Genomic DNA, 144,179 nt, shown 5'->3' on the forward strand with positions numbered 1-144,179 from the left:
TTTAATGATTGAAATTCCCTTTATTTAGCGATACTAAAACTCACAAACACAACAAGGCAGCTATTAACTCTCAGCGAAACAGACTACGTAGAATAAAAACAGAGACAATTGTGTCAAAAACATGTATCTTATTTACCAAATTAAGAACACAAACACTTTGTTTATCATCTTTATTAGTTGTTCTCCACTTAAATGTAGTATGCAGTAGACTACACAATAAATTTAGTATTGCATATTATATGCAGCAATATATATTGGCCGAGAGAGGGATGGGTGCTACCAGGCTGTACTTGCTCAAGACACGCCACAGGAAATGGTGCCCCGACAGCTCTAGTGATTAAAGGATCCAACCAACCAACCAACCAACCAACCAACCAACCAACCAACCAACCAACCAACCAACCAACCAACCAACCAACCAACCAACCAACCAACCAACCAACCAACCAACCAACCAACCAACCAACCAACTCACCAAGACAGTGAAGAAGTAATACTGTGAAACGTGAACCGCCTTATAACGAAGTTTTACTGTAAACATGAAATCGACACGCCTCTTCCGACGAAGTGGTTCTCAAATAATGTTAACTTCCGTAAAAAAAACCCAAATAATTTGATGATGTTTATTGGGGGGCATAGTTCTTTAGTTTATTCAGTGGAAGCAACACAGGAAAGAAGCGCTGAAAGAATCCGGATATGATGAAAGTTCTCGCCTCTCCTCCAAAGGAAAAAAAAACGTTATTTTGGCACCTCAGACACATCCCCTCATTTTTTGGAGCCGGTAGCTACAAGAAAGTTCGGGGAAGTTTGCCGTCGTTAGCTGTTGTTATTTGTGCAAAAAAGAAGGATGGGACTCGCATTTCAAGCGAGCGAGGTGACATGTTGTGAAAGGTAAGTGGCGTAGTCTTCCTAAACAATATTTGCCGCTATCGCCTAGTTTGGCAGACCAAAGTGGCCACTCTGAGATTTTTTTTTTGCCCAGCGATGGAGGCAAACTTACTAACAAACTGTGTTATCTCCAGGTAACTTTTCCATTCCAGCCGCCCCGAAAAAGTAAGATGGAAGCATTGAAGGAATCGGAGGAAATCGGCAGTCCTCCGCGTAAAACGGAGCAAAATTCGGGGAGCGAACCCAAATTCCCTTTGTTGACCACCGTTCACGGTAAAGAAGTAAAACTTGTCAATTTGGATCAAGATGGATACACTTACTACCAGTCTTGCGTGCGATACTGAAACATAGTAACAGTTACAGGTTACTTCATTTAAAATGTAACTCAGTTAGCCCTCCAGATTGCTGATACCAAAATGTAGTGTGTTACTCCAAATGTAACTATGTAGTTACAAATCACTGTATATATTTGCATTGAAGCCAATCCTCTAAAACTGATGTACATCTCCACATTGTAAAACAAATAGTATAGGAAAAGAACCTGTGGAAGCATCGGAGCCTTTATATTTCTTGCAGTCTTCAGAGTTTGTAAACGAACACTGCCCTTTTGTCTCTAGGCTCCAAACTCTGAGATCTCATTTTCCATTTATTTAATAATAAAAAAACAAAGTTAGGAACATCCATCCATCCATTATCTGCACTGCTTATCCTCAGTAGGGTGGCGGGGGTTCTGGAGCCCATCCCAGCTATCTTCGGGCAGTGGGCAGGGGACACCCTGAACTGGTTGCCAGCCAATCGCAGGGCACACAGGGACAGACAACTCGCCCGCTAATTCACACCTAGCGACAATTTGGACCGGCCAATAAACCTGACATGCATGTTTTTGGAATGTGGGTGGAAACCGGAGTGCCCGGAGAAAACCCACACAAGCACGGGGAGAACATGCAAACTCCACACAGGAGGTTCGATCTCATGACCTCAGAACAGTGCCGCAAACGCTCTAACCACTGCCCCGCCGTGCTGCCCAAGTTAGGAACATGTTTACCGTTAATTGGTCTGTTGTTCATGTATAAGCCACGCCTCCGTTACCACGAGCACACAACCAAATACGTACATATAAGCTGACCTTATGATTTGAGTATTTTATTATATTTTTGTAAATTTGTCTTGGATGTGAGTATATACTGTTGGGGTGACGATCTCCATCACAAGAAATTCAGGGCTCTCATACCCTGTGCTTGATACGGTGCCATTATAACTCGGTGCCATTATAACCCATTGTAATTCAGTTAGACTTTGTATGCAGCGATAAACACACCCACCGTTTAAGTGATGTTACTTAGATTGAGAATGACATTGTATTACGTTATGTGCATTTAATGGATAGCGAAATGACGCAGTAATGCACTAAGTATTAATGACAGTGGAGTTTTAAAATTTAATAAAAACTTTTCCCCTCTTGTTTCCCATCAGATCTCTGTAACATTTTTGCATAGGTGGACCAAAACACATGGAAGCTAGAATGGAGGCACGTTTTCTAAGAAAAAATATGTTTGCTATTATGAAAACCTAGGTACAAAAGTTTTTGAATGCATCATACTGCCGAACTGCCCCCAAAAATTGATGGTCAATGGCACATCTTTGCAGAGTGATACGAGTACTTAAATCTGGAGTGGTCATTGATATCAATACCAAAATCAATACTACAAACAAAACCCTTCTCCCCATTATGCTTGGAACATCTAAAGAGATATCCTTTACGTTGCAATTATTTATTGGCTATATACTATTGACCCAGTTGAAGGGAGATGCTACTGGTCACACCTACTATCGCCTGAACTGATACCTTTAAAATGGTATAAGCACTCGCCCATCCCTATTCATTCAAAACACAAAATATTGGGTCGTTTGGTTAAAACCAGAAAAAAACGTAGTTATTGTTAAATTTATGGTTTGACAAACACTCAAAAAAGGAGAAAGGAGACTAATTTATTTTTATGTTGAGGGGAGAACAAGAGAGGACCGTACAAAATCCTCAAGTTGTACAATACCCAGCCTATTCTAAAGGTCCCCTCATAGCCTTTTTAAGAATCTCCAGGTTACATAAAATTGATAAAACCTAAAGCTGGTGGATATCAAAGAACAGCATGTTTTATGGCATGTGTTCAATGATAATCAAACTAGAACTACCATGGCCTTATAAGCATTCTTCATTACAAACAAAAAAGAAACACATGTAACACAGATTTCAACAAATCTATAATAAAAAAATGATCATCTTGTCACTTATATTGAAGAAAATGAACCCCACACCCTTAAAAAAAATATTAATTTTAAAATAGACCTTCCTATCAAAAAATAATCTGGTGAGGGATACTTAACTTGTTTCATAGGGATTCATCATGAAAAAAAATAGAAACACTGAAATTTTTTTTCCACGTTACTTCTAAATTATAAATATGATCACCTGTGATGTGATTGTGTGTACTGTACCAATAATATCATTAGCCAAGGAATCTATGTTGCTTGTCTGGTCTAGGATGAGGTTTAATAGGCTTAATTTCACGTTTACGTGATCATTTTTCATCAGTGCTCTTTTTTTGCTTTGTTCCTCCCCCCTCATTCAGTTAAAACAGTCAAAATTACTGTCTGACTCAATCCATTAGGCGCTTTCCCTCATTTTGTTTGTTGTGTTGCTCAGTGTGTATTTGTGTCTTTTTTCCCTCTCCATCCCGGAAAAGTCAACAAAAAAGCCTTTGTGCCTGTGAACTGAAAAGCACAGCCCAATTATAGTTTTTAATTAAGTTTCTGGTTAGATTATCTAATGTAAAATAATCCCCCCTCCCCACTCCAAACCCGTTTTTTTTTCTGTTCATTTTTCTTCAAACAAGCAATGAAGCGTTAACCAGCCTATTTATACCGGGCATCATTATGGTACTGTCAAAAAATAGCAAAGTAGGACAAAGTAAGCAATCAGTCAGGCTGCCGGATTGCGAATGGATTTTCGCTGGCCCCTTCAAAGGCGCCCGCGCTCAAGACTAGATTTTCCCTCCCAGGGGAACGGGGATGTAGCGGGAGTAGGCCAATTGGTTTCTAACCGCGATCACTAAATACTGCGATGCATCACCAAGTAGCGCTGTAGTGCGCACGGTGATGCTGCCACCATACATCATCTGCTTACTGCGCCGCATCTATCCGGCCTGCCCCAATCGTCCCCTTTCCTCGATCCATCACTGGAATATCACTCTCTTCAGCTTTGCCGAACATGCTTGTGAGCATCGTTCTAGTGACAACAGCAAACATGGCTCAAAACAACCCAAGAATTTTTTTTTTTGTGGCCTTTCCTCCTCCTCATAACTGACGCATATGTGCTTTTTTCCACCTGAGCATGAATGCTGCTTTCATGGATGGTAGAACATTACTAGGAGCCCAAGTACTGTAAACATAACTATTTGTTCTGAGGTGGGATTGCATTGTCAAAATGCCTTACGGTGCGCAGATACAAACCTATAACAGGGTTCCCACAGGTGTTTAGAATTCTTGATTTTGAATGTTGTGTTTTCAAGGTTTGTTCTGTTTCTTGGCAGTTTGAAGACCAGACATTGCATGAAGTAAAATAGAACAAGTTAAAAAATTATGCTCTCTAACAGGTTCACTTATCCATTGGAAATTAATAGAATTCAAGCATGAATAAATCCATAGCTTTACGGTTTGGTGTCGTCAGGTGCTGTCGGTGAGAGGAAGAACAGGAAAAGTTTGATACCATATCAATTAAATAGAGATGGAAGCAAACACCAATGAAATGAGGCACAGAAACTCATATTTTTATTTTCTATACCCCATTCAGTGAATTATAACTGCTGGGGTAATATTTGGCTTAGGGTTTGTCAGGTTTTCTGGTTGTATTTCAGACCGGCAGCGCTTAGTGACCTCAAACAACAAGGCAATTGATTGATCAATGATTCACAACGGATTTCTTCTTTTATTGGTACCGGAGAAATTGGGCAAAAAAAACTTATACATTTCTTAAAAAGTGCTTGAATTTGCCATTAAAGAGGTGTATAAACCCTTCTATCATTAATCAGCTCTTAGCCTCTTGTACCCCAGATAAAAACATTTAAATAACAAAATAGTATATAGTGAGTACTGCAAGTATGTAGTATACATATTTAGGGATAAATTAATATACATTCAAAGGAAAAATGACATTTTATTCACTTTTGCTGTGGTTTGACTTGAGCTGGTACGGTGGAGTTAATAGGTGGATGTTGATGATAGATCAAAATTCAAACAGATTTTAAAACTTCTGCTTGCGGGTATAGTCATGCCCTTGAAATGTTTCTTTGCTTTTTATCGCCTCCTTATATTTAAAGATACTTCCGAACGTCAACTGTTTAAAGCCATGCAACTTGGCGAGGGAAGTCATTCGTGTGCCCGCTTTTGTAATCCATGATAATCGTAAGATTTGTTTCCATGGTTGTCATGTTTTGCTTCCTACTTTAGCATCACTAAAAGGCTTGGTCTAAGAGCAGATAAATACATTTTATAAATCTCAGTATTGTAAGGAAGGCTTTAAAATCCACATGAGATTCTAATCTGAATTTAATTTATCGTGGGAGGGAGTTCAGAAAATAGTAAGTTGGCATTTTCCAATGCTGTGACGCAAACAAATAACCGACCAACAATTTTCCAATCAATAGGAAACGGTATCTGGTCAGACCGTTCTGTCACAAGCCAGACAGGACCCAGTAGCGTTCGTTTACTCAGTTTTATTGATAAAGAGTGAGAGAGCAGTGCTTGCCTCCACTTCTGTGTCGAGCGAGGATAATCGTAGGCAGCAGGGATACTGGTCACTAGCCGTGACGGGAGAGCAAGGGCAACAGATATTATGCAGGAAACAGGGCAAAACAGGTCGATGCTCGGGATGGCAGAACAGGGCAGAAACGGGTCCAGAAACAAGTCGGCAACAGGTATCAGGCAGAAGAAAACAGGGCAGGAAAATGTCGGAAGGTATGAGCTTGCCTAGCTGGTAGCATAGATACGCAAACGGTCTGACGCCGGTAACAGGGAGCCGGGGGCTTTAAAAAGTGGCAAGGAGCCAATCAGCGACCAGGGCTGTTAAGTCAAGTCAAGTCATTTTTATTTGTATAGCCCTTAATCACAATTAGTCTCTAAGGGCTTCACAAGTTATTACATATAAGAAGATTAGGTTACTCGTATGCTATAGAGTAGAAGTGAGTTTTAAGCCTAGATTTAAACATTTCCACCGAGGTTGCAGATCGGATCTCAGGGGGAAGAGCATTCCACAACACCGGTGCCCGGATGGAGAACGCTCTCGAACCAGCGGAACACTTCTTGGCTCTTGGGATCACCAGGAGACCGGCGCTCTCGGAACGAAGGCTTCGGGCCGGGACATAGGGGGAGATCAGATCTGAAAGATATGAGGGGGAAAGTCCATGTATGATTTTGTATAGTAGTAGGAGAACCTTAAAATCGCATCTTAGGCTAACAGGGAGCCAATGCAGGTTAGCCAAAATTGGGGTGATGTGATTGTACTTTTTTGTCCTTGTTAAAAGCCTCGCTGCAGCATTTTGTACCAGCTGAAGACTCTTGGGTCTGGTCATCGGAAGACCGGAAAGTATTGCATTACAGTAGTCGAGACGGGAGGTAACAAACGCATGAATTATGATTTCCGCATTCGACTGAGAAAGTATGGGACGAATTTTAGCAATGTTACGGAGATGGAAGAAAGCGGTTCTAGTAATTTTCTTCACATGTGTTTGAAAGGACAGATCAGGGTCGAAAATGACACCTAAATTTTTAAGTGAGTCACTCTGTGTGATGTGGCAATTGTCCAATTTCACTGCGGTTTTAGAGAATAAGTCACGGGACTTAGAAGGACCAATAACTAACATTTCAGTCTTTTCAGGGTTAAGACGCAGGAAATTGAGTGACATCCACTCTTTTATCTCAGTGAGGCAGGCCTCCAAAGTTCCACAGTTTAGTGTGGCAGATTCCTCCATCGGGAGATAGAGTTGAGTGTCATCTGCGTAGCAATGGAAACTGATATTATACTTGCGAATAATATCACCTAGTGGAAGCATATAAATGCTGAAGAGAAGGGGGCCAAGCACTGAACCCTGCGGAACACCACAAGTAACACTAAATGGCTCAGATGTCAATTCGCCATATTTAACGCAGTGTGTCCTATCTGAGAGGTAGGATTTGAACCATAATAGGACGCTTCCTGAGAGACCAATCCATTTTTCCAACCGTTCTAGCAAGATAATATGGTCCACTGTGTCAAATGCAGCACTAAGGTCCAGCAGCAGCAAAAGTGATGATGCGCCCGAGTCCATTGCCCGTAGGAGATCATTGGTTACCTTAATCAGAGCTGTCTCAGTAGAGTGGTTAGCCCTGAATCCTGATTGCATTGATTCAAAGAGATTGTTCTCAGACATGAAATCATTCAGCTGCTGTGCCACTACTTTTTCAAGTATTTTAGAAAGAAACGGTAGGTTTGACACAGGTCTATAATTACATAAGTTTTCTGGATCTAGGTTGGGTCGTTTCAGTGTGGGTTTAATGACAGCGGACTTAAAAGCAGCTGGAACTACACTTGAGGCGAGTGATATGTTTAAAATATTTAGAACTGAAGGTGCAAGAACGCCAAAGAGACCTTTAATAAGTGAACCTGGAAGTGGGTCGAACTGGCAAGTCGTCGGTTTGGCCGTATTCACCATCTGTTTAAGATTTTCGAGTGACAGTTCACTAAAACGGGACAAAATACCTAGACAGCCACCATGTCGTGCATCTAGAGATTTGAGTGCTTTAGTATGTGTTGAATTTATACTGTCTTTAGCAATTTCTTCCTGTATGCTTTGGATCTTCTTAGTAAAGAAGACCATTATGTCGTGGGCAGAATGGGTTGAACTATCTGGGATAGTCTGTTGCCTTGTTAGTGATGCTACAGTGTCGAAAAGGACCTTGGGATTGTTCTTTTGTGACGCAATCACTTTCGAAAGGTAGGCTTATTTTGCAGAGGCCTGGGCCGCTTTATACTTCAACAAGCTATCACACCAGATTTGATGGAAAACTTCAAGCTTGGTAGTGCGCCATTTTCTTTCAGATTTCCTGCATTCTCGTTTAAGGGATCTAGTTTCATCATTAAACCAAGGTGTGCGTCTTTTAGGTCGTGCTTTATGCCGCATGGGCGCAACTGAATCCAGAGCATTGGCCAGGGTAGCGTTAAATTCATTTAGGAGTGGTTCTGGAGCCTATGTAGGAAGGAAAGGACGCAACTGCTCCTGGAAGAATATCGGAAAGCTCAGAAACTGTGCCCGTGCTTATATTGCGTCCGGTAAATCCTTCAGTTTTTTTGGTACTACATTTAACTAGCACCTCAAATGTCACTAAATAATGATCCGAGATAACTGTAGTACACGATAGCACCGCCATGTTTGAGGTTGAAACTCCTCGAGTCAGAACCAAGTCGAGCGTGTTTCCATCTTTATGGGTTGGCAAATCAACCAGTTGATTAAAACCAAAAGCATCAATTATAGACTGAAACGCAACAGTGAGTGAACTGAGTGGGGAGTTTATATGAATGTTAAAGTCCCCCATAATTATAATTTTGTCTGCGTAGGTTACTAGTTCAGACAAAAGTTCAGCAAATTCGTCTAAGAAAGTTGTGTATGGTCCTGGTGCGCGATAGATAGTTATCACATAGATTGACAATGGAGAGGACCTCATAACAAGAGCCTCGAACGACTTGTGATTATTAGAGGTACGAGGAGTAAATTTGAGCGTTTTTTCAGAAATGAGCGCGACACCGCCACCCTTTTTCAACGTGCGTGCTATATGGCTGCTCTCGTAATCTGGGGGAGAAGCATAATTTAGAGCTAAATACTCATCCGGGCGTAACCACGTTTCACAGAGACCAATACAGTTAAGTTTATAATCGCGAAAAATATTATCTACAAGTAAAGCTTTAGGAGCGAGCGATCTAACATTCAAAAGACCAAATTTTAGCTTTGAATCATTTGACTTAGCTGTAGCCTTTGTAGAGATCGTCACGAGATGCCGGTTGTGTGCGTTGGGCTTCGGGTGTCGGTTGACTCGCAGAATCGACGAAGAAATGATGGTTGGATTAGACAGATCTTTATGTCGTTGCTCCATCAACTTCACACGCTTCCCTGCACGACATCCTCGCTTCTGTTTTCTATCTTTTCGCCGTCTTCGTCTCCGATTTTTCTTCTTTTTGGCGCCAACGGGGCAGCCGCAGGTGCCCCGAATCAGTAATCATGACAATGTTGGCATTTTCCAATGCTGTGACGCAAACAAATAACCGAGCAAAAATTTTCCAATCAATAGGAAACGGTATCTTCAAGACTTAACTCTACTTAAGCACAAACACCGCCAAGTTTGAATTGTTTGGTCCTGCAAATTATTTTTTTGTTGATATGGTATGGTGGAGGAAATGCCATAAAGAAGGGCCAAAAAAATCTTTTATTCCACACCAAAGTGAAAAACTTGTAAGGCGGGGTCGCTGTTTTCTGTGGATCTACTGTACTGTAAATGAGATCAGAGCTCTGTGTATTGTGCAACCACGGCCAATCACATGGTGTCATCTGACCTTGTTTGAAACATTTACGGATCATTTGAACAACAGCTGAGATAGTAGTCATAATAGTCTGATAACAGTCTGTAGTTTTCTGTGTGTTTGTTTTTTCTTGCAGAATGTTTTTCCCTCACACTCAATGTTTTTGCCTGTAGATGTCCATGGCGCAGATGATTTGAGTTCGTCCACCAGCCACATTACCCAGGAGGACCACTGCGAGCCAATAAGAAGTACGTTGGAACCAATGGGAATAGAAAATGTAATATAACCTGGGATTTTGTTTTTTACGAATTGAAGAAGAGGTGATATCCTTCAAACTAAGGGGCCGGTCACACAGACATTTGCGGCTGAATCACGGCTAAAATTTTGCGTTTTTTTTTTGCCCGTGGTTGCCCGGGATGGAAAATGCGCAAATTTGGCCAACCCGCCGTTCATCTGTGGTATGGCCGGAAAAAAGACGCCGGCGACTGTTCCGCTTCCTCATCGCGTCATTGCTGCGTCATTTTCTCGTGTGGACCACGGGTATAAAAGCTCCTGAGCCAGTGTTGTGCCCAAATCCGACACCTACGCAACACATCCACCCCCCCACCCCCTCGCGTGAACGCGCATTCTGCTGCGATCGCTTCTGTTGGAAGCGTGCATTGACGTTGGTGACTTTTTCATCCGCGTTGACAAACGCATTTTGTACAATACGATCACACTTTATTGTTTAAATAAACGCGTTATATAGACAAGGATCTCCCAATTGTTATAATTAGCTCGCATTATAGTTTTAATAAGCGTTTTATATAGAATACGATCGCTTTCGTTGGAAGCGCAGCAGAATGCGCGCTCACGCAAGGGGGGAGAATTTAGATTTAAGTTGTATTTCATTCCCAATAAATGCAAGACGAAGTGGTTTTAGTTTTAGGTTCGCCAATGCTTTCCCTAAAAGTGAGATGAAACGAAGTAAATGTGTTTATAGTAGCGAAGGTATGCAAATCTCAGCACCGGGCTGTAAAAATAATAATCGCACAAGACACAGTTCCTTGAATATCAAGATTTCAAGCAATAGCATCATCTTTAGTTTATTATTTTGTAAAGAAATGTCAAGAATTAAAATTGGATTAAGACTAGGTCACTACGCTGACGGGGGGGAGGGGGGGGAGTTTAAGTGTTTTTGGTCTATCTTCTTTAATCACTATCTATTATCGATCATTTCATTAAACATTACAAAGCTTCGGAGCCGGGATTCTTACTCTCGGCCAAAAGGCCAAGTTAAGGTCCTGGCTTTGAAGCCTTGTTGCGACCATTGCGAATGCACCGAAAGATTTATTCGAAATGAAGAGAAACTACGCTGACGGGGATCCATGTTCACCCCCTTGACGTCACGAGCACAACTGATGCTCGGCATTCGCGCTGTTTATACGCGGAGAAAGGCGTTTGACTGTCACACGCGTAACACGCTAATTTCACGTAATAACGCCGCGATACAGGCGCAAAACATGCTATTACCATGCTCCACCCACGATTACCCGCTGAAATTTCCCGTCCTACCCATGTGTAAGCACGCCCTGGCCGCGGCCAGAGCACGTCGTTTGCGCGTCATTTCCGCGTCATTTCCTCGTGTTGACCGCGTGTGCGGCACGCGGTTTAACACGTGCTCAAACTTTTGAGCAGCTCAAAAGTTTTGAACGCGGCCAACCACGTGAAAATTTCCGACCGCGAGTAAAGCACTGCTCTATCTCGTCTATATGGCGGTCTCTAAACGTCCATCAGCGCTCAACAGCATCTGCTTCACGGCCAGGAATTTCTGGCTGTGGTTCAACCTCAGTACACTCGTGAAAGGCTGTGTGCCCGCGCTCTGAAAGTTTGAGCAGTGCCAAATTATTTCACGCTGCCACCTGCGCACGAATTTTCGACTGCGTGTCAAGCACCGCTGTATCTCGTCCGAATGGCGATCTTAGTGCGTCCAATGGCGTCCGCCTCAAAGGCAGAAATTTCTGGCCGTGATTCAGCCGCAAATGTCTGTGTGACCGGCCCCTAAGGTTGAGCAAGTGTCAATACCAAGTATCGGTAGCAATATTGGCCTGATATTTACAATGCTGGCCACCTTTTTGTGGTTGTAATACAGTACATTTGATGAAAGATGAATAATTAGGGATCTATAGTACTTTAAAATTATGTTAGGAATTTAATGAACAAATTGTACCAATATTTGGTACCAGTTTTGGTCAGTACTCAACATCTTTGAATTTTACATTAACATTTATTAAATACTCAACAAACCCTGTGAGTAATAGGAATAAAATCAAAATACACTATTTATGCTAGAAAATTATTAGTTTTAACTGTTACTTTTTGGTTTAAGTGAAAGATTAGTGATGTTAGTTGTCTTCAAATTCTAATGTATTTACTGTAAATGGTTTTAGAGCGATATTGACGTTTTATTTGAATTTCTAACATATATTCTTTCTTTGTTTTGCATTACTACGTCAATTTTAAAGCTTTTAATATGGGTCATCAGCCTGCTCTTAAAACTAGTAATCGGCACCAATCCTAAAAAAAAACCATATAAGTCGATCCCTAATTTATAGTGAATGTTATACTTAATTTGGTTTTATTTGCTGTTTCTGTCCCTGCCAGTTGAGCAATATCTCCACTAACAGCAAAAAAAGCTGTCAAAAGTGGATGTTTTGACAGTTCGACTGAAGTTTGCTAGCCAACTGAAATACGAGTTCCATTTTTTCCAATTGTAATAATACCAAGATGGCACCTCGGGGCCCCCTTTTTGGCAAGCCAGGGTCACACATGTTTGCTGTCTCATTCTGTCTCAACTTTTCACTTCACTTTTCCATTGTCTTTCTCCTTCCTATCCAGGGGGGACATCCTGCTTGGGGTGTATTGCATCACACCAGCAGTTTTATTTTGTTGTTCGAAGCAAATAATTGCTAAGACGGTATGATAGTGTTGTGCAGGGTTCGTACGGGTGCTTGAAATCTTTGAAAATCCTTACATTTTAACATTTTATTTTCAAGGATTGAAAAGTGCTTAATCTCCTGGTGAAGTGTTTGTAAATGTTTGAAATTGCGTGCTTAAAAATAACGCTGACACTGCTCTATTGTGGCTTAGCTTTCCCAATACGTTTTTTCTTTCCTTCTGATTAACGACAGCTGGTATTAGTTGGTATGGCATTGTCATATGCAGCTTCATCGCCCCTTACAGGTCGTCCCAAAGAGAACATGTGCATGCTACACCTAAAAAGAGCAAGGATTTATGTATCAACTATGGACAGTTTGTGATGGGCCATGCAAAAAACTACAGTAGCGTTTTCCGATGGTAAATTGGAATGGGAAGAACTTCCTGTGACTTAAAATGTGAGGCCATTTTTACCCAACACCTGTATTGGGAAAGATTTGTTTCAACAAATACATCTTCGATTTACTCAAGATCTTAAAATCAGATCTTAATAAACGCACACCACGATTAAAAATCGCATATGTAAATTGTTGATGTATTTCTGTCAAAATTCATTTTTCACACTGGATTAATTTGTTTATGGTACTGCTGGAATCTGAAAATTGATTTTGAGAATTTGGGCATGAAAAAGGTGTAGAAACCCTGGATGGGCAACATGATGATATTATATTGTGAAGGGCTGAAAATAGACATTATGGCTTTAAATGACATCAAGAAATTAAAAGATCATTAGATCACCTCTGGGACCTATTAAACTCTGGTAGTCCTGGTCTGGATTTACTTAATATTTTCACTAACGCAGCCACCGGCCACAATAGCAAATAGTATTGCTCTTGTGGCTAGTTTTGTTTTAGTAGTCAAGTCAAGTCACATTTATTTGTATAGCCCTTAATCACAAGATGTCTCAATGGACTGCACAGGTTACAATTACACCATCCCCTGATCTTAAACCAACATGCAGGCAAGGAAAAACCCAAACCTCACACACGAGGAAAATGAGAAGCCTTGAGAAGGGGCCTTACAAGTGGTAATCCCCCTTTCAGGATGACCAGGGTGCAATAGATTTAGCATTGGGTAACAGTACACAAAACATAGTGAACATAAGTAAAAGAAAACAATAAGTAATATATTGACAGGGTTGGGTAGGGTTACTTTAACATGATTACTTTCAATTACTTTTGGATTACTCCAATACCAAATATGCTAAATAAAGACAAAATAAACTAAATATGAATACAATTACTAAATTTTGTGCAGGCTTGGGGAGTAACAGAATACATAGAACGGCAAAAATGATGTTTGCAAGCTGTTTGGATTTATTTTCATTTTGTTTCTGACGCATTTTATGTTAGTTTTGCCGGAGATCAAAGAGATCAAAGCCAGGAGGGAAAGCTTACCATGTGTTGTGAGTCATAATTTTATTCATATTTAGTTTATTTAGTCTTTTATTAGCATATTTGGTATTGGAGTAATCCAAAAGTAATAGAAAGTAATCAAGTTAAAGTAACCCTACCCAACCCTGTATATTGAATAGGTGATGCTAAATTATTTTTCAACCAATGCTAGTGTCATAGACGTTAACTCATCATATTAGTGGATTGCTGCTAAATCTAGTGTTTTTGCATTCGCCTAACGCTAATGAAGGTAAATTCTGATAAAACCCTGTCCAGAAAGTGTCTGCATTTTCAATTATTATTATTTTAGAATGATATTAAAGAATAACATATATTCCTTTTTGTTGTGTTCGGTTGTGATTGGCCATTTAAAGTAGCCGTCTTCCTTATTGTATGTGTGAAACAAAATCGAAGGGACACAACCTGTCCAACAGTCATAAAAAACACTTTTTTTGTTTTGTTTGTTAGTCATTATCGCAAAGGGAGGCAGTCAAATTTTAGCTTTTTTACGCTAGAGTTCTTTGTACATAAGAACCCTGCCGACTTGAAGACGCATCAAGTGAGCGTCAATGTCATTTTTGTCGACTTTCCCACCCCAACTTGCGTGTTTACAAAGGAGAAGAAAAATGTGCCAGGGCAAGGTAATAGCAGCTGATCGCTTCCATGACAGTGCGCAAGCTATTATAAGATCCGCGTTTGAGTTTCACACAACAGTTCTTTAGTTTCAGTCTTGTTAACCTCTCCAAGTGTTTTTTTGTGGCGTGCTGTTAAATTACTTCCAGGGGTTTGTTTACTGCGGTGGCGAGGGAGCAGTTTGGTCTAAAAAAAAAGAGAAAAAGCACTCAACTTATCAGGTTTGCAAATAATTCCCCTTTATTGGGAAATAAGATCCTGTGACAACGATGTTTAGTTTATTTATCTACCCACTCCACACGATGGGTATGTTCACATAGAGACAATATTCCGATTGGAAACAGGATATTGACAGTTTAAGGATTCTATGAAGACAAAATAATCCGATTTACAGTAGGTCTTAGTCCGGCCGCTAATGGTTGAGATAGTCCTTTTTTTTCAGATTCCTTGTGCATGTATAAGCACGTGGAGTTTCCGTATTTTGATGCCACAACGCATTCTGGAACTTGTAGAGACATGATAAATGCAAACTCCGCCTTATAGACTTAAAAGAAGGCCTGGTCGATATAATTAAAAATTGTTATCATGCTAAAACATTTGTTCTCATCTCATCTCATCAGCCGTACCGCTTATCCTCATTAGGGTCGCGGGGGGGCTGGAGCCCATCCCAGCCATCTCCGGGCAGTGGGCAGGGGACACCCTGAACTGGTTGCCAGCCAATCGCAGGGCACACAGGGACAGACAACTCATTCGCTCATTCACACCTAGGGACAATTTGGACCGGCCAATTCACCTGAAATGCATGTTTTTGGAACGTGGGAGGAAACCGGAGTGCCCGGAGGAAACCCACGCTAGCACAGGGAGAACATACAAACTCCGCACAGGAAGTCTGGAGCTGGATTTGAACCCACTACAGGTTCCCATGACATGAACTGTGCCGCACAAGCGCTAACCACTGATAGATAGATAGATAGATAGATAGATACTTTGTTCATCCCCGAAGGGAAATTCACATTTCCAGCAGCATCCCTGAGCTGAGAACAATCGAAAATAACACGGGAGCTGCTGGAGTGGCTGCGCCGCCGTGCTGCCCTTAAAACGTTTGTTATTGGTTGATATTGATAATTATTGCGCTAATTATCACTTATTTTTCCTCCATTTTAAGTCTAGATTTTGACCAAGTGAAAGTTGACAAAGTCCGATGCTGCTTTAACCAATCAGAACAAAGACGCATTGTGACAAATTGTAACACAACATTTCACAAATATTACGAACACTAAACAAGTAATTACCTTCTCAGAGGGAGAACTGGTTGCAGAGGTATTATTCATGCTAGTTGAAACTACGCCTATTTGCTTAATGACGTTTTTAGCGCTTCACCCTTCTTATCATAATGGCTGCAAACGCCATGAATACCGTATATTTTGTTTGTCTTCAGGCATGTAAATAATTTATTAGAATTGCTCCAGAAATCCAATATTCCGTTTTCAATTGGTTTATTTCCTGCATGTAAATGTCGTCAATGTGGTCTATTTAATTTTAAAAAGCCGACATATTCAATGCAGTTTGTTTGAAGTGCCGTTTGAACCTATGACAATTCTTGCGCCTTGAGTTAATTGAGAGCCGTCATCGGCTGTGGCAACAGGAAATCAATAAGAGATCATCTGCTTGGCTGCATCCTGCCCCTGAGCGCTCCCTGGTCGCTTGATTTAAAGCTCATGGGCCCTACGTCACCTCAGCATTTTCACAAACACAAGGAAGTCAACTTTATTGTTTTACTGACAGACGTATCCTTATTTTTTTTTTTTAGATTTTGAAGTGGGGTCATTTTTACAACAGGAAGAAAAACATACTCTTCTCAGAGTAATGCATGCTTACTGTAAATGTGGCCTGTTGTATTTTTACCGTTGCAAAATAAGATCCATTCTGAGGTGGACATTGCAAAGTGAAATTACCCTATAGTAGGTAATAGAAAGCTATATTAATGCACAGCTAATGCGTTCCAAACCCCGGGTACCCCACATAAATAATATTTAGGAGTGTCTGAATCCAATATTGATATCCAACTTTGGAAGCACTGTATTCGATTTTATCATAGTTCATCCAAAATTTCAGATACTGAGGCTCATATACAGGTCTCTATATGCAGTTATACTTTGATCATTGTAATTTGTGCATTTGAAGGAATTCTCTTTAGTACTAAATAAATTTTGCCTATCACAAGGTCTTTTTGGAAGGTAACCATTGCCATAAATGAAGGTTCACTGTATATCAAACAGTGTAAAGTTATTTTATCACCCACTTCTTTTAGAGAGCCTCACCAGATTTTCGTGTAATTTGGGAGGAAATAGCTGACTTTGATCATTTCCAAAGTGATTTTAAAAAACTGAAACACTTGGAAGAACACTGGGGATTGACAACCACTTGAGATTTGTTGGACTGCAGTGGGAAAAAAAAAACTCCAGTGAGAATGTCACCGGGGAAGGTTTCCTCTGTGGTTACTCCATCATGAAGGGGTTTGAGGTTGAGTCCCCAAGAGACTCTTTTGGGCTGGCAGTCCATATCTCTTCCCCGCTTAGACCGTGAATCCCTTAGCTTTAACCCTGAATCAACTGTAACCGGTTTGAGGAGTTTAATCGTCACCATTATTCACTGGATTGTCAAATACTTTTTAATGCCTGATAAGGACGACCTTACGTCTTTTATCAGCTGTGCCAAAGACCTGTCAAATAACATGACTCTGTTTTAAAGGAAAATCTCTCTTTGTGCGACTCTCTGATTGGACTCGGGCAGCACACCTTCAAGGTGCGCTCAATTGACCTCTTTGGAAGTGGATTTGTGACCTCTAATAACTGAAGTGAAAGATTGCCATTTTGTCATTTGCATGCAAAACTAGTAAAAGAACAATCGAACGAACTGCCGTGGCGCAAAACTAAATCAACATTCTCCAACCGCCTCAAAGTTGCCAAAGTACTTGAAGTCTTTTTCACCTCCTGTTCGGTTTTCTATTCACTTATCGGAACTGCGTGATTGTTGGTATGCAAGATCCATATCATCTTTGTAGTCCTCCGAGCCCCGTCTGTGCAGAAACAATGTTTCAAAAGTACAGAGCCATTATGAACTCCACCGTTATTTTCAAGTGATTACTTAGCAGTGGGTCACGGATTCCGAAATTGCATAAATAGGGTGAAATGCTAGTGCAGAGGTTGATTAAAATGGCCATTGTAATCCTACCTCTGTTGTAATTATTTTCCTCATTGTCTTGCCGCAGATAGATTTCATAAGGGAAATTTCAAGTGTGTTAATTAGCATATTTTACCCCGAGTGCCCAAGCATTTTTTTAAGTAGTCGCTGTACTTGAGACTCATGATTAGTTATGCATACCTCAAAGAATGTATATGGATTTTGATTGTGGATGAAGATTGTTTAATTATTGCTGGAGAGTGTACAAGAAAGTTCCACTTATTTGGACGCCAATTGATTTTTTTTGTACTAAAATGTATATGATTGCTTCGGCCTTTCCCCGCAATCAATGTAATTGTTTTCAAAATAGAAATATTTTTTTAACAAAAATACTACATTGCTGACCATTTTCCTTTTTATTTTTTACTTATAGAAAAGATTATAACATTTGATGAAATGTTTATACTTTCTGGACAATTTTAAGAATGTGATTTTATCAAAACATCAGGCATTAATGCTCCGACATTAGCATTAGCAGCTAGCGACCAGGAACCTTGTCTACAATGCATTAGTAGTTGTGGTCGGTGACACTAGTAATAGCTACTAAATTATTTACCAAAATTATTAAAGTTATGGTAGCAGTCGAGACGAAAATAGCCACCAAAGTGAAGCTATGTAATGTTAAATTCTCTGTTACCAAAACTATTTGCAAAATCCAGGCCTGGAAATGCCTATTACAATAGAACGAGGGTCACCAATGTGATGCTCCATCAATTCTTCCAAAATGATGCCCTTTTTCAAGGCAGATCCTTTAGTAGGTGACCTATCTTGTTTTAACCCTGTTTAAAAATTAAATATTTATAATAGCACAATATTAACATAGTCACAGCATAGTTGCAGTGTCATTGATTTGGCACTGAACTAAACCAAAAATGAAGAACCGTGACCACAGAGGGCATGCTATTGAGGCTTTAATTCCTCCACAAAATTAGAGGAAAAGTGGTGAATTGTAATGAGAAAGACTTCCTGCAACTGAAAATGTAAGATACATATTATTGTCGTTTTACCCAACACGTATAAGGGGAGAGATTATTCTCAAAATAATTTACACACATCTTGCTCAGATCCACAAATATATTCACAGTACTCAAATGCCAACATCATGATAAAGTCTTGATAAATGTGTAGGCAAGAATAAAAGTTGCATAAGTAAATCACAGATATATTTTGGTTTCACAAAATGCATGCTTAAAACCAGATTTCTTCTTTTATTAGTACTGGAGAAATCAAACAATTTTCTTTGAAATTCTTACAAACTTCTTGAATTTGGTCATGAAAAAGGTGAATCAACCCTGATAACACTGCATAATGCTATGAAATCAGTTTTTAGCCTTGTGCTATACTTTAAACGGAGTACATTATTTATCAAAAAAAGCAATTTCCCAAAGGGCAACACAAAAGTGATAACACTTTTTCACGTAAAGCATTTCAACAAAAAAAAAACAAAAAAAAAAAGTATTTTGCCATCAGACATCACTCCCCCTTAATATTAATTCCCTTGACTCTCTCAACCCCTATCTAACTGGTATTCTAACTGCTAGTTTTAATGACTTTGCAAGATGGTGGGCCATTCTAAATTGACTGAAAGCCTCCGGCAGCTGGTTGTCCAGATGAAAACAAAAGGGATGTTCTATTAGCCATAGCAAAAAAAATCGTTCCAAATCTGTGATTTCCAGAATATTGAATTCTTAGAAAACATCAAACTCATTCAAGTCGCCCAAGAAGGCTGGTCGTCCACGGAACACGAATGCAAGAGAAGACACGTCACTGCAGAGGATGTCAATAGGTAATCGTTTCCACACTACAGATGGAATTGCAACCAATTCGGTGTCAAACATGGTAATAATCTGTCTTGCCGTTTAAGAGCATTTGGGTTGAATGCCGACACTGCAGTGACCAAACTAGCAGAAAAGAAAATCAAAAAACTAGACTTTGCTTTGCTGAAGAGAAGGTTTCTTGGAAAAAGGAGAACTGTACCAGAGTTCAGTGATAATAGCAAATTTAATTTATTTGTGTCTGATGGGAAGCATTATGTTCAACGACAAATTGGAGAAAGACATAACCCAAAGTGTGTAAAAAAAGTAAGTGAACCGTGGAGAAGGAAATATCATGCTTTGGGGCATGTTTTCTGTAGCAGGAGTTGGGCCTCTACATGCAGCTACATGGCCGAGTGAATGTACATGTGTATCAGAACCTTCTTCAACAGCACATTGTTTCTTCCATCCATCCATCCATCCATTATCTGCACCGCTTATTTTTAGTAGGGTCGCGGGGGTGCTGGAGCCATGCAGTGGGCAGGGGACACCCTGAACCGGTTGCCAGACAGTCGCAGGGCACACAGGGACAGACAATTCCCTCGCTTATTCACCCCTAAGGACAATTTGGACCGGCCAATTAACCTGAAATGCATATTTTTGGAATGTGGGAGGAAACCAGAGCGCCTGGAGGAAACCCACGCAAGCACGGGGAGAACATGCAAACTCCACACAGGAGGTTCGATCTCATGACCTCAGAACTGTGCCGCACTCACGCTAACCAACTGTGCCACCGTGCTGCCCCATTGTTTCTTTCTTGAGTCAATTGCCTAATCAAACTGCAGTCTTCCTGCATGGTGACAAAGTTATGGTCAAGAAACCCACTACAATCACCGAACTGTGGAGGAGGCTGGAAGAAGAATGGACCAAAATCACACCAGAGCAGTGTAAGAGATTAGTGCCATCCTGTGCCCGCAGATGTGCTGAAATCATTCACAGCAGAGACCTGTACACTTTTTACTTATTGCTGACTGTTGTAACCTTCAGATTTGTCTCCCATGCCAAAGTCATTGTTGTTTTCTAAGTTTGGGCAGCATATTCTCTAATTTTGATAAGTGCGTTTTCAGATTTTTTCTTTTTTTGTAAAAGGCTTTGGTCATTTTGTAAAAAAATGTTCAAGTACGATGATATAGACATAACAAAATTTAATTTAACCGTGAAACAGTGAAGATGGTATTATTTCAAAATTATTCAATTTATTTATGTCTTGTTCTCTTATTTCGAGTGTACACAATTTTACATTTTACATGTTATTTACTTCAGTTGTATATAGCAGCACATGAGGCTATCTTCTCCAGATAGGGGGAAGGGGAAGGAGTGTAATGTAGAGGTGGGGGGTGACCTAGCAGCCAAGTGGGATTATGTGGGCCTAACTGGGTTTTGGCTCCTACATTAAGGTTAAAACCCTTTTCTATTACTGAGATCTGTGCGGGTGTTGCCCCCGCCAGCCCCTGAACTTGCAGCTCGCTGTTTGTAGGTTCAATGCCTCGTTGTGAGGTCATTCTGTCAGTCACCCCTGCTGAGCAGCAGAGGGTGACCAGGGACCACAGTGCGGTAGAGATTGGGGGGTGGGGGAGGTTCGGTCAGTGCCTGCCGCCATGGCTCAGTTTCAAGCTATCAGCATCCACCAAGTCCCCCCTTCCTTTCTCCCTCCTTCAGGCTGGAGCCAAAATCGATATAGGCGTCTCTGTGTTTAAGAAGCCACTCAGAGGCGGATGAGCCCCTCCGTCCTGAAGGCTGATTCCCCCAGCTTGGGGCTTTGATTGGCGTCCCTGAGATGTGAGGCACTGACCCACAGCTGTCCCATTAGTGGCGGGTTAATGCCAAGATTGCCACCGAGCAAATAAAGGAACTCGGCGTGGGGCTACTTTGATAGACTGCCAATCCTCTCGGTGATCCGCAGTCACACCTCAGATGTGTTTGGTCTTTTAGGGAGGTCCAATGGGTTAGTGGGCCACATACCGCATTGGCTCTTTTTTGCACTTCGACTGCACAACTTTCATTTCTGCACAAGAATGTCAAAGTCTGTGGAATTTCTGAGTCATGGCTTCAACTCCAACACCCGAGTATCCTCTCTCAGCAACTTCTCCCCCTCCTCACACTCAGCCCTGTTTGGAATTGAGGGTGGGGTTTGTTTTTACGGACGGAGTAACTCCCACTGGTGGCCTCTGAGTCATTTCGTTCTGAGACGTTAAAATTTGAACAAGTCAATAGAATCGTTATGAATTCAACCACAGCTTGAACGTGTACTCTCTCGTTAAACAGGAAATTGTAGAAAAAAGTGACTCCTGCCAAACTTCAGAACCATTGAGCTTCCTGCGCTAAAATTAACACTGCTAAATTCCATAGTACATTGTCAAAATGTGTTGGTGGGAGAGGTTAGGCACTGTTGAATGTCAAAGCGCGTATAACAAATATATTTTAATGGCTGCTTCTTCTGTTGTCTCACTAGGTCAGGGTTAAGCAACCCAACCCATATCAGAACAACACCAAAAAAACATTTGAACCCACAGAAATACCTAAAGCTTAATTTAATATTTTAATAAAGACAACACATGGATCTGCTGTATATGAATTTTACAGTATTAACCCACAAAGTAGATGACAAAGTTGGCCAAAAATATGTAATGAGCCTTAATGATTGAAAACCTACCTTAAATCGTTATGCATGGCCATTACCAATTGACGATCTGGCCAATTATTAAAAATAAAGACCCGATCAATACAAGGAAATCTACTTAGGGACGTTTAAAATCAGTTTAATTTTTAATCCAAAATTGCCCTATTCTCCCCCCCTTTGCATCCACCCGCTACTCCACCCGACAAGCTCGTCCTGTCAGATCATAGGTAAACAAAATGTTTACATGTTTTTCCTTTACATGTATGTATGTATGTGTGTATGAACAGTGCATCCGGAAAGTATTAACAGCGCTTCACTTTTTCCACATTTTGTTATGTTACAGCCTCATTCCAAATTGTATTAATTTAATCTCTTATCTCAAAATTCTACACAAAATACTCCATTATGACAATGTGAAAAAGTTTTTTTTTTACATTATTTTGAATTTATTAAAAATCGAAAACTAGGAAATCGCATTTACATAAGTATGCACAGCCTTTGCCATGAAGCTCAAAATTGAGCTCAGGTGCATCTTTTTTTCCACTGACCATCCTTGAGATCTTTCTACAGCTTAATTGGAATCCACCTGCAGTAAATTCAGTTGATTGGACATGATTTGGAAAGGCACACACCTGTCTATATAAGGTCCCACAGTTGAGTGTGCATGTCAGAGCACAAACACCAAGCATGAAGTCAAAAGAACTGTCTGTAGACCTGCGAGACAGGATTGTCTTGAGGCACAAATCTGGGGAAGGATACAGAAAAATTTCTGCTGCTTTGAAGGTCCCAATGAGCACAGTGGCCTCCATTATTCGTAAATGGAAGACATTTGGAACCACCAGGACTCTTCCTAGAGCTGGCCGGCCTTCTAAACTGAGCGATTGGGGAAGAAGTGCCTTAGTCAGGGAGGTGACCAAGAACCCGATGGTCACTCTGTCAGAGCTCCAGCGTTCCTCTGTGGAGAGAGGAGAGCCTTCGAGAAGGACAACCATCTCTGCAGCAATCCAGCATTAAGGCCTGTATGGTAGAGTGGCCAGACGAAAGCCACTCCTTAGAAAAAGGAACATGGAAGCCCGTCTGGAATTTGCCAAAAAGCACCTGATTGACTCTCAGACCATGAGAAACCAAATTCTCTGGTCTGATGAGACAAAGATTGAACTCTTTGGTGTGAATGCCAGGCGCCATGTTTGGGGGAAACCAGGCACCGCTCATCACCAGGCCAATACCATCCCTACAATGAAGCATGGTGGTGGCAGCATCATGCTGTGGGGATGTTTTTCAGCAGCAGGAACTGGCAGACTAGTCAGGATAGAAGGAAAAATGAATGTAGCAATATATAGAGATATCCTGGATGAAAACATGCTCCAGAGCTAACTTTCATTTTTCAGCAGGACATCGACCCAAAGCACACAGCCAAGATCTCAAAAGATTGGCTTCAGAACCACTCCGTGAATGTCCTGGAGTGGCCCAGCCAGAGTCCAGACTTGAATCCGATCGAACATCTCTGGAGAGATCTGAAAATGGCTGTGCACAAACGTCTCCCATCCAACCTGATTGAGCTTGAGACTTATTGCAAAGAAGAATGGGCAAAACTGCCTAAGATAGGTGTGCTAAACATGTGGGATCATATTCAAAAAGACTTGAGGCTGTATTTGCTGCCAAAGGTGGATCAACAGTATTAAGCAAAGGCTGTGAATACTTATGTAAATGTGATTTCTTAGTTTTCTATTTTTAATAAATTCAAAAAAGGAATAAAAACCTTTTTCACATTGTCATAATGGAGTATTTTGTGTAGAATTTTGAGATAAGAGATTAACTGGGCTGTAACATAACAAAATGTGGAAAAAGTGAAGCGCTGTGAATACTTTCCGGATGCACTGTAAATCGGATTATTTTGTCTTCATAGAATCCTTAAACTGTCAATATCATGTTTCCAATCGGAATATTGTCTCTATGTGAACATACCCATTGTGTGAAGTGGGTTGATATAAAAACTAAACATCGTTGTCACAGGATCTTATTTCCCAATTAAGGGTATGTATGTATGGTACCTGCAAGTATTACTTACTATAACCTATATTGTAATTCAATGTTTTTATCTGGGGTATTGGTATAAATAACGATCAAGGTAATTTGTTTTCTATCCCCTGTTCTAAGGATATTTTCACTTTTAATTACCCACCTCAGTACCTTTTTTTCTGTTGTATCCATGGTTTCTACTGTTATAGATTTACAAATGTAGGTATACAGTATGAAGTTTAAGAGTTGATTTTAAATTGTTTTTATGTTTTCTCACCTGGTATAAAAATTACAATTCTCCATTTTTTGTGAGCAAATAAAGGACAATCAGTCCAAAAAATAAGACCTGCAAAAACAATATACCCTCGTTTGAGATAAGCCTTGACAGCTTATCAAGGCCACACATTCCCAGAGTGTCACTGCTGTTGATTAGTATCCAATAACCAAGCAGGTAATTCAGCTGTCCTTATCACCATCATCATCATCATCTCACCACTGTCATCATTATTTCATCCGGGACGAATTCACAACAGCATTTGTTAACTGTCAGGGTCGACCCCCCCCCCCCCCCCCCTTAAGTGCAGTGGAACCGGTGACATTTCTGTTAGCACTTGTCATGTCCCCTTCCACTTCTGTCAGGAGTGCAGATTTCTAGATTTTATTGCTGGAGTATTCTCAAGTTGTGAGGGATTCTCACGTAAATGTGGCCAAAGAAAAACATAGTTACATCAGCAAATCATTTCAGCGTTTAAAACTGGTAGCTAGTTTCAAAACGGACTTCATGATTTAAAAAGCAAATCCAAGTGTATGTCACCCGTTTCTTCATAGATTGGTTGGTCCTATGATATACAGTGGGACCTCGGATATCGCGGTTAATGGGGACCAAAACCACCCGTGATAAGTGAAAATCCGCAAAGTAGAGGCGCACCTTAAAAAAAAAAAAAAAATGTTTTTATTTATTTTTATTTTAATTAACATTTTTTAGACCCGGTTAATGGGGACCAAAACCACCCACGAAAAGTGAAAATCTGCAAAGTCGCGCCGCAACTTAAAAAAAAAAAAAAGAAAAAAAAAAAAAAAAAAAAAAATATATATATATATATATATATATATATATATATATATATGAATATATATATATATATATATTTTTTTTTAATTCTATTATTATTATTTTTAAGACCTGCGAAGCTCTGAACCCGCGAACGTGGAACCACAAAGTAGCGACGCCCCTTCAAAAATGCTTTTTTTAAATTTTTTTATTATTTTATTATTATTTTTTAGACCTGCGAAGCTCTGAACCCGCGAACGTGGAACCACAAAGTAGCGACGCCCCTTCAAAAATGCTTTTTAAATTTTTTTTTATTATTTTATTATTAATTTTTAGACCTGCGAAGCTCTGAACCCGCGAACGTGGAACCACGAAGTAGCGACGCCCCTTCAAAAATGCTTAAAAAACAAAAACATTTTTTTGGGGGAATTATTTTATTTTATCATTATTTTTTAGGCCTGCGAAGCTCTGAACCCGCGAACGTCGAAGCGCGAAGTAGCGAGGTTCCACTGTATACTTAACCAAGTCAAGTCAAGTCAAGTCATCTTTATTTGTATAGCCCTAAATCACGAAGAGTCTCAAAGGGCTTCACAGATTATGGCACTATATTACACAGACTATTTTTCAGCCGACGAGAAGAGTAGGTTATTCATATGCTATGGAGTAGAAGTGAGTTTTAAGTTTAGATTTAAACATTTGAGGTTGCAGATCGGATCTCAGGGGGAAGAGCATTCCACAGCACCGGTTCTGACTACTGTATACCAGGGGTTGGCAAACTTTGTTATTCACGGGACTTATTGGGTAAAAAAGTTTGACCGAAGGCCCAGGCTATAAGGAAAACAAGTTATTCTTTTGATGTTTTTCCAATATACACTCAAATCCAATACCTTGACAAAAAATGTAGACCAATTTTTTTACTTCAAAAATACATACATGTATCTCCATTTTTGGGACTTTTTCAGAGGTTTTTTTTTTTTTTTTTTGTAAACATTCCATTATTTTATTTTTTTCGAATGGCAGCAAAATTATGTGTCACGATTCTGTCACTGCCTCGCTAATTGCCCTCAATTAGCGCACACTCTTTCAGCCCCAGATGCCACTCGTTCCCTTATTAGCCCTCTTCCTATTTAAGCACTTCATTCTGGTTCACTCTTTGTTAGTCCGTCAGCGAACCTCAGCGCATGCAAGGCAAGCACTTTTGACTGTGGCTCCCGTTTTGATCCCGACCTGTTTCCTTTATCCTGCATGATTCTGTCCCCTGTTTCGTGTATCGATCCCCGACCACGCTTTGTTCTCCTGCTACCCGACATGTTCCGATCCACGACCAAGCTCCGTTCTCCCGTCCCAGCTACCTGACTTGTTCCGATCTCCAACCACGCTTTGTTCTCCCGTCCCAGCAACCCGACTTGTTTCGATCCACGATCACGCTTCGTTCTCCTGTCCCGGCTACCTGACTTGTTCTGATCCACGTCCACGCTTCGTTCTCCTGTCCTGGTTACCCGGCTTGCCACCTGTCACCGGCCGCGAGGGCTTCCTGCTCCTCCTGCGTAGGGAGCACCAGATCGCTGTCTTTTCCCTCTCGCCCTGACTTCCACGATCCCTTAACAAGGCATTGTGTGAAACGTTACGCATTTGGGTCTAGTGCTTGTTCCGGGCGTGACATTATGCAATAAACAAACATGCACACATTTACAAATACATAATATATTTAAATTGTTGGATCTAAAAATGTACCCTTTATATAAATTGGTTTTGAATCATTCAGAATTAAAGTAAAATATAAAGTGCCTTTTTTTAATGACTAAATTTGATAATATGCATTAAAAATCTCCAAATGCAATACGTCTCGCGCAGGAGGTTTTTTTTTTCTCATTCAATTTAATGAATATTTCTATAAATAATCTACTTGATAAAACTGAGCAAGCAAAGAAAAAGGTAGGCAGCTATTTAAATGTTAAACGCTAAGGGTGAGTGGCACCAAATCAACACATTTTATACGTAGTACTTTATAGAACCATTTTATACATATTATATTTCTATTTGTAACATTTGAAGGGCAGGATTCTGAAGCTTGTCGGGCTGGCTGTGGCCCACAGGAGGTAGTTTTACCACTCCTGCTGTATTCAGTAAAACTCCAGATGGGAGGGAGTGCTTGCACTTTTGGCATAGTTCCACCTGTCCCTCCCACTCACCCAATCAAATAACTTTAAATTCTCTTCCGGTATTCTGGCGTATTTACAATTTTTTCCGTGGATTCATCCAAAAATATCTGAACAGTGAACACAGATTATATAGTGAGCTTTTATATAAAGGATTCTTTAGCGTTGTACAGCCAAAACGAGTTTTTTTTTGTGTGACACCTTGACTGTAAATTGTAGTGAAAACGTTCCTTATATGTTCCGAAAAGTACTGCCCGTAATTCAGCTTTGTTTGGCTTTGCGTGTGTCTGAACAAAATCTATGGCTCAAGTTTTGAAGGAGATCGAGAAAATTTGAATGAATGAATGAAAATTTTATTTCGAACATAAAAATAAAAACAGGACAAAAACAATGAGTCAACAACGAAATAATGTCCCACAAAATGTTCGAAAAGGGGTAGTCAGAAGCAGATGCTTATTTTTCCTACCCCTTTATCTTCCCTATTAAATACATTTTATAGATAGCTCCCTCTTGTGTACAATACAACAAAATCTCATGGATATACTTATTACATAGGTCAGATATCAATAATTATAAGTTACAATAATCACATATTTTATACACTAATCTTCGCAATACCCATCCCTCAACATCATAATGCGCATAATGTCACTGCGGCACCAGTGATAATATCAATAAAAATGAACACAATATTTATAACAGTTCTGATGTGATAATAGCACAATAACAACAAGTTAGCCATGGTTTGAAGTGCAGTATTTCCAGTCTCCCTCATATCCCATTTTCTTCATCTCTGTATTTCGCCAGTAATGCTTTTTTGTATTTAAATTTGAACACATGGATATTTGGACATTGTTTGATTTCATTTTGCAAATTATTCCAAAGTCTGACTCCACACACAGACACACACATACTTCTCCTGGTGGTTCTCACCTTTGGGATTATGAATTCACCACAGCCCCTCAAGTTATAATTTCCCTCTTTCCGCAATTAAATTTGTCTCTGAGCCATGGGTACTCATAGAAAGAGCCATAGGTTCCCGACCCCTTGTATATAGTATAGTATAGGTAATATATGAAGGAATAGGTACAGTGACTAAAACGTCAGAATATGATGTCCAGGGATGAGACGGCGTTGTTCATATTGACGGGCCATTAATAACAATAATGTAAAATGGTCTTGCGGGCCGGATATGATTATACGGCGGGCCGGATGTGGCCCGCGGGCCGGGAGTTTGACACATGTGGACTAGTCTGACTTGTACTGTTAAAAAACCCCACGTCTATTATCGACTGCCTTTGAAATATCAGATTAATATTCCAACATTTTGAAACGTGAGTTTTATATCAGGCAGTTTTGGTCAATTAGCACCAATAGAAATATTTCTGTTTTCAGTTGTAAGTCCAAGTTGTGCTGCCAAAACATATTTATTGGAGGACACTTAGGAACTGCTTGTTTTCCAGCCGGCGCATCTTTTGCATATTTCAAAGAAAGTCCTTGTCTTCAAGTTTGGAAGGTCAAATGGTAAACATGGCTTTGATACGCCCAAGGAACATTTCAATCAGCGCCCTTTTGTAATAGCATTCATTTTACTATATACTCCTCTGACTTTCCTGCCCCCTCGCGCTCTGTCAAATAATTCCCCTGGTTTTGCCTCTATAAATATGGACGGGGGGGAGATGTATAATTTCTAATGAGAAAATATATCCCTTTGGATTGAAAGGCAGGGGCTGTTCCACACACTGCTATTTGTTAGGAGGAGAGATGATACCTCGGGCTGTTTTGCCAGTGATGGTGGTAGGGAGGACTCTGGCTAGGTCATTGCACATTTGACAAATTAGCATTTCAATCATGCAGGTACATGCGCAGCCGAGCGGAAAATATACATGCTTTGCTAATGCCATCGCACAAAAGATAAACAATACACTGGCGAGGAAAATTTGCATTTCAGAGCTACCTGGCCTTTGTTCTTTTCAGACGTTACCGTTTTTCTGCTTTAAAGCATTTAAGTTGCTTAACGACCACAATTAGCTTGGTGTTGGAAATTACCTAGTTGACAGTGACTTGATTCGAGGTCCAGGGTTTGCACGGGTGCTTGAAATCCTTGAATACGGTTCAATTTGAAAAGTGCTTGCATTTTAAGTGAAGTCCTTGTAAATGCTAGAAACTGTTGCCATGTTTCTCAGAAAGCCTGCTTTAAAATGATCCAGACACTGTCCTCTGGTTCTCTGGTCGCTTGCAATTGCACTTCTTCCTTCGTGAATAACTGCAGTTCTCATTCTTTTGTGTGGTATTTTCCAATGCATTGTTATCGCCCCCTCCAGGTCGTGTCTAATAGGGCTAGGTGTATGCTACACCTAGACAGGACACTAAAAATTGTCACGACAGGAACTGGCAGTGGACCCAAATGCGTAATGTTTCACACAATGCTTTATTGGGGAATCGAGGAAGTCGGGCTAGGGGAAAAAACAACAGCGATCCAGTGCTCACTGGGCAGGAGGAGCAGGAAGCCCTCACGAACGAAGCGTGGTTGGAGATTGGGACCAAGTCGGGCTGCCGGGACGGGAGAACGAAACGTGGTCGGAGATCGGGACAAGTGAGGTAACCGAAGATCAGGAAGCCAGGGACAGACGAGCAGGAAAGAGGAAGAGGTTGGGAGCAGAACGGGAGCCAGAGTCAAAAATGCTTTCCTTGCATGTGCGGAGGTTCGCTGACGGACTGCCAAGGAGTGAACGAGAATGACATGTATAAACAGGAGGAGGACTAATTAGGCAATGAGTGGCAGCTGGAGCTGACGAGTGAGCACAGGTGAGGGCAATCGGCAAATCATGACAAAAATGTGTAGTGCACCAATTATACATCAATTATGGACTTTTATTATGGCCTTGCAAAATATTAGGGTAGTGTTTTCCAGTGGTAAATTGTAATGGGAGGAACTTAATGTCACTTAATATGTAAGCTACATAATTTTTACCTAACACCTATAAGAGGAGAAATTTGTGAATGAAAAATATGTCCACTGACTGTTCAGAACTACAAATGTATTCACAGTTTTCTCAAGGTCTAAAAAATCATATGTCTAGATAAATGCACAGGCAAGATTAGAAATTTACAGATATATTTGTTTCTCTGCAAAATACACGATTTAAACTGAAATTCTTCTTTTAATGGTACTGGAGAAATCAACATTGGCTTTGAAAGTTCTAAAAAAAGTGTTTGAATTTGGTCATGAAAAGGGTCTACTAACCCTGGAGGTTACAGTGACTGCATTCTCTGTCATTGGTGTTGGAATAAGTGTTGGTTAATCTAACTATATTTGATCGTGATCTCCAGGAATTAAAGAACTAAAGGATGAACTCTGGGAGGCTATTTTATTATTTTCTGGCGGTCCCTGGCCAGAATTTAACCCATGTTTTTTGCGGGAGCAGTTGCTAGCTGTATGAGGGCCCGGTCACACAGCCGTTTGCGTCTGTATCGCGGGTAAAATTTTGCGTTTTTTTTTTGCCCGTGGTTGCCCGCGATGGAAAATGCGCAAAATTGGCCAACCCGCTGTTCATCGGTGGTATGCCCGCAAAACAGACGCCGGCAACCACATCGCGTCATTTCCGCGTCATTTGGACCACGGGTATAAAAGCTCCCGAGCCGGTGTTGTGCCCAAATCCGACTCCTACGCAAAACCCCCCCACCCCGACGCCTCGCTTGAACGCGCATTCTGCTGCGATCACTTTTGTTAAAAGCGTGCATTGACGTTGGTGACTTTTTCATCCGCGTTAACAAACGCATTTTGTAGAATACGATCGCACTTTATTGCTTAAATAAACGCGTTATATAGACTAGGATCTCCCAATTGTTATAATTAGCTCGCTTTATAGTTTTAATAAGCGTTTTATATAGAATACGATCGCTTTCGTTGGAAGCGCAGCAGAATGCGCGTTCACGCGAGGGGGGGAGGATTTTAGATACGGTGTGCATTACCGTTCGATTATGTCCACAACAAAAACGGAATGGTTTGAGTTGTATTACATTCCCAACAAATGCAAGACGAAGTGGTTTTGGTTATATGTTCGCCATTACATTTCCTAAAAGTGATATAAAAGTGAGATAAAACGAGGTAAAAGTGGTTGTAGTAGTGAGGGGATGCAAATCTTGGCAGGGATGCATTTCTCGGCATAACACCGAGCTGTAGAAATCATAACCGCTCAAGACACAGTCCCGTGAAAATCAAGATTTCAAGCTATGGCACCGAAGAAGCCAATATGTTATTATTGTAATAGTTTTTCATTTTGATTTTATTATCTTGTTATGAAATGAAAATAAATGTCAAGAAATAAAAATTGATTAAGACGAGGTCACTACGGTGACGGGGATCCCTGTTGACCCCTTGACGTCTCGAGCACAACTGACGTGTGCTCTGCAAATCGCGCTGTATATACGCGGAGAAAGGCGCTAATTTCACGTAATAACACCGCGATACAGGCGCAGAACATGCTATTACCATGCTCCACCCACGATTACCCGCTGAAAATTCCCGTCCTACCCATGTGTAACCACGCCCTGGCCGCGGCCAGAGCACGTCGTTCCGCGTCATTTCCGCGTCATTACCTCGTGTGCCGCCCGCGGTTAACACGTGCTCAAAGTTTTGAGCAGCTCAAAACTTTTTCGCGCGGCCATCCGCGTGTGAATTTCCGACCGCGAGTAAAGCACTGCTGTATCTCATCTATATGGCGGTCTCAAAGCGTCCAACAGCGCCCAACAGCGACTGCTTTACGGCCAGAAATATCTGGCCGTGATTCAGCCTTGATACGCCCGTGAAAGGCTGTGTACCCGAGCTCTAAAGTATTGAGCAACGCAAAACTTTTTCGCTTCCAACCGCGCGTGAATTTCCGACCGCGTGTTAAGCACTGCTGTATCTCGTCTGTATGGCGATCTCAAAGCGTCCAATAGCGTCTGCCTCACAGGCAGAAATTTCTGGCCGTGATTCAGCCGCAAATGGCTGTGTGACCGGGCCCTAATATTGCTTTCGTAGCTGGCTCTGCTTCAGACATTGGCTACACTTTAGCAGCTAATATTCAATCATAGAGCAGCTTATGCGAGTTTCACAAACATGAACTACTATTTCTAATGCTAGCATTGTGAACGCTAGATGACCTCACCCAGCCAAGGCCCGGCCAACTAACATGATTGGCAGACTCGAGGCCGAAGGAAACCCAACAATTCACATGTTATTTCTGTCTTTTACATAAATGCTCTCTTGCATCATGATGGAGTATGCTTGGAGCACAGCTGCATAAACACAGCCGAGTCTAGTGGGACTGTGATCCATTATCCCCAATCGCATAATGCTATGAGCGTGGACTGGTCAGGCGTATTAATGTCTGGCCCGGAGACTCTTTTTTGCCATTACTTGAATTTCCAGCTAAAATGAACTGCACTTGGGCTGCCACGAGCAATTTTCAACAATCCCATATTCTTTGACCGGGTCCCAGTAGAAGGCAAAAATGAAATGCCCTGTTGTTGCGACGATCCTTTATCGCCGTTCAACTACTGCCAAGGTGTCAGCAGAGGGCTTTTTTAAATTGGTTTCGCTGAAGCATACAATTGTGGCCCGCCTAAAATGAAATGCACAGTTTTGGCCTTTATCCATTATCCCAAGTCAACTATTGCTGAGAGCAGGGGCTAAAAGAGTAAATTTGTGTTATGCTGAGGGACTTTTTTTCCCATCATTTTTGGCTAAAATGAACAGCACTCAATGCGGGATATGATTCATTATCCACATTTAACTACCTGTATTGCTGTGAGCGTGGCCAAAATGTCTAAAATGGAGGAAGAATGTATTACAAGGGGGTCTCGTCCCCATTAACCGTGATGAACAAGAGATTACATTTTGATTGTAATGTAATTGTGTTAGTAATTTGTTTTTTTTTTATGTATATTTTTGCTATTCATAGTCTGAATACATCTTGGCAAACTCCTTTCGCTCACCTGCTCTCCTCAGGGCATGAATATTAAAAATGTGCCTTGTTATTGGTCTCCCAGTCGCTTGCCGTGGCAGCAATCTTCATGCTGGCCCTGGTGACCTCCTTGTTAGACTTTCATGTCCTTGCCTTTTTACTCTTGCTGTTTGTACAACTCTGTCGCATGCATATTCCCGTCTCCTTGTGTATCTACTATACATGCATACAGAGCTGCTTGTGTCTTTTGGGTGCAATTTTCAACTTTTCCTGCAGGACCTATTTTCTGTGACAAAAAAGAGAGGTGTTGCTTTTACATACGGAGTGATTCCCCACCGCCTCCTCCCCCCTTCCTCAGCGCCGCCACTCGGCCCCCGTGTGGCAGCGTCGCTGAAGACTCCATGACAAATGGCAATTATATTTGTGTGTTCTTCATGAATCCATCAAACGCTGGCCTTTTAAAAATGCTCCCCAGATATCCTGGCCTGTCAACTACTGGTAGTGGCGACCAAATTGGGATGCTGCTTAGACAGTCAAGAAGCACTCACCCCGCAGTTTCCCATGTGATGTGTGTGACAGCGTGTGCAGGGGAGGAGCATGTTTTATTCAACTACAAATGTACACTCTCAACAGTTGTTGATGTACTGGAAATAGGGCGGTTACCTCTCCAATTTAGGCCGCTGTGTTTGTGCGCAAGATACATGCCACTTTAATGCATCCTGTCGCCTTTGCTACATTCAGTTGTCTCTGCAGTAGCTTTTAATATTTTTTTTTTTTGGATTGAGTTCAGGTTCTTAAAGCTTTGTATTTTTCTCCTATGTCCTGCCAGGGATATGAAGATTTTGTTTGACTAAAAATAGAGAAAATAAATTAAAAACGCACAGTGTACCCTCAGCATACAACATTATTCTGTTCTGAGGTGGGGATTGCAAAACGAAACGGCTGCATAGAACGGGATAGACACCTATGGTAATCAGGTCAGACCCCCAGTACCCCAGATAAAAAACATTAAAATAACAAACAAGTATATAGTAAGTACACTTTAGGTGTAATACAAGAGTATATGACTAAATTAACTTCTGAATAAAGATACAAGGAGAAAATGCAATTGTATCTACCTTTTGGTGTGACTTGACTTGGTCAATTGGAGTAGCGGGGGGATGCAGAGTCAGGGAGGAGATGGCGACAGCAAAGTTTATTTTAATCGCCTTCCTGTTATTAATAAGTGTACCAATTTTCAATTGGTTACTACCATGCATTTTAGCATGATGTGTTTGCCTTCTTGGTATTTTTTGATTATTGCAAGCTTCATTCCCATAGTTATCGTGTTTTTGCTTCTTAGGGTTAGGGTTAGGGATACAATCATATCTAAGACCCATAGCAAAAGCACAGACGTAATTTAGTTTGAATTTAAGAAGTGGTATTGCATACCAAATAATTTGCTGGTGTCTTGTGTTGGGGAAGATGCTGTAAAAATGCCGTAAAAAACTTAGGTCACATTCTAGGTCTCCATTATACAACTCTCCAGATGCTATTGACCTAATCCACAATTTAAGGCATGTCCTTATCGATCGAACTTACTTAGCTCAACGCAACTCCGACAAGAATTTCCTCCCCGTTTCCATTTTTTCCCGTCTCATTATTTTTTCATTTGTTGAGTGCTTACTGTACACGTCTGTCATTGCCATCTCTGACAGTATCATCATTAGCGTGATCAATGGTTACGCATATTATATCCCGTATCGTGTCCATTCATCTTCCCCGGAATTAAAATAGAACAAAAGTCGCAAGGACAATTTGAGGAACATGTCGCAATGAGTTGAAGTTGTTTTTATGGTTTCGCTTCCGCGACGGTTTGTTTTGGTTTAGCGGCTGCTATAGTGACTATTTCTACTTTGGTAAATTGAACGTTTGACTTCCTGTGTTGAGGAAGTAATTACACCAGCATGTGATGTGGCATTTCCACAAATGAGCGTGTTTATGTACGTGGAAGCCACTGTGCAATCACTTGTTACTCCGACGCTGAACCACAACAGCTGCAACCTCATCGCCATCCTCTCGTTAATACGCTTCACACTACTGGCGAATGTCAGGGACAAAATACATCAAGTGGGTTATAAATCACCGCATGCAAAGCCTTGCCGCCCGTTTGCCAGTTGTCTAATTCAGAGCGCGAGGAATCCTCATCCCTCAAGTCTCTATTTGTTTATTGAAGCAGCTCGAGGAGTGCGTATAATTGCTTTCTGTTTTACGTCCACGTTGACATCTGGCCTCTTGTTGAGGGAAATGCAGGAAAAATGCGCTGAGGCTCAATTCCCACACGGACTGTAATTGCTCTGGGTTGATGCACGGAAGGAAATAAGATCTTGGGATCATTTTAAGTCTTCAGAGGTTTGCAACATAGCAACAATACAAAATCTTGAATTAAAAAAATAAATAAAAAGATGATGCTTAATACTTTAATGGTTCAGTGAAATAAACTAATTATTTATTATTATTATTCATAGTATGTATAACGCGCACTTGCGTTTAAGGTGCACCGCACAAATTTTTTAAATAAAAAATTAGTAAAACATTTTCTTTCACTTTTTCTCATCTCAAACTTTGCAGTTGGCTGCATCAAGATTTAACCCAGGCTGCACCAGTGAAAGGGCCGTTTCCTAACAACTGGACCCCCATTTATATAGATGACATACGAAGAGGCATTTGATTTTATCTCATCACACCATTTATTCACAGTACCATCAGATAAAACATAATGCATTTTTAAATGTCCTTAAAGTTTATATTATCAGATTTGCTTTGCTCTTCGTGCATTGTTGCGTTTAGTTTTTATTATCTTTCTGGACGACATTCTGTTTTTTCTATTCTATAATATTTGTCTCATGTTGGTTGGTTGGTTGGTTGGATCCCTTTACCACTACGGTCGTAGGGGCACCATGTCCTGTGGTCTTGGGCATGTACAGCCTGGTGGTGTGTGATAATAAGATCCAAGCTAATGCCTTTTTATATTCTATCTATATCACTGGTGGTTAAGATTGAGTGCTCTCACCGCTGCTACTCGGGTGTAACTGCCACTGCATCCAATATTTTGCGGTTGTGGCCAGCGCTACTTTTCGACTGATAAATCATTGCACAAATATGGTAAATCCTCGTGTAAAACGTACACCCAAACTTGAGTTCTTTTTTCGGGAAAACAAATATACATGCAAATAGTTACGGTATGACATTTTAAGAAATATATCTACTTTCTGGGTTTCCTTTTAATAATTCTTTTTAATCAACGTTTACATTACAGTACCCATTAATACAAACAAACTAGCATTACTAGCTAGTCCCCCAATTTTAAATTGTATTTTGCCGCTGTCAGCAGTAATGTATTGTGGTCGCACAGGTGATGCTCATTTTAGGCCAAAAGGAAAATAAAAACCACCACGCACGACATTAATTTGCAATTAAGTTTAAGGTAGCCAGAATGACATTCTCCTTGCTCGCAGCAATATGGGTTTGGGGATAATGGATTACAGCCGCACGAGTGCAGTTAACTTTTTGTTGGACGGAATAGAAAATAGAGCCACCAGGTCGGACAAAAATGCAATCTGTTAGCCCTTCCTCGCACAATATACATTTCGGGGATAATAGATAGAGAATATGTTCCCAACTCGCAAAGTATGAAGCGCCTAATAGCGAGGTTTTATGGCATTGTTGTTTTTTGTTTGCTTATCATTTTGCTTTTTAAAAAAAATCTAAACATTTGAACTGCACAAATTGAACAGTTGAGGCTGGGGGTAAAAAAAACGTGTTTCAAATGGTAGGGTGAATCTTTCACCAAATCAGAAGTGACTCTGATGTGTACAGGGGGTGAAGTAATGCAGGAGGATTTCCCTGTAGAGCTGAATGTGCAGGTACCCCCCTCAGCGAGAAGCCATATCGTCCTTTATTATCAGGCAGGTCGCCGTCTTCTGACTGGAAGACTTGCTGAGGCCACCTGAGCATGGATGTAAACGGAGATCATTACTGTTGCAGACAGCAGCAATTTTGTACGAGCACACGATCACAAGCTCTTTTATTTCCCCTCGCATTAATCTTGGCGTTCCCGTGCTGTAACTCACCTGGGTACTGCTCTACCCGCCAACTGCGCCGGCTTTTGTGATCCTGTCACATGTGAGGTCCCTACATCTCGTCGCCTCTTGTCATCCTGGCGCGGAAAATGTTTGTCATCTGATCAATCTGACACCGCGGCACACTCGGAAGATTTGTTAAGATCCTATCGGGCGGATAAAGTTTTTCTCCAAGCCTGATGGCTCAGCGCTGACAAAGTTTTCCATTTGTTTAAAATAAAGTGTTAAGCATTTATCGCCGCTGGAGTTTAAGGAAAGTTTTTTTTTCTGGGTGGGGACAGAATTGGTAAGGCTTTTGGTTGTTTATAATGTACTTTTTCTTCCAGGATTCTATTGAACAACGTTGTATTACAAAAAATGGCTTAGTTCTTCTCGTTAAAAAGAAATGTAGTAGTAGTGCTCCTATGACCACCCACCCGATCACCCAATCCACCCACCCACAGTCCTTGTTTATAAAGAACAAGTTTTCTGATTATTTATTTTATCTCTAATTTTAACTATGCGACCAGCCTCACCATGTTTTTTTGGTGCCAATAATTACCTTTTTTTAATAATTCCTCTGTTTCATTGTAAAGTAGTACAGTTCAATCTGAGGTGGAGATCGCAAAAAAAATTACTCCACGATGGCCGATAGAAACTTATGGTAACGCATAACAAATGTTTTCCTAACCTCTGCTACCTCAGATAAAACATTAAAATAATAACAATGTCAATATTTTTTCTTTTCGTGTAGTATATGTGTAACGGGTGTAATAATAACTTTTATTTTATTGAAATTCCTGCTAAAATATGTGTATAGTTTTTGGTAAATGTCCTGCAATGCTGAGTCCAACAGTGCCATCTGCTGGTATGGGGTGGGGTTTGGTTTTGGCTTCTAACATGTGACCAGGAGGCGGGGTTTTGTCAGTTTAACCAGAGTACTACAAAGGTAAGACATATCTTTTGGTGCTCCACAAAATAAGTTAATTTTAAACATTATAACCCCAGCTGACAAATCTCTCACCATGCATAGTAATGTGATTGATATTGTCAAGCTGTTTTGATTTATTTTCGTTTTGTTTCTGTCTTACTAAATATTAATTCCCCTTGTAGAGATCAAAGAGATCAAACCCAGCAGAAAAAGCTAATGTTGTGACTCATCCATTTGCAGGTAAATTGTACCCATTTTTATACTCATTATTGTTTTTATTCCTATTTTTTCATATACATTAAAAAAGGATGATGTTGGTTAAAATTCAGAGTAAAGAAAAACATGTTGAATTCATTGTAAACGTTAAAAATCCACTATACGATCTCTTGTTAAAAGTATCTTGTTAAAATGCAAAGATTTATAAATGTATTGTGATATTCTAAAATGTATTTTCTGTAAAGTGAAAAGACAGCTCTTTGATATGCTTTGTTGTCAGTTTAACCAGAGTACTACAAAGAGATCAAAGAGATCAAACCCAGCAGAAAAAGCTAATGTTGTGACTCATCCATTTGCAGAACTGTAATAATAAAAACCTCATCATCCAGTCCAGCGTGAATGTGGATCTTTGGTGGGACACGTACAACGCGGTTACATTGGTGCCGTGACCCGTGACTTCTATCAAACTCGCCGAACCGAGGACTGTCCTACCTGCCACATGAGCTCACAGTATTTGAAATTTTAGTTACATGAGCGATATTGTTTAGCTCATTACAGTGCAGTGTCACAGTGATACGAAGGCTGCTGATTTATTTTGTGATTTTGACTTATTTACATTTTTTTCTGTTAATCTTTGAAACATGTTTAATCAGAGCAATGTGTTAGCTCCACAATTTGACACACCTATTCACTTTGGCAGGGGCAGGGGCATGTTTACCCCCATCCCCTCTGATAATAGTTCTACCCCAGGTGGTGCGACACATAGAGTAGAGGCAAGTTCCAGTGTGAGCACCCATAATGCAGCTGACCAACATGCTAGCCTACCTTCACCTCAGGTCAGACCCACATCTACGCCAAATTCCGCGAGTGAAATTTCTGAGGGTTTAGCTGATCACATGACAAATATTATTCAGGAGATAGGACATAAATTGGCTGATAGCATATTCTCAAATATACAGTCACATAATATAGTAGCTCCTAACGCTGCTGCCACACAAGATGAAGCAAACAGATTGAGTCAGGTGGTAACGCAGAGAAAGGTTAAGGAACCGCCGTCATTTATTGGGGATGGCTCAGACTCAATAACAATACATGAGTGGGAAGATCTAATGAGGACATTTATAAAAAGGAGTGATGTGAAACTTGAAGAGCAAGCAGAGGAAATCCTTATACATTTGAGAGGAAAAGCTAAAGATGTAGTTAGGTTTAGCATTAGAAACAGTAATATAGACGTCTATACCCGCCCTGACATGATTTATAGTCTTCTCAGGAAATACTTTAGCTGTACCAAGTACTCTGCTGTCCCTTTAGCTGACTTTTATTCAACTTTGCCCAAAGACCAGGAAGACCCCTATGACTACTGGCTGAGACTAAACAGAGCAGCTGACCTTGCCTCTGAGTGCTTGAGAGAGCAGGGCAAAACATTTGACAACCCTGAAATAGAGGTTACTCGCATATTTATTAGGAACTGCCCATGCAAGGAACTGGCACTCCCATATTTAGCAGAATTTCAGGGGGGTGTATGTAACGGGTGTAATAATAACTTTTATTTTATTGAAATTCCTGCTAAAATATGTGTATAGTTTTTGGTAAATGTCCTGCAATGCTGAGTCCAACAGTGCCATCTGCTGGTATGGGGTGGGGTTTGGTTTTGGCTTCTAACATGTGACCAGGAGGCGGGGTTTTGTCAGTTTAACCAGAGTACTACAAAGGTAAGACATATCTTTTGGTGCTCCACAAAATAAGTTAATTTTAAACATTATAACCCCAGCTGACAAATCTCTCACCATGCATAGTAATGTGATTGATATTGTCAAGCTGTTTTGATTTATTTTCGTTTTGTTTCTGTCTTACTAAATATTAATTCCCCTTGTAGAGATCAAAGAGATCAAACCCAGCAGAAAAAGCTAATGTTGTGACTCATCCATTTGCAGGTAAATTGTACCCATTTTTATACTCATTATTGTTTTTATTCCTATTTTTTCATATACATTAAAAAAGGATGATGTTGGTTAAAATTCAGAGTAAAGAAAAACATGTTGAATTCATTGTAAACGTTAAAAATCCACTATACGATCTCTTGTTAAAAGTATCTTGTTAAAATGCAAAGATTTATAAATGTATTGTGATATTCTAAAATGTATTTTCTGTAAAGTGAAAAGACAGCTCTTTGATATGCTTTGTTGTCAGTTTAACCAGAGTACTACAAAGAGATCAAAGAGATCAAACCCAGCAGAAAAAGCTAATGTTGTGACTCATCCATTTGCAGAACTGTAATAATAAAAACCTCATCATCCAGTCCAGCGTGAATGTGGATCTTTGGTGGGACACGTACAACGCGGTTACATATGTGTATATATTTAAAACATCACAGATAAATATACACGAAAACTTCGTATAACGTGACTTGAGCTGGTCAAGTGGTATAGCAGATGGATGCAGGGGGAGGGGGAAGTGACCACGTATTAAAAATGATATTCATTTTAAAAAATTCCACTTGCGAACCTTGTCCATACCCTTAGACCAATGGTTCCCGATCTTTTGCAGGCTGGCGCCACCTTGGCTCCGCAGTGTATTCCTAATGCCACTCTCAAACTTCTGACTTCGACTTCGGACTGCCGCCCCCCTACCGCTCCCTTGTTCCTCACCGCCCCCAGGGGAGCGGTACTGCCCACTTTGAGAACCACTGCCTTAGACAATATCGTTGTTTTGATTGACTACTTATTCACAATAATAGTCCTGATTGTCGATTGGTGACAGCCATGCAACTAAGGAAAGGTAGCTATTCATGTGGCGTCTTTGTATTTATTGATTATTGTTAGCTTTGTTTTTTCACAGCTATCATGTTTTTGCCCTTTACCATCACTGCTAATGGTGGGACACATAGATAATAAATACAGATCGATAATTACAGTATTGTATCGCAGACGTGCAAACTCTTTACAAAGCACACAAGATCCTGAACGGACAGAAGTGAAAGACTTTCGTGGAGGCACTTCAGCCGACATCATATTGGCATATTCATGATCCTGTGAAGCAAAAAAATAGCTAACTAGCATTTAATATCACATCGACCAATGCCAGACAGGCAGAGCCGTAACTCTACATAAAGTACACCGCAAAGTTTCCATTTTTTGGACACACATGATAATGTGTTGTTGATGTTGTATAGTGGGGGAAAAATGTGTTATTCCACTCCACAAAGTGAAAACGCCATTTTGGTTATGAAATGCTGCTATTGTTTTGTTTTTCAGATCAACCTCAAATGGAAAAAGGACACAATAGTGTCAGCCCCAATGGTGTGCTGACAAAATGCAAATGTACATGCGGGAACAGCACAGTGGAAGCAAAGTCTAGTGCGCAAGCAGCAGCACTGATCACCCATAAGCCGTCAGCGCTGGTTTCGCAGAGAATGCAGCGCAAGTTGAAGTCCAGTTTGTCGGTCAACAGCAATGGCAGCAAAGGAAGCTCCACTGGCTCACAAAAAACGCCTTTACCGGAAGGTAAGACGTTGATAGCCTGCTAGAAAGTAACCCAGGACTAACATTTACTAATCACTAACAGATTGACTAAACTTGAGCGCATCTAAATTTTTACTAATCAGAAATCAACCTGCTTGTCTTACTTCCTTCCTTTCTTATGTCATGCAGTTATTCTATATTCAGTCGCAACTTCAAGTTAGATGTGCTGTGTTCAAATTCTTTTATTGAATGGATTTTAATTTTTACAATCTGACATGAATCTCTTATTCCAACAATTTCTGGGGAAGTCGAATTTTTTTTATATTTGCTTTTCACGGGAATTCCATGGTCCTCTCTTAAGATTTTCCAAAAAGTAGAAGTCATTGATTTTCCCTTATAGAAAAACTAAATATAACAAATAATTAACGAAAACCTTAATTTTGCTTTAACTCTGGAATAAACTTTCAGTTTCAGCAACATCCATCCCTCCATTATCTGCACCGCTTATCCTCAGTAGGGTCGCAGGGGTGCTGGAGCCATGCAGTGGGCAGGGGACACCCTGAACTGGTTGCCAGCCAGTCGCAGGGCACACAGAGACAGACAACTCACTCGCCCACTTGACCTGGCATGCATGTTTTTGGAATGTGGGAGGAAACTGGAGCGCCCAGAGGAAACGCATGCAAGCACGGAGTGAACATGCAAACTCCACACAGGAGATTCGATCTCGTGACTTCAGAATTGTGCCCCACACGCGCTAACCACTGCCCCGCCGTGCTGCCCGTTTCAGCAACATAAAAGCTTTAATTCCAACTAGTAAGGCGTTTTAATACTGCCACATTATTTATCTAGAAATCCAAAAGCTTAATGATGTCTTTGGGAATTGAAATTATTTTTTGAATGAATCAATACCTATATATCCCAACTATCTTTGGGCAGAGGGCAGGGGACTACCTAAACTGGTTGCCAGTCAGTTGCAGGGCGCACAGGGGCATGCATCCATTCACTCACTCATTCACACCTAGGGACAATTTGGACCGGCCAACTAAACTGACATGCATGTTTTTGGAATGTGGGAGGAAACCAGAGTGCCCGGAGGAAACCCACGCAAGCACAGGGAGAACATGCAAACTCCACACAGGAAGGCTGGTAGCTGGATTTTATCCCATGACCTCAGAACTCTGCCGCGGAGGCGCTAACCACTTTGCCGCCGTGCCGCAAATAGGTGCAATATTAGCATTTTGTTTAGGGTCTTAAAAAACAAGTGCATTTATTTATTCTTTTGTTTCTTTTTTAATCACATGCAGCGTTGGGGAATGCCCAATTCCAAATAGATACTATATGTGTGTACTAATTGTCCATAGTGTTTCCAATATAATTTAGTTGCGACCCTAGTGGATGAACAATCTAATCAATCTGGTGGATTTTAGAGCAAAATCAAGCTCGTTATATGATGAATATGTGTCTTTGTAAACTATTATATCATACATACTACAGTTATGAAAGGCAATGACATAGGAAACAAGTCACATCCACAAAGCACAAGTAAGAAACACATAGGAATGCACTTTCTCTACATATTAAATGAAAATATTAAACATGTTATAACTCAATGGTAGGTGGTTTTGGAATAACGGTATGTGAATAGAATTACAACCTTCCTTCTAGCAAAGTGTTTGTTCAGTCACTCACCCTATAATAGTGACGCGCATGCGTTGCAGCTCCTGTTTGTCACCCAAACGTGTTTGTAAGCCTGCCAGCACCGCCGTCAATTTGTCAGGTGCGGGGGGCCTAGGCGGGTCCGGTAATAACTATAGCGCACATACAGACTAGGTGTGACCGCCTAACAAGGTCCGAGAGCGCGGGGTGCCCATTAAAAGTCATGACCAGCCTTCGCCGGGCCCCTCACACCTCCCAAGGCCTTTTCTCTTAGTGCGACGGCAAGCGGGGCCCTCATTAACGCGGCAGATGCCCTTATCAGCATCCCGCCCTGGTCACGAGCTTTTATGAAGCATTAGTGAGCTTCTCTGTCCTGAGGACATTGATTCCTGAAGGTCCGATGGAGATGTTTACATGAACAAGTGAGTTATTTGATGATGTGATGCACTTGAATAATGCATCATGTGGAGAAAGGGTGAATAACACATACAGATAAGTTGCACTTAATTGGCAAAGACTGGACAAGACAGCATGATAAGTGTGAAAGTTAGGCAACAAAACAAAATACTACAGTAGACTCCTGGTTTGCAGCTACCCTGCTCGACAACGTTTACAAATTTTTTCCAGCCTGTGTACGGTGTTTTCCCCACCATATGACATCGACAACGTATTATTTTGCTTGCCCCAAAACATAGAATTCCAACTTTGCATTGTTAATGCGTTTGTAGAGTTATGTCTCTTAAGAATCCTGTTTGCCATTGGTCGACGTCATATAAAATGCCGATATTGACTGAATTGCCTCCCACAGAGCCTTTTTCTTCATTCAGTTCAGAATCTCATGTGTTTTGTTAAGATTTTACTAATTGGTGATTTGATATTGTATTTTTGTACTGAATTTATTCGCTATGGCTCTAGCAGCGATGTTAAAGGAGGACACAAAAACATAACCATGGACAAGAAGCTTGTGATTATTCAAAAAATAAGAGTAACGCACACAGATTGCTACCCTTGCTTAGTTGTATGGCTTTAACCAATAGGCAATAGGGACTATTATAAAGAATAAGAAAGTGATTGAAGCAAATAAATATTTTAGGGGCATGACAATCCACGAAAGTTGAATTTCTAAAATATGTTTCACTCTTTATCCGCCATTGATGTCTCTATTCACGTCTGCATCCATCATCTACTTCACTCAACCAGCTCATTTCACAGCACACTCACAAAATATTTTATTTTTTGAGTGTGTTTATATTTTTAGGTCATCTAATCATACATACATTTATAATACATGTGCAGAATATTATATATATGTTTTTTAATTTTAATTTTTTTAACTGGGGCACCAAAGGTTCGGAAGGCAATTTCACTTTCGATCCGTACATCATAACAGTTTCATGTCGTATGCCAACAAGTCACTTTCATTGTGGCTTTTGTGTAGGTTTTAGTTCTCGGTGCCAATTGGCGGGCTCTCAACCGTTTATTTCCCCGCGAGGGAGAAACTATAAACGACAAAAGCCAAGCAAAGCTGTTGTGTTTGAGTGTTTACATGGATTAGCATAATCTGTTTGCCTATGAAATTAGCCCTCTAAATAGGCCCCTGGACACAAGAAATAAAAGACGCCAGTTCGCTGTGAAGATTCACAGTGTTCTTTGGCACCATAACCAATTGAGAACCACGCGCCGGGTTCCAAAGAGTCATTTTGCCTTTGTTTCTGAGCGCTTGGGTAGATTCCTGCCACCCAGCTGCTGTTTTGCCTAATTGTGTGTAATCAGCTATGCTCCTCAAGCTGCTTTTGTTGATCTGTTATGTGTAATTTGCTTTTGAAAGGTTATTGTGAAACACTTTGCATTACAGCCTACTTTGTACCCTTAATGTATTTTATAAAGAAATTTTCGTGCCATCTTTTAGACTAGTAGACAGGCTGAAAAAAAATTGTAAACGTTGTAGAGCAGGGTAGCTGCAAACCTGGGGTCTACTGTACTGTTTTGTTTTGTTGCCTAATTTTCACTCTTATCATGCTGTCTTGTTCAGTGTTTTCTCAACTGGTGGGTCAGGACCCAAAAGTGGGTTGCAGACCTCTTTTAGTGGGTCACATGCCTTTGCCTTGGCAAAATAATGCTGATAAAAAGGGTTCATTTAAACTCCTTAACAGTGAATGGTGAATATTTTTAGAATATGTAGGTTGACATCTGTCATTTTACACAACAGAACAAGACTGATGAAATGTGTTAACACTGTTGAGCATTGCCAAACACAACTACAGTGGATAATATGTGAGACATGGATTTTATTACCTTGAAGACAAAGCCACAGAAGTGAAACTAATGCAGCTAATCTAGCATTAAAAGGAGCATCATTTCTTAAAATAATTGTGTTGTTTCAGTTTTTTATGTGAATATCTTCTACTACCTATGGTTCAAATTACAACCATTTCGTTCGGTATATTAGAAAAGTGGACTTATTTCTTGATTTGGGTCACAGCTTGTAATTAGTGTGAGACGGTGGGTCTTGAATTCAGACAAGTTGAAAGGCACTGTTTTAGAGGACCCCTAAAGCCAAACAGAAAATTGACACTGAAAGTCAGAATTAAAAACAAAAATCAAGTACAGCTGGTTTAAAACAATACAAAGCATTTTATAACTGATTTTATTTTTAATTCAAGTGAAAATGACAAAAAAAAGATATGTAGAAAAACAATAGATTCTAAGAACGATATAAAATGTTAAAATAAACATGGTAATAAATGCAATGACCACTTACCATTGCATAAGTAAAAACGTAATATTTCCACATTTAATTATTTGCCAATATTGTCTCAGACGCCACCCATTCGACAGCCAGAACAAAAAAACCCGCACATTTTTTAGCACAGAACCACGATATGTAATCAGCTTTCTTTTTCTGTGTCATAATTAGGTTCCTATTTAGTCCCCTTTTTTCAAAGTCAGTGTCCAGAAGTTTGTTTCCGACGCGTCCACTTCTGTTGTGTGCATCTCTCATGGCTGGACTCAGACTAATAGCTACTCTTCAATTATACATCCAAGTGAATAGCTGAGGCGCCCAGCCGCAGCTCCATGATTGTGTACTTTGTTTTTTATTTATTATTTTTACAGTCGGCTCTTTAGATTCCAAACACTCGCGGGGCTTGTGGCTTTGCCCTCTGGGTCCTTCAAAGTTTGTTAGTATGAGCTTTGAGGTTTTCTTTCTTTTTTTCTCGTTTTTTTTCCAGAGTAGTTGCGGCCCAGCCAGGAATTTAGCGTTCTCCTGGGCACCTTGGCCATATGTTAAATAGTAAAGGAGCTCCATCCCTGTAAGTCGTCCTTCTTCAGATCAGCATAATAAGATGCATTAAAAGTTCAGTACACACTTCATGCATCTTGCTTATATCACAGCAAGCCCGTGCTCCTGGTCAGCTCCGCACCCCCTCGGAGCATAAAAAAATGAAAAGGGAGGGAGGAAAAAAATTGACTTTGATTAATCAAACATGAACATCCAGCTTGCCTTCCCGTGCCGTCTTCCGTACTCCCCTGCTTTCTCCTTCGCCTCTAACCCAATCAGCCGCAGCCCTCGCCGACAGTTGGAGACGGGCTGATGAAAGTTATGCAAATGGAGCCTGTTTGTAATAGTATTTTTTTCACTTTTTATGGCTGTACATCAGCAGGACATTTTAGCACACCAAAGCTCTTGTGCTGTGCTGGATTTTAACGCAACTTTAGATTCTACGCCTACAAAATATACGACTCAGTGACTACTAGGGGTGGGACGATATGCTTTGTATCACGATACTTAAGCGCCGATTCGATTTATATCACACTTCTTGATAACTGTGATTCTTCAAGTATTGGGATTCAATTTTCTTTCTTAAAAAACAAGCATATTAAATATAAGCCTATGGGACAAAAAAAAAAACCCATGGATCATGTTCGAACAATGCACATCAGTCTGTACATAGCGGATGTGGCGTCACAAAAATAAATTTAGGGGGGAAACACGAATTTTAAAAATTGCCCCAAATAAAATCACGATACATACATGAATCTAATTTTTGGTCCTACCCCAAAGACTACGGTTACTTGCAGGCCATGACGCGATTGGAAACAAAATGTTTGATTTTTGGAGCTATCCAATTGAATCGTTGACATGCATAGAGACAAACAAATAACCCTGTATACAAGGCATTTGCGGGTATTCTGATAATGAGGGTGATACGTCATCACAAAAATAGACGTTGTTTCCGCATTTAGCTTTCGACATGAAGGATGATTTCATTCACTCACTAAATTCAACAACTTTTTTATTCCGCGCTAAAAAAGTGAGCTCCATTGCTACACTTAGCATGTACTAGATGTGCTTGTTCGTGGCCAGCCAAAAGCATAACCATACACTGTATAGGGATGGATGCAACTGTGACATTCAGTATATTTCAAGAGATACACCTGTGGCATTTTTTTTATGTGGGCAGAGAAAAAAGAAATAAACTAATACACATTATGCTTTTTAGCGGGTGAGCTGAAATTTTCGTTTATCATTTGTCTTTATTCATTCTATTAATAGTCTATGTTTTTTATTCCTCTCTGTAAACAAGGGCCATCATCAACCTAAACAAAGTCACAAGGCTGAACAAATATATATCTGGCCTATTTATAGAAACAAACTGTATTTGAACAGCTTCTTTACTCTAATCTTTTTGAAGATGTAAAGAGATTGTTAAACTTACAAGAATGCATTATGCAAATCAGAGTTTCTTACTCTGTAAAAGTACTGTGATAATGAGACAAGCTCTTGTGCCTTTTCTTCTGTTATCTGTACCACTGGTCATCTCGAGGTAAAAGGTCGGGCCTCTCACTGCCATTACTCGAGTTAGATTACCGTTGCATTCAATAATGTCAAGATTTGATAAATTGCACAGTCATTGCTCATATGAAACTGTCAGTGATAATGCATACGTGTAATAACTGTATGTATTTCTAATCTTATCCACCGTATTCTGCAGTATTGAATACTTTTGTTAGTCGTTATAACATGTTTATCCTGGAGTGCTGCGACTCGTCTCGATGTAAATAATGTTTACTACATTGTTATAGACAATTCAAACTCTAAAGTGAAAATTGAGTTAGGTGGGGTCACTATATCTTGGGCAATTTCCAACTGTTGCCAAAGAGCTGTCAAACTACTAACTGTCTGTTGCTGCTCTCCTGTTCGGTACAAGTCTATTCCAAATCTGCATGCAGCTCTCCTCTTTTAAAAAAAGGAATTTTTGCGTGACTAATGCGGCCTAATCTCCAAACACCTTAATGAGCACATTTGTAATTTGTAATGGCAAATTGAGCAAAACTTGCAGGCACCCTCATCAAAAGGGCTTGGGGGAGGTTAGAGGTTAATCAGAGTGGCTAACGCTAATCGGCATGTTTGCCTGGGTCCGAGCGACTCTGAGCCGTCGCCGATAATCGTCTGAGCGATCAAGCAAGCTGTCTGCATGAAAATGCTGCAATTACTTAACAATATTTTAATCAAAACACATTAGAGGAACTTTTTGCTCTACCTTCCTCGCTGACTCTTATGCACAAACTCACCTGCGTACTAATTCTCAAATTAAACTGCGCCCAAGTCTGAAAAGCGTGGATTTGATCTTGCCAAGACTGCTGCGTCCATTGCATCCTGGCCTGCCTGTTCTGCGAATTCCTGACGCTCTGCAACCTGGTGGTGGCGCCGGCGTGGTGCGGGCCCTGCGCTTCCGAGTCGTGCTGCTGTTGCTGCTGTGCGGCCGAGGACATCGGCGATGACTGCGATTGCCCCTGTGACGTGGATTGCGGCATCATGGATGCTTGCTGCGAGTCGTCGGACTGCTTGGAATTCTGCATGGAGTGCTGCGGTATCTGTTTCCCCTCGTAGGGATACCCGGGTCCTTGGATCACTGGGATTTGATTGGAGCAGTGCAACCTAATAGGAATAGTTAGAATGCTTTTTGAATGTGGGTACATGAAACTAAAGTCATAATGTTGTATCATAAACCTGCAACAGTGGTTACAATTACATGCAGACAACAATCCAATTGGAAATAGCATATTGCATTTCTGGGGTAATCCAAAATGAATTGTTTACATAAGTAAAGACTAATTAAAAAGCCTGTAAAGATTACCGTATTTTCGGATTATGAGGTGAACCCAAAAAAAGCATATAGGCCAGAACGTGCGCCCTATGTCTGGAAAAAAAAAAGGAAGAGCATATTTGTGTAGTTATTGATGAATCGTTCATTTTTATTGCTGACCATAAATTCATAACAACTGTGGCAACGGGGATGGCACCAAATAGCAATGGTATGAGCACCATATCCTTACCACCAGGCTGCTAGGGAATTGCAAAAATGGAATTTAACGGGAATCAAACCCTAAGCACCAATAGGAATACAGACAACATATAAAAAGGCATTAAGTACCATCTTATGATCATACTTTTTTTAGTCACTGTACCATATATGTTAGGGACATGAGAAACCAAAGCGATTAAAATTTGGTATAAAATGTATTTGATCTTTTTCTCAACTCACACTGACAATAGCATATGTGAGACTATGCATTTATTTAAATTCATTTCAGAAAGACCAAATTACTTCTCACAATGCTTTTCTCTTCATCCAATACAGAATCTTGTGCGCGTCGTAAATACTTTGCAAGTTGGTGATACAATAACATATTTCATGGTTCTGTTTAATGTCTGACAGTATTCTTGCATCCCAGCCCAACATTAACAACAAAATGACACTGTGACTAAAAAATTATGTGACAATGATATGAAACCTAATACTTTTTAACATGTCTTCTGTATGCCTAGTTGTCCAGTGGATAGATTCCACTGTGCTTCCTGCAGCCATCCTGGTTCACTTCCCATTGGATCATTGTTATGCTGCTGTGAGCCATAATATATTTCAACTGATCAATTAATACACTCATGCGATGCTTTTTTGTTTCTTGTGCAAGCCTAGCCCTTGGTGTAGTTTTATCCATGCGCCTTTTAGTTCAGTGCACCTTATATATGAACTAATACATTGCAAAATAATGTTTTCCGGGGATGCGCCTTATATTCCGTTGTTCCTTATACTGCTGAAAATACGGTAATAGGCCAAAGCAACGTTAATACGCAAAAATTCTTCTTCTGCGCATTTAACTCATAACATTAATTTCATATCACTCAACAAAGTAACATGCTTGTTTACCCCATGATCAAAAAGTGAGCTCGAAAGCTAAAAGCATACACTTGCACTGTATACAGATGGATGCAGCTTATGTATCCACTATATATAGATGGATACACGTGTGGCATTTTCTCACATGGTGAAGCAAATAAAATGGAAAAGCACTGGAGTTATCGCCACGATTAGATAGATAGATAGATAGATAGATAGATAGATAGATAGATACTTTATTCATCCCCGCAGGGAAATTCACAATTAAAGCAAATGAATTAATTTTAAAAAATGTGTAGGCTTCAATAGGGATCGATAACATGGTGCTTTGCGAGCCAAGCGACTGAGTAAAGGGATACCCAAATTCTAAAACATACAAAATATGAGAAAATAGTGCATGTTTTTTGCACAATACCTATATATATATTTAATTGGTATATTCCAATTATTTTCTAAGATCATTAATTTTGAAGACAGTCTGTCTCGTCTTTGACTTCCGGAGCTGTGACGTTATGTGAAGAACACCAACACCCTAGCAAGCCAGTCACCACATGATTTTACACGTTAATTAGTCGAAGAGGTTTGAATGTTTTAAGCCAGATGTTGGTAGTTTTAGTCGAGAATGCTCGGTGTTGTTTCCTCAAGTGGGTGTGGCAAGGGTACAACAAATGGTGAGCAGACAAAATTAGGCAAACTGGCAAAAATAACACACAGAGAGCTAACAGGGGCTAAACCATACAGGATAACGGCCGGTTGCTAAAAAGGGCTAACTGGGACCGATCCGCGTAGAAATCTAAATGTCGAAAAGTCTGAATTGTTTAATTATCTTGGTTTTGTCAGGCATAAAACTGCAGTGACTTACTGGCATCCATAGCATTTGTAAAAACAAAATCACTGATTTCCGCAAATTATACTATTTTTTTAACCTCTCTCTGGGGAGAACCTGTTAGTTTGTGTGTGTGTGTGCGTGTGTGTGCATTCTACAGCCAAACTAGGTGACCTAGTGGACCAAAACAAACCTCTCTGGCTTCTCTTTTTTTTAATCTATTGCTCTCAAAGTTCTACAACACTGTAAAATGCAACATCTGACTTCTATGTATTTGAATCTACTGTCGTGCTTCATGCACATTTATTTCAGGAAGTGTCTGATGAGGATATCAAAGAACTGGAAACCCCATTTGCTAGGTTAGGTCTGCGATACTCAAGCCCACAGAATTGAAGCTCTCTTTGCTTTTTTTCAATGGCAAGGCTCTTTTGTGGGCTTGCTAAAGTCTCCACTCGAGCGTTTGCTTTAAAGCTCATTACTGGTCCCCGTTAAGCACCACTTGCTAACTGACAGCAAATTGTCGCTTGCTAATGTCAACAAGGTTATTGCGCTGACATGCAGGAGACGTGCGTGGAAAGAAAAAATACGTCTTTTGTGGCATTTTTCGACCGGGTTCTTGGGAGAAAGAGAAATACGTCTTTTGTGGAGTTTTTTCGCCCGTTTGGGAGATTTCCTTTATTTCCATCATCTCACTCTTTTTGGCTGAGCTCTATCCTTCAGAAAGAACAACAATTTTGACTCAATGCAGTTTTTTACTCCTGTGTGTTCCTCTTTTTTTCGTGTTGTACATGATTTCAAAATGTAAAATAAACTATGGATTTTTTTTCTTTTATTGGAATGGTAGTTTTGTGATTGGGCAAAAAAACATGATCTTCTGTTGAGCACCAAGTGGCAACCAAAGGGTTTTCGCTTCACTGACCTTTGGTTGACCTTCAGCTGATTTACCCTTTAACTCATTCTCTGTATAAATATAATTTCAAAAGCATAGTCCCTCAGTGCCAAAACGTCAAAATACGTTGTTATTGTTTCATTAAAAAAAAGTATATATATATATATATACTATAAAGAGTTTGGCGCTGCTTATCCATAAGTATCAAGCCTCTGGAAAGTGTTTTTATGCTATAAATTACCATTAGAGGGCAGGAGTGGCTTTGATCAGATATTTGTCCACACATTGAGGAAGCTATTTCAATTATCCTGCAAATGAGTGTGTATAGGTGGCCCCATATGGCCATTAGACATAGTGAAGCTGTGTGGTTAGAGTCAAATGGCATGGACAAATAGCGACAGTTAACTCTGTAACAAAGCTTTGTCCTTTCAAAAAATCAAACAAAAAATCATGACAGTCCCATCAACATCATCTGGTCAGAAAGGGTAACATTACCTGCATGTCCGCTTGAACGTGGTTGCCTGAGAGAACGTGGTCATAACGGTGACTGAGAATTTGTCAAAATTCTTGCAAATGATATGCATAGCTCATGCATCAGTTTAGTCTTCTTGAAATAAACTGTTATTTCGCAAGCAAAGTACCCTCGTGTTGTTTTTGGAAATCATTTTTTTTAAATATTGGATGTATCACTAAGGCAGCACGGCGGCGCAGTGGTAGTGCGTGTGTGGCACAGTTCTGAGGTCGTGGGAACCTCCTGCGTGGGTTCAAATCCAGCTCCTGGCCTAACTGTGCGGAGTTTGTATGTTCTCCCCGTGCTTGCGTGGGTTTCCTCCGGGCATTCCAGTTTCCTCCCACATTCCAAAGACATGCATTTCAGGTGAATTGGCCAGTCCAAATTGTCCCTAGGTGTGAATGAGCGAGTCCCTGTGTGCCCTGCGATTGGCTGGCAACCAGTTAAGGGTGTCCCCTGCCCGATGATTGCTGGGATCGGCTCCAGCACCCCCGCGACCCTACTGAGGATAAGCGGTGCAGCTGATGAGAGATGAGAGAGATGGGATGTATCACTAATGCAAAAAAGTACAAAAGTTATAGTTCTGCTGGAAATGCATCCTTTCACAAAAAGCTGTTTTTCTTAGAAGTTTTGTTGAAGACTAATATTTCCAAGAAACCTGAAAATGCTCAACTTTAGTATACTAAACAATCGTAAAAATAAGAAACATAATTTTTTTCTCATAAAAGATGTGGGTTCAAGCTTTATTTGGATATGGCCTATGTGTCATGAACCAAAACAGGATCAGGACCCAAATGCGTGACATTTCTCACACAAGCCTTTTATTTTACCGGAAATGGGTAGTCATGCACGTTAGGCAGCAGTCTTGCGTGGAATGACAGGAAGCCAGAGACTGACGAGATTGATACCAATTGCCCGAGTAGATATCGGACAGATGGGGTCGATACTGGACAGGATGGGACAGACAGGATTGATATCGAAACAGGATATCAAAATTAAACAGGACAAACTAGACGGGAATGAAAACTGGAGAAAACAATAAACAGGACAAAAATAGACGGGAACGATACCGGACAGGAAATGCAGGCAGGAAACTGGACAGAGTCAAAACCCACGTCTTGCGGGGCAGAGGTATGTTGACGGACTCATAAAGGGTGAGCGAGAGCACTTAGCCTAGAAGGGAAGCCAATCTGTCAACGAGCTGCAGCTGGTGCCACACGGGCGGGGCCAATTGGGCGCCATTGCAACCGTGATACTATGAATACATAGCCATAGACATACATTTCTGTAGGCCTTAAAAAATGGGTAAAAATGGTAAAAATTAGCTCTCCCGATTTGAGAAAAATGTCTGGCATGAATAAGTTAATGAACCTTGTTTCACGGGATTACTCTGTACAGTTAAAATTACGAATGTTCGATACTACATTTTTTTCAGCAACATGGAACACACTACTAAATAAACTTCATGCTCAAATTAAACCCATTACTAAACCACAGTATTTCTCAACTAGTGTGCTGCAGGAAATTGTCCAATTTCATCAAACTAGTGAGAATAAATTAAAGCACATTTTCAAAAATGCTTAGCATGCAGCCTACACAAGGAGGATCGAGCACCTCTTCGCTGGAAATGACCCGAGGAGGATGTGGCAGGGCCTCCAACACATCACCAACTTCAGAGGCCACAACCTGGCAACTGTTGAGGCTGAGGCTTCACTAGCTGAGGACCTTAATCAGTTCTTCGCTCGCTTTGAAGCTGGTAGGCCACAAACAGCCACATCACACCCACCAACAACCAGCAGCAACTCCCTCACATTTCAGGAGCACGAAGTTAGGCGTGCGCTGAATACCATAAACCCCAGGAAGGCAACTGGCCCGGATGGAGTACCAGGGAGGGTACTCAGGGACTGTTCCAATCCGCTGGCTGGGGTCTTCACCACCATCTTCAACCGGTCCCTGTCACAGGCGACCGTCCCACCTTGCCTCAAAACCTCCACCATCATTCCCATCCCCAAAAAGTCAGCAGTGGAAAGCCTCAACGACTACAGGCCTGTAGCTCTTACGCCTGTGGTCATGAAGTGCTTCGAGAGGTTAGTGTCCCGGCACATCAAAAACTCCCTGCCACTCACACTGGACCCCCACCAGTTTGCCTACAGGGCAAACCGCTCCACTGACGACGCCATAAACACAGCACTTCACACCGTGCTGAAACACCTGGATCACCGGGGGAGCTACGTCAGAATGCTCTTCCTGGACTTCAGCTCAGCCTTCAACACCATTATCCCGGAGATCCTGGTGGAGAAACTTGCACACCTAGGACTCTCTCCCTCCATCTGCCACTGGATAATGGACTTCCTCTCCAACCGCCCACAGTCGGTGAAACTCGGTACCCACGTCTCTCCCACCCTAACACTGAACACTGGCTCTCCCCAAGGTTGTGCACTGAGCCCCCTGCTTTTCACCCTCTACAGCTCCGACTGCTCACCGACCCACCCCACAAACACTATCATTAAGTTCGCTGACGATACCACCTTGATCGGCCTCATCTCTGAAGGGGACGAGGCGGCATACAGGGATGAGGTTGAGTCACTTTCAACGTGGTGTTCGGAAAACCACCTCATATTGAACACCACAAAAACAAAAGAACTGATTCTGGATTTCAGAAGGAATGGCAGGAATCCAGCACCACTCATCATAAAAGGAGACTGTGTAGAGAGAGTCCACTCGTTCAAATTCCTGGGCGTGCACATCTTCGACGACCTCTCCTGGTCTGCAAACACCAGAGCGGTGGTAGGGAAGGCCCAGCAGCGACTGCACTTCCTGAGATTGCTCAGGAAAAATAACCTAAAACAGCAGCTGCAGGTGTCCTTCTACAAAGCCACAGTGGAGAACATCCTAACATACTGCATCACGGTGTGGTATGCTGGGTGCACAGTAGCAGACAGGAAAAAGCTCCAGAGGATCATCAAAACAGCCCAGAGAATCGTCGGCTGCTCTCTGCCCAGTCTGGAGGACATTGCCTGCTCTCGCTACCTCAGCAGAGCAGAAAACATCATCAAGGACTTTTCTCACCCCGGCCACCATCTCTTCGACCTGCTGCCTTCCGGCAAGCGCTACAGGTCACACAAAGCAAAAACGAACAGACTCAGAGACAGTTTCTTCCCCACAGCCATTACCACCCTAAACAGACACCGCACAAAAAACTGAAAACTGTTGCAAAAAACTACCTCACGCGTATGTAAATGGTACTCACGTACATGCTGTCTGCACTATGTTTGTTCACTGCTCAAACAGACACCGCACAAAAAAAACCTGAAAACTCGTGCCAACACTACCTCATACGAATATAATGTTACTCATGTCTTGTTCTTGCACATGTCGACTGCACTACGTTTAATGCTCAAATTGCACAATGTCTGACCATTTCCTGTTTCATGCTGACTATTTTTGCACTATGATGACTTTGCACCAAATGCAATATTGCACAACCGTTACGATACCAACGTTATCACGACAACCCTGTATGTAACATCCCACATGCCGACATTTCTTGTGTAAATACCATGTAAATTATAACTATAGCCTTATCCCCCTTGTCTTATAACATTATCTTCTCTGTTCCTTTATCTTCTTGCTCATACCTCACTATGAATGTGTAAAACTGGAGTGTCATGCCCAATTTCGTTGTCACAATATGTTAGCCCATTTGTAACAATGACAATAAAGGTATATTCTATTCTATTAACTTATTTTATTTAACTTTGCGTTGAAAAGATACTGTATTTTTTTTTGTTTACAACTGACATTTTTTTGTATTTAAAACTAACTGAATGTTTTGGTGATCGTTATACAATATGTTTTAACAGTTGCAATGATTAATCAGTCAAAAAATATCGCTGACAACAATTGCAACACATTGGATGCAACGGCAAATGAACCCAGGTCGCGGTGATGAGAGCGCCGAATCTTAACCATTAGACCACCAGTGCGAAATATGATATATGCAAAGGCATTAGATTTATTATCACACTATTTTACTGACGACACCAGAGATTAATGTTAGAGAATGGTGAAAATAGAACATTTTCCTGAAAGATGTCAATAAATGCAAAAAAACACATAGAGGGTAATGACTCTTTGGTATATTTGATGACCAATTAGACTTTGACTTTGTTACTCAAAGAGCCAAGAAGGAATCTGTAGGCTTGAGAGCGTTTTCTGTTTGGGCCCCGGTGCCGTGGAATACTTTAACCCCTGAGAGAAGTTCTTCGACTTCAGTGGAACTGTGAATTTTCATTATTCCTCTCATATAGGAGTGCTTACCTGTCATTTGACGGCCATTTCGGCTAGAAATCCCTTAAGAAATTATACTTTACTGATACCGATACCTGGTATACGCACTCACACAACCCTAACAATTATTATTAGAGTTTCTGCAAGGCCGGTAAATTCTTCTCTCTCCGAAACCCCCCCCCCTGTAACCAGGAGATAGTATCTTACTTTGATTTGCAGTTGCACGAAAAGAAATATATGCCTGGGTAATTTCTGTTTTTAATATTGAAATAATTGCCACCTGGCCATCCTTTTGTCATCCTTTCATTCACTCTCTTGAATTAAAATGAGAGGTCTCTTAAGCCTGGAAAAAAAAACATTTTGACTTCTAATTGCACAGAAGATGAAAACTCACACACGCTTTTTTTCACATGCATTTTCTCATGGTAAGCTTGTTTTGATAAATATGAGCATGATTATTTTTTTTATTTCTCTGTAAATGCATAATCGTCACCATTAGATGCTCGTTAGCTTGGGTCTAATTATCATTGATATAGTCAGGGATGGCGGCGTATTGAGTCATTGAGTGTAATTCTGATGATGTTGTTCTCAAGTGAAAAACTCAGTTTTGGTAATTTTTGCATTTATGGACTGTTTGTTGAAAAAGTACCTAAATGCAGTATAATAACAGAGAGCTGTTTTTGACATGTCACCATTAAAAAATAAAAAGTAAATATAAAGGATATATTATATATATGATCTATATTTCAATATATAATTTACTTCCAAACATGCAAGCAAATCAAAGAATCAACATAAGTCTTTTACACGTGATAGCAAAAAGTAATAATTAAAATGAATTAAAAAAATGATTTGCACTGTTTACAGCAGGATTCTCCAACCCTTGAATTAGCGCAAAGGGCATCCAATGTGATGTGCATTTCTAAAATAACTTATGTTAATACTAGGTTTTTACTATGTTATTAACAAGATTATTATTGGAAGTAGGGGGAAATAGTCAATAACTAAAAATATATTGTTTTATTAGAAAATCACAATGATCCAGCTCTGGTGAGCTATTCTGAGAACATTTCCACGGGCTCCTCAACTTGCCTTAAGGGGGACTATGTGGGAGATCCGTGGTTTGCAGCATAATAGACATAAAATTGTCAGAACCAGAAAGGGAGGAGGACCCAGAAGAGTAATGTTTTCACACAAGCTTTGTTTTACGGGAATGGGGCATCCATGCGCGTGAACACAAACGCCAGTGATTCGACGATCGCTGGGCAGAAGAAGTAAGACAGAAGTCCGGCGTAGAAAAACAGGAAGCTAGAGGCCGATGAGATTGATACCAGATACACAAGCAGATACCAGACAGACGGGGTCGATGCCGGACAGGACGGGACAGCCAGGATCAATACCGGATACACGATCAGGTACCGGATAGACAGGCTCGATACCGGACAGGACAGAACAGACAGGATCAATACCAGATACTCAAGACTGGAGTCAGATATCAGACAGGACGAGACAGACGGGATCGATACCGGATACTGGAGTCAGATATCAGACAGGACGAGACAGACGGGATCGATACCAGACACTGGGGACTGGAGTCAGATATCAAACAGATCTTGGGGGTGCAGATGTTCGTTGACGGACTGACAAGGGGTGAGTGAGAGCCCTGAGCTAAAATAAAGGGGAAGCCAATCAGGCAACGAGCTGCAGCTGGCGCCAAACGGGTGGGGGCCAAGTGAGGGCAATGGGCAACCGTGACAGAAATTAAAATAAACTTGCACTCTAGAAAAAAATAACACAACAATTGAGATGTGTTTTTAACCAGGCAGCATAAAAAACTACAAAATAATACACAGATCAAATCATATTACATCTGTTTAAATTGTAAACGTTTCATAAATGCAAAAATACGTTGTTTTTTTCACATGACGGCATTGAAAAATAAAATTGCATTTACACTGTAAAAAGACATGAGTTTTTTAAAAGAAAACATAAAAACATGAAGAAAAAAAGATAAAATAAAAATATAATATATACACTGTTTAAATGTAGAAGATTCTACAAATGAAACACATTAAAAAAGACATACAGTTTGAATTTTTTTTTTTCCACAAGGCGCCATTAAACATGAAAAAAATAAATAACAGGAGATATGTGTCAATCACATTGGCTGGCAACCAGTTCAGGGTGTCCACTGCCCGATGATTGCTGGGATGGGCTCCAGCACTCCCGCGACCCTACTGACGATAAGCGGTGTAGCTAATGAGATGAGATGTGTCAATCACCTGGCAACATCTATCTATCTATCTATCTATCTATCTATCTATCTATCTATCTATCTATCTATCTATCTATCTATCTATCTATCTATCTATCTATCTATCTATCTATCTATCTATCTATCTATCTATCTATCTATCTATCTATCTATCTATCTACCTTGGTCATATACCTCAAGAGGAGTGACCGACAGCAAGACACACACATACAATAACAAAGAAAATAAAAGGGAAATAAATAGCAAAAAAACACACAAACATTTTTTGGACCATGGCCAACCCTACTGCCCAAACACCCAAACAAGTTAGGCACCTCGGCACCCAAGTTGGTCATGCTTTCGTCCCTCCAGATGAAATGGGACACCAGAAAGCGGCCCTGTCACTCGGGTCAGGGTGACACAACACACTCTTTTGTTCAACAGCAGGGCCCGACAGCTTTCACTGGTTTACCCCTGCCGCATCATACGGGTGCTCAGCCCATCCTTAAGAACGCGTCCACAATCCCACTATCCTTTCACAACACCTCTCCACTCATTTCTATCACCAACAAGAGCTCTAGCTTCCATTATATTTAGACCTCTTTCCTGCAGTGCACTCATAAATCCATCCACCCCCGTCAATCGCGGCCTTCCTCTTGGTCTCCTTCCATTGACTTCTGCTCTGTAGATCCTCTTCAACATTCGCTCCTCATCCATCCTCTTTTTGTGTCCAAACCAACTGAGTACTCTCTTATCAACACGCTTGCTCAGTTCCACGACTACTCCAGTTCTGTCTCTCACAATTTAATTTCTCAGTCTATCCAATCTTGTCACTCCTAACATAGTCCTCAAACACTTCATCTAAAAAACATTCAATTTCCTTCTTAAATCTGCGTTCAGGCTCCAAGTCTCTGCACCATACAACACAGTCGGCACAATCACACTCTCATACAGTCCCCTCTTAACGTCCATACTCATACTCTTGTTGTTCATCACTCTCCTCAGAGAACCCAAAACCTTGCTTCCTTGATTCACTCTGTGCAATACCTCACACTCCATTCCACCAACTGCAGCCACATCACAACCCAAGTACCTAAAGTTTTCAACTTCTTCCAGCACTTGTACATGCAACCTGATTTCTAACGTCATGCCCACTCCATCACGTGAACACTTCATCACCTTACTCTTCCCAACATTAACACATAACTTACGCCTATCACATACTCTTCAAACTCCGTTACCAACCTTCTCAATGTTTCCTCAGAATCAGCCACAAGCACTGTGTCATCTGCAAACAACAACTGACTTACCTGCCACACTGTTCCACTGTTGTCCATCATGTGTACACCTCTGCCAAATACTCTTGCATTCACCTCTCTCACCACACCATCCATGTACACATTAAACAGCCATGGTGACATCACACACCCCTGTCTCAACACAGAGAACCACTCACTTGTCTCACTTCCTACTCTTACACATGCTCTGCTGTTCATAGAAAAACTCTTCAATGCTTCCAACAACTTTCCACCCACTCCATACCTCACCATCACTTGCCACAACGCCTCCCTATCAACTCTGTCATACGCCTTTTCCAAGTCCATAAAAGCCAAATAAACATCTTTACCTTTTGCAAAATATTTTTCACACACCTGTCGTACTGCAAACACCTGATCCACACATCCTCTTCCTTTCCTGAAACAACTCTGCTCCTCCATCACCACCTCATTCGTTCTTTCTCTCACTCTCTTAATCAAGACTCTTCAATACAGCTTACCCGGCACAGACTACAAACTGATACCTCTCGAATTGCTACATTCATACTTATCACCTTTACCCTTATACAATGGCACCACACATGCACTACACCAATCAACAGGAACCACACCACTTTAAAAGCATACATTCAACAAGCGTACTAACCAGCAGACATGGGACCAAGTCACACATGTGCAAGTCTCAAGTAAGTCTCAAGTCTTCACCTTCAAGTCCCAAGTAAGTCCCAAGTATTTTTTTCTTGGGCAAGTCAAGTCACAAGTCAAGTCCCGAGTCTTAGATTGCCAAGTCCAAGTCAAGTCACAAGTCATAAAAACAGCGACTCGAGTCGACTCGAGTCCAAGTCACTAAGTCTCAAGTCCCCATGTCTGCTAACCAGTCAATCATAGCTGTGCCACCTTTTTTCAGGCATTCAGCAGTACAACCATCCAACCCAGGTGCCTGTCCCACTTTCATTTCTTTCACTACCTCAGGCATTCAGCAGTACAACCATCCAACCCAGGTGCCTGTCCCACTTTCATTTCTTTCACTACCTCTTGCACCTCCCATGTTTCCACAGGCTTCACATTTAAATCACCCAACACGGGCCTTCTCTCCATACCATCGAGCGCCTCGACTCTCAGTTCTCTCCCATCCTCCACATTTAGCAACTCCTCAAAATACTCTGCCCATCTCGTCCTGACTGCACTACCGCTAACCAGCAATCTACCATCCTTATCTTTCACTTTCTCTTCCTTCTTACTCTTTTCACTTCTTTCCAGAACACTTTTCTTCTTTCCTCAATGTTCACTCCTATCTTTCGACACCATTCATCATTTGCTTTCCTTTTCGCTGCTTCCACTGCCGCTTTTACCAACCTTTTCTTCACTTTATATCTTTCATACGCATCGCCACTCTTATCTTGCAGCCACTCCTCAAAGGCACGTCTCTTTTCTGTCACAGCCTCTGATACCTCATCATTCCACCATTCACTTCCTTTCCTAATACCTCGACCAACTTTTCTCATTCCACACACTTCTTTTGCACTCCTCAACACTGCCTCTTTAAACCACTTCCATTCAATTTCCACACTCTCCATTTCTCTTCTACTAACCCATTTATACTCTTCCCTTATCCTCTCTTTAAAGTCTCTTTCCTTTTCTGCCTTATTCGACTCTTACAGTTTCACCTCTTCCCTCACACTCTTATAACTAGCCCTCCACGATCCATCTATTCTCAGTTTTCCTTCCACATAAAAATGATCAGACATACCACTCATTTCACCTCTGTAAACATGCACATCCAACAATCTACTTAACATCCCTTTCTTAACCACTACATAATCCATCAGTGCTCTGTCCACCAACTTGCCACTATCCACTCTGACAAAGGTATACTTATTCCCGCCCCTCTTTTTAAACAATGTATTTCCAATCACCAACTCATTTTCCACACATAACTCAATCAATTTCTTCCCACTCTCATTTCTTCCTGGTACTCCATATCTACCAATCACATTTTCAACCGTTTCATCACCCACTCTAGCATTCAGGTCACCTAGTATTAGCACTTTCCACCCTTCTTTCGCTCTTGCCACACATTCGGACAAGTCTTTCCAGAACTCCTCTCTCTCCTCAGCGCTTCTTTCTGAACCAGGTCCATATGCACTTATAAACATCCATACTTCTACACCCTACTTCAACCTCACCCACATCAATCTGGAAGATATCTCTTTCCACTCCACCAGTTTTTCCTTTGCTTTCTCACTCACAAGGACACCCACTCCTTCTCTAGCATGTCCACCCGTAACTCCAGACCTTCTACCATACATAACTCCAAGCTGTAATTCACCCTTTCCTTTCATCTTTGTTTCACTCAAGGCTAACACATCAACCTTCCTTTTAGTCATCATCCTTCCGATCTCCTCTTTCTTCCAATCAGTCGCTTTACTTCCACATCCTCTCACATTTAATGACCCTATAACTAGGTTTTGCGAGACCTTTCGGTCTCCCGCCCCCCTTTCTTTGCCTTGCTGTCTCTTAGGGAGTAGAGATAGAAAGGAGAGGATCCCCAGTCCCCTCGCTCCCTCCACTTTAGTCGCCTCTTACGACACACAGCGGACCATGGTGGGAGAATTCTCTTACCTCTCACAAGGAGAGGGCCCCTCACCACAGGGCCATACCTGGCAACATGGAAAAATAAAATAGAAATATTTAATAACATTTACATTATACACAATGAAATACATTAGAAGTTTGTTTACAACAAAGCATACAGATTAACAAATAAAATAAAAAACACCCACACAGTTTAATTTGTAAACATGACTTAAATGCAAAAAAACTGAGGAATAAACCATATTTATTTGTTATTACGCACTCGTGTGTGTAACACGCATCCCTATTTTTTTAATTAAACATTGGTAGAAAGTTTTGTTTTACCTTTTCTCAGCTCAAACTAAGCATTGTAAGTGAACATGATTAAACTCATTTTTTGACTATGTAAGCTATCAACACTATACCAATATTAATGTCACGACCGGTACAAGATGGGAACCCAAATGCGTAACGCTTCACACAATGCTTTATTAAGGTATTGACACAGGAAACGGGTAGCTGAGACGGGAGAACGGAGCCTGGATCAGGGATCTAAACAGGAAATAGAATCAGGACACGGGCAGTTGGGACAGGAGAACGGAGTCTGGATCAAGGATTGACACAGGAAACAGAACCAGTATACAGGATTCCCGTGACAGGAGAACGGAGCCCGGATCAGGGATCAAAACAGGAAACAGAATCAGGACACGGGCAGCCGGGACAGGCGAAAAGAGCCTGGATCGGGGATCGACACACGATACAGGTCGGGACAGATAGGAGCCGAAGTCAAAAAAAGTGCTAGCCTTGCAAATGCTGAGGTTTGCTGTTGGACTGACAAGGAGTGAATGAGAGCACAGTTTAAATAGGAGGGGAACCAATCAAACAACGATAAGCAGCTGGTGCCAAACAGGCGGGGACAGGTAACGGCGATAGGCAATCATGACAATAAAATTTCCAATGGATTTCGTTGTAGTCCTTCAAAGTCCAATTGATCATCAAATAAACAGGGTTCTCGTTTGTACTAGACGCATTATTTTTGCCGGGGACGCATTGTGTCAAATCAACGTGCGTCCCCGGGACGCAACTTTTTTGACATGAAATTGTCATTATCATTTTTTAACAAAGATTTACCGCACTCCAAACTTTTCGTGAGGCAGATCCGCCATTGTTGTTTTGGTCTCGCGGTTCGAGTTTTTGTCTGCACGCCGATCTCCGGTTCGAGTTGTGTAGTAAAAGTCCGTTTCCTTTTAGAGAATCGGCTTTTTCAGCTCAACTCATTAAAGAGAGCCAGCTCTCAAATGGCTCACTTGCTTTGATGCATTATATTACAAATTATTATGTTGTAAAAAGAAGTTAAGAAAAAAAGTATAAAAGGAGAAAATGAAAAAAGACAGGATTGTGGTGATCCCTTTTAATCAGTATATTACCAACAATAATTTAATGCAGAAAATCAATTAATAATTTGAATAAGAAAATGTATTATTCTACTTACCCGGTAATTAGATTTGCATGTATTTTTTCCTTCTACAGCGAACGTCCAAGCGACTTCATTTTTGAACTTTTTTTATAATAAACCCCATTCATGTCGAGCAACTCAGTGTCTCACAACAAAATGTTCATTAACAATATATATGATATAAGGAAAGACATGTACAATATAACATGTTAACTACATAAATAAACATGTTTGGAAAAAAAAAGATTTTTTTGTATTTTGTAAGGGAAAATACTACAGTTTGTAAGGGCATGGAGCACACCAAATTTTGGGGACCCATAGATTTTTGAGCATGCGAGTCCCTGGGAGCCATCACTTTTCAGAGGTAAAATGAACACTAAATACACCCAAGAGTTGTTTCCCTCGTCATGCTTTTTTGCGTTCATTTCTTTCTTTCAGGACCAATTTCCGTCGTTTGTCTTCTCTAGCATTTTTTTCTGGTATTGTGAATAACTATAGAGTGATAATGAGAGAAAATGCAATGTCTTTTTATATATTATTTATATCATTAGTGGTCTAGAGGATAGGATTCAGCGCTATCACTGCTGTGACCCAGGTTCGGATTCCACTGCTTTCAATGTTTTGCGAATTTGGTCAGTGATATTTTCAACTGATCAATCATTGGAAAAGAATGGTTATATAGTCAAACCTGTATGACGCACACCCAAACATTTTTTTTAGGTAAAAAAAAAACAATCAAAGTACGGTAAGTGGTTTTCCAAGTGACGATTACAATAGGCATCAGGGCACACCAAAACCTCATTATTGGGTATAATTCAAAACTAACTTTTTTCTTTTGCTCAGCATTAAAGTCAATGGTTTTGACAGAGCATAAAACGAGAGACTTTGGAACGTGAGTTGAAGCAGCGCCTCTTTGAATTACGCTCATCAGGTATCGGCCCCATTAGCCGTCTCGCACAGCTTACCACGCAAACAAGCTCAATACTTGACATGCGTTATTGATTTTGACACCGTTAGCCTCCCCTTGCTGTTTGTTTGCTTGTGTATTTGTTTGCATCATACTGTGTGTAGAATTTGATTAGCCATGACAGATGATCAGACCCGATTTGTTTATTTTCATCCTTCTTGATATTCACCTGATGCCTTTTTTATGTATAAAATGTGGCGCGGAGGCGATAAAATGTAAATGATTTTCCAACGGAGTGCCTTGTAGTCTTTGTTGCCTTCTTCTTAGGGGAATGATACGTAATGGCGTTAAATATTTCAAGACCCCCTTTTGCTGGAGCTTTGCTGTGGTACAAGGGCCTCTGACTGCTTGTAATCTCCTTGATACCTGGAGGCGTCGCCACGGCAATGCAAAGATAACATGAGGCAAAGCCGGAGCGGGGCGGCGGGCGGGCGGTTACGGTTCAAAGATCCCGCCGTGCCCCGGCAAAGCGCGCAAACATCCGCCTGAGAGAAAAGCCACGGAAATGAAAGAGATTCATTTCCCTCCCCCTTCTTACAACTTCGAGGAAAATATTCCGCTCGCTCCCGTGCTGTTTAGATGCTGGCTGTTGCGTCGTTGGCTTATATTTTCCGCGCCTTGAAAGGAAGAAACAGAAGTCTTGGCTTTCCTAAATAAGTCATCATCTCTTTTAACTTTTTTTTTCTAACCACACTTGCTTGGTAGAGCTGGAAAGGCAAATTAAGAAGGACTCAGCCAGCGCGGGTTGCCTATTTATTTGCTTGTCTGCACACCTTCAGTGATAAGTTAGATGTCAGCGTTCTTTTATGTCAAAAGTCCATTTGGATGCGGCTCTTTTAAATGTTTCTTCCTAACATCACTTAAATAAAGCTCTGGCCTCCAGTCATATTTGTCTTATTGCTGATTGGCAGGTTGTTGCTGCCTTCTTCTCCCTCGTTTACAATTGCGTGCGTGTTTAGCAGGCAAAAATGTCCCTCCAGGTTGGTTGACGAGGAAAATTTGGTGGGCTTTACCTAATTGGAAAAAAGGCATATCCCAGGAAGATATCAATATGGCTCAATACAATAGATACCCGAATACAGCAAACCCACCTTACAGTGTGAATAATATATTTTTTATGCCCATTTTTGGCATTTTCCCTACTATAAAATGACAAATTGTGCGTGGCCAAAAACGAATCATAAGTGCAGTGTTTGTGATTATCTAAATAATATGTAGTATATAAATATAGTAATATATAACATTAAAAATAAATATACAAATAAAGGCTAAAATACATTTTATTTTCCTTTGGTGTGACATGACTTAAGCTCATTGATTGGAGTAGCAGGTGGATGCAGAGAAGGGGGGAGACAGCAACAGATTAGCAGGGAAACATTTCAAAACATAATTTTGTGAAAATTGTCATGTCCCGAGAAGATTTCCTTGTTTTAATCGCCCGCTAATTTTTATGAATTGTCCTGATTGGTTCTGATAATCAGCGCTTGTGGGTGATTCTGAGGAAACGTTGAGAAGGTTGGTAACAGAGTTTGGAAGAGTATGTGATAGGCGTAAGTTATGTGTCAATGTTGGGAAGAGTAAGGTGATGAAGTGTTCACGTGATGGAGTGGGCATGACGTTAGAAATCAGGTTGCATGGACAGGTGCTGGAAGAAGTTGAAAGCATTAGGTACTTGGGTTGTGATGTGGCTGCAGTTGGTGGAATGGAGTGTGAGGTATTTCACAGAGTGAATCAAGGAAGCAAGGTTTTGGGTGCTCTGAGGAGAGTGATGAACAACAAGACTATGAGTATGGATGTTAAGAGGGGACTGTATGAGAGTGTGACTGTTGTATGGTGCAGAGACTTGGAGCCTGAACGCAGATTTAAGAAGGAAGTTGAATGTTTTTGAGATGAAGTGATTGAGGACTATGTTAGGAGTGACAAGATTGGATAGACTGAAAAATGAAATTGTGAGAGACAGAACTGGAGTAGTCGTGGAACTGAGCAAGCGTGTTGATAAGAGAGTACTCGGTTGGTTTGCACTCATGGAGAGGATGGATGAGGAGCGAATGTTGATGAGGATCTACAGAGCAGAAGTCAATGGAAGGTGACCAAGAGGAAGGCCGCGATTGACGTGGATGGATGGTGTTATGAGTGCACTGCAGGAAAGACTAAATATAATGGAAGCTAGAGCTCTTGTTGGTGATAGAAAGGAGTGGAGAGGTGTTGTGAAAGGATAGTGAAATTGTGGACGCGTTCTTCAGGATGGGCTGGGCACCCGTATAATGAGGCAGGGGTAAACCAGTGAAAGCTGTCGGGCCCTGCTGTTGAACAAGAGAGTGTGTTGTGTCACCCTGACCCGAGTGACATGGCCGCTTTCTGGTGTCCCATTTCATCTGGAGGGACGAAAGCATGACCAACTTGGGTGCCGAGGTGCCTAACTTGTTTGGGTGTTCGGGCAATTGGGTTGGCCATGGTCCAAAACTTTTTGTGTGTTTTTTATGCTATTTATTTCCCTTTTATTTTCTTTGTTATTGTATGTGTGTGTCTTGCTGTCGGTCACCCCTCTTGAGGGATATGACCATGGTAGACAGATAGATAGGTTCTGATAATCGATTGACATGCAACTTTGCAAGGGTAGCGATTTGTGTGCCTTCTTCGCATTTGTTGATAATTGATAATAATTTGTTGAAAGCTTTGTTTCCTTGGTCAAGACTTGGACTCATGCCGTGAGACAAATACAGTACAAAAACTACAATATTGTATCGCTAACCCATTAAGTCTTTACCAAAGACACGATATTCTGAACTGAAGGGGAGTAACATAATTCATATAACGTAATGGACTTGTATTCCGTTAAAGTTACAGAAAAAAAGACGTAATCAAACTACTGGTACATTTAGTAAAAATGAGGATCACTTTGCAGGATTACAATTTTTTAAAGCATATTCGTCTTGCACACCTCAGGGGTCAAAGTTAAAATCCAGCGTGTTGCAGCAAGTACCTGAATACAAAACATGACTATATGACCAAAAACTAACAGACAGGTTCCATATGATTAAACTGCAACTAAGGACACAACATCAACAACTAAGTGTATGTGAACATATACATTTAATACATTTAATGATTAATGCAATATGATGTCCTCTTCCACAGCATCCTTTCAAGCACAATTTAATTCATGTAATGCACTCGTTGACATGTGCCTCACATTTATATATCCATAATGAACTGATTGTGTCCATCATAATTTTAAATGCTGACATTGGAAAGACAAAGAGAGATGACAAGACATCCCATTTTTTTGCCAAAAATTTAGAAAGTAAAAGTGTGTTTATTACAATATTGGGTTCTTAATGTCCTCTAAATGTGAACTGAAACAGAACACATCTTGGTCGCCATGTAAAAGAGAGGATTTTATTTTTGCTTAATACACTATACTTGTCACGACCAGTACGAGCAGGGGACCCAAATGCGTAATGTTTCACACAATGCTTTATTAAGAGATTGGGGAAGTCAGGACAAGAGGAAAAAGATAGCAATCTGGTGCTCGCTAGGCAGGAGGAGCGGGAAACCCTCGCAAGCAAAGCATGGTCGGAGATCGCAACAAGTCGGGCAGCTGGGACGAGAGAACGGAGCGTGATTGGAGATCGGAACAAGTCAAGCAGCCGGGACTGGAGACGTAACGTGGTCAGAGATCAGAACAAGTCGAGTAGCCGGGACGAGCGGGAAGCCTGAGATCAGGGATCGATATCGGAAACTCAGGGATGTGATTTTTCCGCTAATTCGCGGAATTCCGCTTTTTTTATCTCCAAAAATAAAATTTTAAAATTTCCGGTGTTTTAATTGGTAAAAAAAAACGATTTCGTCTCGACAGCATGCCATTTGAGTGTTTCCGTAACTGAAATGAAACGTACTTGCGATTGGTTGAAGTCTCGTGTTGACCAATAAACGCGCTTGTTATAGGAGTGTGCCATTGTTCATTTCTCACACGTTTTTGCCGGGTGTTTAAAGAAAGATGTCCGTGATCGAACGCAAAGATGCTCCGCGAGCTAAAGAAATTGATAAGATTGTAAAAAACAAGTTTCGATGGGACTGGTTGGAGAAGGAATTATCTACGAATGTTGGAAAGAAGACTGTGACGAATTTGTTCAATGACTTTATTCGGAAGATCGATCGTGCCGGGAAAGCACTTTGCATTTGGTGTCATGATACCATCGACTATGGTGGGAGAGGTTTCAAAGCTCTTGAAAGTCACGCAAAGAGCAAAAAACACGTGAAAGAACTCCAGTCAAGAACGACAAATTATTCCATCGCTGGAAGTTTCGGTGCCCAAACGAAAACTCCAAAACTTTACGGCCTCCATCCCTTATTGACATCACAATCGGAAGCGGTAATAAAGAGACGTGATCGTTGGTGGGCCCAAGTCTTTGCTGTTGGAAGATACCCAACCCTGGCCAAGATGGTGAAGGCTCTCATGAGTTGCTTCCATGGGCCGCAAGTAGAGGGGGCTTTTAGTGTCATGGGTGATGTCCTGAACCCCAAAGCATGCAGAATGGACATAGCCACATACAGTTCTATCCAGACTGTAAAATATGCCCTAAGAGCAAGAAATACCACCTCTGTCAGCCATTTTGGAAGGAAAGACATTCTGATGGATCCTGTGCAGTCCATACTGTGCCTAAATCTGAGGACATCCTCCAAAAGGTACAGGGAGGAGAAGGATGCAGAAGCAGCTATGTTGTCTGCAAAACGAACAGAACTTGCTGTGAAACAGGACACCCAAATGAGCAAGGCTGCCTCAAGAAGAACCATCAAAGCTGCACAGAAGCAGGCTAGAAAGACCCATTCCAAAGCAATGAAGTCTAGGAGGAAGTAGTGTTTGGGTCATGTGAATGGATTTAGCTGTGTCCCGACGGATCACCACCTTATCGTGGTGGGGCACTTTGCGCGTCTCCATGACCCCCAGAGCTATGTCGGCGGGAGTCTCGTACTCCTGGTAGGGTTACCCAAGCCGAACAGGTCGAAGGGTAGAGTCCAGACTAAGAGTGATCCCAAAAGCTGGTGGCGGCACGCTTTGAGGCGGTTTCCTACAGACCTGGATCCCGTTAGCCGCCTGCAGTTGTAGAAAGATGCCGGTCGTCTAGGGTCTCCCTTGCCACTGGAACCATCTTCTTTACAATTAAGATAGTGGCGTTGGGGAAATGTTTTTTAATGTGACTGATTTTGAGTTGACTTAAACTGTAATTGTATATGGGATAGTTCAATATACATTGAAAATTTATGCTGTTGTCTTGTCTATTTCTTTGTCATCTGAGTGCATTGAAAGTACTTAAAAAAACCCATGAGCTCCGGGGGGGGGCTTCGCCCCACTTTTCCCCCCACCAGGGCACTGCCCTGGTCCTACCTGGTTCCCCCCCCCCCCCCCCCCCCCCCCCCAGCAATCACCCCCCCCCCCCCCCCCCCCCCCCCCCGCTAATTTTCAGATAATTTCACTTTGGTCAAATCACATCCCTGGAAACTGAATTGGGTAGGATACGGGTAGCCGGGACAGAAGAACGGAGCTTGGATTGGGAATCAATACAGGAAACAGAATCAGGACAGGATATGGATAGCCGGGAGAGGAGAACGGAGCTTGGATCGGGGATCGATACAGGAAACAGAATCGGGCAGGATACGAGTAGCCGGGACAGGAGAAGGGAGCTTGGATCGGGGATCGATACAGGAATCAGATCGGGGTCAAAACGGGAGCCAGAGTCAAAAGTGCTTTCCTTGCATGCGCTGAGGTTTGCTGACGGACTGACCAGGAGTGAACGAGAATGACGTGCTTAAATAGGAGGAGGACTCATTAGGGAAGGAGTGGCAGCTGGGGCTGAACGAGTGAGCGCAGGTGAGGGCAATTGGCAAATCATGACAATACTACTTGGTTGAGATTTGGGCACTAACAAACAACTACATGATCTTGGTTGCCTATATTTCTTTTACAGAGCTACATTGTTTATTTCTCTTTAAAAAATGTAATTGTGTTCATATGTAGTTTATTTTGTCTTTTATTAGCATATTTGATATTGAAGTAGGGCAGCATCGCGGCGCAGTGGTTAGCGCTTGTGCGGCACAGTTCATGTCATGGGAACCTGTCGTGGGTTCAAATCCAGCTCCAGACATCCTGTGCGGAGTTTGTATGTTCTCCCCGTGCTTGCGTGGGTTTCCTCCGGGCACTCCGGTTTCCTCCCACATTCCAAAAACATGCATTTCAGGTGAATTGGCCGGTCCAAATTGTCCCTAGGTGTGAATGAGCGAATGAGTTGTCTGTCCCTGTGTGCCCTGCGATTGGCTGGCAACCAGTTCAGGGTGTCCCCTGCCCACTGCCCGGAGATGGCTGGGATGGGCTCCAGCCCCCCCGCGACCCTAATGAGGATAAGCGGTACGGCTGATGAGATGAGATGAGATATTGAAGTAATCCAAAATAAATTTAAAGTGATCAAGTTATATTACTTTAAAAATGTGGTTTTCAGATCATGTTGCTGATTGAAGTAATTCGTAACTGTATCAGATTATATTTTTTTCACTAACCTTTCCCTACCCTGTTCGTCATAGGCATTAAAAATCCCAAAAGTTGAATTTTTGGGGGAGACAAAGTAATTTGTTGTTGTTAAATCGCATATTGGAGACAATGCCATAAAGAGAGGCTAATTATTTCACACCGTAAACTGAAAATGTCGTGAGGTTACTACAGAAAAGCTCATGTTGAGGATAAACAGGAAACCAAAATCTCGTTGTGCTATATATTTGCTCACCAAAATAATGTGATGCTGTCTTAAAACATGAGGCATTATTTCAAACGCCATGATACTGTCGAGCTTCTTTGAGCGAGAGCTTGTCGCAGGAGATTTCACGTCGCTCGTACATTACATGGTAATAAAGTGATGCCCTTAAAGATGATGTGTCCTGCGGTCATCATATTCTGGATTTATGATACAACCCCTCTACTCCACCCGGCCATTGTGCGACATTTTTCTAAATATCACGCAGCAGAATGGGGACCTTGAAATATTCTCCAGCCGCCCCTCCCAACCCCCGAAAGGATCTTGGAGACAATTGCAGGTTAAAAATGTATATGCAAATGTGCGCTACATTAGAGCATGCACAGGTTGTTAATAAATTAACACGTGGCAGGAATAATTCAGTTTAGCGTGATAATTCTTGGGTGCGAGCTGTCAGCTGTGGCATTGTTCTGGCGGGGATGTGACGGCGAGATGGCAACACGGGCAGTGAACTGTGATGTTTTAGCGTTACTCGCTCTTCAATCCTCGCCACGCTGACACAATAACAGTTCGCCTGCCTCTCATTTCCCAGGAACAAAAGCTTTAATTAAGGGCGCCCTCCTATGATTGCTTTAATGTTATGCTGCGGCGCACATTTGCTTGAGCGTGTTGTTCTTTAAAACATCAAGCTTCTCCAACAGGACTGTTTTTTTAAGGCAGGGTTGCCCTTAAATCACACGGTGGAGTCAATTTTGGGTGAAGCGTGTCAGCAGCCAGACTTTGGAAGAATGTCGTGGAAGGGAACTTTACCTTCCCGAGATTTGCATAGCGAGAACCCGGAGAGCTGACTAGCGCAGTTCAAGGTGTCAAGTGACTTGCTGTAAAGTTTTTAATAAGTGCCATCTGCTGTTTAAACACTCACTCGGATCCTTAAAGACTACTCGGCCGCCGCTATCTTTTAATTAAGTCCCGGGCTAATGTGCCACTTAATTGACTAATCGGCGAGATTTTGTTTTCTCTAATTTACTCAGGGAAAAAGCATCGACTGCTCTGCTTTTTAATATCACGGTGATAGGGAATGAGACATGGCGGATGCTTCAAAGTCAAGCAAACTCCTTCTAATTCCTACTCAGCGTGACAGGAAGAGGCGAATTGCTAACTAGGTTGGCCTTGGTGTCACTCTTGTTGTAACGCTTTTGCAGGTACGCTCGCTGATCTAATGAGAGCTTTGGTTATTTAATGATTGTGCCGCTTTGTGTCGATTTAATTTAAAAAAGACTGTATTTTTCGGACTATAAGGCGCACTAAATTGTAAGGCACAACCTCCAAATATTCTCTTATCAGGAGACCAGAACAGACCAGGAAACCCCAGAGCATTCGTTACAGTTATTTATTTAGGGAAGCAATCAGGGCTTGTGGGAGACGAGATGGCTGTCAGCCGTCAACAGCGGAGCCGGAAAGAAGGCTTCGGATCGGGTGGCCAATCGGAGGGCGGAAGTCAAGCAGGTCGAGTTTACCGGGGCTGGAGAGAAGATCGTAGCGTGGGACGGAAGCAGGTCGGGTCGGAGGCAGGCAGAAACAGGTAAACAGAATTCTAGACGAAACGGGCAATCAGGAGAGTCACACACAGTTACAATCGTAATACTCTGACGAAGAAGTCTGGGCGCAGCGCGCTAAAGAACGAAGCGTCAGCCAATCAGAAGGCACCCACATGATTGCTCCAGGTGACCAGAGTTAGCAATCATGACACTTATGCGATATTGCTTTCATATATACAGCGCACCAGACTATTAGGCGAGTTGAATTATAACTACAGTTAGAGCAAATGTTGGACTAAAAAAAAAAAAAAAAAAAACAACATAACACCTGATTAAGTGGGGACAGAAAAAAAAAATAGCCCCAGCTATATATATATATATATATATATATATATATATATATATATATATATATATATATATATATATATATATATATATATATATATTCATCTATCTATCTACCTTGGTCATATCCCTCAAGAGGGGTGACCAACAGCAAGACAAACACAACAATAACAAAGAAAATACAAAGGACTAAAATTGCAAAAAAACACAAACAAAAATCTTTGGACCATGGCCAACCCAATTTCCCAAACACCAAAACAAGTCAGGCACCTCGGCACCTAAGTTGGTCATGCTTTCGTCCCTCCAGATGAAATGGGACACCAGAAAGCGGCCATGTCACTCGGGTCAGGGTGACACAACACACTCTTTTGTTCAACAGCAGGGCCCAACAGCTTTCACTGGTTTACCCCTGCCGCATCATACGGGTGCCCAGCCCATCCTTAAGAATGCGTCCACAATCCCACTATCCTTTCACAACACCTCTCCACTCCTTTCTATCACCAACAAGAGCTCTAGCTTCAATTTTATATATATATATATATATATATATATATATATATATATATATATATATATATATATATATATATATATATTTATGTATATATATGCATATATATTTAATGTAAAACAAAAATCTACTAACTATTTAATTTTTTATGTACCTGTATACCAATTGCTGCTAAACCTGGTCTTACTGCACATTTTTGGTTTAAGCGAAAAAAATAGTCACTTTAGTTGTGTTGGAATTCTAATTTATTTACTGTAAGATATGTCCTAGAACTAAAGCATTTTTATTTGAATGTATAACTCATCTTCTTTTTTGCATTTTTAAAGAATTCGTTCACCGTTTTTTAAGCTTTGACAGCAAATCAATATCGGCTCCAAATACCGGTTTTCGGCTTCTCTTCTTACTAATAATCATTATCGATATCGGTCCTGAAAAACCCATAATGGTCGAACCTTACTGGCTAGCAACAAATGTTGTTTCACATTTAAAATTACAGTACAGTATTTCGTAATTTGCGTGTTTTGGTTTACAGTTAACCCCAACCAAAGTGTCATTAATTGTTTTCAAGTTTTAAAAGGTGCTGGAATTCTGGGTGAAGTGCTTGTAATTGTTGCCTTGTTTCACAAAAAGTCTGCTTTAAAAAGATGCCGTCACTGCTCTTTGATGGCTTCACTTTGCCATTTAATTTCTTCTGATTAACGACAGGTGGCATTAGTTTGTATGACATTATTCTATGAGGCGTCATCGCCCCATATGGCCCAAGAAGACAGGTGCATTCTAGACCTCAACAGGGCATTATGGAATAATCTATTAGTGACGGAATTGCATACCAATTATGGGTATTTATTATGGGCCATGCGCAAAATAGGTAGCATTTCTCAGTTGTGTCATGGGAAGAACTTCCTGCAACTACAATTGTACGTTACATAATACTTTTAATTTTAACCAACACTTTTATGAGGAGAGAAAATGATCTTCTTCTAGTCTGATTGAACAGTGGCAAACATATGCCATCAAACCAAATATTTTGCCTTTCGATTCAGCTTCACCTGCTGAACCTGAGAAATAATTGAATCTCCAGTGGCCGCACCGGCAACTACACCAACGCGTTAATTCGGCATGAATTAAAGCTAATGCGTGTATCATGTAATTTATTACCGATCAAGCGTAGTTTAGCAGAGCAAGACACCGAGTTCCCCCAAGATTGCTTTAACAGCTATAATGCATTTCTTAATTTACTTGCTGGAAAATCAATTTTTTTTCAGAGTTCATTAGCCACCAATATGTAAGAATTCTGTTCCCCTGAGCAAAAAGAAATATGCAAATGCTAGCAGTGCATCTGTATGTAAATAGCAAGGAGGGCCTCTGCCAAATTCTCAATGGGAAGCTTTGTTCGAAGCCTCTTTGTTTCTAAGCTCTGCTTCTTGTTCATGATAGTCTGGAAACAACAAGACGGCCGTAATTGGAGGGAGAATGTCAACATCGGTTTGTCAAATGTGGACTGACACGCGATTTTCATGTCACAAACATCTTCATTCTTACATCGGACAAAAATGATTTGTTTTCATCTGGCAAAGCATATTTAAAAAAACAAAAAATGTTGTTTTCTGGACATTAAACTATTGTGTAGAGGACACAATATCATGGTTTAACTTTCGCACCCTCGGTGCATTTTAGACCTTTTTTCTTTTAAATAGTTCTGCGGGTTTCAGGGATCATTGGGGAATTTCGGCGCCACATTTACACTCTTAACTAACCTGAGAACTGCCTTTTGTTATCCTGAGATCTGATTGAGGAAATCAGAATGAATAATTTCTATGAATTTTGACCAATGAATAACCTCTTATAAACTCAGAGAATTCCAAACGGGGGGCAAGCCAAGCGACGTCATTACATTTCCGCATTTAACTTTTGACATTGATTAAAGAATGATTTGATTCATGTTGCTCACCAAAATTAACCAAGTACCGTGCTAAAGTGAGTTCCATTGCTGTATCCTGTCTGTTTAGAACAGATGTTTCCAACGTGGTGCCCGCAGGCACCATTGTGCCCCTAAGGACAGCTGAGGTGCCCATAGACCTGTTATGAAAATGGTTCAACACTGCTGGGTCATATTGATTTTCTAGTATAATGGGTTTAGTGGTCGAGTCTATTTAACCCTAATTCAATAATTAACCTGGAAATAACAAAGTAACAACATTGTAATTACATGGTAAGTTGTTATTTTAGGAATGCATATCAAACAGGGTGCCATTTGCGCTGATTAGTAACAAAAAGTAGTTCTTGGCTTGAAAAAGTTTGGTGACCTCTGGTTTAGAAGGTGTGCTCAATGATCCTACTGGAAGCATAGACTTCCATTACATATTGATGATTACATCTATTTCATCCAATAAATTTGAACTGAAGGACTGAAGCATTTTTGCCAAGGGGACAAAAAAAAAAAAATTACCAGAGAAGTCGACCAATACACAAGGTTCATAAGCTGGAGATTGTGTGTATCATTTATCTCTATACTGCAAGGCTCACAGTGGTTTTGGACATAAACTTATTCTGCATATGAGAAACCACAAATCATATACATGCACGATAAATGAGAAAAATGAAAGGACTAACCCAAACATAGCAATGGACATCATCAGATTGTCATGCGCGTTTACGTAATCAGAATACAGTGGAACCTTTACTTACGAATGTCTCTTCATACGAAAGTTTCAGGTTGCTAAGTACCTGAACGGGAAAATATTGCTTTTAGTTCCAAAGGCATTTCAGGATACGAAGTCAAAAGAAGGAAAGTACACGCTGCTATCAACTCACATTTTCCCAAACGTAAACAATTGGGCTGCGTGTATCCAAGCATGCTCTTCGTGTCTCTGTCACATTCAGAGTTCAGAGACGATGAAGAGGAGGGGTTCCACCAAGAGGAGGACCAGGCCAAGACATTCAAGCAAAATTCCAGTCCCGGAATTTATGGGACGAAATCACTGAAAAAAGTCTTGACAAGTTAGGCTATTTCTCATTATGATTACGCCTGCTTCGCGCATAAGTTGGATTGTCAAAAGCCGGCAAAAACGACGTCATTGTGTTTTTCAACAAACCCGAGGCTAAAAGGTAAATACGTATTTTTTATCATTTCCTTCATTATTTTTCATTTTAATTTTTTTACATTATGTTTATTGTGCAAAATCTACTTCTAACATGCATTTATTTCATGTTCTGATGCTCTTTTATAATTTATTTAAAAAATATCATACTGTACTTTTGCGGGGCTTGGAAAAGAATGGCGCTATTACATTACATTTTTTTCAGGTTACGAAGCTACTCCCAAAAAGTAGAGATACCACTGTGCTGGCAATACTTCCATTCCAATCAGATTATTGCCTGTATGATCGTCCCCAAAATGCTGTATTAGACATTGACAGAGATATCAAATACTGATAATCTTCCATAAGACAGTTTATAACAAATGATAAAAAAACGCATTTTCTACAAAAACTACGACAATCAAAATCAAATCGAGCAATGTTCATTTTTGTATTAAAAATACAACGTTGATTGTTAAAAAAATACTTTGATTGCTACAACTATTAAAAGGCTATTTTGGCACCTCATTTGTAATAAATTGATAAAATATCACTACTTAGTTGTCTTTTAAGTGTTACACATTTCTAAAAACCATTTTCAACCTAATAACTGCACTCTTAAATGCTACTAGGAAACCATTTTTTTAAATTTGAAAACTATTTTTTATCCATTATGAGAAAAAAAAGTTTTCAGTGTTCGTATTTTATTTTCCAAAGAAAAATTCATCTTTTTTGGGTGGCCTTGGTCAAATACACACAAAGGCCTCTGACGCTCATCTTTAAAGCATTAAAGGTAGAACTGTGGCACAGCGCTCCCTGCGCTAGTGGTAGAAATTTGCCAATGCGCCACGAGGAGACTTTAATCAGCCATATCCATTTTCATTGAGGAAAACTGCTTCCAGTTGAATGTTTTCCCAGTCGTTCCTCGCCACAATGCTTCTTTGTGCATGAAATTCTTCATCGCCCATCTGGCCGAGTGAACTTTTTGCGTCCCTTTCCGACCATAAGCTTTGCAGCGCTAGCAAAACATTGCTTCACCTGCCTGCCTCAGCCCGTCTGGAAGACGCAATCGGCGCAAAGCCCAAAGGCCATGTCGACCATATGGCGCCGCCTCGTCTCCGCGTCTTGTATAACATAGCGCACATTCATGCCGCCGACTTGAACAGGAACTAATTAGTACGCTCTCTGGTAAGTCGGCTTCATTTAAATTACACTTAATTGGCTTGTGTAAATGAAGACAGTTTGAAAGAAATTTACACTGTCCTGAACTCACTTTGCGGCGCAATCATCGCTGAGTAGAACATGAACATAATAAGCCAGGAGCCAGTGTTACAGTGACTTTTCGTAATACTTTTTCTTCACTTGCTTGCTCTGATTTGATGTTTATTATTTACCCTCGCGTCATGCGCTTTTTAGTTCAGTAATTAGGTGTCACATCAATCTGTGACGGGGATGCGGTTTCCAGGCAACTCTCCATATTCACACAAACAACCCTGATTGACTGTTTTCTCAGCTCGTGCTGTTTAAATAGAGGAAGGGGGGGATTAAAGTTGCAGGATACACATGCAAAAATACAAGAAGTTTTTTTAATTGTTATTTTTTTATATAACTGCCTTCAGATCCAAGGTGAAATTTGAATGCTAATGTGTAAGGGTGCAACGCATAGAATATATATCTGAAATTTGTTTGAATTCTAGGTGTAGGTTTTCAAATTTTAAGATATGCTAGCTTGTTTGCTTGTAAAATAAGAAAAAGGTGATTTAAAAGGCTTTGCTTTCTAAGCCACAGTGGCCAGTTTGAAAAGTTAAAACATTTTTAAGAATGGAAATTCGTGAAAATAGAAGCATTGCTCCGCTTTGTTGGAAGAATACAGAGCAGTACGCCCTAGAGCAGAATGAAAGCAAAATGTGATTTGAGAATTTGAACGGCACTACTCCAGACAAAAAAAAAATTCTTCCAGTCCCTACTTGCCACAATATGGGATTGAGAATAATGGATCACGGCCAAAGGAGTGCAGTTCAGTAGTTTAGGCGGAAATATAGTTAAAAAGAGCCACTAGGTTTGATTGAAGTCCTCTAAACTGGTCCCCACTTGCAGCAATATGCGATCCAGGGTAATGGATCACTGAATATTTTTCAATCTGTGAGGCTGCAAAGTACGAAGCACCAAAAAGTTAGGAATATTGGTGTTGGGCTCCGTCTAACAAAAAAAAAAATCATACCAGTTAGATATCAAAAAGCAACACTGGACCCTCATCAGTTTGCCTGCAGGACAAACTGCTCCACTGATGACACAATCTCTCCATCTATCTATCTATCTATCTATCTATCTATCTATCTATCTATCTATCTATCTATCTATCTATCTATCTATCTATCTATCTATCTATCTATCTATCTATCTATCTATCTATCTATCTATCTATCTATCTATCTATCTATCTATCTATCTATTTATCTATCTATCTATCTATCTATCTATCTATCTATCTATCTATCTATCTATCTATCTATCTATCTATCTATCTATCTATCTATCTATCTATCTATCTATCTATCTATCTATCTATCTACCTTGGTCATAACCCTCAAGAGGGGTGACTGACAGCAAGACACACACATACAATAACAAAGAAAATGAAAGGGAAATAAATAGCATTAAAAACACACAAAAAGTTTTGGACCATGTCCAACCCAATTGCCCAAACAAGTTAGGCACCTCGGCACCCAAGTTGGTCATGCTTTCATCCCTCCAGATGAAATGGGACACCAGAAAGCGGCCATGTCACTCAGATCAGGGTGACACATAACACTCTTTTGTTCAACAGCAGGGCCCGGTAGCTTTCACTGGTTTACCCCTGCCGCATCATACGGGTGCCCAGACCCATCCTTAAGAACGCGTCCACAATCCCACTATCCTTTCACAACACCTCTCCACTCCTTTCTATCACCAACAAGAGCTCTAGCTTCCATTATATTTAGACCTCTTTCCTGCAGTGCACACATAACACCATCCATTCACGTCAATCACGGCCTTCCTCTTGGTCTCCTTCCATTGACTTCTGCTCTGTAGATCCTCTTCAACATTCGCTCCTCATCCATCCTCTCCATATGTCCAAACCAACCGAGTACTCTCTTATCAACACGCTTGCTCAGTTCCACGACTACTCCAGTTCTGTCTCTCACAATTTCATTTCTCAGTCTATCCAATCTTGTCACTCCTAACATAGTCCTCAAACACTTCATCTCAAAAACATTCAACTTCCTTCTTAAATCTGCGTTCAGGCTCCAAGTCTCAGCACCATACAACACAGTCGGCACAATCACACTCTCATACATTCCCCTCTTAACGTTCATACTAATACTCTTGTTCTTCATCACTCTCCTCAGAGCACCCAAAACCTTTCTTCATTGATTCACTCTGTGCAATACCTCACACTCCATTCCACCAACTGCAGCCACATCACAACCCAAGTACCTAAAGCTTTCAACTTCTTCCAGCACCTGTCCATGCAACCTGATTTCTAACGTCATGCCCACTCCATCACGTGAACACTTCATCACCTTACTCTTCCCAACATTAACACATAACTTACGCCTATCACATACTCTTCAAACTCCGTTACCAACCTTCTCAATGTTTCCTCAGAATCAGCCACAAGCACTGTGTTATCTGCAAACAACAACTGACTTACCTGCCACACTGTTCCACTGTTGTCCATCATGTCTACACCTCTGCCAAATACTCTTGCATTCACCTCTCTCACCACACCATCCATGTACACATTAAACAGCCATGGTGACATCACACACCCCTGTCTCAACACCAGACATGGGACCAAGTCACACATGTGCAAGTCTCAAGTAAGTCTCAAGTCTTCACCTTCAAGTCCCAAGTAAGTCCCAAGTATTTTTTTCTTGGGCAAGTCAAGTCACAAGTCAAGTCCCGAGTCTTAGATTGCCAAGTCCAAGTCAAGTCACAAGTCATAAAAACAGCGACTCGAGTCGACTCGAGTCCAAGTCACTAAGTCTCAAGTCCCCATGTCTGCTCAACACAGAGAACCACTCACTTGTCTCACTTCCTACTCTTACACATGCTCTGCTGTTCATAGAAAAACTCTTCAATGCTTCCAACAACTTTCCACCCACTCCATACCTCACCATCACTTGCCACAACGCCTCCCTATCAACTCTGTTATACGCCTTTTCCAAGTCCATGAAAGCCAAATAAACATCCTTACCTTTTGCAAAATATTTTTCACACACCTGATTTCTAACGTCATGCCCACTCCATCACGTGAACACTTCATCACCTTACTCTTCCCAACATTGACACATAACTGCGCTGGGCCATTTACAAAAATGCCGAGCTATGTCAGAACACAGCCTAAAAGATCATTGGCTGCTCTCTGCCTAGTCTAGAAGACATTGTCGGCTTGTGATACTCTAGCAAAACCTTTACCATCTCAAAAAATAATTCCCTCCCCGGCCACCACCTCTTTGACCTGTTGACCTGTTATGCACTGCAGGTCCCTCGAAACCAGCACTAACAGGCTCAGGGCCATTACAACCCTAAACAAACGCACAAAATAGTAAAAACAAATAAAAGCAGTAAAAACAAAAAACAAAACTGAGAATTGTTTTTTACAGTTTTTCTCAACTGGTGGGTCGGGACCTAATAGTGGGTTGCGGGCCTTTTTTATTGCAAAAATAATTCTAAGTAAAGAAAAAAGCAGGACTATTTAAACTCCTTAATAGTAGATGGCAATAATTCCCTGCAAATGAGTTCACTAACCATTTCACACCGCAGAAAAAGAGCAATAACATTCAGTACGTTGTGCATTGCAAATACAGCAGATATATGAGATATACATGAAGTAATTTTGGTTCGCTGGCTGGGGCTTGTAATTTTGGTGGGGTGGTGGGTGCATGAAGTCAGACCAGTTAAGTACCACTAGTTAATGGCAACAAATTGGGAGATTTTGTCTACAAAAGACTGTTTACAGATGTCAGAATTGGAACTCAACCTTGATTTTTACTGACAATGCTCTCTGAGACAACATCCTACTTTGAGTCCCCACTTGTTCGCGTCCCGCACGTCAAACCTCTCCGTGTTTGTTTCTCGTTGCATTTGTAAACTGCGACTCATTGCCGGAATTCTCGTCAAGGCGGCGTCCCCGCCGGGAAACATCAACTATTAAATGCCATTTCCTCCCCGCTCGCTTGTTTGAGTAATTTACGCTCAAACGAACGTCAGCGTTCGTCTCCAGGTGATCACGTCTCCGTGTACAAGCTTTTTGATGGCTCCACCTGAGAGATTTGCCCAAATGCGTCTGCCCCCCCAAAGTGGTTCCCAGAGTTTCTGCTCAGGGCTTGTTTACCACTTTGTGTTTTTTTGTGATTTCCCCAAAGCAATTTGAGAGGCAGCCTCTTTTTTTTAATATTCTCCAGCAAAGAGCAGCGCAATTGTTGCCATCTACGCTGAGAAAAAAGCTACTCTGACTGTCAGTAAACGAAGTCCCGTCCCCATTAACCTCTGATTCCCTCAGAGAAACGAGCAACCCCATTCTTGCAGCGATATGGAAATATTTGTCCCGCCTTTCTGAGACCCGACGCTGTCTGTTTTGCCTAATTGCTTTAACACTAGCCCGGCATGCTAATTGCACGAGGCCCCCTGTCACCACATCATTTACATGGTGCGCTTGATTTGAAATTTAATCTGCTTGAAGGGGTTGTGTTTCATGCTCACTTTCAAATCAAATGCTCTGCGGTATTGGAAGGCAGGTCAAAAACAATTCCATGTGTTTTGTAGGCATTCCTGTTTTATTTTATTTGTATCTAAGTTTTGTTCCAATGCAGGAACAGTAATAACAAGAAAATACACTGTGCAGTTCAGTGATATCTCAGCATTCGACCATAATTCATTCCTTTTGTTGTTCAAACACCGAAATGTTCGACTTACAAAACACTTTTTCCCATTTGTAGTTACGGTGTTCATTTTAATACGTTCCTACACATTTAGATATACCCAAAATATGATTGAAATGGATCTTGATCATTTTTTCTATCTTTAATGGATCTCAAAAATACATTTTCAAAGTAGACAGTTTGCCCTTAAATCCCCTGGAGTTGTGACATCACCGGATGACAACGAGAACCATAAAAGTGGCACATCGCGTTGAAAAACAAACTGCGATTGCAGTAACTATTTAATGCATAGCGCTCAGTTCCACTCCACAATTTGCTTAACGTGTCACCGGGGGACTTCTGACTGTTTTGTCAGAGGCGCGTGTTTTGATCATCTCAAGCTGCGTGCATCATGTTTACCTGCCGTCTTGTTAAGTCAAGTCAAGCCATTTTTATTTGTATAGCCCTAAATCACGAAGAGTCTCAAAGGGCTTCACAGATCTTTACACTATATTACACAGACTATTTTTCAGAATTTTATCATACATTCCCCTGCTCTGGAGCCGACGAAAAGAGTAGGTTATTCATATGCTATAGAGTAGAAGTGAGTTTTAAGCATAGATTTAAACATTTCCACTGAGGTTGCAGATCAGATCTCAGGGGGAAGAGCATTCCACAGCACCGGTGCCCGGATGGAGAACGCTCTCGAACCAGCAGAACACTTCTTTGCTCTTGGGATCACCAGAAGACCGGCACTCTCAGAACGTAGGCTTCGGACCGGGACATAGGGGGAAATCAGATCTGAAAGATAAGAGGGAGCAAGTCCATGTATGATTTTGTATAATACTAAAAGAACCTTGAAATCACATCTAAGGCTAACTGGGAGCCAATGCAGGTTAGCCAAAATCGGTGTGATGTGATCGGACTTTTTTGTCCTAGTTAAAAGCCTCGCTGCGGCATTTTGTACCAGCTGAAGAGGCTTGATTCTAGACTTCGGGAGACCAGAGAGTAGTGCGTTACAGTAATCGAGACGGGAGGTGACAAACGCATGAATTATAATTTCCGCATCCGACAGAGACAGTATAGAACGCATTTTAGCAATGTTACGAAGATGGAAGAAAGCGGTTCTAGTAATTTTCTTTACATCCGTTTCAAAGGATAGGTCAGGGTCATATATGACATCTAAATTTTTAACTGAGTCACTCTGTGTGATGTGACATTTGTCAATGTTCACAGCAGTTTTTGAGAATAAGTCACGGCATTTAGATGGACCAATGACTAACATTTCAGTCTTTTCAGAGTTAAGACGCAAGAAATTGAGTGACATCCACTCTTTTATGTCAATGAGGCAGGCCTCCAAATTTCCACAGTTTAGTGTGGCAGATTCCTCCAACGGAAGATATAGTTGAGTGTCGTCTGCGTAGCAGTGGAAACCGATATTGTACCTGCGAATAATATCACCTAATGGAAGCATGTAAATGCTGAAAAGAAGGGGGCCAAGCACTGAACCCTGTGGAACACCACAGGTAACATTTAAGGGCTCAGGTGTCATTTCGCCATATTTAACACAGTGCGTCCTATCTGAGAGGTAGGATCTGAACCATGAGAGGACGGTTCCTGAGAGACCAATCCATTTTTCCAACCGTTCTAGTAGGAAATTGTGGTGCACTGTGTCAAAAGCAGCACTAAGATCCAGCAGCAGCAAAAGTGATGAAGCGCCAGAATCCATTGCCAGTAGGAGATCATTTGTTACCTTGATCAGAGCTGTCTCAGTAGAGTGGTTAGCCCTGAATCCTGATTGCATAGATTCAAAAAGGTTATTCTCGGATATGAAATCATTCAGCCGCTGTGCCACTACTTTTTCAAGTACTTTAGAAAGGAAAGGTAGGTTTGACACAGGTCTATAATTACATAAGATTTTTGGATCAAGGTTGGGTCGTTTCAGTGTGGGTTTAATAACGGCAGACTTAAAAGCTGCTGGAACTACACCTGAGGAGAGTGATATGTTTATAATATTTAGAACTGAAGGTCCAAGGACGCCAAAAAGACTTTTAATAAGTGAACCTGGGAGCAGGTCGAACTGGCAAGTTGTCGGTTTGGCCGCATTCACCTGTTTGAGATCATCAAGTGACAGTTCACTAAAACTGGACAAATTCCCTGGACAGCCACCCTGTTGTGCATCTGTAGATTTCAGCCCTTTAATATGTGTGGTATTAATAATGTCTTTAGCAATTTCCTCCTGTATGCATTGAATCTTCTTAGTAAAGAAGACCATTAAGTCATAAGCAGAGTGGGTCGAACTATCTGCGATAGTCTGTTGCCTTGTAAGCGATGCTACAGTGTCAAAGAGGATTTTGGGATTGTTCTTTTGAGACGCAATCACCTTCGGAAGGTAGGCCGATTTTGCAGAGGCAAGGGCCGCTTTATACTTTAACAAGCTGTCACACCAGGTTTGATGGAAAACCTCAAGCTTGGTAGCGCGCCATTTTCTTTCCAATTTCCTGCATTCTTGTTTAAGGGTTCTAGTTTCATCAGTAAACCAAGGCGTGCGTCTTTTAGGACGTGATTTAAGCTTTATGGGCGCTATTGAATCCAGGACACTAGCCAGGGTGGTATTAAACTCATTCATGAGTGAGTCAATAGAGCCATTGTATGAAGGAAAGGACGCAACTGCTCCAGGAAGGAGTTCAAAGAGCTCAGAAACTGTGCCAGTGCTTATATTGTGTCCGCTAAATCCTTCAGCTTTTTTAGCACTACATTTAGCTAGCACCTCAAATATAACCAAATAATGATCCGAGATAACGCTAGTACACGGTAACACCATAATGTTTGAGGGTAAAACTCCTCAAGTCAGAACCAAGTCTAGCGTGTTTCCATCTTCATGGGTTGGCAAATCAACCAGTTGATTAAAACCAAATGTATCAATTTGAGACCAAAACGCAACAGTAAGTGAACTGAGTAGGGAGTTCATATGAATGTTAAAGTCCCCCATAATTATAATTTTGCCTGCATAGGTTATAGTTTAGACAAAAGTTCAACAAATTCGTCTAAGAAAGTTGTGTATGGCCCAGGTGCGCGATAGATAGTTATTACATAAATTGACAATAGAGAGGACCGCATCACAAGAGAATCACCTTTTTCTTATTTTACAAGCAAACAAGCTAGCATATCTTAAAATTTGAAAACCTACGCCTTGTAATTATTAGTGGTACGAGGATTAAATTTAAGCGTTTTTTCTGAAATGCGCGCAACACCGCCACCCTTCTTCAACGTGCGTGCTACATGGCTACTCACGTAGTCTGGGGGAGAAGCATAATTTAGCGGCAAAAACTCATCCGGGCGTAACCAAGTTTCACAAAGACCGATACAGTTAAGTTTATAATCACTAATAATGTTATCAACAAGTAAAGCTTTAGGAGCAAGCAATCTAATATTTAAAAGACCAAATTTTAGCTTTGCTGAATCATTTGACTTAGCTGAAGTCTTTGTAGTCTTTGTAGAGATCGTCACAAGATGTCGCCGTTCGTGAGCGTTGAGTTTAAAGCGTCGGTTGTCCGGCGAGGAATTAATGGTGGAATTAGTCACATCTTCGCGTCCTTCTTGCTCCTTTGACTTCGCACGCTTCACACATTTACCCGCATGGCAACCACGCTTCTGTTTCCTGTCTTTACGGCGCCGTTGTCGTCGTTTAGTAGGAGGAATAGTTGTCCACAGAGATGCCGGATCTCTTTGGAGCTCGTTCGGGATATCATAGGCGGTGTAAAAAGTGCCCGAAAAGTCGAAATTTAGAGGCCCACCCAATCGAATAAGTTCGTCCCTACTGTAAGTATTTTTGGCCACGCATGTGTCCAAAAGTGAAAGCAAAAAAGACAAGAGAACAGTAGTTAATAGAAGATTTGCTGGAGAGCATCGAGCCGCAGCATCCATTGTATGCGCCGCCATGATATCTTTTTCAGTGTGCGTTCTTTTTGCCTTTGCCTTCTTTTATATATGTGATTGTGACTTTTCCTTTCGTGTTTTTTGCTGCATGTCTTGCATTTAATATAATAATGTCCAGATAGCTACCCGTTAGCGTGCAGGCCCCAGAAGGCTTTCAGTATTGTTTGGTCTAGGTTAGCCTCGTTAGCTGGCTTATCTGTCGTCCTCATTGTTTTTTCTCCAGGCTCTGTTTGTGTATGATGACCAGCCTCCCATTTTTCCGCCAATCGGTCCTGGTTAGCCATTTTTAGCAGCTGGCTAGCCTGCTGTGTCCTGGCAGGTTTAGCCCCTTTGTGTGTTATTTTGCTAGGTTGGACCCATTTTAGCTGCTTTCCATTTGTTGTACCAATGCTATAACCCCCTGTGACACAAGGCTTAGGAATTATACACTACAACTTGGCTTAAAACACTCAAAACCTCTTCGACTAATTAACATGTAAACCAATGTGGTGACTGGCTTTCTAGGGTTCTGGTGTTTTTCACATCAGCGCCTGGACCTGAAGGATGTTAGTGTCTGCATCTTCCATCCGGCAGAGATGGGAAGCTGCGTTGTTGCTGTCATGGACCTTTTGGACAATTTTACAGACTTGAGGCATCGTTGCCTTCATGCACTTTCCGGAAATGTTTCTACATATTTTCTGGACACATTTTTACATATCATATGATGGCGCGTATTTTTACATGTTTTTTTTTTTTTGTTAATGTTACCCAATGCAAAATATATTGCACCTTGGTCAATGTGGATAGGGGATTATCACTTTTGAGGCCCCTTGTAATTGATTAAAGAATGATTTGATTCATGTTGCTCACCAAAATTAACCAAGTACCGTGCTAAAGTGAGTTCCACTTTAGTGTCTTATTTTCTACATGTTGAGGTTTTTGAGTTTTCGTTGCCCGCGTGTTGGTTTAAGATCAGGGGATGGTGTAACTGTGACCCATGCAGTCCTTTGAGACATTTTGTAATTAAGGGTTATAAAAATAATTGTGACTTGACCAATCTTCAGCCCTCAGGAAGTCAATGACGAGACAGTTTTCAAAATATATTATCTTGGAAAATAATTGGAATATACCAATGACATATGTATAGATGTTATGCAAAAACCAAGTACTGTTTTCTCATATTTTGTACTTTTTTAAAATTTGGGTATCCCTTTTAATCAACATTGTCGGCATAGTCCCTTTTCGGTCTTCTTCTCTTTCTGCCCCCTTTGTCTGTGCCCTTATAGTTAAAGATTAAAACTGTACCGTACCTTTGCACAACAGTTCAATGGCATACAGGACTTTTTTTTCTTGTGGTCTTTGCCTGTCAATTGCTGACACTTTCTGGGCAACATTAGCCTTTTTTCAATCAATTCTCTGTCAAAAAGATCAAAATATTTAATTCCATCATGCCATATTGCTAGGAGAGATCGGACACCTGGACAGTGTTCTTCTATTATGCGATATTTTTCTTTTATTGATGACAGTTATCCTCACCATTCCTCTCCTTCCCATCATTAAACACTTTTTGGAACCCATTATTTTGCGGAAAAAGACTTTTAGGCGCACCAGGTTGGGCTATTGCTGTGTTTGACGGAAACGTGGCTCACTTCTAGCATACTGGACGCTAACGTGGCGCTACCCGGAGCTATCCGGAGCTACCCGGCTTCAGCGCTGTAAGACAGACACACAAAAGGCTGCGAGAAGTGGAGAGGATGTGGACTCGCTATCTATGTGAACAAGAGGTGGTGTAACCCTGGGCACAAAGATTTCCAAGGACGTCGAACTTTTGGCATGCGACGTCACCCGCTCCGCGGTTGCTAAACTAAAACACAGCGCCCCAAGGCCCTCCTGTTAATCTGTTAATAAACAACAAAAGGATACTGCTGGAAGTGTGAATTTCCCTACGGGGATGAATAAAGTATCTATCAAATCTATCTACATGTTTAAGTATTAATGTCCAGCTTGCAATCCCTCTCACTATGAATAGCCAAGATAGCCGCTCATCTCCGGTGTGATCTGGTTAGTTTAAGTTACACTTTTTGTTCGTTTATGGATGCAATAATAACGCAAACTTCAAATATAAAAGGGAATACTCTTTGAATGTACGGTGCTTTTAAGCGGCTCCATAATGCCACAAAGTACCAAATTGTCTGTGTAACCTTTCAATATAAAACAAGCTGCGACGCAGCAAGGACCCATCAGTCCAAAGCAAAACATGGCGGGGGAATACTGTAACAGCATTTTTGTGTGATCTCGAAGAGGAATTTTGATGAGAGGGGCGTTGAGACTTTTCACTTTTGATGTGGACCTGAAAGAGGAAGTTCACATGGCCGCATTCAATCAAAGGCCAGATGAAGTTTTTCCGATGTTAGCCCCACCCATCTTCACACTGGAGACCGAATTCCGTCCACCCATCTCACCTAGAACTGAATCCCAGTGGACCTTTACTGTCTGCTTTTTTTCACTGATATTTTTTTTTGTGTTCTGGAAAACTTTGCTAACATTGTCTAAAAAGCTTACAGAACATGCTGACATATGTCAGATCAATATTTTTTAGGCTGATGCCTGATACTGACTTTTTTCGTAAATAAAACCCTACTACTGATTAATCTGCCAATCAAATCAAAATATAAATAGCAAAAATAAAGAAAAATAAACACACACAACACACACTTCTGTTCAACCATCATCATACGGGTGCCCTGCCCATCCCTTATAACGCGCCCAAACATCCCACTATCTTTTCACAACACCTCTCCACTCATTCCTATCACCAACAAGAGATCTTGCTTCCATTATATTTAGACCTCTTACCTGCAGAGCACTCATAACACAAATAAATAAAAAAAAGAGAAAATGTGCTCCAATGGGTGCCAAAAATGTCGAAGATTCACTGTAAATCCGATGCCGTTCACAGGTTTATATACAATACTGTATTTTAAATTCAACTGGGCTGTTTTAACAGGGTGAAGACTAAAATAAAAACAATATTGCGTAGGGAAATGTGTGACTAAACTTTGAACAACCCCTAAATAATGTAATTGATTTGGCTAATAGAGTTGGTTATTTAATTATTATCAAAGTATCATTCAGGCCCCTTGGAAATGTTTTGTTATTCTGGCCCTGAAAGGCAATCCTGATGGCCCTCATTTTCAGATCAACCCACACTTTTAATATCTGGCAATATCTACCATAAATATGATTTAAGACAATGTAATAAGTTTAAAATGAAAAACAAAACGGACTTGGAGTTTTCAGCATTATAATGAAGTAAAGACTGGAACTGAACATGAACACATTGTGTAAGACAACAATGTGACCATGACCAGGTGTTTTATCGGGCTGTGTAGCAGATGGTAAAGCAATTTCTGGAGATGGAAACCCTAGTCATAAGTACCCTAATTCATCCCCCCTTTGACAATTACCCTTTTGAAAAATTTGCAATATTTTTGCTAATGCGCCCGCTAGCGACATTAGCAAATGGCTTTTGTGGCAAGCGTTGCTTTAGTTGCTGGCATCACTTAAAATTTCAATGATAATTAATTTAGCAGCCAATGCTAGAGTTACATACGCTTAGTACTACCGTGAATAATCTGGCGTGGCTGCTATCTACTATTGTTAGTGTCACTGGATCAATGCTTAATGGTAAATCACAAACATTTGATGAAGATTGGTGCTACTGTAATCCCACGTTTATTGTGGTTAATGAGGAGTATGACTCCTGTGATATTACATATATATTATTCCAAGAATAGCTTGGAATAACGGTGAGCGTCATCACTCCCAAGTGTGGAAACCAAATCATTAGCAAATATGTCCAAAACCTGAATCAAGTTACATTTTCCTGAGTTTCAGACAATGCCAAAATGTTTGCAATTTATTAAATTGACTAATGTACTGTATTTTCATGACTATTGTGCTCACCGGCTTATAAGGCGCACCCCTGTAATGTAAGCTACTTTTAGTTGTGTATTTCTCAGACTCTTATGCTATGAAATTAACCTGTTTTTCTATTCTTAATATACAAGTAATCATCACACACACACACACACACACATAGTCACATTTTCAAAGATCTACGTTTTCAGTCTAATTCCATTGTTTTTAATACGTTTTGAATGTTTTTCTATTGTATGTAATGTAATACGTTTGCGCGACTCCATTGTAGTCACAGCGCATGCGTGACCTTTCAATAAACACGCCTACTGGGACCGGATGTGGTCGGAACGGCCTGAGCGGCCAAGCAAGATGGCCGCCGGGCCGGGCTCACTACATGCGCAGTAGTTTTAACCATATATAAATGCCTCTACTTGAATATTTTTGTCAGCAGTGAGTTTATGTCTTTATCAACTCCGACACCCCCCAAAAAGAGTGTAGTTTTCTATATTTACGATACATAAGGCGCACCGGAATATAAGGCAGTCATATAGTTCAGTCAAACGTATTAAACCCTTAACATTCCGACGGCTCGCAAAGAAGCACGGTGTATGTATGATGTCACCAATCAGTCAAATGCGTCATACCACATCATTAGGAAGGTTAAACTCTTGGGATTCAAGAAATGCCAACCATTTCTTAGATTCTATTTTCTTTGCTGCTGGCAACTGTGTGGACAGCAAAGTAAGAATTCCATTGTTCAGGGAAACATGGTTCTTTACTGTGCATATGACAATAAACACTTTGAATTAAATTTAAGAATAGACTTATCATAGAAACATCAAGATCAAGTCTGAAACAAGATACTGGGAAAATATAAAACCAGGGTAGCTCACCAAAGTAGTCTTGCAGCCATCGCGTTCAATAATAATACGCATCCATGGTCCTTTTACACCCGTGAGTGTAGTAAATTCAACCATCAATATTTACACACTTCAAAACACACCATAATGCCGACAAATAAAACAAGAAAATCTGCTGTAACGCATCTGCATCGATAGGCGTATAGCATAGCTGTCTGTTTAGCCCCATAATTCCTGTTTACAAATACAGACTACAGTAGTAAAAAAAGTTTTGCCATAGAGCAACCAAACTTGTGATTTTCCAGCCAATTGCAGGCTTTGTTTTGCCCCACTTTGGCTTATCCGAGCCTGTAAATGCTAAAAAGGACGCAGTGTCAGAACCAAATCAGATGATAGACCCAAACGCGTAACGTTTCACAACAAACAAACTTTATTGCGGAAGCTTTGAAGTCATCGCTGGGCAGGAAAAGCAGGGAGCTCACTAGATCGGAGCGTGGCCGGAAGGCGGGAACGAGTTGAGTAGCCGGGACGGGCGATCGGAGCGTGGTCAATGGGCAGAAATGAGTTGAGTAGCCGGGATAGGCGATCGGAGCGTGGTCTATGAGCAGAAATGAGTCGAGTAGCCAGGACGGGAAATCAGAGCGTGGTCAAAGAGAGAAAAAAGTCAGGGAGCCGGAGTCGATCGGGAAGCCATGAACAGGTAAGGACGGGACAGACGGGAGCCAGAGTCAAATAGTGCTTGCCTTGCCTGTGCGGAGGTTCGCTGACAGACTGTCAAGGAATGAATGGAAGCGTTGAGTTTAAATAGGAGGGGAAGCAATCAGACAACGAGCAGCAGCTGGCGCCATACGAGCAGGCACAGGTGAGGGCAATGGGTAATCTTGACACCTGCCTCCTTTTTTTCGGAATAACTTTACCTAATAGTGACCGATTCAAATGATGACTGACACATTGGTTAGGAAATGAAACGCCGGAATATATATTCCAGTATACACCGTGGACTACTTCTCCTACCCTTATTTGCGACTCAATATTGATCCATATAAGGTGCGCCTTATAGTCGTGAAAATACGGTACTATTGGATGGGTGGTATGGCACACAAGCGTCAGTTATTTCTACAACAATTTTTACATGAGATATCCATATTTTAAAAAGTATATTATGTTACATAAGATAAACATTTTTGGGGATTGATTTAGTTATATGCACAATACGGAACTGTATTTAATCATTTTTTTAGTGGAAGTGCAGTGTTGGCAACAAGATTGACTAGATATATTTGGAAATTATTTGAATGCAACACAAGACCAATTCAAGAGAACCCCATGAAAAATATATATTTTCTGGACTTTTTCTTTTTTACTTACTTACTCATTTAGGTTTTTCTTTTTTTTCTTTATTTTATCCCTTTCTTGTGCATAATTTTACTTAAAAATTGTCAATACATGGAATAAATAGAAAAAACAATCTGAAGAGCTGTTTTTTGAGTGAACCAGGTAGAAGGAGACGGTTTTCAAAGAAAATGCAAAAGCACATTTAAAACACACAGCCAAGGGAACACGTGTTGTTTTTAGCTGCATGCATTTTTAATTCTGGCCGAATTTTATACTGAATTAATTTTGCATTTCCAAGCTCTGGTTTTTACGCCCTGTATATATATGTGTTGATGAAAAAAGTATCTGCAATTACGAATAAAAGGTAACACACAATATTTTTTTAAATCAAGCTAAAATCACGAGAGAAATTTTACTTGCAACCAAGAAGAAATAGGCAGACACAATGCGGGCGCACAGGGAGGGGGATTATCTATGTGAAGAGGGAGCTCAAGATTAACTGTTTTGCCTTTTCGTGGTAGGGAGAAGGCGAAAAAAATCCTTCTTATTTTTCAAGCAAAAGAGGGAATACAGTCAATACGAAGTCAATTATAAATATTTATAATCTACACATTTTAAAAATGCTGTCAATCAACGCGGACATGCGGGGATAAACTCTGTGCAGGCTGGCTGGTCCGCGTGCGATTTGCATGCCACAGAGAAGCCGCCTCGCTTTTGTTTTTGCGGGCCCGCTTGTTCTGTGGATTAAATATAGAAGTTTTGTTCTCGGATGTTTTTCTTTTCCGCCACACACACACACGCACTGAAAGAAACGAGGCGGTATTGACGCCCGATGCTGATGGCGATTCATTATTGAAAGGGAAATCGTCTCAATATGACTGGAGTTTGTTATGCTCGCCTTTGTTCCCGTCATTTATATTGCAAGGCATCTTTGTCAGTCAGCGCTGAGAGATCTTTTTCTTCTCTTTTGTGTTTGTGTATGCGTCTGTGTTGAGCAACCGATGGAGTTCTGCGCCTCTCTGTAGTGTTTGTCGGGTTTGCTGGCCTAATAACTCCGCTGCCTTGTTTTTCAGTATAGGCGCTCGTGCACTTCGCCTCCCTGACGGCGCTAGACGACCTCAGAAATAAACTTTTGGAGTTTCAAGCTTTGCCACTTATTAATTATGTTTTTTTTTTTTGCTTCTAAATTTTTAGAGCTCAAAAGTTCAATGCAAATATGGTGCATCAGCATCTAGTTGTCATGCTGGACACCCATTTTTTTCCCGTAAACTTTAGCATGAACCTCCTAAGACATGGCATCCACATGCGTGGAAATAAATGCACATCAAACAAGAAGTTTGGGTCTTAGGAAGTGAGGAAAGCATATTTCTCGTACTGTGCCTCTATAGCAGGGGTGTCAAACTCATTTCAACTCAGTGGCCACAAGATAGAACAAACATTCGTTAGGGGGCCGGACTAGTAGATTGAGGAAAAAGAAAAAAAGAGAAAGAAATAAGAGAAAGAGAGGGAGAGAAAAAGAGTGTGGGACAAAGAAAGGGAGAAAAAGAAAGAGAGAGAGAGAACTTGAGAAACAAAAGAGATAAAAAGAAAAATAGTAAGAGAGAGGGAAAGAAAGAGAATTAAATAAATCCAAAGAGAAATAGAAAGAAAGAAGGAGAAGAAAGAGGAGAGAAAGAAAGAACAGGAGAGCAAGAAAAAGAGAGAAATGAGAGCGAAAAGAAAAAAAGGAAGAGTGAGCATTGGTTGGTAAAAAGACACAAAGAATGAGACAAAGAATAACAAAGAAAGATAAAAAGAAAGACAGAGAGTGATAGAGAGAGAGTGAAATAGTGAGAGAAAAAATGGTTGAAGAGAGAGAGAAAGAGAGAGAGAGAGAGAGAGAGAGAGAGAGAGAGAGAGAGAAACAAATACAACTACAGCGTCTTTGTGAGAGGCACCTGGCTTTGGCAACATCAAGTGGACGTATTTCAACCTGCAGCTTGTTTTTATCTTGCGCTTCCCTCAGCGTTATCTCGCGGACTGGATTCAATCCCTTAGCGGGCCCTTGGGCTGCCTGTTTGACACCGCTGCTCTATAGTATTATAGTATGTGTATACAGTAGACCCCCGGCATACGGGGACCCCACCTTACAACAATTTCCCTTTACAGTGTAGGATACGATTTATGGCATTTTCCCAATTATATGATGTAAACGAATTATTTTGCAAGCCAAAAAACATTATTTTAAAAATTTGCAATGCTTGTAAGTCTATTATTAGGTTACGTCTCAGAGATGCCTTTCAGCTATTGGTTTTCCTCACCGCATCATTAAAATGTTTATATGCTATTGTCTGACCAAACTCCCACAATGCCTTTCTCTACTCTAGTTCTGAATCTCATGTGCTTCATATAGACTGTGTGCCAGCGATACATTACTGAATTTTTGTATTGTATTTATTCGTTATGGGTCTTAAGACTTGCAGCCATGCTAAAGCAAAACCATGATAACCATGGAAACAAAGCTTGCGTTTATAAAGACATACAAAGAAGCGAGCAAGCAAAAGTTTCAAAATCAGTTTCATTTTTAATCCACTGTTGCCGTCTTTAGCTACTCATTACCATAGATTTTTACCCCACGCTATACAGCAATTTGCCCTCTCCACATCTGAACGGATTAATATCGTATCCCGGGGTCTTACTGTAATATATCTAAAACCGGCGACAATTTCTGCTGCTTTTAAGATTATCCACCTTTTATTTCCTAGGGATTTGGTCAAGTTAATTTTCATACAGATTAAGATAAAAATTCTTAGATTTGAGGCATGCTTTTTTTTGTATCTCTTATTCACCTTAATTATTTTTACTGCACCAGTAGATCATTTCATTAGTGTTTGTTTGCTGGCAGTCTGCATTTTGATCAGTTTTAAAGCTCAAATCCCAACAGTTGGCGTTGATTATCCTCTCTGCTACCGATGCCAATGCTAATTTCATCCCCATTGCTTTATTTCCACTTTGTTGCGACAACAAAGATCAAAATGCTCCTCCAAATCCACCAAATGGGCTTCATTGAACGTGCGAATGGTCTCTCCAAGTCCCATTCGAGCGCTCGTCAACAAGCTTCTGATTGTCACTTTTGCTCAGCGTCCTCTCGGCGTCATCATTTATTCAGAAATGTTCGGATGTCTGTGGGCGGGTGCGCCGACAAAGTGTTCTCCTCCTCAAGAGCGCTTGTTGTGTGGCATTCTCCCTTGATTTCATGCATTGCTGATGGAAAATTAGGGCCTGGCGCATCTCGGCATGAAAAGAGGAGGAGGAGGACGCTCGGGTTTATTGCCTCAGGACAGCCCGCTCCTTGCCAACACGAAAACCAAGAGGCTGTGTCATTGGCTGCTAATGCACGCTAAACAAGATGACGAGACGCGTGGAATCCCCAACGCGATGTCACTCAACCCCCCTTCCATCGTTGGGGGTGTCTGCTGTTGTCATATTTTTTTTGGGAGTGACTTGATTTGCATTTTTTTTTCTTTTTCTCTTGCCTGTCTGTTGCCCAATGAAGCTCAGAGGATAAGGCGCTCGCAGTACTGCAGGCACTTCAGTTGACTTGTTTGCTTGTTCAAAGATGCGGCGCCATTTGAAATGCGAGCGAGGCTCACTGTCACACATGTGAGCGGCGTTTTGAAGCCGGGGAGAGGAAAGGGGGGAGCGCTGAGAGAAAACACGGCCGTAATCCCTCGATGTTATGTAAGCAGAAGATTGTTCTGGTCTTGTTTTCAATGCTACAGTTTTACTTTGTGACATGGGTCGGAAATGTATGACTTGTGAGCCAGGTATGGCCCTTGTCATGAGAACACAGGGTTTGTACAGCTTTTTCTTGGCCAAAACTAATTTTCCAATGTAACCAGTACCAGTAAATGGTAAATGGTCTGCATTTATATAGCGCTTTGCAAGTCAGTGAAGACCTCCCAAAGCGCTTTACAATGAGCTTCATACTTACATACCTATCAACCTCCACGGCTCCTTGCCCGCATAAACAGTCGTATTTTCCCGTACAAAATGATCGTACACCATATATATATTTTTTTTTCAGAATGATGCATGATGGGAAATCCTTGGGCGGCAGACGCATGCGCACAGCGGCATCAAACCGCTCGCCTCGTTTGCAATGAAAAAAACAATACCGAGATAGAGGCTTCCGCGCCGAACTCGTTAGACTTGATTGATTTGCCGTTTCGTGATAGTCGGTGTTTACCGGATGGTACCCATAATTGACAAATTTGCGTTTTTACAGATTTTGTTGTACGTCGTACACGTCTTGAAATGCATAATAAACGTACTTTGTACGGCAAAAACGTACAGGTTGACAGGTATGTACTTACCCATTCACACACACACTCACACACCAATAGGGAGTCAGCCATGCAAAGCGCCTACCTGCTTATTGGGGGCATTAGGGATTCAGTTTCTTGCCCAAGGACACTTCGGTAAATAACACGGAGGAGCCAGGAATCGAACCTACAACCTATCAATCCCAAGACTCGCGCTGTACCACCAGTAAAAAATAAATATGATTCAAATAATATCTTTTTCAGAGACGCAGGTTTATTATCAGTGATTTTTAATCTTGCATATGCATTTATCAAGACATGTTATTAAATCCTGAGTAAATCGCGATATATTTGTGTATCCAAACAATGTGTTTATAGATATTTCTGAATCAAATATCTCCTCAAATGTTGGGTAAAATTGACTACGTATGACTATGAATATTTAGCTTATGTTTTCAGTTGCAGGGGTACTTCCCATTACAGATTACCACTGGGAAACGCTACTTCAATTTTTTAAAGGGTCTATAATCTCAGCTGGGTCCAGTAGTCAAAATGTACTCAAGTAAAAACACTGTTACTTAAAAATTGTATGACTCAAGTAGAAGTAAAAGTAGTCATCTAAACAATTACTTGAGTAAAGGCACTAGTAGATCAGCATTTTCAGAAGGAAGGCTGCAATATGGTAGTATACCAAAAATTATCTTCTAGCAACGCACATGAATAGATACTGTATACATTTCCATTTTTTTTTTCTATTTTCCGGCGCACTTAAAAATTTCTGTCCAGTTTGGCATCTTAAGTAATGCTCTATACCAGGGGTCGGGAACCTATGGCATATATGGCTCTTTCTATGAGTATCTGTGGCTCAGAGACAAATTTGCGTGCAAAAATTCTCCATCCTGTTCAAAACTTGAGAAGTATATTCTTCTCAGGTATACGCAAAGCCAAACCAATGACAAATTTTAGAGCATTACTTCGCAGTATATATAGGGCACGTTTTTCACTACAATTTACAGTCAAGGTGTCACACAAAAAAAAGGGGGAAAAAAACTTGTTTTGCCTGTAAAACGCTAAAGAATCCTTTCTATAAAAGTTCACTATATAATCTGTGTTCAGTGTTCAGATACCTTATGATGAATCCACAGAACTGTAAATACGCCAAAACACCGGAAGAGAACTTAGTCATTTGATTGGGTGAGTGGGAGGGATGGGTGGAGCTATGCAAAAAGTGCAAGCACTCCCTCCCATCTCTCGCCCCACTCCGTATGCGCCAAAAGTAAGCACATCAGGCTCCCTGTTTGCAGAATGTTGTCACGTTTTTACAAAACAACTGCTTGCATCTGGTTTTGAAACCAATATGTTGAAAAAAAGGGTCAAAATGAGTTTAACCGATCTTGAGTAATTGCAAGAAAGAGACAATTTTAAAGTGGTATGTTTGTTGATTTTGGGACAGGGGCTCTGGCATTATTCTCTTTTCATCATTTTTATCAAATCATCAAAAATAAATGTGCTGAAGACTAAACTTTTGTCTGGGGCGCGGGTTTAGCAATTTAGTAAATTTGTCTCATAATATATGGTGTGGCTCTTTCCCAAAATAAAACTAATATTTTTTGCTTTTATGGCTCTTTGAGTCCAAAAGGTTCCCGACCCCTGCTCTATACTCTCGTTAAATACAGTATATTTATTCATTATGCATATGATAAATAATGGTTAGGCCTACATTGTCGTTTTTTCCTCATGTATCGTCTTTAAGACTCTAGAAAAAAATCAAATTAATTAATCGATACTTTTTCTTTCGGCCAACCAAAGTTTGCTCAGCCCTGCCTTAAATTGATAATTGATTTCAGGGCAACATATTTCTGCTGTGCTAAAAATAGAAACCACATCTGCCTCTCACCTCTGCCTGACCTCTGGTATTTTTCGCAATTTGTGATTTGTTTCGATCCCCGTCTCGTGCTTAATTTGTTCCCAAGTCATCAGAGACTTTGCGGTCGGTTATTGTCACACTGTCAACTTCCCTATCCACATCTGAGCGTCCGGCTATTGATAAGTTGATGCTGATTGCTCATTTGCTCCGACAAGTAGCATTTCTTCAGTAAATTAGGGCCCATGGTGAGACACTTGATCAATAGCGAAAAAGAAAACTGATCAATGCTTTATTTAACAGTGTTATTCAAATGGCGAATAGAAGTAGCAATTACGAAAATGGTCAGGAAATGACGGTCCGCGGGCCAGATCAGTTCCACCAATCATAAAATCTGGCCTGCAAATCAATGCTGAGAGTAGCTTAAGAAAAAAAATAGCTGTTTCTCATCAAACTATGACCTGCAGTTTTAAATATGTCCAATAGATCTTACCAAAGCCAGGTGCCACTCCAAACCACCACTGTAGATGTATGCTGACTCCCATTTATCAACCAGAGAACATTTGAGGAAATGCCCATCCCGATATTAATTTGTTTAAAATAGAGGTTGCTGCTGTTTAAAGCAACACGATTGCACTCACATGGATTTTTTTAACCTGTCTCCCTTCGTCTACCCCCATAAAAAACGTACTTTTCCCGTGGTGGGCTGTGAGAGCCTGCTTGGCCTTATCAGCTAGCCTGAAAAGATATCTGAATTATGTGATGTGAATTATATTTTGTCCATCAATATTTAATAAATAACTTAAAATTGTCATTGCTTTTCTCTGATTGCACTGCTTCCAGATGTGCACTTTTATATTTAAGCATTTAACCAATCACATTTCAGCCATTATATGTTGCTAGACTCAAAAATCTACCTGGAAGCCTTCACAAAAATTTTGAAGGCCCTGAAATGTAAAATCAATCTTTGGAAAAGCTGATGGTTCAGCCAATCAGATTCCGAGTTGGCGTTTCAACGCCAGCTGAAACATGACCGGTTTCACAAAATATGATTGGCTAAGCGGTAGTAATCCACCAGAGCCGTTGCGGCAACAGCCGTTAAAAAAAGGAGATAATACTGTCGTGTTGATTTAATAGGGGTCAGCCGGAAATATTTGAGCAGGTCTTTTACAACAGAAAAAGGTTTTGTCTGCCACTTTCAGCCTAGAGGTAAGATCTTGATAGATAGATAGATAGATAGATAGATAGATAGATAGATAGATAGATACATTATTCATCCCCGCAGGGAAATTCACATTTCCAGCAGCATCCCTTCGCTGAGAACAATACAATAATAAGGCAAAAGGAATACAATATACAAATACCCAATGTGACGTGCTAATACCCACTGTAGCGTGTTGTATAGAGTATTTAAATAGTGCTACATAAAATACTCACTGCAATAAAAGTACGGTAATATGCAATGTAGGGGGTGTGGTTTAATGTGGGTCTTTACTCCGCCGGGTGGAGTTAAAGAGCCTCATGGCATGAGAAAGAAAAGATCTCTTCAGTCTGTCCGTGGTACAAGACAGTGACAGAAGTCTGTCGCTGAAGCTGCTCTTCTGTCTGGAGATAATGCTGTGTAGTGGATGTGATGAATTGTCCTTGATTGACCGCAGATCCCAAGTCCGACCCGACCTGATTAGAACATCTGGCCGGTCGGGCCCAAAATGTCAATCATTACGTTTTGACCCGCCCGAGCTCCTTTTTGCTGCTGTTTTTTTTTTTTTTTTTTTTTTTAGCATGATCCACCCGTTGTTGTTCTGTTTATAAAATCTTGTGTAACTTAGATTTCTTTACATGCGACAGGCGTTATTTGCATCTTTGTGATACGGGGCCCTTGCATTTTCCTCCCCGGCCTGGCCCCTACTAACATTTTTCAAACCCAATCGGCCCGTGACTCAAAAATTTTGGCCAACTCTAAATTACAAGGACACCTGTCCTATTTGAGTTCCTAACATGGGTCCAAATAGTCTGTAATCTCACTTTGGGATCCTTCCTTGAAGGTCATCTTAAATCCCACCGTGTTTAATCAAGTTTCTCCGTCCACTGTACAGCAATCACAGAAACTCTTAAGATTCCATTTCCACAAAGCAATCACCTCGCAAAGTTAGGACAATCAAAGCCATTCCGAGTCATCCGTCTGCCCGGACAAATCAATATTCACACAATGAGCTTCGCATTAGCCACTTTTTTGGTGCGAGAGCTTCCGAGCAAACGTCGGTGGGAGTGACTGATGAGGATAAGGGAGGAGGACGTCCGCGGCTCAAAGGCACGGCCTGCCGCTGTGAGCTCGGACTTAATTACGACGACCTTACAAGAAGGCCGTAGCCTAAAGCCACGGGGCCGGGCTAAGCGTGTACCCCCTGCCAAAGCATAGTATGTCCTTTGCAGCCACCGGGATGGAAACATGGGGCGATTAATCGCGAGAAGTCAAACAAGGCCGTGTTCAAAGGTTCAGCAGGAACTTGCCGGGCATTGTCGCATGACCCTGATGACCAAGGAGTTAGAATATGTCCAAAAACGATTGTGTGCTAGCGTTGAACTTCCTACCCACTACCATTATTTTTCAATTTCAATTGAATCCACTTCAATTTTTATCATGAACTATTCACAAGTGGTTTGTGAACGAGTTCCAGTGCTATTCTTTCTGTAACCGGAATTTCAGTTTAAACATGTTAAACTCAGAATACAGTAAACCCTTGCATATTGCGGGGTCACTGTTAAAGGTAAACTATAGTAGAAACTCAAAATAAGGAGACAGGACATATTTAAAATTTTGACACTGTTCAAGCTCTTGGTGGTTGATGGTGATTTTTGCGGTAATTACTTGGGGATCGTCAGTCATTACATTTGTTTTTTCAATATTTATTTATATTTCATACTGGGTTGATAATATATCCAGGCGATTGACCAGACATTTAAGTTCCTGTTCTTTCTGCCAGTTCTGCAATATCATCATCAAAACAGAGCTTAGTGACGTTGTGTCTCCCAATTCTGATTGTCCCATCATGTCGGAGAGAGAATGCAGCCTTTCTCACACAGACTGTGGTTTGAAACTAATCTCCAATGGTACCATTGATCAGTACTGCACTGGCATTGCCATACAGTTGTTCGATGGTCTGAAGTAGTTTCTGGCCCATGTTGTACTTTGGCATAGTGGCCCATAAAGTGGTTTACCATACTCAAACGCTTTCTTAAATTCCATGAAGAGGTTTTTTATATAGTGTCCCTTAAAGGGATAATATTGAACCACTTTCAACATAAACTGCTCTCTCAAATGCTTCTAGGAAAAAATACTTTCGAATCTGTAATGCACTACTCTCCGGTCTCCCGAAGTCCAAAATCAAGACCCTTCAGCTGGTTCAAAATGCTGCAGCGAGGCTTTTAACTAAGACAAGAGAGTTTGATCACATTACCCCGATTTTAGCTAACCTGCATTGGCTCCCTGTTAGCTTAAGATTTGATTTTAAGATTCTGTTGGTGTTATATAAAATCATGCATGGACTTGCTCCCTCATATCTTTCAGATTCAATTCCCCCCTATGTTCTGGTCCGGAGCCTTCGCTCTGAAATTGCTGGTCTACTAGTGATCCCAAGACCCAAGAAGAGATCCAGGCCCCGGTGCTGTGGAATGCTCTTCCCACTGAGATTCGATCTGCAACCTCAGTGGAAATGTTTAAATCTAAGCTTAAACACTAGAATTTGAATAACCTATATTTTACGTTAATCATATATGTATTATTTGCCCTAATGTAGGTTTTAGATGAGGGGATGATGTCATAATAGTCTGTGGTTTGCAATAGTCTTTGATCTGTGCAGCCCTTTGAGACTCTTTGTGATTAAGGGCTATACAAATAAACATGACTTGACTTGACTTAAATCTGAAATATTTGTGTTCGTACTGATGTATGATTCTCAGTATTGCTAGCCAAGGAGAAAAACTATAAAAGTATCAACATGACTAGCGCGTAGAATCGGATTTTTGGACCGCGGGTTGTTTTAATCTTTCAAAAAGTCCAGTTCTAATCAATCCGGGACTCGGTGTGATTATCTCGACACACCTTTGGCAATTAGCATTCGGCGTGGCTCTCCACTCGGACGAGGCGCTCGAGCACAAGTTGAACTTGCGTTTTGATGAAGTGTTTGTCACTAGCGCCCAAGGCGCCGTCTCTCACAGATAAGCTGAGTGTGTGCGCGTGGGCGTCATTGTGCACAAGATCCTCGAGCCGCGGGGGCCGAGGAGCGTTTTAAAATTCAAGAAATGATTTTTGCCGTGTTTTCCCCCTCGCACTAAATCAAGTGTCATTAACTCGGCCGAATTAGCTTTTAAAGTGAGCTCCTCTTTTCCGTCAAATTTCAAAACAAATCGGAAAGAGCGATTATTATCAAAGAGGATCCATTCGTTACCTCCCCCGAAAAAAAATTGGGGGGAGGAAGCCTTGTCGTGTTTGACAGCAAGCTACGGCAAACGTGGCGTTCGCTGTAATAGATCTATATTCATTTTCAAATGAGTTGATTAGCCAGCACAATGTCATTGGATTCAGGGGCCCATTACACATTTATGATGGGAAATTACTGAACATTTACAATCCAAATGAAATTTCATGAGGGTGGAGGCAGGGGGGGAGTTTGGGGTATTTAAAAAATGAGAGAGATGCTTGCCGCTCATCCCTTGTAGCTTTGCCTCATTGCATGAACCCTCCTTTGCCCCCACTCTCTCTATTTCATACTGCATATCACGTTAGTGCCCCCTGTGGTCAATTTGGGTATTGCACACCCAATAGAGCTTTTGCTACATTAGACTCCTGTTGTCCTCAAGAAAATGCCCCACCACTGTGTTGTTCAAAACCCATGAAAAAAAACAACTTAAATCACATATTTTTTAACTTAAAATAGTATGTCTTTATTTAGATTGAACCCATCATTAGGAACAATTTTTTTAAAAATTCACATTTCCATGTAAGCAAGTAAAAATGTATCCTTTTAAATAAGGACAACAGTAGGTTTGAAACATGGTTTCTCAACCTTTTTTGAGCCAAAGCACACTGGTGATTTTTATTTTAAAAAGTCTTAATGGAGACTTTCTAATTAAAATGTATAATATCAATTCATGGCACCAGGTAAAAAATATAAAATATTTTCTCTATTAGATGTGTGATAAAAATACCCAAATTGGTCTGTACCCTTTATACTTTTTAGCAACGCTGTAGTGATCTGCGCAACACATTAGGTAGAAGGAAAAGGTGGGGGAGAAAGGGGAGGCTAGAAAGTGATTTCATGCTCGCTATCACAGTTTGTTGTTAGTATAGTATGAATATGGCTCTGCGACTGGCTGGCCAAAGGATTTCCCCTGCCCACTGCCCGAAGATACCTGGGATGTACTCCAGCATCCTCGCGACCCTACTGAGGATAAGCGGTGCAAGAAATGCATGGATTATATGAATATGGTTAAAGTAAGAAAAAGCCTGATTTATGCACAGCCCAAACCACGTTTTTTCTTTGAATCATGTCAAATTGTGTAGACCTTATAACAATTTTTGTTCAGGGTGAATGTTTTCGTAGATTGCGAATGAAGATGTAGCCTGTGAAGTCCTGCACCGAAACGTGTAATAAGCAACACTATATTTGTTGCAAATGGGGAAACAACTAAGAAAGAGACAGAATAATTGTTTTTACTGTTAATTTAGTTAATACAATTCTTTACACAAATTATCTTTGTTTTTATTCCATATAGTCTGTATTTATCTCAAGCCAATAGGTGCCGCAATGTTTTCCTAAGGTTTATTAATGCTTGATCAGGAGAATTGCAATCATTAATAAGGGGAGCAATCGGTTGATGTTGACAGGTATGTAAAGAACAGGGTTCGTACGGGTACTTGCTTGAATTTTTCAGTTTGCAAGGATTGAAAAGTGGCTTAATTTTGGGTGAAGTTTTTTAAGTGATTGTAATTGTTGCCATGTATCACAACAAGTCTGCTTAAAAATGACTCCAACATTGCTATCTGGTGGTTTCACATTGCATCGCATTTCTTCTTCCCTCGTGATTAATGACGTCTGGCATTAGTTTGTATTATATTGTCCTTTGAAGCGTCATCGTCCCCTATGAGTCGTGCCCAGGAGGACAGGTGGATGCTTCACCTAAACAGGGCTCTATGAAATGTCTATTAGTACAAGGATTACATATAGATTATGGACATCTACCAAGGGACATGCAAAAAATTAAGGTAGCATTTGCCAGCGGCAACTTAAACTGTAAGGTACATATTACTGTATTTTTACCCAACACCTATTTGTTTTGTTCAGATCCACAAATATATTTGCGATTTACTCAATATACAGAAATCATGTTTTGATAAGTACCGACGCAAGATTGAAAATCGCATACGTAAATCACCAATATAATTGTGGATCTCCAAAATACACGATTCACACTGGATTTCTTATTTAAATGGTGCTGGAAAAGTTGGAAAATTGTCTTTGGAAGTCCTTTAAAAGTGCTTGAACTTGGCCATGAAGAAGGTGTTCGAACCGTGAATGTAATTATATTGTTTTAATTGTTACGCTTTGAATTTTTTTTAGGAGTATGAGCTTGACTGGCATTAACGTAAAAACAACAAAAAAATCAATGCGTATTTTCAGTGACGTGCATTATTACAATTAGGCCATCTTTTTGGTCTTTTCTTTAGAGGAGATCCGGAAGCCGGTCTCTCTCTTTCCCTCCCCGCTTGCTTCCATGCCCTCTCTCTCCTCCTCCCCCTTCCAATGTGGCAGCTTCGTCCTCGGCCCTCCACCTCTAAATAATTCATCGTCCAATCAATCATTTTCTCTTTGTTTTGGGCCCCAGCGCTCGAGATGAAACGGCCCGCTGCCAAAGCTGCTTTGCCTCATCTGAGGCTTGGAAAACATGATCTGCCGCTGAGATTACAACACGCACACACGCCGTAGCGTCGGCCTGCTTCACATGAACGTGCATGTGCGAAAACAAGAGCTTGTAAGCAACCAGAGTTACTCGAACCCGAGTGAGTTTGCTTCTAATCGGCCATTCTGTGGGTCAATTTGCATCTCCTAAAACATCGCATTGGCTCTGGTTTAGACCCAGAAATTGTTGAAATTGCCATATTAGATTTAAAAACAAAAACAAAAAAACAACAAGTCTGGAGTTGCTAAAAATCAACGAATGAATGTCTTGTGAAAACATAATAATGAAGTCTACATATTCTAGTAGTATATTAATTATATTAAACTTACATTTAGATTCAGATCTAATTTATTTGTCCCCTTTGGGAAATTCACTTCCACCAATTGTACTGTGAGAAAACAGGCATTATATTACAGAAACAGCAAAATGATAAACATATATGACAGTGGGACAAACAGAGCAGACTGATTGGATGAATCGTGGGCCCTGTTATTTAGGAGCGAGGCGACAGAGGGGATCGGGCTTTTCCCAAGGTGGGCCTTCCTGAATCTTAATTTCCTGCATCTGCGCCCTGACAGCAGTGAAATGAAGTATTGGTGCAGTAGGTATCATCATTTTTCAAACGTGTAAAAATATTTTAGACCCCAAGGATATGAAAATACCGGTAATCCATTCTGAGGAGAGGTGAAATGACCGTATAACGGGGATAAAAAAAACCTAATAATAATGCGTATCCCACAAAAAATCATTAAAATAACAATATTGATTATATTGAGTACTACTTATGTTTACTATACGTGTATCTGATTAAATAACATCATGTTGTTTGAAAGTATTGTATGTCCTTTGTATATTTATATTTCATTATTTTCATAAATACTCTTATTTCTCTGTACTAACTCATGATCAGATCATTTGTGTATAAAGAGAAAAAAAAACAAATGGAGATTGTTACCCTAGATATGCTTCAAAATGTTTGGCAGGAACTGGATTACCAACTTTTAGGTATGCCATGTCTCAGGCGGTGCGCACATTGAACATGTATGAAATCAATTACGTCATCCGAATGCCTTTAAATTTTTCTCTTAGATTTGAAAGAAATAATCTAATGATCTTCAATGTGAATACTTTTTAATTTAATCTGCCTTAATACGTTTCTGTGACACTGACATATTACCGGATATCATCTTTTTTAAACACCCTCGCCTAAGACGCGAAAGGTCCCTGGGTCGAGACCAGATGGAAACATCTGTTGGCTTGGAGAGTAATGAGCCCACCAGGCGGACACACCACAGGAAATGGTGTCCCTACGACACTAGTGGTAAAGACACAACATTTTATTTAACTTTGATTTGCTGGACTTGAGCTGGTTGAGTGGTGTAGCAGCTGGATGCAAAATGGGAAGGAGATATCAGATTCACAGCTAATTTGAAAACTAGCTTCTATATCTTCCTTAATTTTTAATAATAGTCCCTGTAGTGATTTATGTGCCTTTTTTCTTGATAATCAAAAACTTCATTTACATCATGTTAGCATAAACCCATAGGAGTTGTTGTTTAAAGGGCCAAACCATCCATTCAGGGGGGTATAGATTTTACGAACGGAAAACCCCCTGCAAATTAAAAGTAAGATCGGGCCTAAAAAATTCAGCCCGACCCAACCCGAGTCGCGACTATATGAACCCGGACCCAACCAAATAACTTGATTTGATAAGTGAGCCCGAAATAAACCCGAAGCTTTAATTTGCCACCAATGTAAACGCAAAGTTTTACTCTAGCCGTGCATACTTCAGCCCAAACTGTGCATTTCGGCTGGACTACAAAGCCTGGGGTTTACTTGAGGCCATGTCCCTCATATCAAGTTTGCACTACGAGTGCAGCGGTTTTTACACTTTCACAGCATACAAATACTAAAACATAAACGAATGAAGATTCAGGGGCAGTCCACGTTGAAAAAAAAATCTTGTAAATGAATGCTGTCAATATTTCTCACTACAAGCCTAAATAAATCAAAATAAAAGCAGACTATGACTTTTTATGTTGCAAAGAAAAAATACTGTAATGCTAATACTTTTGCTAATGCATTGACTGCTAAATTGCAGTTTGTCCCTAAAAATGCAAAGCACTGAAGACAGTGATCTTTTGGGATCCACCATTAGCTCACAATCTACGTAATGAGTTTCCCTGCACTACACTGTCCAACAAAATTCTTCGGGAAACTAATCAATGTTGTTTGAAATACATCTTTGATCTAGTGAGATTGTTCAGGTGGTCCTAACATCTTTAACTGATAATGATTTTCAGAAGATCAATCCTTCAAAAAAACCCTTATTCCATTCCCTTAACTTTGTATTTTTTAGACATAAATGCAGTTTTAGGAGGTTTCTTCGACAAAAAAGACGATGCGTGATCTCCCAGGTAGAACAGTGGCAGAGCCGACTCAGCTTATTTAACCGAGACCGTGCCGAAGCCACCTTAATAGGGGGAAATGTCTTGGACACGCCATTTGAAGCCGTTTGGCTTCATCCCTTTGGAGAGCTCTGCAGGTGATGCCGTTGAACGTCTGGCGGGTTTTGATGTGGGAACAACACAGATCCCCACTTGCCGCTTGCGCTACATCACAGCCGCCAAGCGTTTGTTATGGTAAAGACGAGCATTTGGAACGCTCGAGTGCCGGGATGCCTACGCCCGTTTTTTGGGGTTAATAAGGCGCTCTTCTATACGAACTCTGTTGGATGGAGCATGAAAGGTGACTGGGAGACCGTCGCGGTGAGATTTTAGACCCCTTAGCCAAACTAACAAGTGGAGAGATACCCTCGGTAGACTTTAAGCTCAAATTGGACCCTTTCTGACGGATTTGGGGCTTTTCTCCAGCAGGGAAACCGTCTGCATTTAACTCTTTTGTTGGCTTTAATGCACGCTCAACTCAGTGCGAATGGACCTGGGCCAAATAATTCATCAAATTCGAATCGACTACACAATCTTGTTTGTTCAAGACTACATAAGGAGACGATTCTAAACAGATAATTGCGTAGTCAATCTTTGTTTTATTGTTGTGCGAGTAAACTGGCTTGTTTTTTTCCTTTTAAATGACTTCACTCTTGTAATGGAGCTTAGTTACATCACGCAATGTGTTTTCTACTTATGTCTCAAACAGTCACTTCGGATGTCCCAAACGAAATTTTTTGTTCTGAAATAGTTCATTAGTAGTACACACATTTTTGCGGGGGGCCTCACATTTTTCTCCATGCGAGCCACTTACAAAATGACTGAATGAAATACAACGGTATTAGACAGTTATCCATTCTGAGGCGGGGATTGCAACGAATAATTTCCCTATAAAATTTCGCCGGATAAAAAGAGAAGAAAAAAAAATTGTTTAGAAAGTAATTTGTATTTCATTACAATCAAAATACATTGTGAGTAATTATACATATAAAACAAGATTTCATTTTGGTGTGAAGTGATGCGAGATGGTTAAGTGGTATAGCGGGTGGATGCATAGGAGGTGGAGAAGGTGCGGGGACAGATAAAATGAATGATTGTCATTTGTTAGAAAATTATTTTGATTTTATCACCTCTTTATTCTTTTGTCCTGATAATCGATTGGCTAAGGCCAAATTCCTTAGCGATGGTTACCAGGTTAACCTTCTTCGAATATCTTGCTAATCGTAAACTTTACTTTACTCTTTAGCATCACTGCAAGCCTTGAAACCCATAGCTCATTAATACAGTACAAAAAAATACAATATTGTATCGCAGCCTAGCAAAGTCCTCATAAAGCACACTTTATTTTTTAGTCCCTGCTTTCACTCTTGTTGTAAAACAATACATTTCAAACTGCTGTAGTTTATATCAAAGTCAAAGCAGCATTTGCCTCCCACAGCTTTATCAGCAGGTACTCTGTACATAAAATCGTAACAAGCTTGTTGTAACATGCCGCGGGAGACTCTCACACACACAAACACGCACACACGAAGTAAACACATGTCTGAGGTCTGATAAACAGCTCAGCCGAGCTCCATAAAGAGATAAGCATCTTCATTTATTGGATTTACAACGAGGCGTGTGAAAAAAATAGACTCCTGGCGAGGAGACTGAAGATGGCAGTGAGTTCCTGAAGGATCAACGCCCCCGAATAGACTCCCCCCCCAAGGGTCGTACGTCTGTTTTAGTCCTGCGTGCTCCTCCTTGTGCTACACCGCAAAATAAATTGGCCACCCACCTGAGAGCCACGCAAGTCAGATGAGTGAGATTTCGCCAATGGGAATTGTTGTCACCAGGAACTGTAAAAATAGGTCATTCCACGTCGGCCCACCCCTGAACAGTTACATATTTATTAACAATTACATATTAAAATATTTGATGTAATTTAGGCGGCAAAAAATGATGAGTTCTTGGGTTATATGAAAATGTCATTAACCTTCCAGTAATTAACCTCATTCAAAAATCAACCCGAGCTATTATCAAAGCAAGCAAATGATTGAAGCTGGGGCTTAATTTTTAATTTTGCAATTGTGCACCTCTTTCATGTTTTTTTTTCATTCAAGAAGGAAAATGCGTGTAATAAGGACCGGTTTATCGAAGATTGTGAAGAGTTGGAGAACGAATAAGGAACTAAATCGCATCCAAATTCGAATAGTAATCCTTCACAGATATCCAAAGAAGTAGGCGCTGAATTTATTTGGTGCTTTGAATGGATTTAAAAAGTCTACACCTTGCTGTTACATTTTTAATTCAAACTGGGAAATTGTGATTATAATTTCTATGTCTTTTAAGCTTGGAAATTGTATTTGTAATTTTCTCTAAACCAACCGGATCCAATATTTTCTTTGCTGGTCTTGGGTGATATTGTTTTTCACTGAATCATCTTTTATTGGAGATTTTTGGGGGAAAGGAATAAACATAAAACATTAAATAAAATTGTACCTCTTACCACAATAAAGTATTGTTTAACTTGGAATGCCGAGGGAGTGTGTCTAGGGAAGGGCCCTATATTTGTGACTAACCCCTTACTCTGTTGAGGAATGGGACAGTCTTTGACTATTCAGGAAGGCACATTGTTAGAGTAAGGATCAAAATGGAGGGAAAGTGAGAGTAATAGGTTGGAACCTTACACTTGTTGATGCTAAGTCTTGTAATTTATCCAATACGGCCCTATTGCATCGTATTTTGTACTTGTAAAGGTTTTTCATACCTGACATCAGTTATGTCCAAAGTCCGGCACAGGGGCTTGTTACGGCCTGTGTTCAAATTTTGCTGGCCGGCGGCCTCAGTTTGAATTAATATTGTGTGGTCCTCCAGTAATTTTCACCGCAGTATAAAATAAATTAGGACCAAAAATAAGTAAAAGATTAAAAATTACCACATCTTTGCAGTAGCCCTTTGGTCACCTTGCCCCCGGCCTTCAGTGAAAATGTTAAAAATAAAAGGAAATTTCACTAGGACAAGTGAATTTGGGACCATTTTTTTTACTGAAACCCGAAACAACTGCCTAATTTGCCAAGAGACTGTGGCTGTTTTCAAAATATCAAGGGGCAGTGTAGGGACGAAACAAGCTGACTAGAAAAATCTAACTGGAAACAAACACTTTGAAAAGGTGAGCCAACTAGAAGCTGTTTAAACAGCACAGCAGCACTTTTTCATGAGACCCTGCGAGTCAAAAAATAAGTGCAACAAAGGCGAGCTACGAGAACACGACGCTGATTGACACTTCTCACGGAGGGTGAATTTATTAAAGACTTTTCAAAGAATGCTAGGCTGAAATGTCGGCCCTCGTGCATTTTCCGCTCTGCAAATCTGGCCCGCCCTCTAAAAGGTTTGGACACCCCTGCATTAAGTTTTCAGGATAAAAAAGTAAAACCTCCTCAGCTGTGATTTGACACAATCAATGATCACCTGCAAGAGAAATTTCAGGAATCGCTATGCTGAGTTTATTTGCTAAATATTCCCAAACTGATTTTTTTTAACTAGTCACAAAACGTGTGGTGTTGCTCCCCCCAATTTTCCAAGTACTTTAAAAATACATTTTAAGCGCCAATGGGATCACAACAGTTAGGCCCAATCCCATTTCTCTCACTCGGCCCTGAGGACCCTCCAGTGAGGTCCCTCGAAGAGGAGTGCCCTCCGCGAGTGAAGTGCAAAGCGGAAAAGGTTTGGACAAGACTTGCAAGGTTCCACCCCTGTCCAGGAGATGGCGGTAATATTAATTGGCTGTAGACCTCAGTGACGTATTGGTCTACGTCACATGTAAACAACTCGAGTCTCAACCTGTAGTGTCTCAGTTGGAGAGTTCGTGCAACGTTAAAAATGCCCGCTACTGCTGTGTTATTACCGATTGCCTGAAAGCTAATCATCTTTTCCGTGTCTCCAATCAACGGAGGAGAAATGTGCTATACTGAAGACAGCTTCGGCGCTATGTAGTGCTGATTCATCTTTACAAGGTACGTACACTCATTAAAAAAAATGACCCGTTTGGTCAAATACAGTAAGAGTTAACATACAATGCACGTTCACATAATACCCTATGTTTGTGTAGACATAAATGGCAATCTACTTATTAGTATCTTAATGCCATTTTATGACATATAGTAGGGGTCTTGAATCTGTGACATGACGAAACGTAAACAAACACAAGAACAGTCCACCTGACCCTTTAGCTGACATAATATCGTCACCAAACTTCCCTGTACGACCCAAAAACCTTAGTTCATAAGGAATTTAATTCAAAAGAGTTGTCATTGAATATAAAAAGGTCATTTCAACATTTTTTCATGATGCTTACATCACAGTTAAAGCGGTCTTTTTCTTTTCTATGCCCACATTTATGTCTAAATTGTTTGTTATCTATTGTGTTCCAGAGTGGCTGTCCCATAAGTGTGGACAGGTTGGACAGGAATGTTCCCATCCTGTGCTTATGGTTAGATGTGGAGTCAGAACTCATTCAGGACTTAAGGTTGAGCAAGGTTATGTGGGCCCTGCAGGAGCTGCTAAAGAGGGAACAGGGCCATGGCTGGAGGTCCTGATCTACGTGTACTGGCTGGTCCACGCTCTGTCCTACCGTGTGGTGTCACGGGTCTTCAGGGTTCCCTGGTCCACCGTACAAATAATTGTCCACAGTTAATATGGAATAAATTGCCCAAAAGCCATATTTTAGGCTCTGGAAGTCAGACCCGCATTTGCATTATGTGCTTTTCTGCATTACTATTCAATAAACATCTTCATTTTGAGTAACACCTTGGTGGTTTATTTCATAATGATGTGAGATACTGTGTGTGAACTATGTGACTGTTGGACAGAAAACAACTACAAATCACTCCAGCTTAAATAATAGTTTACTTACAGAAAAACAAACTCACATTGGGCCAAAATACATAATAGTAAAAAAATAATGTGTCACAAATTTTAACAAAAATATACCAATATTTCCATAAAGCTGGAAACACAAACTGGAACTTCATTGAGTTCTTAATATTTTTTTTTTTCCTTTTATAAAACAAAGGGAAACATTGCAGAGATGTCACTGTTCTGGAAATTTGTCCACGAGCTTCCCAAAAAGGACGGGAACCGCTCAGTTTTGGCCACAGTTTCTTCGAGCCTTTTCCTCGCTCCGGCAGACTCCGCTTTCAAAAAGTCAAGGAGTGTATCGTGCTTCCTTTTTTTTCTGGGTGATTTGGGGTTTGGCGCCCGATTAGAAGGTGCCAACGACGTGCCCGGTGGTGTGGATGGCGTGGTAGCTGTGATGGTGACCAGCTCTTCCACGGGACGTTCTACAGTGGTCTTTAGGTTGGGTGGAAAAAACAAGAATTACTTAATGCTGATGTATTGTACAAAACAACTGTGTATAGGATGCTCAACAAGTTGATATGAGACAGGAAATTATAGAATGTGTTCTGGATAATTATTTGATAGTGAATAGATACAAAAAAGTGACATGTTATTCTTATGGCTGTAAGAGCCTTCTATTGGCCAGCATCACATATGCTTTAGAATTGTCTCCACATTTGGACAACATTTTGAGAAGGTAATTAGTTTACTTAATATGTGTTTACAGAGAAGGCAGTGAACTATGTGATAGTAATTTGTTTCAACTGTATTTCCACGTGAAATTCGGAGACATTACTCATAATGCATGATGAAAACTAATGCATTCTGATCTCACATGAAAGAATCATATTGTAAATAAAACACGACACCCGAAATTGTGTGCAGTAAACAAGGGCTTATGTCCAGAACGGTATTCTGACTATGCTCCATGTAGATGTAAAAGGACGACTCGTTTAAGATAAAAACAGGGATGGGCTGAACCGTGATTTTCTGCACAGTTATCCTACTTTACAGTTTGTAGCGTGAAGGTTTTTTTTTTGCCAGCTCCCTTGGTAGATTAGTGCACTTCGTAAAGTAGCGATTTTGCAATGTTCGTGTTTTAACGCGAAAATACGATTTTCTATTGCATTTACGTCTAACTAAGATATCTCAATACAATTTATTGCAAATACATGCGTGGTTGTGGAAAACTACTTACATTTGTGTGGTTCCTTTTCGGGCATCTTTGTTGATATTGAGAATTCGCAAAGCCTTCTGGGTAGTCACTTCGCTGCCAAGTGAGGTCGAGAGCCCCCTCGGTCTTGAAGTGGCTACGACATGGTTTGAGGGCACTTCTGCCTCGGTCTTGAGAGTATCGGGACACACCCCATTTTCACGTGAACGCGCAAACCGAGTGACTAGGGCACATAGCGAGTGAAAGTGCGAAGAATGGGACTCAGCCTTAGTCTCAAATTCAACCCAGGCGGCTTGCTTGGTGTAGAGCTGAGGCATTGAAGGAATACAATACTTTTACAATGGCAAATTCCATTAACACAACATATCAGGCAAGCTCTGAAACACATAGCGTTTTCTAGTGAACTGTGATTGCGTACCTCTCATTTTTGCTCGAGGTAGATGATTGCGGCTTTATGTTTGTGTTTTTCGCCACATTTGTTGCGATTAATATAATTTTGTCTGGGTAGCACCCCTTTAGCTTTGGGGATGCTGAGGCCTTTCCCTTTTTTTTGCTACCGGTTGCCATTTGTTGGCTGCCCACTGTGTGTTGGATGACCAGATAGCCTGGGGTTAGCGCCGGTTTTGCCATGTTCGTTAGTTCAATTCATGGCAGCTTCAATTTTATAGACGTAGCTGTTGCCACATTCCGTTTTTTCCGGGTTAGCCTGGATCCTTAACATGTGTTTTTTGATCTAGCCTGGTGTTCCTCTGTTGGCGTCACATAACATGAGGACAATGACTAGACATATTGTCCTTAAAATGCATTACCTAAGAACATAATCGGAATATATAGATTTTATGTTAAAAAAAGACATATTGTTTCCTCACATTTTGCATGTTTAGGAATTTAGGATTACCTTTAATTGCGAGGCATATTGGTATCCTTTGTCAACAAGTACTCAGAAGAGCTTGTGAAGACGTCGACATGCCACATAAACGTCCACGGCTCAGCGCCCATTCAATCGCTCATGATAGTTAACAGCCCTTAGGTGCCTAATGATTTCCTGTCATGTTCCGGCCAGGATTAAAAGCCGGCTGGTGACGGAAGACATCAAGGAACTTTGTTGTCCGCCGTTCGTCAACTCTAAGCAGCATTCGAGATCCATAATACAGTGTTAGGACCACATACGAAGTGAATTAGTTCCGGGATCGTACTCGTAGGCCACATTGTGTTTGTAAGATGTATTATCGCTTTATAAGGAGGATTTGCAATTATTAAAAAGGGGAGCAGAGGTTGACAGGTATGAGATCAAGAAACCAGAGTTCGTACAGATGCTTGAAACACATGAAAATGCTTGAGTTTTAATATTATTTTCAAAGATTTAAAAATGCTTTAATTTTTGGTGAAGTGCTTAGCATTCTTTCCATATTTCTCAACAAGTTTGCTTAAAAATGACACTGCTTATGGTGCCTTATTTTTGCCATTGCTTTTGGCAGCTGGCATTAGTTTGTAGGGCTATCGCTCCCTACGTGTCAGGTGCATTCTACACCTAAATAGGGCAATAGGAAATGTGTATTTGTGCAAGGATTACGTATCAATTATGGGCCATGCAAAAAATTAAATATCGTTTCCCAGGGATACATGTTAATGGTAAGACATCCTTCAACTGAAAATGTTAGCTTCATAGTACTACATTACGTCATTTTTAGGGCTGTCACGTTTAGGAATTCCTGGGGCCGATTAATTGACACACAAATAATCGTGATTTACAAATACATTGTCATTTTTTCCACTTATCTTAATATTACATATACTGTACACCTTAATAAATAATAGCAATTTAATGGTCAAGAAATCAAACCAGTTAATGATAAAAAAATCAATATTAACTTAACATAATGTTGCCACGGTTGCTGTAACTTTAAATGAACGTACAAACACATTTTGACAGCACATTATTTTATTTTTTGCCTTTAGTAGTTTGTATGCACACACTGGACGAGTTGATGCTGGCTGTAAGCAGTCACAAGGGGTGAGCGGTATCTAGTGGTAGCCTCTGGGACTGATCCTTAACTAGATTCTCCTTTTTAAAGTTCCAACTGTAAGTTCGAACATGTGAAAAAAAAAACCTATACCAAAATTCTCATGTTTAGAGGTGCTCGTCTAAAGAGGTACCGCTGAATTTGTCTCGAGGTGAGAACTCTGACACCGAAGATGTTTTTTTTTTGTCTTATTAGATTTCTGTTGGGTTTTTTTCCTCAACTTTTTTATTGCTTACTCTGCACTTGCTCCCGCCCTCCAAAGAGATATGTAAGATGTCTTTGTGTACACAGGGATGTTGGAAGTTCCAGGTAGGTTCCCCCCAAAAAATCCCCCTACCACCACTACCTTACCCCTCCTCCACATGCTCTTGCTTGTGATCACGTTGCCTGTTTTCATCCGCGGCTCCATTTTTGCTGCAACATCAACATTGTTTGCCGGACGGGCATCTCTGGCCCGGCGCCAGGTGGAAACTTTGGCCGAATTTATTATTCAAAGACCTTGTTTCCTATGCCGTTTCAGTAAGGGGTGAGCTTGCGTGGGTGTGTGTATTTGGAAGACAGAGATAGTAGGCTGACAATGTCAGACAGGGAGCGCTTCAAAACCCCACGGTCGACTTTGCCCCCATTATTTGTTCCAGACACTGGCGGGATCACAAGAGTGTGTATGTGTGTCACTGCTTGGTGTGTCTGGCTGGAATGTCCAAAAAAAAAAAAAAACTGCTAAACCATATAGTCCTTGGATCACAGTCCTACAGGGGTTTATACAGTGCGTGTAACTGATCAAGAAACTCTATATAAAGACATATATATGTATAAAGACATATATCTCATCTCATCTCATTAGCCATACCGCTTATCCTCATTAGGGGGGGCTCCGGGCAGTGGGCAGGGGGCACCCTGAACTGGTTGCCAGCCAGTCGCAGGGCACACAGGGACAGAAAGTTCATTCGCTCATTCACACCTAGGGACAATTTAGACCGGCCAATTCACCTGAAATGCATGTTTTTGGAACGTGGGAGGAAACCGGAGTGCCCGGAGGAAACCCACGCAAGCACGGGGAGAACATACAAACTCCCCACAGGAAGTCTGGAGCTGGATTTGAACCCACGACAGGTTCCCGAGACATGAACTGTATATATATATATATATATATATATATATATATATATATATATATATATATATATATATATATATATATATATATATATATATATATATATATATATATACATATATATATATATATATATATATCCATCCATCCATTATCTGCACCGCTTATCCTCAGTAGGGTCTCGGGGGTGCCGGAGTCCATCCCAGCTATCTTCGGGCAGTGGGCAGGGGACACTGCCCGAACTGGTTGCCAGCCAGTCGCAGGGCATGTATATATATAAATATATATATGTAATTTTTGTAAAATAATAAAAAATACAACTTAAAGAGGGGGAAATGTTTGGTGTACTTAAAAGAAAAAAAAGATAAAATCAATATCGCACTCTATCGCCACTAAACCAAAGGTGTCCTAAGATTGACCCTTGAATGTACTCCTCAAGCCATGGCCATTGAATCAAAACATTAAGCATCCTAAATCCCTAAATAAAATTCAAAATTGAAGTCAACTGCTTGTTGATGCCTTCCCACGCCAGTCAGCGTTATTACCGCCGTCCTTGTCAGCGTCCGAGTGCATATATCAAACTGAGCGTAAGGTTTATTCAATGAAAAAAAAAAAAGAAAAGAAAAATCAATCCCATCGATCGCTCCAATTCATTTGTGGTCCTCACTGATCTGTATTTACCCCAAACACGGTATCGGGTCGATCAACTTAATCTAACGCGGCTGGCAAATACAGTAGTCATGCCGACGGCGCTCACCTGCCGGCCTAACTTTAGCAAAAAAAAAAAAAAAAAACACCCATGCAATATTCATGCCACGTCTCACCATCCGGTCATCAGTGGAAAAAGAAGAGAGGATTTTTAAAAAATGGCAATCAGTGATTGTCTCTTGTCCTCATGAAAGAGAATAATTCTTTAACATGCGCCAAGACTGTTCAAAAACAACCTTTTCTGATGAGTGACACTTCCCGTCCCCCGGATGCTTTTTATGTGCGGAACTCATTAATAAAGCAGGACCCCGGAGAGACAGACAGGAGACATGAAGAGTGCACGTGCCCGTGCTAGTGTGTGCGCAACTTTTGCCGTTTGAATTGTCAGCTGCCATTTTGGGACTCTGATCTTCACACAACAAGGTTCAATCACGCTAGTTGTAACGCTATTTATCGTTTACTTCTCTGACAATTTATCCGTTTTCTCCTGAAGGGAAGCACTGCACCTGTTTTTAGGGAGGGGTGGCAAACGTTAACATGCTGGCAATGATCTGTTTGGAAATGGAATAACGCCGGTATTCCGTTGATATAAAGCCACATAAACTCAAACAATAATCCGATTAGGGTTCTCGGGCCGAGTACTCCGATTGCAATGGGTGGGTGTGTACTTTCATTTCTGATTACTCGTGCACAGTGTTGGAAGCGGTATTGAAAAACACTACATTACTAGTTACTTCATTTGAAATGTATATCAGTTACCCCCCAGTTTACTGACACCCAAAATGAGTGTGTTATTATGAAAATAACTAAGCCGGTATAAAGTAACGTATATGCTCACATAGAAGCCAACTTCATAATAAGGTTTAAAATAGTCACATAACAAAACAGAGGAAAACTTGTACACCAACTTGTGGAAGTAGTGAACCTTCATATTTTCTTGGTTTGGGAGTTTGCAAACAAACACTTTTCTGAGACACCCCATATCAATTTTTTTTTCTGGACTTCATACCACTCTAAGATCTCCATTTTTAAGTTCCTTCTGAGACGTTTCCTTTTTCTCCAGACATGGTGTATCCAGAAATAATTTTACAAATCAAAACACGAAATTATTTTTCCATAAATTATCTGCTTATGTTTGCCCCATTTATTGAGTTGATTTTTGTTCCTGTATCAGCCACGCCCCATCACACACTTACCATTTGCTGTTGGTGACAAACAACTAAATATGCGTATATAAGCTGAACCCCTGATTTGAGTATTTTATTTTATAGTATTAGATTTGGCTTAGATGCAAGTATATACGGGAGGAAGATTATCTCAATAAAGAGAGATTCAGCCGCCTTGCACTTTGTGCTCAAGATGGCACCACCATAATTGTGGTTGTATTTTGTAGGTAGATATAAAAATGCCCGCCAGAATCGAGGGTTGTATGTGAAAATATGAGTAATGCAGAATTACTTAACGGTCAGAAAACAGAGCAATTCATTATCTGCATTTAATGTGTGACATTAAGACAGTTAAGTTACTAAATTTGATTAATAACATGTTCCAGTACTCGTTACCGAGAAAAGTCGTTGCGCTCAGGAACACATTCTTTGATATGCTTTAGTCATTTTACTGTTTGTACTTATATATACACATTTGAGTAATAAGATTCCTTAAGCACATACAGTTTCCCTCATCAGGTATGTTCATGATGCCCTAAACCACTGTGGGACAACAAATACATGGCCTACACACTAATACAAAACTCAGAAGAATTTGTTGATTACTTCAGGACATTTCTGTCTAATTTTCTGCCCCTAAAGCGAAAATACCACAGTTCACATGTAAAAAATGCCACAGTTGTATTCATCCCTATATAGTGTAAGTCTGGGGTGTCATACTTATTTTAGCTCAGAGGCCACATTGTAGAAAAAATACACTCATAATATTGTTCTTAATAATTGCAAGCAACGTTTCGATGGCTATCCTATTTTTGCTCTCTTATATCAAATAAATGCAGGGCAAAAATTACAATATTGTATTGCTAATTGGTAAAGTCTTTCCTGAGTGCATAGGATTATGAACTGAATGAAGTGAAATGCATAGTGGGAGATAACTCAGAAACGCAAACCAATATAAGACCAGCATGTTATATGACGACACCCAAAAGCAGACTAGCCTTTTTAAGATGTAACCTGTCATAATCACGAACATTGCAATGTTTTTGGGCTATGTATGCAAAAGTGTGTGCCTTCTTATGTCTTAATAATTCCAGACTTTGTTTCCATGGTTACCATATTTTTGCTTCTCCCCTTAGCGTTACTGAAATTTTGAGGACCTAAATAAATGTAGTACTCTACCACCGACTTACAGAGTCCTTAAGAAGCACACAAGGTTCTGAGCAATTAAAGAGAAAGGCATTGTGGGAGGTAGTTTAGCTAATAACATACAGTCATTTTCATGATGCTGTCACACAAACCAATAGAAAACTAGCATTTCATATGACGTTGATCAAGAGTAAACAGGCATTTAAGACGCAACATGTTATGTGCACCAATACCGCAACGTTTTTGGAGCGCAAACAAATAGTTGTTGATGTCATCACAAGCCGGGGTCATCATATCCCAGAGCCCTATTGTAGAGCTCTGTTGGGAAAATCTAACAACCTTTTTGAGCGTGCAATTTAACAAGACTGGAGTTTGAAGCAATGCGACGGGCGCGTGCAAGTGAGAAGAACGCCCGCGACAAACAAGAGGACGCTTTTAGTGAGCGTATTGCACGTGTCAACTCCAATGCTGTAAATGCGTTCAATATTCATGTTTTCCTATTTGTCAACCAACATTTCATCACAAATTCATGAAAAAAGCCTTTCAGGCGGCATGCCGGGAGAAGGCTTTGTGCGGCGTATCCATTTTTTAAAAGACGCTCATCCATTTAGGGCCCGTCGTTGGAGATTTGCATCCCAGGTCGTTTGGAAAGATAAACATTTTGTTTCATGCATTTATGTAACGCAAAGATGAAAAAAGTGTGATTCACGCTCGGGAGTTGCTAATGTGTTTTTTTTTTCACTTTGTTTTGTGAGTGGTTAACACGTGTCATCAACAAATCGCATTATGTGTTTGGGTTGTTTTTTGACACCGTCCTGTCAAATCTCTTGCTACAGCACGTTTCCATGTAGGGAATTTACGTATATTAAATTACAATGTTAAGCAATATTGAAGGAATAGTGGATTATTTAGTACCTCCTGGTGGTAAAGTAAAAAAACTAAACTTAATTAATTTAGGTGATAAGAAAAAACACATGAACTTTATTAATGTGTATTTTTTTAGACTTCTTAATTTGTCCCGTTGAACAAAAATGGTCAAAATGACAAATAAATAATAGTAAATTATATACTGCTAATATTTTTGAAAGTTTTGTCCCAATCGTCCATTTGTGTGTCTACTGAAAAAATATGACCTCATAAATACTACAAAATTACTACAAAACAAAATATCAAATTAAGTACTTGGGAAAAGGGACCTTTTTGTGACTCCAAGAGCCAAAAAGAAGTCTGCAGGCTCGAAAGTGTTCGCTTTTCGGGCCCCGTTGCTGGAGAATGCTCTGCCTCCGGAGATAAGATCTTAAGATCTGAACCTAAATGGAAGTCTTTTTATCTAGACTTAAGACCCACTTCTATTCAATGGCATATAATTCATGCCCACCTAATACTTTTCTTCTCCTGTCTTTTACAGCTGCCTGATTGGTGGTGATATGAGGCAGAAGGACGAATCGAAAAGAGTCAGCGGACCAGCGTCTAGACCTGAAGCATGTTAAGGACTGCATAGACAGAAGGCAGAGATTAGGCTCAGGGTGCTGTTGCTGTTAGGGACTTTTTGGACACATTTTTACATATTAACTATGTTTTTCTAATTGATGTTCACTATGTTTTGTGTATTGTTACCCAATGCAAAATTTATTGCACCTTGGTTATCCTGGAAGGGGGGTCACCACTTGTGTGGTCTCTTCTCAATGTTTCTAGTTTTTTTCATGCTGAGCTTTTTGAAATTTCCCTTGCCTGCATGTTGGCTTAAGATCAAGGCATGGTGTAATTGTAACCTGTGCAGTCCATAAGACATTTTGCAATTAAGGGCTATACAAATAAATGTGACTTGACTTGACTCAATCTAAAATGATATTTTGCTTTCAATCCAAAAAAAAGGTAACACTCCAAAAATTCTACTACAGAAATAGTATTTCATAGATAGTACTTAAATACAATAAAAACACAACTACAGTCATATGGTAGAAATACTATAAAAATCCTACTACGGAAATACTACAACAATACCACAAAAAACAACTACAGTAATTATACAAAACCAATTTTTATGAGAGTCTAAAACCAAGACCTAATTATTTTGCTTTAATTGTTGTATTTGATGGAAATATTCTAATGAATATGTACAAAAATAAATAAAACAGAATATGTTGGCTCGTATATTCATAAATGAGAAAAAAATAGATGGATTTCCAACTAACTTTTGTACTTATACAGACTCAAAAGGTTTGCCCACTGCTGTTTCATCTTCATGATACTTAACTGTTATTATGTACACATTTAAATGATTATTGTTTTTTAATATGCATTATTTATATTTTGGTTAGTTAGGGTTGGCTAGGGTACACATTGTATTCATGTTATGTGTAGTTGTTTTTTAGGTGCTCATTTTATTAACTCATTCAATGCCATCAGTACGTTTTCAGAAGCTTTGTCCCTAAGTGCCAAGACGTAAAAATATTTTATTTGTATTCTATTTTTTAATGATAATGATTTCACTATGGGGCAGCACGGTGGGGCAGTGGTTAGCGCGTGTGCGGAACAGTTCTGAGGTCATGAGATCGAACCTTCCTGTGTGGAGTTTGCATGTTCTCCCTGGTCTCTCTGGTTTTCTTCCACATTCCAAAAAAACATGTATGTCAGGTTAATTGGCCGGTCTAAATTGTCCCTAGGTGTGAATGAGCGAGTGAGTTGTCTGTCTCTGTGTGCCCTGCGACTGACTGGCAACAAGGAGGTTGAAGCAAGATGGCGGCTCACATGGATGCTGCGGCTTTTTGCTCTCCAGCTAATCTTCTATATACTACCGTCTTCTTGTCTTTTTTGCTTTCTTTTCTGGACACATGCGTGGCCAATAACACTTATAGTTGGGAGGAACTTATTAAATTGGGCGTGAGTCTGAATTTCGACTTTACGGGTACTTTTTATTCCACCTATGACATCCCGAACGAGATACGAAGAGACCCAGGATCTCCGTGGTTGGCCACCCCACCTACGAAGCGACGTAGACGGCGTAGGGACAGAAAGCAGAAGCGGCAGGGAAGTGTGTGAAGGGTGCGAAGCCGAAGGAGCCACATCGGCGAAACGACAGAGAAGGACACGAAGATGTGCCTAATTTCACCATTATTTCTTCATCGATCTTGCCGGTCAACCGACACCTGAAACTCAACCGACGCCTGTAACTCAACACGCCCGAACGGCGACATCTTGTGACGATTCCTACAAAGACTTCAGCTAAGTAAAACGATTCAGCAAAGCTAAAATTTGGTCTTTTAAACATTAGATCGCTTGCTCCTAAAGCTTTACTTGTTGATAATATTATTCGTGATTACAAACTTAAATTGATTGGTTTATGTGAAACTTGGTTGAGACTAGATGAGTTTTTACCGTTAAATGAGGCTTCTCCTCAAGACTACATTAGCAGCAATGTAGCACGCTCTTTGAAGAAGGGTGGCGGTGTCGCGCTAAGTTCTGAAAAAAAAAACGCTCAAATTTAGTCCTCGTACCTCTAATAATTATAATTTATGTAGTAACTATTTATCGCGCACCAGGGCCATACTCAGCCTTCTTAAATGAATTATCTGAACTTTTGTCTGACCTAGTAACCTATGCAGACAAAATAATAATCATGGGGGACTTTAACATTCATATGAACTCCCCACTCAGTTCACTTACTGTTGCGTTTTGGTCTCTAATTGATACATTTGGTTTTAATCAACTGGTTGATTTGTTGACACATAAAGATGGAAACACGCTAGACTTGGTTCTGACTCGAGTAGTTTCAACGGTGTTACCGTGTACTTCCGTTATTTCTGATAATTATTTAGTCACATTCGAGGCGCTAGCTAAATGTAGTACTAAAAAAGCTGAAGGACTTAGAGGACGCAATTTAAGCACTGGCACAGTTTCTGAGCTCTCTGATCTTCTTTCAGGAGCAGTTGCGTCCTTTCCTTCATACAAAGGCTCTATCGACTCACTCATGAATGAGTTTAATGCTACCCTGGCTAGTGTCCTGGATTCAATAGCGCCCATACGGCTTAAATCACGACCTAAAAGATGCACGCCTTGATTTACTTTTTGAAACTAGATCCCTTAAACAAGAATGCAGGAAATCTGAAAGAAAATGGCGCGCTACTAAGCTTGAGGTTTTCCATCAAACCTGGTGTGACAGCTTGTTAAAGTATAAAGCGGCCCTTGCCTCTGCAAAATCAGCCTTGCTTTAGAAGGTGATTGCATCACAAAAGGAAAACCCAAAAATCATTTTCGACACTGTAGCATCGCTTACAAGGCAACAGATTATCACAGATAGTTCTACTCATTCAGCCCATGACTTTATGGTCTTCTTTAATAAGAAGATTCAATGCATACAGGAAGACATTTCTAAAGACAGTGTTAATACATCACATATTAAAGGGCTGATAAAAGAGTGGATGTCACTCAATTTCTTGCGTCTTAACTCTGAAAAGACCGAAATGTTAGTTATTGGTCCATCTAAATGCCGTTACTTATTCTCAAAAACTGCTGTGAACATTGACAAATGTCACATCACACAGAGTGACTCAGTTAAAAATGTAGGTGTCATATTTGACCCCGATCTGTCGTTTCAAACACATGTGAAGAAAATTACTAGAACCGCTTTCTTCGATCTTCGCAACATAGCTAAAATTCGTCCTATTCTGTCTCAGTCGGATGAAGAGATTATAATTCACGCGTTTGTAACCTCCTGTCTCCATTACTGTAATGCTCTACTCTCCGGTCTCCCGAAGTCCAGAATCAAGAGTCTTCAGCTAGTACAAAATGCTGCAGCGAGGCTTTTAACTAAGACAAAAAAGTCCGATCACATTACCCCGATTTTGGCTAACCTGCATTGGCTCCCTGTTAGCCTAAGAGGTAGTTTCAAGGTTCTCTTAGTATTATACAAAATCATACATGGACTTGCTCCCTGAAACCTTTCAGATCTGAAAGCGCCGGTCTACTGGTGATCCCAAGAGCAAAGAAGTGTTCCGCAGGTTCGAACGCCTTCTCCTTTAGGGCACCGGTGCTGTGGAATGCTCTTCCCCCTGAGATCCGATCTGCAACCTCAGTAGAATTGTTTAAATCTAAGCTTAAAACACACTTCTACTCTATAGCATATGAATAACCTATACTTTTTGTGGACAATATCTCTGTATTATTTGTAATTGCAACATCCTTTGACTGGTAATCCTGTGCGGTCCCTTCTCAAGGTTTAATTGTCCTCATGTAGAGGTTTTTGAGTTTTTCCTTGCCATCATGTTGGTTCCAGATCAGGGGATGGTGTAGTAATTGTCTAAAATAATAATCCGTGCAATAACCTGTGCTGCCCTTTGAGACTCTTTGTGATTAAGGGCTAGACAAAAATTTAAAAAAAGAATAAAAAATGACTTGACTTCTGGGTGTCCCCTGCCCACTGCCCGAAGATAGCTGGGATCGGCTTCAGCACCCCCGCGACCCTACTGAGGATAAGCAATGCAGATAATGGATGGATGGATAGATTTCTCTATAATAAATCAGCATTAGATGGCCGGAATGGCCTTGTTCAGATCGTCGCTCACATATCGATGACGCCACAACTTCCTAGTGTTGCTTCCTGTATCCAGCTGAGTTGGTTGGTTGGTTCCCTTTAACCACTAGGGTCATGGAATTTTCTGTGGTGTGTCTCGGGCAAGTACAGCCTGGTGGTGCCCACCTGTCTCCAGACCAACATATGTTTCAACCCGGTCTTGAGATATGCTAACTACTGAATTTCGGAATTCTGTAGTCCTTCAAAAATAAATCAAAATTGCAAAAATTGTCTTTGACTCTTTCCATTTGAGAGAAACGTCTGGCATTGAATGAGTTTATATTTAGTGTATTATGGAATGTGTTGAAATCTTGTACGGATAAATATCATTATTTGTATGGTCACTGTATTTTTTTTTTTTAATCTCTGGTTACGCTTTAAACATCTTACGGTAACACTCAGAAAGCTGCATACTAATTAAAAATGCTTTCAACTTCCTATCCGTTTCTTTTCCCCTGCAAAATATTTTGAAATATTTCAAACGGAAAACATTGGCCTGCAGCTGGCACAGCTCATTGTTTTATGAGCAGTCGGCCTTTTTCATTAAAGCCAAATGTGTAATTACGGCACGATGAAGCTGCATCCTCCATTGTTGTTTAATTAGCCAGCAAATGTTGTTACTTAGTGCTGCAAAGCTTTCATTTGTCTTGCTTAAGGAGTCTTTCCTGTCTCTTTCCCCCTCTCTGTCCATTACCGCTGGGAAATTCACCTTTATTTATCGTAATACTTTCATGCACAATAGCGGTTGTGTACTTAGGCCATCAAATTTTAATGGGTTCTAATTTAGACGCTAAACACTATGCTGTGGGTTTGATATTAATGTTCTCCTCACACGAGTTAAGAAGGCTGGATTTTCTCCAGCTGTGGTTTGCAAAATCGCTCTCGGTTTTCGACAATTTAACAGGCCTTACAAGTCTGTTTAGACCTAGGGTTTCAAATGTGATTATAATATTTAGACTAGGCTACTTGAAATTGACATTTTTTTACTCATCCAACCAGCCTGAGAAGAGAAAGTGTGGATGCAGCCTGAGAGCAAACTGAGTTTGAAATCCCTGGTCCACTTTGAGGATTCTTGTTTTTTGATCAAACACCCCGCCTTATGACCTTGCCTTACAACCTCGCCTTACGACCTCCCCTTAAGACCTTCGCTTAAGACCTCCTCTTAAGACCTCGCTTTACCACCTCGCATTACCACCTCGCCTTACCACCTCGTCTTACCATCTCGCATTACCACCTCGCCAAACCATCTCGCCTTGCGACCTCGCCTTATGACCTCGCCTTTTAACCTCGCATTATGACCTTGCCTTACGAGGCTATTTCATTTTACAATGTGGATTAAGATGTTTTTCTGGTCCCCCATAATGGCATTTTATCATTTTTTTTAGCCATTTCTCTTTGGTATTGATACATTTAAAGTTTAGTAGAGACTCAAAATAAGATGACAAGACATCAATTGAACTTGTAAGGAGGACAAGGAGAGAAACCTTCAGATAAGAATGTCCAACTTGTTCTAAAGGCCATTCCTTTAGTCCTTTTTTATTGCATCCTTTAGAGTACGGAAGCAGATTCGCCCTAAAGGGTGGGAAAATCAACGAATTGCAACGTATCGTGATGATTATAGAATAGTCAAAAAAAAAAAAAAAGTGCGCAATAACAGTCAAAATAACTAATTAGCCTCCTTTGAAATGTCCCATGCAGGTGTCCAATACTAAAGACAGGATACAATTATCAGATATATTATAGAGTTCTTTCATTAAACTATATCAAAAAAGTATAATAACATGTAATAATAACAGATTTGTATTATTTTCTTTCTATTTGATAGTGTTCATTAAAAAGCGAAATAATTTATATTTTTATTGCAACCATAGCTCCTATATTCGTTTTATTACGTCATTCAGAAAATGACAAATTATAGTTAAAGAAAAACAAGAATAGACTTGTTCTTTTTAGAATCCAGGTTTATTGTAATTATTTTTCTTAGACATATTTAATCAAATAATGAAATACTCTTGTTTTGCTGCCCTACCTTCTAGATTCGTTTTAAGGCACTACAGCTGTACCTCTACTTACGAATTTATTTCGTACTTGGAGTAGCTTCGTATCCTGAAAACGCCTTTTGTATGTAAATGCGCCAATCTGTTCCAAGCCCTTACAAAAATACAGTACCATATTTTTTCTTATTAATTAAAATAAAGAGCATCAAAACATAAAACAAATACATGTTAAAATTAGATTACTGCACACTAAACATTAAACAAGAAGCAAAAGTATGATTTAACCTTTTTGCTTCGGGTTTATTGAAAAACTGATCCAATGACGGCTGTTTTTGACGATCCATCCGTAATGCGCGAGGCAGACGTAGCAATAGCCTGAATTGTCGAGACTTTTTGCGAGTGATTCCTTTCCACAAATTCCGAGACTTCATGAAATTTTGCTAAAATGTATTTCAATTGGGCTGATTGAATAATGCCTGTGTCTTACTGGAACCCCTCCACCTCCTCCTCTTCGCCTGTGAACTCTGAACTGTGACGAGGACATGAAGAACATTCTGGGAGCGCAATGCACAGTGGTTGCCAGGCAGATTGGAAGTGATAGCTTCATCGGGAAACTCTGGGAGCGGCGAATAGCAGTAATACTGTACTGCATTTTTGACTTTGTAACTAGAGGCAACATGAAACTTTAGATTGTAGAGACTTTTGTAAGTAGAGGTACCACTGTATTTAAAAACAGCATAATCATAGACTAACCAAAGAATGGACGGAGGTTGGTCTTTTTCATATTTTTTTATGTTTTCATTTATCTCGAGCCATTTGTCTATGGTATACTGTTCTTATTCTCAAAAGAATCACAGGAGCTCAGAAGAACTATTGATTTGCAAGCCTTTATTATCAGAAGTGTGCAGTCCGAAAGGCTGACAGTATTTTTTATACTAGTAGGACTTACCTTGATGAAAATTAAACCTGAAGTAGAGAGGTAATGATAAACTACCACTCCACTCTGACATTTGAAGTGGAAATTCCCCAAAAGCAATGAGTGCATACGGGTTCTATTAAGAACTGACATTATGAGTTTGTTTTCTGGCTACAAACTAAAACACGGCTGAGATAATGGTGAAGCCCAATAATTACAACCAAATAAATGAATAAATCATGAAGAAAATGATGACAAATGACTGAAATAATCAAAATGGTTATGATTGGAGAAATCAAAGAAAAATGACCTTATGTTTAATATTCAAATTTTGGCTTGATCGCAAAGTTTCCAAACGTATCATAGCTTTTCCAAGAATGTATCTGACAATCATCCCCCAATTTGCGTTTAGTTTCAAGGTTCAAGGCAGACTTTTATTGATCCTAGCGATATTCTCCAGCACTTAACCTTTACACTAGCCAAACGGGATATGAAGTCCCTTATTGAATGTGTACATTTAAGTTCTTCTCCAGTGAGACGGCTGATCAATAGCCCCGATGCCTGGCCTCATTACAGCCGAGCGCTAGGGCGTACCAAGATGGAGGTCCAATTCACATCCGACCATGGGGGTGTTTTAGCATGCACGAAGAAGACATGTCCCCACCAATATCATTGTTTTGTCCCCACCATATTATGTCATCACTTAAAAAAACGTATTATGTCCCCACCAATGCCCAGCATAAACTTATGCCCTGACGACAACTGCTTATCTATTTATTTATTTATTTATTTATCTATTTTTCTATTTGTCTATTTTTTTAATTTTTATTTTTTTTAATCATTATTGTGTGCTTCAGGCTGTCTGGACTAGCGCACTGTTGTCTTCAGGTCTCTTTTCCTGTCATTTTCTATTCACCCCTGTAACCTTTAAGCTCTGCAGTTAGTAGTCTGAAAATCATTCGGCAATCCATTATACCTAATCAGGTTTTGCCGTGAGCAGGGGCTGGCAGAGCACATTTTGGTCAGGCCTGAACGTTCTTTATGCTGTGCTGTCCACCAATGAAGAGTATTTCTACGTCCGCGATCCACTATCCCCGTTTGTGACTTGCGAACAGCAGAGTGCATTTTTGCAGGGCCTAGAGGCTCTTATTTTCATTATTTCTGTCTTGTGTGCATCCTTAATGCCCAAAACCCATATACCCGCGAGTGGGGTCGGCAAAAGGCAATTTTTTCTGGCTCATCTAAAATGAAACTCACTGCTGTGGCTCCGTTCCATTATCCCCAACTTTTCCTGATAAAAGGAGCCGGCAGAGCCCTTATTTGTTTGAAGCATGCCATTGAAGCCCGCCTAAAATGAACTGCACTTTGTTGGCTGTGCTTCTAACCCTACTTTTTGGATTTTCGCATATCGTGGGATCGTTCTGATTCTTATTAACTGCGATAAACAAGGACATATAATATTCACCTTGCCGTCATTTAAAAGTTAAAATGCCCCTAAATTAATCAAAAAAAAGGAGTTAAAAGCTTTTTTTTTTCATTATTAGCACACTCAAGGTGCAATGAACTTCCTTGTGCTATCTATGTTTGATATCTCTCAAAATCTTTTACTTCTTCTGTATCACCTTGTTGTCTAACTAGAATCATATATACATACAGCAAAGTGTACTGTGAGGGCCGCCGCTTCCGGGAAAGTGGAAATTGTGGTATTTTTTCACAGAAATCCTAAACAACTGCATCTGCCTAATTTGCCAAGAGACGGTGGCTGTTGTCAAAGTATATCAAGAGGCAGTAGCAGGCAAAAGATACTGACTACCAAAAGCTTACTGGAAACTTTGAAAAGGTGAAGCAACTAGAACCTGTTTTAACGGCACAGCAGCCCTTAATCATGAGACCCTGCGAGTCAAAGGCCATCTACAGGGTCACAACGCTGATCGCCATGCACGACAAACTTTTCACTAAAAGGCTGTTCAAAGAATGCCTGGCTCAAATGTCAGCATTTACACATTTCTAGCTTTGCAAATTTGGCCCTCTTTCTGAGAAGTTTGGATACCCCTTCACTAAATAATACAAAATCTCCCGTTAAATGACTTTTTTGTTGTTGTTTACTGATAATTCTATAAATGACATACTTTAAATGTGCATCTTGTAGCCTGTTTGTCAGTTATTATTCTACAGGTATATTGTGGCTTTTATAGCAAGTCTGTGCAAATCAGTATTTAATATCTATGTATATTTTTGATTTTCGGTGTTGTGGCACGTCTTTTTCGGCTTTCGGAATTTTTTTTCCTGATTTCTGTTTTCAGTTTCGATCCCAAATCTTCCTTTACGGTGTATCCCCAATCTAGATGCCGCCAGATGAGCATTTTTCGTCGCCAGTCGATCCGTTCACTCTTTTACCTGAAGAGTCGTTTGGTTCGTGTGATTATCTCATTAAAATGTACAAAGAAAACTCCTTCTCTTTATCTTTGATAATCTAATTAGCATCAGGCAGATGGTTTCATACGAGCTTCGTTTAGCCTCCCCAAACGGCCCGCTGGAGGAGAGAAGTGGAGGAGGCTCCTCTCCACACTCCTCTTCACTCTCAATAGCTCTCCAGGGCTCACATTATTGCTTCCTCCGCCTTAGGCGAAGCACTCCAACTCCTGAGTTTAGGGAGGATGAACGCATCTTGGAGAGACGCGCTCAAAGTGAATCAAATAGGCGGAGATGTCGGATCCTGCCGGGAATCTTTTAAACCAAATAACGACGGCTAACTGACTTCACCTTTCGTTTAGCCCCCCCGAGGAGGAGGCAACATCCCCGATTAAGTTTGAAGATGTACTCGAGTGTCCTACCTTGTGATATTTAACTGGGATTAATCACTTTTTTTTTGTTTGTTAATCGTTGGACAGTTTAAAAAAAAACGTTCTCTTATTATTTTTCTTAGTTATTTTATAATATTTTAACATCTCCGATTACCACAGTGATATTGATCAATGATATATTATTGATCTCTTTTTTCCATTAGTCAATCATGATTGTAAGATATATATATATATATATATATATATATATATATATATATATATATATATATATATATATATATATATATATATATATATATATATATATATATATATATATATATATATATATATATATATATATACAGGGTTGGGTAGGGTTACTTTAAAATTATGACTCACAACACGTGGTAAGCTTTCTCTCCTGGCTTTGATCTCTTTGATCTCTGACAAAACTAACATAAAATGCGACAGAGACAAAGTGAAAATAAATCCAAACAGCTTGCCAACATCATTTTTGCCGTTCCATGTATTCCGTTACTCCCCAAGCCTGCACAAAATTTAGTAATTGTATTCATATTTAGTTTCTTTTGTCTTTTATTAGCATATTTGGTATTGGAGTAATCCAAAAGTAATTGAAAGTAATCCAGTTAAAGTAACCCTACCCAACCCTGTATGTATATATAAATATATATATATGTGTGTGTCTTGGAAAAGTACAGCCTTGCAGCGCCTGTTGTCGAGGGTGCTAGCTCCCCACATGAAACTGATAGTAGTGATTTCCATTGTTACCAGTTGCAGGAAAAGCCTACTGGTCTGATTCAAATACATTATTTGTAGTTTTTCAGTGTAAACAGTAATCCCACTCTTCAGAGATGAGCCATTAATAGGCAGCATCATTTGTTAATATTGATCATGGTTTAAGGATCCGGTAACCATCAAGGTCAGCGGGTCGTTACTGAGGGCTCAACTCTGGACAGCTTTCTCCACTGCTGACGATTTCTGGACAGTTTTTAGATCGGGGAAAATTGATGTTGTCGGCCCAGTTTTTTTTCACTCTTACTCTCCTCCTACCACCTTGGACTGTGCCATGGAGAATAGTTTTGACAATCCTTATATCAGATTCTAAATCACTGGGGAAAAAAACTATTTTGAACTAAATTTTAGGTTAACATTGCATCACTTGAGCTTTCAGGACTGTTTCACACACAGTCCAAATGCCAACGAAAACCCCGAAAAATGAAAAACAAACGAATTTATTCAAGTGCGTCTTTTGACAGCGGCTGCAATGATGATTTCAGCCAGAAGATGGCATCAGGTAGTAGGATATTTTTGACACTACGGACACTCCCATTAAGGAGGGAAAAAGCTCGGTGTCTGGATTATATTCATGGCCACTGACACTTTTGGGCTGGCTGAAGGCTGTCAACATTAATGCTAACATAAGTGGCCAATTAATAAAGCTCGGGATTTTTACAGTATCAACAGTAAATAGTCGAGTATGAGAAATTTGTTGTTCAGGTCACCAAGTTTTGCTTCCTTGAGAAACTGATCATGTTAGTATTAGCCATCACTTATGCTAGCAGCCACGCATGCAATGTTAGCCATGTTGCTAAAAGCCTTTATGCAGTAACTACTCATTGCTAGTTGTAAATGCTAGCGGCAATTTAGTATTAGTGGCTTGTGTTTCCCCTGTTTTTGGTAAGTAACAATAATAATTTAATAAAAAAATGCTTATTGAGATTATTCAATTTGCAAAGTAAATCTTGACTTGAGGTACAAAGTACTAGAAGAAAAAAGCAGTTTGAGCAAAGTGCGCAGTTCCTGCTTCTGACTTCAAACTGTTCGGCCGTCTAAACGAAAGCGGGCTATCCGATCATTAAGGAGGGAAAAAGTTCAATGTCCGGATTATATTAGCAGGGCCTTAGCCGTCTCGACTTCTGACACTTTTCCCGGCGTAATGAGCAAAAGCGGTCATGAAGTCCGTTTTTTTTACAGACTTTCAAAGCCGGACGGGCCGAGCCGGTCGCCGGACGAAGCGCTCAATTAAATCTCGGGCCCGAGCTGAGCTTTTCTCGCTGGCCAACGGAGAGGAACAATCACGAGGCGTTCTGGATTGACGCTTGAAAAAATTGAGGTCCGTTGGTTAAAGGCTGTCCAGTTCCACATGGGTGAGCAGGTTTGGGTAGGCCTGATCGACAGTGTGGAAATGACGCCTTCAGAAAGAGTGAACGTAACAAACTTCATCAGATAAGCACATTTTTATTCAAATGAGCATGTTCTTACAATGTCTTAAACATTTTTTTCCAACAATATGTAGTAGTTTGCAGCGGATAAATTGCATTCTTCCTTTGATTTAATTAAAACTAAATATTGGCCAATCGTCAAGCACTTGGCAGGAGGATATGCTTGACACTGTAATTATCTCCTCAGGTGCTTTTGTCTTAAAGGCCTCGTTCATGCGTGAAACCAATTCCGACTCGGCAATGGCAGCAGATTTTTTTTTTTATATATTTTTTAATGGCATGTTTATTTCAAGAGGAAAAAAGACATTTCTGCTTCAGTGAGCTGTCGGATGAGAATAAGGGTTTTTAAAGCAGTTAATCGCAATTACTCTATTCCCGCACTACTTTGAGTGTTGTACTGCGTGCTTCTTAGGTTGAATGTTCCTAGTTCCATTATCCCTGATCGCATATTGTTGAAATCAGGGGTTGGCAGAGCACAATTTTTATCTTTATTGCCTTTTTGTCCCCAAACGAGTGCACTTGCATGGCCCCAATGCATTATGCCCAATCACTTATTGGTGCGCGCAGGGGCCGGCAGAGCACAGTACTGTCGAAGATTGGCTGCTCTTTTAATATCTGTTTTGTCCACCAAAAGTGACCTGCACTTTCCCCGCATTAGCTGTGAGTGGGGACAGAGATATCAAATTTGTGTCATGGCTGTTTTTTTTTTTGTTTTGTTTTTTTGTTTTATAAAATGTTTTATAATATTGTGTATTTTATGTATGTTTCTTCTGTAAAATCCATTCTGGGAACAGACATTAAGAATTAGCCTTGGCTAAAATGTTATAGTGCGACATAAGTTTATGAAACAGCTTGTCCCTTTTCAAAAAAAAACCAAAACTTGAAACTTAAAAATAAAGAGCACCCTTGGTTCCACAATCCATTAACCCTGATCAACTATTCCTGCGAGCGGGGGCCCGCAGAGTGCATTTTTTTACCAGTTGGGGCCCCTGAAATGAACTGCACTGTTTTGACCGCAATGTATTGTCTTGGGTCAAATATTGTTGCGAGCAGAGGCCAAGAGAGAAAATGTATGTCATGCATGAAGGATCGTTTTTCTGTTCTTTTTGACTAAAATGAAATAGCACCCGTAGTGCCCTAATCTATTATCTTTAATTGACTATTTCTACAATATTAGTTTGTTACGAATACAGGGACGGTATGCCATTCTTTTAATTGCATTACAAAACAAAATTAACTTTATCACAATACTTTAACTTTAAAAAAATGGTCACTTTGAATTTCCGTAGTTCTTTCTTGTGTTTTCGATCGCACTACACAATACAGTGCCAACTAGTGGTAAAATATTACAAAGTGTCCCTAAAGAACCTTAAAAAACAAGGCAATAAAGAAGAAGTATAACATTTGAGAGATCTAAAGTACAAAAACACAAGAAAGTTCATTGGACTTTGAGTGACTGGTTGTAATGAAAAATAACTATCTTGTAGCTGCTTCACTGCAGAGTCTTGCTCTCCCCCTTCTTTAAGCTTTTATGGGACAGGACAGTTAATACTCTAATCCCTCAGAACCTTCCGGCGAGATGTAAAAATCCATAAGGAAATGGTTAGGAACGCAGCCAAAAAAGTGCAGTTTATTTTAGTTGGGCCACGGTGGCATGCTCCAGCAGCTTGTACTGAAAAAATAAATTGCTCTGTCGTTCTTTGCTCTTAGCAATAATCGCCTGGGGATAAAGGATCACGGCCACAACCGTGCATTTAAATTTCAGTGAAAAATTGCGTTCTGAATGCGCCCACCTACAGCATTCTGGGATATTAAATAAAAGCCCAAGTTTACCTCATTTGACAATAATGACAATAAGAGACCCCCCCCCCCAAAAAAAAATGTGGTCACTTTGAGTCTATGTAGTTTGTATTCTCTCTTTTACTTGTAAGCACTCGTTTCATGTTGCAGCAAACAATACAGCGACATCTAGTAGTCAAATATTACGCAGTGTCCGTCTCAAAAACAACAGTTTACAAATATGTTTTTACAAGATGAGCGCCATTGTAATTTGGGGATAAATAGAGTGGCTGTGTCAAAGGTACAGCCACCTGACCGACAACAGGTCTATAATAGGACCTCTGATTTATAAACAACATGTCTTGTACAGTATCCATGTGACTGATGCCTTCCCCCTCCGCACTTTCTTTTCTATACATAGAGACACACTGGGCGTATATCAGCTGTCCCCCACTTCTTACAGCTCTGTTTTCTCTTGAATTATTCACCGGTGTCAGTGTGTTGACCTGTTCCTTGTCAGTACCGCAGTAGTATGTGTGTATGTGTGAGTGTGTCAAGGCCGAGCCAGGCTCGCCTCATCCAGTCTTCTGCTGTAATTTGTGTCACTGACTTGAGTTTGATGGGGTAGCAGTTTGGTGTAACACTGTGTCACCGGGGTGGAGTGGCAGCACAAACACACGCATTTTGTCTGCACAATGCACCCGTACGCGGTTGTGTGTGTGTACCTGCAAGGGGAAGACGGCCCTGCTAGCCCCCCCCTACCCTCAGGTCCTTTCCCACCTCACCACGATGTCACAGTGAGGAGCCCGGAGGAGACAGCTGAAGCTCGGGGTAGCGGGGGCGCTTGCAGCTGCCACTTGTCACATTAGTCAGCTCAAATTTGGAGGAAATCAATTCGGAAGCCTAATTTCCACTCACACACTCCGAAGGAATCCAAACTCCGCCTAAGAGGAGCGCCCCGCTCTCAGGGGACACAAGTCATCAATCTTAAATCAGGTCCTCCAAAACTAATGGCGGTCTCGACCTGACCGGCCCCGCTCCGTTCAATTATTAGCGGCTTGACAAAAAACGCCACTGAGTGAGTTTTAATGACAGCTAGTGAGTGATGAAGGAAGTGCGTGTGTGTAAAAGTTGCGTTCATGCATTGTGAATGCAAAAGCGTCAGAATGCACATCATCAGCCAGGACAGATTAGCGCACAGGCCAAGTTCTCTTGGAGGCGATAGGTGGAGGCAGACTTCTGCGTAGGCTGAGGAAATGTTACAAGGCTCGTCGGAAATAGTTTGAGAGTTTGCGCGCACATATGTTAAAAGTAAACTTGTTAAACTCAAAAATGCAGGGGAGAGGCTTAATAGGACAGATATAGAAACGCTGAATGATGTTGAATGCAAAATGTGCGGGACTGCCTCAGAATTTTAGGAAATTACACTAAATTTGAGTTCAGTAAAATAAAAGAATGGAATATTAAAAAAAACATTTTGAATCATCCATCCATTCATCTATCTATTATCTGCTCCGCTTATCCTCAGTAGTGTCGCCGGGGTGCTGGAGCCAATCCCAGCCGTCTTCGGGCAGTGGGCAGGGGACACCCTGAACTGGTTGCCAACCAGTTGCAGGGTGCACAGAGACAGACAAGACTCTTGCTCATTCACACCCAGGGACACGGGGACAACATGCAAACTCCACACATTAAGGTCCGATCTCATGACCACAGAACTAGTCCGCGGACGCGCTAAGCACTCGGCCACGGTGCTGCTTATTTTTAATCACATTTTTATAAATGTATTCAGGATGTTTAAAGGGACAGTGTGTAATATTTCACCACAAGAAATAAAACAAACTAGAGACTCAAAGGGCACCATTTTGATTTGCATTATTCCTCCAACCTTTTTGCTAAGAATGAAAAAAAAGAAGGAAGAATGAAAAGAAAAAATATCAATTACGAAAAAAAATTTAATGGGCTAGATAAAAAGGGAAAAAAGAAGGGAAAAGGGACATACATAAAAAAGAGAAAAAGAAAAATAGAGGACGAAAAGACAAAGCAAGAAACAAAGAAGAAAAATAAAACAGGGTACCCTTAGCAGCAAGATGGTAGGCAATGATGTCAGCTCACTGTAGGTGAGCCTCATGTTATATAATACAAACACACATTTCTCCACCTTTTAGTATTGAAAAACATGTTTATAGCATATTTTTGCTATTGTTTAAATCAACATTGTTTAATTTTTTAACGAATGTTTTTTCACAACTAGGAGGCGCTACACATTACACACTGTCCTTTGGATTCAAATAGTATTCAGAGGCTTTATTTTTTTTTTAATCGACATCTGAGCCCTTTAATGTTACCTGTGGTGTTCCGCAGGGTTCAGTGCTTGGCCCCCTTCTTTTCAGCATTTACATGCTTCCATTAGGTGATATTATTCGCAAGTACAATATCAGCTTCCACTGCTACGCAGACGACACTCAACTATATCTTCCATTGGAGGAATCTCCCACACTAAACTGTGGAAATTTGGAGGCCTGCCTCATTGAGATAAAACAGTGGATGTCACTCAATTTTTTGCGTCTTAACTCTGAAAAGACAGAAATGTTAGTCATTGTTCCATCTAAATGCCGTGACTTATTCTCAAAAACTGCTGTGAACATTGACAAATGTCACATCACACAGAGTGACTCAGTTAAAAAATTCTGTGTCATATTTGACCCTGATCTATCCTTTGAAACGTATGTAAAGAAAATTACTGGAACCGCTTTCTTCCATCTTCGTAACATTGCTAAAATCCGTTCAATACTGTCTCAGTCGGATGCGGAAATTATAATTCATGCATTTGTTACCTCCCGTCTCGATTACTGTAATGCACTACTCTCTGGTCTCCTAAAGTCTAGAATCAAGTCTCTTCAGCTGGTACAAAATGCTGCAGCGAGGCTTTTAACTAGGACAAAAAAGTACGATCACATAACACAGATTTTGGCTAACCTGCATTGGCTCCCAGTTAGCCTTAGATGTGATTTCAAGGTTCTCTTAGTATTGTACAAAATCATACATGGACTTGCTTCCTCTTATCTTTCAGATCTGATTTCCCCCTATGTCCCGGTCCGAAGCCTACGATCTGAGAGTAGAATAGAATAGAATAGAATATACCTTTATTGTCATTGTTACAAATGGGCTAACATATTGTGACAACGAAATTGGGCATGACACTCCAGTTTTACACATTCATAGTGAGGTATGAGCCAAGAAGATAAAAGAACAGAGAAGATAATGTTATAAGACAAGGGGGATAAGGCTATAGTTATAATTTACATGGTATTTACACAAAAAATTGTCGGCATGTGGGATGTTACATACAGGGTTGTCGTGATAACGTCGGTATCGTAACGGTTGTGCAATATTGCATTGGTGCAAAGTCATCATAGTGCAAAAATAGTCAGCATGAAACAGGAAATGGTCAGACATTGTGCAATTTGAGCATTAAACGTAGTGCAGTCGACATGTGCAAGAACAAGACATGAGTAACATTATATTTGTATGAGGTAGTGTTTTTTTTTTTTTTTTTTTTGTGCGGTGTCTGTTTGAGCAGTGAACAAACATAGTGCAGACAGCATGTACGTGAGTACCATTTTACATACGTGTGAGGTAGTTTTTTTGCAACAGTTTTCAGTTTTTTGTGCGGTGTCTGTTTAGGGTGGTAATGGCTGTGGGGAAGAAACTGTCTCTGAGTCTGTTCGTTTTTGCTTTGTGTGACCTGTAGCGCTTGCCGGAAGGCAGCAGGTCGAAGAGATGGTGGCCGGGGTGAGAAAAGTCCTTGATGATGTTTTCTGCTCTGCTGAGGTAGCGAGAGCAGGCAATGTCCTCCAGACTGGGCAGAGAGCAGCCGACGATTCTCTGGGCTGTTTTGATGATCCTCTGGATCTTTTTCCTGTCTGCTGCTGTGCACCCAGCATACCACACCGTGATGCAGTATGTTAGGATGCTCTCCACTGTGGCTTTGTAGAAGGACACCTGCAGCTGCTGTTTTAGGTTATTTTTCCTGAGCAATCTCAGGAAGTGCAGTCGCTGCTGGGCCTTCCCTACCACCGCTCTGGTGTTTGCAGACCAGGAGAGGTCGTCGGAGATGTGCACGCCCAGGAATTTGAACGAGTGGACTCTCTCTACACAGTCCCCTTTTATGATGAGTGGTGCTGGATTCCTGCCATTCCTTCTGAAATCCAGAATCAGTTCTTTTGTTTGTGAGTGCCGGTCTTCTGGTGATCCCAAGAGCAAAGAAGTGTTCTGCTGGTTCGAGAGCGATCTCCATCCGGGCACCAGTGCTGTGGAATGCTCTTCCCCCTGGGATCCGATCTGCAACCTCAGTGGAAATGTTTAAATCTAAGCTTAAAACTCACTTCTACTCCATAGCATATGAATAACCTACTCTTCTCTTTGGCTGAAAAATAGTCTGTGTAATATAGTGTAATAATCTGTGAAGCCCTTTGAGACTCTTCGTGATTTAGGGCTATACAAATAAAAATGACTTGACTTGACTTGATATTAGAACACGGCCAGCACGGCGGGGCAGTGGTTAGTACGTGTGCAGCAAAGTTCTGAGGTCATGAGATCAAACCTCCTGTGTGGAGTTTGCATGTTCTCCCCGTGCTTGTGTGGAATTCCTCCGGGCACTCCGGTTTCCTCCCCCGGTAATGAGTGAGTAAGTTGTCTGTCTTTGTGTGCCCTGCGACTGGCTGGCAACCAGTTCAGGGTGTCCCCTGTCCACTGCCCGGAGATAGCTGGGATGGGCTCCAGAACCCCCGCAACACTACTGAGGATAGGCGGTGCAGATAATGGATGGATGGATGGATATTAGAACACGTGAAGGAAAATCGGTTTTACAATTAATATTTTCATATTTTTATATTGTCTGTTTTATATATCCAGTCTTGGAATTGTGATATAGCTGTTGCTATTTGCAATGAAAATTATGGTAAGGCTTTTTTGCGCACATTCAAGTTTAAATTTTGAGAATTGGGCAAAAAATGAATGGAAAAGCTTCTTGTAAAATTGCCATAGATTTTACCGCAGATTTGCATCCCGGTTGAATTCCTGCAAATGTAACAAACAGCCAAAGCATAAAGGAGATCACGTCTTGACAATAACACATAATAATCCTATGATGAGCCAGATTGCTTTTTATCTGAGACGTCGGCACTTCTCCCACCAAGAGTGCTCTGAACGCCTCGTGAGCCTTGGGAAAGTGACAGATCAAATTGAAAGCTGCTGTTGACTCGCCACGTCTCTCTTATCACAATCAGCTTTTATTTGTCACCAATTGTTTTTATTGCATCAGGTCGGTTTTACCTTCTTCGGAAATGAAACCAGAGCTTCCCAACTCAATATCGAAGATATTATGAGAACAAAACACTCAATGGTTATCCCAGAATTTGATTTTCTAATTAAATAATTTGAGGAACACAAATTTTAAGGAACTTTTTCTAAATGGAGAATCCCATTAACACAACATGTAAGACCAGAATGCAGCTCTTTTATGCTTAAAGGTAGGTGACTATGGCTTTTTGTTTGTGTTTTTTGGTGCTTGTGTCATTGTTGGTATAATTTGGCCCGGCTTATCCCCGATGGCTTAGGGGCTGCCGAGGACTTTCCTGTTGTCTTTTGCTGCCCATTGTGTGTTATTTGGCCAGCTAACCTGGCATTAGTGCCAGTTTTGCCATGCCCATTGGTTTACTGCTGGCGTTTATCGCTATAGCCGCAGACGCTTTTTGTTGTTGATTCCCGGTTAGCTAGGCTGCTAACTACGTTATTTGTATTTGTTTGCCTGGCCTTAGTGCCAGTTTAGCAATGTTCCGTATTTGGTTTATTCTTGGAAGGCTTTTCATTATTACCGTAGCAGTGTTGTTTTCCGTTGACGGTTCCCGGTGTATTTGTTGGTGAGCCAACTGAGCAGTTTTATACCGAGGCTGTGGCTCAAAGTTGGCCCCCTGTTGGCGGCTCTCTGTGCGTTTTTTGGTTTTTTTTGACAGTTAACATTTTTTGGCCTGCTCGCCCTTTGTTGTTCCATTACCGCATCCACCTGCAACGCATGCCGAGGAATTCGTATCTTCTTCGACTAATTTACACCAATATATATATATATATATATATATATATATATATATATATATATATATATTTATGTGACTGTCTATGTGCATGGTTCTGGTGCTGAGGCTGGTGTAGGCTGTCAAACATCAGGCAGGTGCTTCCTCCAAAAACAATGTTAGCTACCGTTACCTTTTAACGGCTTGTTACACTGAAAACAAAAATCAATTAAATTGAACTCCAAGGAAAGTCAAAAGATAGCAAGGAAATTGTGATCACCAGCGGAAGCCTGATGGGATAATCGACTAAGGCGGCATATGGGATAAGGTAAGAGCAGTGCTGCTGGTCCGGCCTACTGCTAATGGCTAGGCTAACAACTCTTCGAAGCCACCGCTGCAGGACCCTGTATCCTGCCAATGCCAGGTCCATTAGCCATGAAACGGATGACTTTGGGCAGCCAGCAACTCTTGAAAGACCGCTACATTCTGTTTTTTTTTATTTTAATCTTAACGGAGATCTGTCTCCATTTGAAGACACCTGATGCTAGCGGGCGGCTAGCAGGCCCCTCTTTAAATTGCTTCCTTACACTGGCAGGACAAGCCTTCCAATTTCATTTTACTTTTGTATAATTGCAATAAAACCACCCACCTAACTCCAAATATGTGTTGTGTGTTAATATTTTCAGATATACAGTATAATTGTTATTTTGCAACAGTCATGAACTCTCTGTTGGATAATCATGTAATCCTGAGGTTTAACCCTTTGGGGGCTTCTATGAAGATGTTATGCTACTTTGCTGATTTTCACTTTTTGCGGGTGTTTCTGGTCCTCATTAACCGCAATAATCGAAGGATCTTTTTACCTTTAAACAGACAACATCTACATCAAGAAACCTCACTTCGGTGCCATCAGGTTCGT

The 144,179-nt window shown here is 40.6% G+C and overlaps 1 protein-coding gene across 1 annotated transcript; it reads left to right on the plus strand.

The window, feature by feature from the left end:
* The first annotated feature begins 573 nt into the window (after positions 1–573).
* Positions 574–53,235, plus strand: mdfic (MyoD family inhibitor domain containing). The gene is made up of 5 exons (XM_088348439.1): positions 574–891; positions 1,023–1,161; positions 9,664–9,738; positions 41,852–42,100; positions 49,354–53,235. Exons 2-5 carry the CDS (start codon positions 1,059–1,061, stop codon positions 49,605–49,607), a joined length of 681 nt encoding a protein of 226 aa, XP_088204565.1. The 5' UTR covers positions 574–891; positions 1,023–1,058; the 3' UTR covers positions 49,608–53,235.
* Positions 53,236–144,179: the final 90,944 nt, after the last annotated feature.

This window comes from Urocampus carinirostris, chromosome 11 (assembly GCF_059441175.1).
Source record: "Urocampus carinirostris isolate Australia breed hairy pipefish chromosome 11, RoL_Ucar_1.0, whole genome shotgun sequence".
Classification (NCBI taxonomy): Eukaryota; Metazoa; Chordata; class Actinopteri; order Syngnathiformes; family Syngnathidae; genus Urocampus; species Urocampus carinirostris.

Excerpts from the sequence above, each read along its gene's own strand:
- mdfic (XM_088348439.1), top strand. The coding sequence starts at position 1,059 with ATGGAAGCATTGAAGGAATCGGAGGAAATCGGCAGTCCTCCGCGTAAA. Across the intron at positions 1,162-9,663 it reads TTTGTTGACCACCGTTCACG|ATGTCCATGGCGCAGATGAT; the intron begins GTAAAGAAGTAA and ends TTTTGCCTGTAG. Across the intron at positions 42,101-49,353 it reads AAAAACGCCTTTACCGGAAG|ACTGCTGCGTCCATTGCATC; the intron begins GTAAGACGTTGA and ends GATCTTGCCAAG.